We start from the raw sequence: 143797 nt of genomic DNA on the forward strand, positions 1-143797 counted from the left end.
TGGTATATGATGTGATCCAGCATAGAGCAATATCTGGGGGTTTCCTCTGTGACCGCCGTCCCTAGAGATCCCCCGAGTTCAAGCTCTCAGCCTTCATGTCTTCTTAGACAATGAAGAGTCCCTCATTGCTGTGGTCCTCTGGAAACACATCTATTTAGCAGTTCCCCCCCCATCCTCTGAGGTTCCCTGCTACTGCACTGAGTGTTAACTCCACCCCCTGGGGATCTCCTCTATGGAGAACTTGTGTAGGGAAAGCACCCTACGGGTTGACCACAGCTGCGCTACAACGATATCTGCAAGAGGGATCTGAAAGCCTTAGGTATGAACCTCAACGGATGGGAAACCTTGGCTTCTGAGCGTTCTGCTTGGAGGCAGGCTGTGCAGCATGGCCTTTCCCAGTTTGAAGAGACACTTTGCCAACAGACTGAGGCAAAGAGCCAAAGAAGGAAGGCCCATAGCCAGGGAGACAGACCAGGGACACACTACACTTGCTCCCAGTGTGGAAGGGATTGTCACTCCCGAATCGGCCTTTTCAGCCACACTAGACGCTGTGTCAGCACCACCATTCAGAGCGCGATACCATAGTCTTTCAAGACTGAAGGTTGCCAACAACAGCTTGCAAAGAGAGGATAAGAAGGGGGAAGAAATTGACAGGTCCTATGCTGATTTACTCAGAAATGCAATGAGTAAATCCAGTGAGTTCAGTGAGATTTACTTCTAGGAAACTGTGCATTGAAATGCTGCCCTGTCTTGGGCCTCAGACTTAAATGTGACACACAGTCAACCCATTGCATGTCTGCTTAGAAAAGATCCCAAGTAAGTTTGTATAGGATTGCAGCCACAGATTGAATTTATGATATTTCTTCTTTCTATATATATCACAAATGATTGCAAATAGGTTTTTTTTTATTCCATGTTGTGCAAATGGCAAGGGTTCATCTAACAGCAGATTCCCATTTAATGGTACAAGGAAATGTACAGCATTCATCTTACCAATGTTGCTGACTTGTCTCCTTTGCTCTCTTACACATCCTTGCTTAAATTGCTAAGTGCAAAAAAAATCACCATAGGGAAGGCTGGTCTGTTTGAGTGGGGGATCAGATGGCCTTTAGGACCTGGAGGGATCGCAAGGAAGCCTTTTTGCCTGGCTGGTGAGGCTGAGCTAGAGACCTGGAAATGAAAGTAAAAAAGACCAAGAGGCACATGGAGGGAGCTGCAGGGGTAGCAGCTGGAGGAGCAGAATGCTGCTTCCTGTAATTAAATAACAATTACTGGTATTATTACTAATAATAATAATACTCTAATAATATTTCTAGTAATCTCATACCATTTATCCAGGAGAGTTGGATCACAGTGCAGGGAGAATACAGAGGTGAGTTGGTGATTTCCTTATTTTGCAAGGAAGGGGGGGGGGGAAGAGATAGATCTGGCAAAATATACCCCCCCCCAGGGGATATGCAGATCCCGAGCTCAGTGGAGCCTTTGCAGAGTTGCAAACCAAGGTTGCTTAACCCCAAGCAGAACCCAATCTGGAGCAAATCTTTTAAGATCCTCCTTTCCACCCCGTCCCCCTTTTTGGGGTGCAACTTTTTTGGGGTGGGGGTAAAGAGTGTGGCTGGAGTTGGGAAGCGAAGGGCGATCCAAGAAGACTTTCCCCAGAGCGAGGGAAACTTGCCACTATTTGGGGGTTCTCATGTATATCTATTTTGTTTCCACCCTTGCTGAAACTACTCGCTGCAAGCATTGGGAACGAAAGCCCCTTTGCAAAAGCAGTGAGCTCCCTGGCGGAATATTGTTACTGCTGCCTGATTGTGGATACTCTTGCAATCTGACTTGTAAGAAAGTGACCACAGACATTGGAAAGGATTCCTTGAAAAGGCCAGGATTTTGTGGGGTTCCTCCAGCCTGGATGTCCCCCTGGCAGCTTAGGGTGAGTTTTGGTAGCACGAAGCGGAGGGTAGCAGTGCATCTGAGGCTGCCAAAGAGACAGGCAGTGCTTTCGTACCTGCCTTCGGGATCATGCGGGTTCCCTTTGCTAGGCGAGCCCGGGGATCGAAGGCCTTGGATGGGGGGAGGAGGAAGGAAGGAAGGATCGGTTTTTCCGCAAGTGGAATTAAACCAAGCATCGCCTTTCTTGGGAATGTTAATGAGGGCAAGGCATAGGGAATCATGCTGAGATAGTAGGGTTGTAAATGCAAACGGGCAGGGAAACACCCTGAATGCACACAAACAAGCTGCAATCTCCCTAAAAAGGGGTTGCTGCTAATGCTCTTGTGTTGCCTGTTGCATAAATATGCCTGTTAAAACCGATCATGTTAAAAACATGCTTGCATATTAAAAATGGAAACATGTCAAACCATTGCTGTGAAAGGGACTCTGCCCCCTCCTTCCTCTGCATCTCACAGGCCTTTTTAAAAAATATGGTATTTGTCAATATTTGGGGCGACTGAAGCACTAGGAAGGTGAGTGCCATCAAAGTAATCTTGCATTAGGTTTTGCAGCTCTAGGCGACACTGCTGGTGCATGATGAGCTGGTTGGCTGCAACTAACCTGTGCTTTGATTCACAGAAAACAAAACAGCCCAGTTTGCCTGGAACGTGTGTCTTGTCATGCCATTTGCACAATTTCTGAAGAGAATGTTCTTTTTCCATAACCGGTGCAGGCTTCCCATCCAGAGGGATCAAGAACTGCATTTGGTTTTTCAGAGGTGTGCAGATAGGAGGAGGATTTTCTTAGTTCTCTTCTTGCTTTCTAAGCATTTGGGGGTGCCTTACGGTTTCAAGCTTTTATTCTTAAAAATTGCCTGAGATTCTTAGGATTGTAGCAGTTAGCTAGATGAATTGGCCTGTCTGTGCCTTGGATACTCTTTGGAGAAAAAGGCAAAAATATGTTGGTGAGAATACTGCAATAATCGAATGCAAAAATGATGGTATAAATGATCAGTACATACTGTGTTTCCAGACCCCTACCAACTGGGCAGGAGGCAGCTTTTAAAGTGGTGGTTCGGTTAGCAGTGGGAGAACATCTGTCCCTATTCTTCCCAGTGGCTTGTGTCAGTGTCTTTCTTGTGCTTCTCTAGATGGTGAGCCCCTTTGGGACTGGGAGCCATCTTCTTCTTCCTTCATGCAAACAGCTTTGAGAACTTTTTTTGCTGAAAAGTGAAACATAAACATTCCAAATAATAATTCAGGGGGATGTGAATTGCGGACACATCCCTCGCTGTGAGGAAACGGGCATGGGTGACTTATTGGCCATTACTTTGAGACTTTAAACAATCTAACAGTCTACTATTGTACAACAGTAACATGAAGTCATTGCAAAATGGGGCAGATGTAGAAATGATTATCTGTCTCAAATGTTATGTAGCAGAGATGGGCAAAAATGAGACCTATGGACTATATGAATCTTTGAAGCACTTTTAAATAGTCTGTGAGTTCTTATTAGAATCTTAGCAATCCCATGCTTCACGCAATAAAATTAGGTTTCCAGTCCTTGTGATGTGCAGAGTTAATAGGTTTGAAAATGCAGTGGTTTGAAAATTGGTTTGAAAATTGCTTAAGCATTGTAAACAAGAAGACCAAAAAACAAACAAAAAAACAACTCCCTCTGTGCCTATATCAAGGGTTGGCTTAGGGTTCTCATTATGGATGTTTCCTATTCCAAATTAAAAATCTTAAAATAAATTCCTCATAGAATAAATTCCTCTTGCCTACCAGTTGTGAATTGACACTTTCATGAAAATGATTTGCAAAATGTCATTTCCAGTTAATATATGAATATTAGGTGTGATGCATTTTTAGTAGTGTCTTCAGGTGCTAAACCGCCTGATGGTTTCTGTCTGTGATTTTGATTGGATGCATCAAAACTGAGCTTTGATTATCCAGCCTCTTCAGTAGAATCTATAGCTGTTCCTAAACTGGGAGAGGGGGACTATTCTTGGGACTCCCAACTTTCACTTTGTTGTGGCTGCCATTTAGTTAATTTGTAACCCATTGGCAAAACATGTGCTGTCCCCCATAGTGGCTAGGAACAAGGTCTAAGGTGATAAGCCAGATGACCAGCGTCTATACCCTTTAAGTGTGTAGCCTGTTGCTACCTTCTGTGGCAGCTCTACAGAATGACCCCTTTTTGCCAAGCTTGTAGCTTGGTTTAGTAGTTGATTGAAAGTGGTGGAATTCCTGCTGAAATACTTTCTATCTCTGGTATGTTTGGGTGGTGAGTTCTTTTTATTGGTTTGTTTAGGGGTTTTTTTTATTGTGATAGTGTTAATTGATTTTGATGTTTTAGTTGTTAAATTGCCTGAGTGCCCATATGAGTAGAAGAGTAATATATACTGTACATCAATGGTTCTCAAACGTTTAGCATAGGAACCCACTTTTTACAAAGAAAATCTGTTGGGACCCACTGGAAGTGATGACATGACTGGAAGTGACATCATCAAGCAGGGAGATTGTTAACAATCCTAGGATGCAATCCTATCCATACTTACTAAGGAGTAAGTCCCAGTGACTATCATTGTTAAAAGCATATACATAGCAGCCTGTTAAGAGTACAGATTTGTAACATTTCCCCAAATGCAGTCACATACCATGGTAGCATCAAGTCTAACATATTAAAAATAAAATATTGAAATGAATAGGGACCTACCTGAAATTAGTTCATGACCCACCTAGTGGGTCCCAACCCACAGTTTGAGAAACACTACATATGAGGGAGCAAGTCCAGTTGACTTCCTACATTTGGAACTCTCCCAAAATTCTGCTGAACACAAGTAAGAATACCTGTCACACCAATGCCATATTGTGTGAGGTTTTTCCCTCTCATTTTTTCTTTTAAGACTAATTTAACTGTGGACATTCCTCCTCTGATACTACCCTCTGTAACTGAAAGGAGAAGACGTAGCTGAACAGGCCATTCTCCCTATATTCGGGTGCCTAAGCTGCCTTTCATCTATTTGTTGCCTGGGCATGATGTATCTGGCTGGTGCTACTTTATTGCTAAGAGAAAAATTTGCACACACATGCATCCACAGTTATTTCTCTTAGCAATACACTTCCCACAGAAAGTGATGTATTACAACACTGCGCCTTGTGCTTTACAAAAGAATAATATAAACAGACTCTTCTCCAAAGTGACTTACTGGTTAACAGAAAATGGAGAATGGGAGGGACATGCAAGCAACAGTATAATTAAATTCAGTCTGAATACAATGACAATTACAAAATATAATTATAACTGTACAGTAATATTGTATCATTAAATTAAGCCAGGAGTTGCAGGGGTGTTGTGTTTCACTTACCCTTATTCCTGCAAGAAGGATTTTGTCAAAACTCTAGTTCCAGACTGTGCAATTCATTTAATATCTGCTGCACTTGAAAAGCAAAGGTGGCAAATTCTACAGGCAAAATTGTGTGGAAGCTGGTACACCCCTTTTTTGGTCCTGCCCACTATATTAGGGTCCTATCTGAATTGATGCATTCTAACAGAATGATGTATTTGCTGGCTGATGCTTATAAAATCAATTCTTTATAAAATAGCTTTGTATATGGCACCAGCAGGGAAAATTAGAGGGCAGTTCATAAAATCTGTTGACATTCCTTGTCAAGGTGATTTGTTGGCATAAAGCTATCCTATTAAGAACTATGCCAATCTATAGTTTGTGCTATATGTCTTGGGGTTTTTTGCGCTGGATCTTGCTTGAATTTTATTATTTTGTGAAGTTTTTCTTTCTGCAGTGACCTCTTGTTTTTAACAAATAAAGACAAGCAGTCAATACTTGAAAATATCCTGTTTCCAGCAATTTGGAATTCTTGTCGTGTTCCAGCTTCAGTAACATCTTGCCTGGCACCTGAGCAACTGAAAAGTCCTTTCAATTTGCCTAGTGCAACTAAGGTTAACTGAGAACAAATTTTTCTGCCCTATATTTATAATCTGAAATGCCAAGACAGCACACTGAATCATCACATCATATTAATCTTCTGAAATTGTCTCCTGGGCTGACATTGTTGCTTTCACAACTGTGCTTAGAGAAGTACTACCATAAATGAGGAGGAGGAGCCAACAGTGGATGAACAGACATGTCTCCAGGGGCTCCTGAGAGACAGTCTGTTTTCCCCAAAAAACTGCAGGTCTGAAGAGGATCTGAAGATCTTTATCAGGAAAGATAAGATCTTTCCATGGTGCAGGTATCTGAGATCTTGAAAGCTCGACTTGGGGGGGGGGGGCTTTCTTCTCGGAAACCTAATCATCAGGGACAGTACTGGAGGAGGTGCAGTGTCTGCAATCAAGCTGCTGGCTCTCTGCTAAGATACCATATGGAAGAAAAAGCATGAAGCATAAAATTTAAGTTGGAATTTTAAGATAAGTATGTGTTAATATTGTCCCTGGCTTTGATTGACTGATTTGGTTAAAAGCCCTGGATATACTGAAGGCGTTAATGAGAAACTTTTTAAGGATGTTGAAAGTGCTCTTTATCTTTGTAGTGGAATAAATCGGTCGTTGATTATAATTATAAATATAATTTGGTGTGTGGACTAAAATCCAGAGTTGCTTGTGGACATAATTTTCATTAGACATGAAAGAGTTTTGTTGTCTTGAGACTGTTTCTTTCGTTTTGTTTTTCTCCATTAACCACACTGTTATCTGTAAGAAAAATTCAAAGAATGCCTGACTAAAAAAACATGTGGTGGAAGTAAGGAGAATAATATGCTGTGGACGTCTTGTGAATTAGAGAGAAATTGCAAGATGGAGCCTGTTCCAGATATTTGGACTCAAATGATTCTCAAAAATTTGGAAAAATTGCTCACAATGAGAAGACAGCAGTTGAGTTGGTCCTTGCAGATTCAGGCCAGTTTAAAGACTCTCTCTCAACAGAGATGTGTGCATGGAGCAGTTGGAAGATGTGAAGAAACAATAGAAGATACACAGAAGGAGAAAGCGGGAAAGATGATGGTGAGGGATGAAATCATCATCAGAAGAGTGGATACAGAAATTAGAAGAGTGGAAAATCAACAGGATCTAGAGGGGACACTGATGGAGATTGAAATAGAGAAGATGGTCAGAGTAACAGAGTAACATGCACAAAATACAAAATTTGTTGGAACAAGAAGAAGAAAACATATCCCATTTAATTGGAAGAATGAACATACCTTATACAAGAAAGTGTGGGCTTATTGAATTGTTATGGAGATAAATTATTAAAGATATTACAAGAAAAAAATGGAAAGAAAGCAAGAAAAAGAAACTTGAGGGTTACTCTGAGGGTTAAAAAAATTGGAGGATTTTATTTAGTTAATAACTGTTTAAATTTACTTAAAAAACAAATACATATGAAATTGATATGTATATGAATTAGAATGAATTAGAAAAAAATAGTTGGAAATCTTAGCGTGTGGATGAATTGTTTTATAGGTGGTTATGTTAAATAATAAAAAATGAATATTTAGAAAATATATTATAGGGAATTAGGAAAAATCTATTATATTTGATATAAGAAATATATAAATGAGTAGAGGAGTTAGAAGTAGATGGAAGAATTGTTTTATTTGTTTTGGTAATTAGATTATTTTATTCTAATATTAATGAGTAATTGAAGTAAGTTTATGTTTGATAGAAAGTGAAAATTTAGAAAATATAGTACAGGGCATTAGGGAAAATTTAGTATATATTATATAAATAAATGGATAAACAAGAGGTAGAAGTAGATGAGTAGTAGTTTTGGAGATATAGTATGATTAATGAGTAATGGTATATGGTATTTAGCACTCCTAAATGTATATGTTTGTGTGTGTTAATTAAAAATAAATAAATAAAAATGGGGAAAAAGTACTACTACCATAAATAATTCCATTCTTCCTTTGGCTTTCACCTTTCAGATTGTAAGTACCTAACCTACACTTACGGGATCTTGGATACTGCGTTACAATGAATTTTTTTTAGTATCTCCATTGTGGAAGCTGATAGTGTAGAAATTATTCTACAAACTGAGCACCACCTTTCAAGTTAGAGGTTCAAAGATGGGCACTTGACTATGTCTAAAATTGAACATTGAAAAGATAGTGGTTGAGTCTGTCTAAATGTGCAAATAACCCAAACTCAGGCAATTCTGTAGGCATCCTGTCATTAATGTCATTGTTTTTCTAGCAGTCATTATCATTGTTTTTCCAACATCCAGATTTCATGCATCTTAAGGTGCAAGAGTGATTTTTGTGAGTGCATTGGGGGGATAGTAGAAGGGGTATTCACTTTTATTCCTTAACTATGAAGGTTAATGAATGTGGCTGTTTTTCTTAAGATTTAGCATTGGAAATCTGAGGGATCTGAAGGCCTTAGGGATGGACCTCAACAAGTGGGAAACCCTGGCCTCTGAGCGGCCCGCTTGGAGGCAGGCTGTGCAGCATGGCCTTTCCCAGTTTGAAGAGACACTTTGCCAACAGTCTGAGGCTAAGAGGCAAAGAAGGAAGGCCCATAGCCAGGGAGACAGACCAGGGACAGACTGCACTTGCTCCCGGTGTGGAAGGGATTGTCACTCCCGGATTGGCCTTTTCAGCCACACTAGACGCTGTGCCAGAACCACCTTTCAGAGCGCGATACCATAGTCTTTCGAGACTGAAGGTTGCCAATACAAAAAGCATTGGAAAGAGATGAAAGCAGAACTTTGTCACTGTGCAGTACACAATCCATATTGTGCTACATCCGTTGATGCCATTTCTAAGCAGTGGGGAGCGGTTTTCATCCTGATTTTGATAATTTCAAGTATTGACGAGTGTAATGTGTAGAGTATGGAACTGCCGTTGAACAGCTGCTGTGAGCTTTATTCATAATCAATAATTTTCAGGAGATGTGTCTCATCTTCAGCTGACCTACATTTAGAAAACATCCCAGTCTATGATGACAATACTGCAAATGTTTTAAGTTGGGTTTGTTTGGTTTTTTCTTTCTTTCTTGTTTTAACAGAACGGAGAGAGAAAAGGAGAAAGATGAATGTATACATGGGAACAAACATACACACACAAACTGCTGTTAAAGTTGAACTCTGGGTAGACTGAGCTGATGACCTGGCTGACCCAAACTGTAAAAATGTAATCTGTATCTTTTTTTTTCTTACTGCAGTGACAGTAATGGAGAGACAGAAAAGGAAAGAGGAGATAGAGAAGGGACTCCAGTTTATCCAGTAAGTGAACAAGTTTGGAGGTTGTCATGACTGATTTCATTAATATATGAAAGCAGTTCCTGTTTTGATATATCATTCATTTTTCCTTGCAAAGCAGCTTGTACAGTAACCATAACTTTCATAAATGATATCTTTATGCCATCAAACTACAAAATAAAAGAATGTAAAATCCATGAAACAGCCAAACAGGAATTGAACCACAGGTCTTTTATGGTTCTGTAATTCTCTTGTGACCAAATACTGTTCCCCCACTGGCCAGCCTATGCGACGTAGCTAGCCAACAGAGCACACACTGCATTCTATGGTGGGGAGATAACCAGATGGCCTGGGAGAGGTAAGCAAGCATATTTTTACTTACCACCATGTAAGCTGCTTGGTGACCAATGGGTCTCCCCTGTCTGCACAGATCCTTGTGTATGTAGGCCATGGAAACTGTTGTCTGAACTATACTTCCTCAAAAGCCTGAGTACTTTCTCTAATTGGTGATTTAAAGCTTTCTCTAAGCTGTGACCTTCTTCCTTGTGTATTGGAAAACATAAGATCCCCAAAAAAGTGCTTGACAAAGATCAATTGAACTACACACCATGCCTGTGATATGGGTAATTAGTGGTGCTGTCACTTATATGGATGGGAAAGTGAAGATGTTTGGTTTTAATCTGAGTCAATGACCAACCATGCATAGGAGTATTGATTTCATGAAGCTTCCTCACTGGTGGTTCAAGCATTTTTTTCTTAGCATAGTGAAAACTGGAGCTTTGGATGGCCAGCTGGGTGGAGGACATTCAAGCACTGTGATTCATTTATCTCTTTCAAATTAAGTTCGTTTAAGGCAGTGTGGGAGTGATAGTGTACTGACTACCAATGTACTTGGCTGTCATGTAGTTCAACGGTTATACAAAGGATTTTATTATTCAGTGTTAATCGATCCAGTAATGAACACTGCATGGAAAGTTAAAAGAAATCTAAACAAAATAAACTTACTGAGCCAGTTGTTTTGCAGTTATTCTTCCATATCTGTAGCTGTCTGAATGTTACTCCAAACCTGGCATCTTTGACAAACAAGAGCCATTAAAAATTGTGTGAGGTATCTTTCAAAATGGTGTAGATCTCTATGAAAGTGCAATGTTTTTAGCATAGGAGCCTAGCATATGAGTCCCCTGCAGTTAAGTGAAACTTTGGATATGGGTGAATGCCTACCTCCCACCCTTCAGAGGCGAGGGGAGCAGAGCCCCCTCACCTCCAGAGGGTCTTCTGAGCCCAGCAGAGGCTATGGATGGACAGACAGAGCCTGTTTGTAATGCCTTATAAGGCATTAAAAATTCACTTCCAGTTTCACGGAGAAACCAGAAGTGACTTTTATTACTGTCAGTCTCAGTCTGAGCTCAGCAGGGGCCCTTGAACAGATGTCTGTGGTCTCTGCTGGGCTCAGAGGACTGACTCTCCAGAGGCAAGGGGAGCAGAGCTTCCTCTTTCGGAGGGGGTGCATGGGGGCTGTGCATGGGGGGGCACAGACCTGATCTGTAGATAAGTGAATCCACGGATATGGGGAGCCCTTGTGTGTAGGCAACCTCAGGTAAGCTTTGGGTGAACCACAACAGTAGTAGCCAAAGGCGTAATACAGTGTCTTACATAAACTGTTGTTGTAATTGAGTAGGCAATGAAAAATGCAACTACATGCATTCTGGGAGCTCATTTCTGGAAGTGAGCATCTGGTGGCAGCAATACCAGCAAGCTAAGAAGGCTTTCCATCTCTGATTATTTTATGGCTCTAGAATTGCACCCTTCTGTATATTACTGTTATGCATTGCACATTCTGGGAATGAGACATGGGTATTAACACAACTCTGACCTTCACAAGCTTTTCTTCTTTCTCTAGGTCTACATTACCCTTAAGCCAAGAAGATTATGAGGTAATCAACAATTTTTTTCTTTTTTTGAATCTTCCATATGCTGTCAAATGATAAATGTGCACTATCCTCTTATCTGAATTGGTGCAAGGCTAATCTGGAAGTGTCTCCCAAACAGTGCTCCAGTTGCAGTCAGCTAGGGCAGGGGTAGGCAGCGTATGGCCTGCAGTCTGTTTCTGGACTAGGGGAAAAAGGTTGCCTACCCATGAACTAGGGTTTGGGGGTGTGTGTGTGTTAGACTGGCATTTGGGCTGGGGTATATTTCTCCCAAAGATGCCAGGCTTCTTTTGGTAACATCTTGGACCCGATTTGCTGATTAATTATATTTGGTGTCATAGTTTCTAGCTACATGCCTGATCTCGTCTGATCTCTGAAGCTAAGCAGGGTCAGGCCTGGTTAGTACTTGGATGGGAGACTGCCGGGGAATACTAGGTGCTGTAGGCTTATACCACAGTCTTTCGAGACTGAAGGTTGCCAACCAATTATAGACAGAAACAAGGGTGGGATCCATGAAAATAAGCAAGGAGTCCAAAAGGGGGAAACAGGTGCAGCAGAGCAAAGCAAAGTGGGCTGGGAAATACATGCAGCAGGCGGGAATGCTCAGGAGCCCAGCAAATAGGAAAGCCGCCTTGGCAAATAATTGCAGGTGCCATTAATAGTGTGATGATGATTTACTCTGAGTGAGCAGATCCTACAGCACAATATGAAGTTGGTTTGGCTCTCTGCTGCCAAGTGGGTCTTGCTGGCTGTATTCAGAATAGTTGTTCTAGTGGCATTACAACAGATGAGAGAAAAAATTGATGGTGGTTTTTTTTAAGACTTGTAAAAGATTTTAAATATGATTTATGTGAGGCCTCCCTGTGGGGGGAGGGGAGGGCCCGCCTGGCTTTTCCGAGGGGGACCCCCTTGTGGAGGCCTCAGAACAGTTCACCAGAAGGGGGGGGTTGTGTCACCCAGTTCCCCCTCTTTGGGTTGGCAGCATTTGCCAGTCAGGAGCAGGGGCAGCTAGCAGCAGATCCTCCTACCTGCTCTTCTGACTCCCAACTGCCTTGTCATTCCTGGCCTCCAGGTTATGTAGGGCAGACCCCTCCCCTTTGGCCCCTCCCCTTCCCTCACAGGGATGGTACAAAAAGGGCCTGTCTCTAGGACTGCCCTCCCCTGGGATTACCAGCACTCCTTCCCTTCCTCTCTCTGTTTCCCTCCCACCTTCTCTCACCTGAAGCTGCCAGGGTTGTTCCTGAGAGGGCTGGGAAGGCTTCTGCCTCTGCTCTGGTCTGCCTTTGGGGGTTGGGCTGGCCCTGCCCACCTGGGTCCTGTAGCTCTGCAGACGACATTGGGAGGTCCAGTTGTGGGCTGCTTATGTCGTAGCCAGGTGCGCTGCCCGGCAAGGCAGGTCCCGGCTGGCTGGGCGAGGGAGTGCTCCCCTTTTCCTCCAAGGCGGGGGAGGGGCGACTGCCCAACAGCCGAATGGCCTGGGTCCTGTCTCCCCCCTCCCCCCTCCCAGGCAGAGGGAGAAGCGGGGGGGGGGTTCAGCGCACCATGTTCCTCTGCTGCGCTTTGCCGCCTACAGGAGTGCCCAGGCAGCCTATGGGGAGGTGGCCCCATGTTCCACCGGCTTCCTCCCTGATCCTCTGGCCCAGAAGCCTTCTCCCTGGGTAAGCTGGGGACTTGTGGGAGGAGGGGAACCCCGACAATTTATTTAAAGAAATGCAAGTACCATTTCTTTTAAAAATCTGATTTGAAACAAAATCGGAATTGTATACATACAGAAAAATGTTAGTGCCTACTCTTATAATTGCTTGAAACTGTATCATGACCTTCTATCAAGCATATCAAGTTGAAGGCTGTTTTTCTGTATAATAAAACTTCTCACAAAAATAATGAAGGAACTCAATTTTTGATATTAAAGTATTATAAATGATTCAGTAAGTGTTGTGTGTTATTGTGGACTTCTTACTGGATCCCGGAACTAGCAAATCATCATTGGCCTAGGATCCAGGAGATTCTGTCCTGAACCAGGAATCTCCACCTGGGGTCAGTGGATGATCTCATATTTCTGTTTTATGTCTCCCAGTTATCTGGGCTCTGCAAAATATTCAGTTTTCAGATTATGGACACTTGGGTACTCATAACAGCATAGAATCTTATTTTTCAACACTAATACATATCCTCACTTTGTTGTGGAATGTTCTCAACACTGACAGCCTGATCCTGTGTATGTTTGATCTGAAGAAAGTTCCACTTTCTTCAGCTGGACTTATTTAACCCCTAGATGTATATAGTAGGATTGTAACTTTAGTCCTTAATTATGAGATCTTGTTTGTTTAGTTGTGTTCAAAGAAATGTACAGTGCAGTCCTAGGCATGTCTACTCAGAAGTAAGTGTCATTTATTTCAGTGGGATGTCAGGCTGCAATCCTATATGCACTTTCCTGGGAGTAAGCCGCATTGAACACAGTGGGGCTTACTTTTGAGTAGACATGCACAGGATTGCAGTGTCAATCATAACTAACTTTATTTAGGATACCACCCATGACTTGGATGCGCACACAGAGATAAGTTTATCTCTTGTTTCTAAGCAGGTATAATTGTGTGTGTGTGGGCTAAATGGTTTAGGACAGTTACTCCCTAAGTACGTTTTTGTGAAGGAGTGGCGAGGGCAGCAACACAATCCCCAGGATTGCATCTCCAAGGGGGAGTGAGGGGGGTGCTTTTACTCACACAGGGCTGCAGTAGATGCAGGGAGCCCCGCGCAGCCCTCCGGAGGACTCCCTGGAGCTTGGAACTTCAAAACAAGTGATCGCAAAGCACCTCCTGGAAATTGGAAATGCTTTGTGCTTGCTTTTTTTAAAATGTTCCAAGCCTCAGGGAGCCATGCGGAGGGTTTTGTGGAACACCCCGCACCTCCTGCAGCCTGCTGCAGCCCTGTGTGAGTAAAAGCACTCTCCTCACCCCCCCCTTAGTGATGCAATCCTGGGAATTGCATTGCTGCCTCTCCCTTTCCCCTGCCCCTTAAAAGGATGGGGGAACCTTTACACAAACTGGTGGGCTGCGACCCACCAGTTTGAGAACCACTGGTTTAGGGCTATCCTCCTAGATTGTATAAAGGCACCATTAGTTGTAACCAAGACACATTTTTTTACTTGTTATAGCTTCCAATTGCTGTGCATCTTTGTTCAAGAAACATACGCATTTCAAAGTGGAAAACTTAGTTAAAATCAGTCATTTTTAAGCAAGACACTTTCTTTAATGAGCTGTGACATCTGACAGGGTTTTGGAGCTGTGACATCTAAAAGGATCTGGAATATTTTTCCCTAAATCTGCTTGGAAGCATCCCCTTTCCAACCTTAAGTCTAGGGAATGTCTTAACAGCAGGGCTGTAGTGTGGTTAGGGCTTGACAGGGAAAATAGAAGCTATGCTATCTCTGCAGTGGCATAGTTCCTGTATAATATAGGTGTCCCCCAATATGCATAGGTGCCCCCCAATATCCACAGGATACGTTTAGCTACTACCATAGATACCTGAAACTGTGGATAACCGCGAACCATACTCAAATCTCCCAGTTGCAATGATGACTCACCTCTCTATGCAAACGCTTTGTAAATGGCAGCTTTTTCTTCATTTTACTTCAGAGCAGGAAGCAAACAGCTTGAATCTAGGCGCATACTGCTAGAGGATGCTACAGGGGGCAATTATGCAAACAGGAAGTCCTCTGCTGTTCACTTCCTGTTAGAATTATCACAATAGCCTCCTATAGTGTCCTCTAGCTGCATATCTAAGTTCTTGCTGTTTGCTTCCTGCTCCATAGTAAAATGAAGAAAAAGATGCCTTTTATAAAGCATTTGTTCAGAGAAGTAAGAGCCCAGTCCTGACCTCACATAGCTAGTGCTCTGCCAGTGGTGAGGGTTGCAAAAATGCCATAAAATACATTCGCAGCCCTCAATGCTGGTCCAGTATTGGTACTACCTCAGTGCCAGCTGGTGCTGGGCTAGCACTGGTGAATCACTGGTGCTCTGTGGCTCAGCGGTTGCATGGACCACTGGGTGGCAGGGAGGCATGGAGGAGGCATTCCAGGGCAGGGGGAGGGCAGGGATAGGGTGGGGAGGAGGCATGTCGGGGAGGGAGCAGGGCAGGAGGGAGGCAGGACTGGTGGAGCTCTACACTGGATCCTGAGCCTCTGTGTTGGGTCTGCCACCCAACATGGAAGCTCTTGATTCTGAGGCAACCCAAGGTTGCCATAAAATCAAGTAGCTCTATTGTGGGGTTACTTCCCTTACCTGGTGGCTGCCCGGCTGTGCTCAGATGCAGTGGCGGCCATCCTCTACATTGCGGCAGCCCTGCACTCCGGGCAACTCAGTTTTGGGCTGTAGGTCATAATTGTGACAGGGAGATTTGAGAACTGTGGCTAAGTGGAACTGTGGATATTGGAACTGCAAATATGGGAGGGGTGCCTGTACTAAACAGTGGTTTAGTACTACATGAACACATACCCTGCACATGCCTAATCTCATCTGATCTTGGAAGCTAAGCAGGGTCAGGCCTGGTTAGTATTTGGATGGGAGACCGCTTGGGAATACTGGATGCTGTAGGCTTATACCATAGTCTTTCGAGACTGAAGGTTGCCAACCAACCATAAGGTTACCATGGGCTTGCATGCTTACTTTTCTACTCTTGTGTGCAAAAGGAGACTGAAGAACAGGAGACTACTTTCACTTGAAGAACAAACTATTGTATAAGAAGTCAAAACTGTGGGTTGTTTTTTTTAATGAACTAGTGCTAAAACAAGACAGGATGTCTCACTAAGGTTAATCCTCACTTGTTAAACCAAGGTTGTCAGAGTATGTAGTTAAGGAAGAGCTGCAGTGTGTTCTTAGAGTGAATGCAGAAATTGTACAATATTCTTCAGCTGCCCATAAACTTGCAAGCAAAAGATAGTATTTTCTCGATTGCTCTGGTTATAGGCCTTTTATATTAGTCATTTAAAACTGGTTTTTTAGATGCTGCAAGGACACAGGGGGAAGGCCCAGGGAGTAAACAGTAAACATTTCCCCATAGCCCTTGTGTCCTGTTCTCTTTCTGTTCTCTCAACAGGCCTTTTTGCAAAAACTGGTGCGAAACTTATTTGCAGAGGGCAATGATTTGTTCAGAGAGAAGGATTTCAAGCTAGCCCTGGTGCAGTATGTAGAAGGGCTGAATGTGGCTGAATACGCAGCTTCAGATGAGGTGACCATTCCAGTGGATCTCTTGTGTAAGCTGCATGTCAATCGGGCTGCCTGCTACTTTGCCATGGTGAGTACCCTTCAGGCCAGTTGGCATGTAGTTAATGCAATTTCTTATCACCTGATGACTCTCAACCAGATATGTGAACAGATTCCATTGAAACTGCATGTGGGCAGATGTATGATGTAGTTTCTTAAGTTGGAAGATGTGTATACACACACACAACACACAAACACACTCAAGAAAGGACTGTTTTTGCACATTAGCCAAATTATTTATTTGCATTTCTGTCCCATCTGTCACCTTACATAGCCCCAAGGTAGCTAACAAATAGTAGAGGAATTGTAAAACACCATTTTCAAAATCCTGTATTGAGTACCCAACCTTGTGTTTTCCAAGTCAAGGAAACTAATGGTTTAGTACAGCTGTTCACGAACTGTGGGTTTGGGACCCCTGCTTTGCATTCTTTTGCATGCTCCAGGGGGAGGGGACACTTGCCTTAGAGTGAACTAAAACTAAGTTGTTGGTTGATTACCTGCTGCTGCTCTCCCACATTACAATGGCAAGCAAGGCTATTTTTAAACAGCTGAGTAAAGGGACATTTTAAAAAAAATTGATTTATTTAATGCGATTTTCAGCATCCGTGAGGATTCTAGGAACAAAACCCTTGCAGATGACAAGATGCAATCTGTATACTGTTTTTCAACTAAGCTGAAAATTACAATCTATTTAACATGTCAATTGGCTTCCTTGGTCTCTAAAGCATGTAATTTGACAATTTACTCACTTTTCTATGTGCTATATTTCATGAGATATAGAAATCTGAAAATAGTGCCATGTGATTTCCCCCCTGCAATTTGGATGCATTTTGGGAAGCTTACTAGGGGCAACTTAGCTAAAAAGATCATCCATCAGCAGACATTTTCACAAGACATTTTCACATTTAATGCAAATGACTGGTTGCATCCATTGGGGTCTGAAGGCCATGGTCATGAGGACAAAATTCTGGTCAGTTAAGTACAGTTTTGACTAGGACTATTGCTTGTCCTGGTTCATTGGAGATCAGCAGGTATTAGTCACTAGCCATGTGTTTTTTGTGTTCATGAAGGATTTATAGAACCAGTAATGACAGGTTGGTTGCCTGCTGCTTTTCTGCATGCTGTATCGCTCTTTCTTTTAAATTTTCCCCTTAATGTTGTTCATCAAGAAAATAATCTGACTGCAGTCTTATGCACACTTCCTTGGAAGTAAGCTCCACTGAACACAGAGGGACCTACTTTTGAATAACCATGCATAGGATTGCACTTCAGGAACCACAGATTAATTGGGACAGTTTGCACATGCAAAGAGACATGGAGAATCTACCTAGGCAAAGGTTCTCATGATTATGATGATCTCTTTTGTCAAAGGGCCTGCATGAGAAGGCTTTAGAAGACAGCGAGAAGGCTTTGGTATTTAATAAGGAGAGCATCCGTGCACTCTTCCGGAAAGCCCGTTGCTTGAATGAGCTGGGGAGGTACAAGGAAGCATATGAATGCAACAGCCGCTGTCTGCTTTCCCTCCCATATGTAAGTTGTAATGTACACATCTGTACTTGATGCTTGTTCTTCCCCTGTCACTGGCTCTGTGTTTAAATCAAGAGTGTGGACGATAAAATTTTTAGAGTGTCTGCAGTCTTCCAGACCTTCATTAAGCTGTCAATACTTATATTCCAGCTTATGGCAAAAGATATGAAGGCTGTCATGGTCTCCAGTTTTGCAGATCAAACTTGATAATTGTTTCTGACAAAGGTTCCCTGCTATCTTAGGCAACAATTCCCCCTTTCTCATCTATCTCAGTATCTGTGTCCTTACCCCTCTCCATCCCTATCTCTCATACTATGAAATTGGTACAAGGTGGTGGGTGTGGGTGTTTAACTTTCAAAATCTTTAATAAATTAGAAATGGAGGGAATTATTCAAAGTGAATGGCTGCAAAATTAGCTTGCACATTTCTGCATGTGAAAATGAAACGTTTTGGCAGAAGAACAGATATTCTAGTGTCGTATCAAAACCAGTGCAACTACTAAACCAGTTTCTTTTGCCTGTCTGTCTAAGCAAGTTACGTTGTTCTGTTGGATTCCTCTGTTGGACCCCTGCTAACAGCTGCATCAGAATTGAATGTCTTACTTCTTGTTTCAGAAGTTCCTATTTTGAACTATTCTTCCCCCTAATTGCCATTGGTGTACCTCTTGAGCCTTCATAATAGACACTAACTGGAAATAAGTTCCATTGATTTGTAATAGAATTTACTGTCAAGTAAGCTTACTAACATGGTTTTCCTTACACGTAATTCATATATTAAGTTCTGAGCATTTCTGAGCGTTACTTCCACAGTCTCATGCAAGGTAAAACCAAACAATTAAGAAACCTGAATTATTCCAAAGTTTTTCCTCCTTGTTTTCATTTGTTTTACCCTCAGATTAACTCAGCTTGTGTATATTAGAGGCTGAACTTCGAAACATTGTATGATAAAACAAGTTCTGAATCTAGTGAGGGAAAGTCAAGATGGGTTGAAATCTTAAGTGTTTCCACCTCAACAAGTAGGCTTTCATTCTTTCCCGTCTTGATTCCCTCACCCTGCGTGACCAAGACTGAAGTTATTGCCATCTGCTGGGAAAATGAGGAATTGCCAATTAAATGTCCTGCATGTTTAATTATCTGCAGTGAAATTAAATAACCTCTCTTGACTCTTTAGAATTGTTCCCCTAGGATAATGTCCTCCATTGCCTATGAACCAAAGAACCATGATGTGATAATTCTTCAGAATTCTTCTAAAGAATATAATATGCTTTATAATATTTTCTTTATAATATAAAGCAGTTATAACACAGAAGAATTTCTCCTTTCCTTCTCTTTAACTGTAGGACAGCGGTACCCAAGTGTGTCGCAATGCCCAGAGGGGCATAGCAGGAACCCCGCCACCTGTGGGACCGTGGTGCAAGCCTTCAGACAGTGGCAGGAGACTCAGCATGGCAGGCAGAGCTGCAGTATGCAAGAACTGCATGCCGGGAAAAGCCTCCTGCCCACCCTGACCCTCTGACCATTCGTTTGAGGCTCACATTAGACCCCTGAACCCAGAAGTGAGTGCTGGTGACATCATTGTGTGAGATGTTTCACATCATCACCACTCACTTCTGGGTTCCAAGGGCGTTGCTGCAACAGCAGTAAGTTTGTGAACTGCTCCTGTAGGAAGGTATGATGTAGTTAGCAGAGACCAGTAGCTAAATGAAGGAATGGCACAAGCAGGATTTTTAAAAAACAACTTAGAAGCATATTCTTCATAAGCTTTTATCTAGAACAGTAAAATAAACATGCAGAAGGTAACATTTTGTATAATAACACAGGCCTACAAAATTGAGGGTCAAAAGTTTTTCCCAAACTTTATGGTGGTTTGATATGAATTTGGAGTGCCGATTCCAAGAAAGGCATACGTTTTGCCCAATCACATCTAGTTTTGGAGATATAGTGTAAACTCATTAGTGAATGGTTCAAGCAGCTTCCTCATGAGGAAGCCATGGTGTAGGCTTCCTCATGAGGAAGCTGCTTGAACCATTCACTAAAGAGGCTATACTATATCTCCAAAACTATAGGACAAAACGGATGCCACTTTTGGAATTGGCACCCCAAATATACCCAGGAATTGGCGTAACATTTAAGGAAGCAAAATGTGTGTTGGCCTATGTAATGAGTAAAAAGAATAATATCAACACTCCTGATGTCCCTAAATGTATACATACTGTTTTAGATGTTTCCAGGAGTAGGCCCAGATTTATCTTAGTTGCAGAAAAGTTCTGCAGGAGCTGAAGCTTGGCCAGCCTCACTGCAGCCAGGATGTCTGTCACTAGAAATCCTGGTTTGCCACCATAACAATTTCCCTTAGAGTTGAGAAAAATGATTGAGTCTTCACTTCAAGGGCAACAGACAACAAATGAGAGTTTACAAAGCAGTAACTCCCCTATACAGATGTGCCCCTGTATCTGCAGGAGTTCTGTTCCGGATTCCCACCCCCACCCCCCCGCAGATACCCGAATCTGTGAATACAAAAGGACACCTACGCCCATTCTCTGGAGGCAAGGGGAGTGGAGCTTGCCTTGCATCCAGACGGGGCACGCACCAGGGGCGTGTGTGTGGGGGCCCTGTGGACCCAATCCGCGGATAAGTGAATCAGCAGATATGGGATTTGCTGATATGGGGGGGGCCCTTTATCTTTTGTATACAGAGGAAGACAGGCCTCTTCCTCTCATTGTTAGCTTCTGTTTAGTTTTGAACCAGAAATTGCTGGTTTGGATTCTCCACGGCCTGTGTGCTATTTCTCATGATGGCTTTGGGAAGGGTGGCACCTTCCATGTTAACCTTCCATTAACATGATCAAATCATTCTGCCTGCACTCCTGCTACAAGTGAGGTCATCTGAAACTGAGTTATCTTTCTAAACTTGAAGGATCGCATTGGAAAAACCAACTTTGGAGCATAAAGCATAAACCAAAAAGTTACAGAAAAAATGTTCTTACACTCCCTGTGGAATAAAGTCCTTTTTGCTACATGTGGTAACAGACCTATTTCTGTTATGCATCTTATACTGAATGTATTTAAAATGAGATCTTTGTGTTGAAAGTGTTTGATGCTTTAATATGCTTTCCAGAGACAGCATGGTGGTTTATGATAATATGGGTTACCAGATACCATAATTTGAGTGTTATATAGTTCAGTGATCCAGCACAAGGCTTCTCAGTCTAGAATTCCAAAGTCATGAGGGCCTGAACTCTGTTCTCAGTGAATAAGCATCACTTTTTAAGGTTAATTATGATTTAAGGCTGAAGATACCCAAAGTAATGGTTTAGTTGGGGTTGGTTTGCTTCATCTTTCTTTCAGGCTTCAGCTGCCGCATACTTGTACCTGGAAGTTGCTAATATCATAGTGCTTTTGAGAGATCTGTGTCCAAATGAGCTTATGATAACTGGCAGGATCAGCAGAGCAAGCCTCTGCTGTATCATAACCTTCCTCCCAGTCAGTCTGGTGTTACAATGGGCTTCTCAGATTTTCACCAGCTGAATAGCTGGTGCAGATCTGAGAAGTCCCATAGGGACGGCTGGGGCTTTACTCAGGGTAAATATATGCCCTTACCCCGAGGTGACCTCCAAACATCTCCTAACCTGCACTGGATACAGCAGACCATGCAACCAGACTGTATCGGTGCTGATAGGATTGCACTGTAAATCTGATGGCTGGATGAAGGTTTCTATTCATTGGAAGAAATGCAGGAGTTGAACCAGCATTTTTGTGGGGAAGTGTATCTGAGTTCAGTGGGGTTTATTCCCACCCCAGGTAAGTGAGCATAGGATTGTAGACTTAGTTACATGGGACTCTATCTTGTAAGTTGTCTGTCTCGCCCAAGAAGCTTGCTGTTGCCTTAAGAACCCCTTTGCTGTTTGTTTCTTCCTTGTCATTTTGAGAATATGATAGATGTGCAGCACAATCCTAACAATGAGTTAGGCTGGCACAAGTCCATTACACTAACCAAGGACAGTCACAAATGTGCTGAAAAGCACGTTTGCACCTCCTCTAGAGCAAGCTGTGCCAGTGCGTGGAGGTTGAATCCATCCTCCGTGGTGGCTTGCAGGGCAAGCCTTGCGTCGGCCGAGCTCGGCCAACACAAGGCTCTGGGGTGGGTGGTGAGGAGGTGGAAGTGTTCTGGGACAGGGGAATGGCAGGCAGAGGGCAGTCCTTGGGGCGGGTGGGCGGGAGGCAGGGCTGGGATCCAGCTGTTACGCCGGATCCCAACCCCCATTCCCAAGCAGCATGGAGTGGCTTCAAGCTGCTCCACTCTCCTTGGTCGTGTGCCACCTCCTGAGGTAGCGCAGGTCCGAGGAGACCCATAGGGGTTGCAGTGGTTTACCTGGGGGTAAAGGGAAGAGTTCCCCTTACCTTTGGCTGCGCCACTTTGCAGCCCTGTCTTATGGAGGGATAAGCCCTCCTGGCTTGCCTGTTCCAGCTCAAGATAGGATTGCGCCCTTAACTGCTTTAGCTATTGCTGGTTATTTATATGTGCAAAGAATTGAATGAAATCTATTTGCTTTTATGTATCTGTTTTCTCCCCTGAAGGATGAAAGTGTGGCACAACTTGGTCAGGAGCTTGCCCAAAAGCTGGGATTAAGAGTCCGGAAAGCCTATAAGAGGCCTCAGGTATGGAATTTGGTGCTTCTAATTAGCACGGGGCAGCCTTTGTGAAGTTGTGTCCCTTTATAATCTCAGTAATTCTTGGAAGTAGGTTAGACAGAGAAACTGGCCTAAAGCCAACTAGTAAATGTCATGAATGATTGAGCAGTGACCAGCACTTGAATTTTCAACATCCAAACCCTGTACTCCACCCTCAGGCTGCACAACCTATAACTTAGCTGAGTACATCATCAGCCATGTATTGTGATTACCTAACTGGTGTTTGATACCCACTGTGTTTGGTATCCTAGACAATAATCAAAAGCAGGAAATTTTTTTTTAAATACTGTATAACTTTTGATTTTTTACAAATTACATCGTTACTCAAAACCAACATTGATAAAGAGAAGCTTCCCAGTATTTGAACGAGAATGGATGAGATGCCTCACTATAAGATAATCTACACTACTATGCTGTGGAAACCAAGAAGTCATCCAAAATGACTTCTGCTAATCTTATGTGTTTGTTATTCTTTGCAAATGTAATAAAACTGTACATCAGCCATTTTCGACCAGTGTGCTGTGGCACATCAGTGTGCCGTGAATGGTGCACAGGTATGCCATGGGAGTTTGGGGTAATGTCACTTATTAATAGAGCCATTGAGAGATATGATCCCCATGCCAGCATGCCATGCCCCATGGTGTGCCTTGTCAGTTGTCAAAGAACTGATGGTGTGCCTTAACCATTATAACACCTTGTCAGTGTGCCATGAGATGAAGAAGGTTGACAATTGCTGCTGTACATTGTCATTGCGAATCTACCCATCTCCATCTGGTTTTTCTTTTGGTGTGTTCTGCTTTGTTGCATTATTTTTTTCCCCTTAAAACTAATTACCAAACTTTTTGAAACCACAAATGGGATAATTTACCCACAATTACCAAGAAGTTTATTTCAGCTTGGTAGGCTGCTGTACACGGCTGTTGATTTGTGTTCAGTAGGTCACATTGCACAATTTTGCTCTAACAACTGCACCACAAAGGTTCTTCATAGATTGTAAGTCTATGAAGGGGCAGGGACTTGTCCTGCTCTGTGTAAAGACTGGTACATTGGTGGATCTATGTAAATGAACAATAATAATTGACATGAATGTGTCTCAGTGAAAATGTATGTAGAAGACATTGGCAAACCAAAAGGTGAGGATAGTGGGTGGAGCCTCTGTGCCTTCCCTTTCTGTGGGTTCACCTGTCATCATTTCTATCCTGTAGTAAGTATCATGTAGGTACAACATAATTGTCTCTTGCTGTCCTGTAGCTTTGCTTAACTGTTGGCCAAGAGGATGATATTACTGTTTACTATTCTGAGGTTGCAGCTAATGGTTGCATAGGATGAAAATGCTAAGTCTGCCTCAATAATTAGAAATTGCCATTCAGATTAGAACCACTTCAGACAAAAAAACCTGCTGCCTAAGAAGATTTGAGAGAGAGCGACTACAGTGCTTGCTTACCTCCTCTTGAATCAATGAAGGCTGGTTACTTCACAAGGTCGCCTCTTCTCTCTTGGAAGTAGCATCTAACTTGCATGTTGCTCATCGTGTTTGACTCTTGCATAAACCTAATCATTAGGAAAGATTTAGCTGCAGTGGGCAGACTGTACACATGGCAGGTGTGTGCATCTACACAGTCAAACAGAGCCACCTTGCATGTAAGTTGCTCTTTCTTAAATGTAAGTATCATTGGGTGGGAATTCTGTTGTGAGTCATTATTGAATGTCTGCTTCTTTTCCTTGCAGCAGGAATTGGAAACATTCTCTTTACTCAGTAATGGCCTGTCATCCACCTTAACAAATCAGGTAGGCTTTTTTTGGTTCTCTGAACAGTTCTCCAGCAGTTCCTAGATTCTAATTTTGACTTGAAAATGGTTTACAGCCCAATCCTAACTTGCAATGGAGCAGGCAGGCCAGTGGCCTGTGCTGCATCCAGCACAAGTTTGGGGCCAACTGTGGTGCAGCCCGAGGCAAGGGGAAACTTTTCCCCTTACCCCAGGGAGAGCCAAAGCGGCCCCAGTGGGTCTACTCAGATCTGCACCACCTCAGGCCTGGAGCCACTCCATACTGCCCAGAGAATGGAACTAGGATCCGGCATAACTGCCAGGTCCTGATCCCACATCCTACTCCCCACCTGCCTGCCCCAGGGAATGCCCCCCTCGTCTCCTCCCTGCACTCTCCGCACTCCCCACCACTGCATTGGCCGAGCTTGGCCAACACAATCTTACCATGCTGGGTTTAAATCCAGCACGGAGAGACCAGCGCAACTCCTTACGCTGGCCTCCCCACCTCTTAAGTCAACACAAATGTGCCTTATGGCACATTTGCAACACCCCTGGGTCGGGACTTGTGCTGGCCTAACCTAGGGTTTAGGATTGCACCTCTAATTTTTTTTTTTAGTGGAGCGTCTATTGTGTTGGATTTGTATTTCAAGAAAGAAAGATGGAAGAAAAATAAATATTGATTCTTGTATGGGTGAGCTTCAAATACTGTCCTGCTGTGTTGTAGACTTTATTTTTAGTCAAGATTCCAGACTTCCACCTCCCCCAAGTCACCCTGGAAATGAAGTCCCAGCATGGAATGTGTTTCACCTGCCTAGTCTACATCTAACTGAGCATTTTTTTTTACTTAATTTTTTTTTAGTTATTTCACTCTTCCAGTTAATAATAAAGGTATACATTTTGGTTGAATAATTAATTTTACTTCATGTTTGTAACTGAATATATTTCATGAACTGTTTATATAAGTAGAAGTGAAATCATCATGAATTAAGATATTAAGGGTAAGGCAATGAAGTACTTTTGCATTATAATAGCTGGTGTTGTAGAAAAAGGGTTGTGTGTTCTCATTACCAGAACAATTTGACAAAACCTGGCTTCAAGCCAAAATTGTAAGTTTTGAAATGTGTGTCAGATTTAGTACCATAAAATCTAATTCAAGAGAAGCATTGCATAAAATAAGTATGCATAACTGACTGGCCTTAATAATCTCTAATGGGGAGAAATGGCTGTAAAAGAGTTTTGTAAACTTACAACTGGGTTTATTTATTTATACAGGTATTTATATACCGCCTCTCTTTGGTCATCAGATTTCTCCTCAGACTTTAATCCAAGGCGGTTTACATAGGCAGGCTGTTCTAAACCCCTGTAGGGATTTTTACAATTGAATAGTTCTAGTCTTTCATAGAACTCCTCCTTCCAGTTGGATTCCTTCCCGGTCTGGCCTCTCTCTGGCCCTTCGCCTCCCATGCTTCACTTGACGGCAACTCCTGTCTGTCACCGAGGGTCAGCTCATCAGTATATCATTGTGTCGTCAGTTCTCGGGTACTTCCGGTTGTTTCGAACTGGCAGCCTCAGATCTTCAGGCATACAAGGAGGCAGCTCTACCAACTTCTTCTTTGGAAGATTTTCTTCTAAAATCTTACACTTCAGGAACAAAAATTCCCATTGTGGGAAAATCATAGAGACAGCAATTCTTTTGTCATATTTGAGGTTTTTCAAATGTTTGTTTTCTTAGCATCTTGATTTTAAATGTGTTATATAGTGGGTCCATGTGAGTAAAGGAAGGCATAGTGATAACAGCTCAATACCTTTATTCCATCTTCAGAACAGAACCTAGCAAAATACAAGGCAAACCCCTGGCTTTTTATAGCTTTTATCTCCACCCAGACTTCTTGTGATTGGTGCAATTGAAACCTTAACTAGAGGGCCAATCGGATGGTAGGATTTCGATCCATCACCCGATTGGCCAGCCATAAGTCTGGACCAATCAGTTATGCAGGATTTTGATCCTGTATAACTTACATAACACCCCTCCCCCCAAGTACAGTTCAAATTTAACCAACATAGTCCTGTAAGTGGCGGGGCCGTACTCGCATTCGCAAAGAACGGTGTGGCGTCTGTATCAGGACCTCTGGTTCCTCAGTCAGCTCTGGGGTTGGCACATCTATGGCAGGTGGCATCTATGGCGCACCCCATAGGTACGCTGACATCTGGTGGCTCAGATAAGTCCAGGGAGGTCTCTGGTTCCTGCAGTGTCATGTCTGAACGGATGGTCTCTCCAGACTGTGGCAAGACCTGATGCTCTCCACCGGGGACTGGAATTGGCATGGTGGGTGCTGAGTCAGCCAGGTGGCGACGCATCTGGTCCACATGATGGCGGAGGGTCCGGCCTCGTTTGAGATGGGGCCAGTGATTCTAGTGATGGTTGCTGGGATCCATGCTGGACCATTCGCATAGTTCCATACATACACTGGGTCATTTGGACTGAACCCATGCACACCCTCTCGTATCTTGGAGATCGGTGGTCTTTTCAAAGTCCTGTCTGGGTGCAGCTGGTCAAGATGCGTTGTCAGGCGCCGCCCCATAAGAAGTTCAGCTGGACTGCGGACTGTGGCAGTGCATGGTGTGACTCGCTGGTTGAAAAAGAACGCTGCCAGCTGATGGTCCCATTCACCCTGGATGATGCGGGTGAGTGCTTCTTTTGTGGTTCTCACCATGCGTTCAGCTTGACCATTCGTGGATGGATGGAAGGGAGCTGATGTCACATGGCGGATCAAATACCTGCTGATGAACTCCTTGAATTCTGCTGATGTGAAATGGGCAGCATTATCAGACACGATCGTATCAGGTAGGCCGTGGGTAGCAAAGATCTTGCAGAGAGCCTTGATGACTGCCCGGGATGTCATAGCTGCTACTGGGACAACTTCTAGCCATTTGGTGTAGGAGTCCACTAGAATGAAGAAATTTTGGCCTGAAAGGGCCCGGCAAAGTCTATATGTAGTCGGAACCACGGAGTGCGAGTGGACTCCCACTGTTGTACGGGTGCTCTAGGTGCTTCTGGCTGAGACTCCCGGCAGGTGTTGCATCGATTCACCCATTCTTCGATGGCTGCATCAATTCTGGGCCACCAGATGTAGCTCCTAGCCAGTGCCTTCATTCGTACGATGCCCCGATGGTTGTCATGTAGGACTTCTAGGACCCAGTGACAGAGCTTAGTCGGAATGACGACCTGGCTTCCCCAGAGGAGGCAGCCCTTATGGTCTTAGAGTTCGTGCTGCCGGGAGACATATGCATTGAACTCTGCGTCCATGTGGTCCGTAGGCCACCCCCTCCACACCCAGTTGAGAACATGGGAAAGGGTACAGTCCTTGGCCAAGTGTGAAGCCACGTCCAACACATGGAGCAGCGGTTCTGGGAGCGATTCCAGGAGCATGAAGCCATGTGCTGGAGCCGGATTGAGTCCATGAGCAGGCAGTTGAAGGCGACTGAGGGCATCTGCATGGCCCATCGCTTTGCCAGGCCTGTACTTCAGGGAGTACTGATATGCTGCCAGGAATATGGACAACGCAGGATGCAGGGAGCCAGAATCTGTGGTGTCTGTTTATCTGGGGTGAAAAGACTCAGCAGAGGCTTGTGGTCCATAGATATCAAAAATTGTCGACCATAAAGATAGTCATGGAATTTTTTGATGCCCGCCACTATAGCCAGAGCCTCTTTGTCTATCTGTACATAATTCTGTTCAGCAGGAGACAAGGTGTGTGGATAATAGGCTACTGGAGCCTCTCTTCCATCTGGGAGTGTGTGGCTGAGGACTGCACCAATACCGTATGGAGAGGCGTCGCATGCAAGGACAATAGGAAGTGACTCATCAAAGTTAGCCAGTACGGAGTTGGAAGTGAGTAAATTCTTTACCTCTTGGAAGGCAGCATCCTCGCGGCGGCCCCAGACCCAGGGGGTCCTCTTGTCCAGGAGGCGATGGAGTGGCTCTGCCAATGCTGCCTTATGTGGCAAAAAGGAATGGTAAAAGTTCAGGAGTCCTAAAAATGCCTGTAACTCCTGGTTGGAGGTGGGGCATTCACAATAGCTCGAATCTTTTCTGGTGCAGGATGGATACCATTAGCATCGATGAAGTATCCCAGGAACTCAACTTTTGGGGTTCCCAAGATGCACTTCTCTTTCTTTACCTTAAGTCCAGCAGACTGGAAGCGGCGAAGGACCTCGCGAAGGCGACTGGCAAATTCCGAATCTGATGCCCCGGCAATCAGCACGTCATCAAAGAAGGGAATGACCCCAGGAATCCCTTTGAGGAGAATGTCCATGAGGCCCTGAAAAATTCCTGGTGCAACACAGATGCCAAACTGTAAGCGCTTGACCCGGTGGGTAACTATCGTCTGTGCCTCTGCTGTGTCATCATCCACTGGCAACTGCTGATAAGCCTGGGCTAAGTCCAATTTTCTGAAAACCTTGGAGCCTCCAAGGGAGGCGAGGAGATGGCTGATGACCGGCACTGGGTACGCATGCTGCTGGAGAGACTTGTTGATTGTACATTTGTAATCTGTGCAGATCCTCACATCCCCATTAGGCTTGAGAGGGGTAACAGTTGGAGTTTCCCAGAGTGCATGCGGCACTGGCTCTAAGATCCCTTGAGCCACAAGGTGATTATCTTGGGCTTGAGTGCAAAGGGAACCCGCCGTGCCTTCATGCAGATGGATGTGACGGCCGGATCTAGCTGCAGAGAAACCAGGGGCCAGTGTAACAGCCAAGCGTCCCCTCGAAGACCTGGGTGAACTCTTGGCAGACTGCATCAAAGTCTAATTTGCTGATACTCTGGACCCCATTCACCTGGATGCCCGGAGGATCAAACCATGAGGAGACTGGTGCGATGTCCCTCGGCGATCACCAGATCCAGGAGCCCATCAAAATGTTTATAACGTACTGAAACTTACCCATACCCCAAACAGGGACACGGTTACCCTGAAAATTCGTAAGCAAAAGTCGAATTGGCTCCAGGCTGGGGCCCTTTCTAGGGCAAATGCGCTGAGAAGTCTCTGTAGAAATAATAGAGAGCACTGATCCGGAGTCTACTTCCATTACACAGGGAGAACCTTGAATTTCTACTGTCACCTGTATCTTTTCCTTGGTTGGCAACCGGATGCTCTGGATGGGGTGTACTGAAGTAGTGTAGATCTCTTCCTGGCTGACATACCCCTGAAGAACTTTCTGGCTCCGAGCCTGAGAAGGCTTACTGCAACAAGCGCGGGCAGTATGGTCCCTCTTTCCGTAGGCCCGACAAGTCACATCACGGAACCGGCAACTCTGACATTCATGTGGTTCCCTGCAGCTGGCACAAGGGCCCTGGCTGGAGACATCGGAGACCTGCCGGACCCTGTGTCTAGGTGCTTGTGGTTCCTGGCAATCATTGTGTCTTGACATACCTTGATTAATTCGTAGCACCTCCCCTTCTTCCACATGGTCTGTGGCCGTGTCCTCATGGTGGACTGCCTTGGCTTTTCAAGTTGTGGCTGGGCTGCGAGAGGCACGAATCTCCCTTGCTGCATCTTCTGCTTTTTCAAACGCCAGCTGCTCCTTGACAGCCTCTTGAAAGGTCAGCTCTTCCTTCACAAAGAGCTTCCTCTGAATCCTTTCGTCCTGGAGGCCGCATACGAACCAGTCAAGAAGCATTTCTTCCAGGTCTCGGAATTCACGTCTTCGTTCCAGATGACGAAGCACGGACACGTAAGCTGGAACAGACTCACTGGCAGCCTCATCTCGCTTGTAGAAGGCATGGCGGCGTGCAATATGGGACGACTGGGGCAAGAAGTGATTCTGCAGGAGGCCCACGATATCCTTATAACTGGTATCCCTTAATTCTGCTGGTGCCACAAGATTCTGGGCGATTTCAAAAGTGGCAGAGCCACAGATGCTGAGCAAGGTGACCTGCTTTACGGCGGCATCTTTAACTGCGTTGGCCTCCAGGAAGAACTCAAGATGTTCTCCGTAAGTATCCCATAGCTCTGGTGACGCTGGATCGAATTCCCCAATGTGACCTTGGGTGGTCATGGTGGCAGCTCAACAGACATATGGAAGCTGGTCTTCTTTCTTTGTCTGGGGTGACAATTCCCCAGTGGTGAATCAGCTCTTGGTTCTAGCATTGTTCAGCATGGAGGAATAGGATCCCATCCTTGTTGCCAGTGTTATATAGTGGGTGAATGCAAATAAAGGAAGGCATAGTGATAACAGCTCAATACCTTTATTCCATCTTCAGAACAGAACCTAGCAAAATACAAGGCAAACCCCTGACTTTTTATAGCCTTCAACTCCGCCACGACTTCCTGTGATTGGTGCAATTGAAACCATAACTAGAGGGCCAATCGGATGGTAGGATTTCGATCCATCACCCGATTGGCCAGCCATAAGTCTGGGCCAATCAGTTATGCAGGATTTTGATTCTGCATAACTTACATACATAACAAAATGGAACACATTTTTGTTCCACTTTTCCATCTGTGCTGCTGTTGGATAATCATGTAGTGGCTGACAGCCTAATCTTATGCCTGTTTACTCAGAAGTAAGTTCCATTGACTTCAATGAGATTTATTTCCAAGGAAAAGTTCACAAGATTTCAGCATAGATCTCACAATACTGATTCTTATGGGGGTGAGAGGTTCTGTGAGGTTTGTGTGTGTCTGTATGTAGTCTGGTGGTTTTTTTTTAATACTTTTGTTTAAAAGTTAGTGGCATTTAACTTTGAATCACATGAGACTGGTAGAAAAGAACAGTTTTGCAAACATGGATAGCAAGATCTCATGTTTCATGAAATTAGCTCCAGTTACGAGACTCAGGCAAGAGAATGCACATAATACAAACAATCACACAGCTGGTTTTGCTTCAGAGAAAGGCAAAATCCCATCAGGCAGTGTTTTCAAAATGAAAGGCCCCAATCCAGCTAAATCATGACTTAAGTCTTGTTGAAATGAGTGGAACAAGTTGGTAGCAGCTGTTTTAAGTCCCATTGGATTTAATGGTCATTGAGACTGAGGGTCCAGTCTTATGCAACTTTCTAGCACTGTTGCAGCTATGCCATTGGGGTGTGCGCTGCATCCTGCAGGGAGGACTAGTCACAGAGACCTCCTCGAGGTAAGGGAACATTAGTTCTAACCATGCTAACCATGCCATAAAGCACATTTGCGACTACTCAGGTGCCACCTAGGCCAGCTCCAGATACATTGCTGGAGAGGGTAAGTTGTGCCAGGCATGTTCGCACATGGGATGGGAGAGAGTGGCAGGAGGGTGGAACAGGGATGGGGAGGGAGTGTTTTTGGGTAGGGGAGGGTTGTCTGGGAGGCCCAGGAGTGGGATGGGACCAACTGCACCTCATAGGCCATACCATAATCTCCGTCCATCTTACATGGGCTGCTCAGATTTGCACCGGTGATTTTGCTAGTGCAGATATGAGTAGCCCCATAAGGGTGGTTGGGGTGTTACACGGAGTAAGGGGGAAAATATTCCCTTACCCCTAGTTGCCTTCCAGCCACCTCCTAACTTGTGCTGGATACAGCGCAAGCCACTCGACCTGCCTGTTCCAGTGGAGGTTAGGATTGGGCTGTCAACCATGACCATTTGGGTCTGGTGAGTCTTGGATGGAGACCACTATGCTTTGAGATCTGTCTTTGAAGAAAGGCAGGCTATGTAATAAATTGGGATCCATATCTTCATTGGAAATTAATTCTCTTTCATTTAGTGCATTAGATAGTTTTCCACATTTGTTCTGTTGCCAAGCACATAGGAACTCTGTAAATCTGGTTTGCTTTGTAATTGAAATGAGACTCAGAATATGTGCACCCTGTGTCTGCACGTAGCCTTCATCACTAGAATGGCTTCTGTCAGGCTCTTGTATTCATTCTCTCTCTCTCTCTCTCTCTCTCTCTCTCCCTCCTTTTTCTGTAGCTATGTCTAGAATTCCCCCTTACTTCCCACAGATCTTTACTGAAAACCCAACTTTTCTGAGTAGCCTGTTAGAACTACTCCCTAGTCAAGAGGTTCCCAGAGTGTGCACTGCAGTACACTCAGAGGGGTACTGTGTTTGTCACTTCTTCCTGGCTCACCAGGCCAAGAATAGAGCAAGAATAGCACAATACTTCATGCAATCTTGACTTGGCTAGCCAGGAAGATGAGGCTGCATGGCACCCCTGTGAGTGTGAAGGGCACCACAGCACCAGTGAGTTTGGGAACCACTGCCCCAGTCCCTTGATCTTACTGCAGCCTAGCCTAAGTCCATGTACATGAAATTGTATATTCTTCCTCATGTTCTCTGGCACTTTTCCCCACCCCTTCTTGTGTGAGTCCATGAGGGCAGGGACCAGGTTTGCACCATGTTGATAAATGATGCTCACTACAAATCAAAGCAGCATGAGCTGTGCACAGACCCAAAGAACAAGGATAATTGGAATTGCTCGCCCTCCCCCCTGCCCCAGTCATACCCACTAGTTAATACATTACAAATGATCAACAAGAAGCTTGGTATTAACATGCTAGATACCTGAAAATAACAGTAGGTTTGAAAAGTCAAAAGCCTGTCTGAAGCTTGTGCAGAAGGGGATGGGGGAGATCAGTGCTGTATTTGGGAGCAGGTTTGTTTGTTGGAGCAGCAAAGGTTTTTTGCACAGGGTGAGGGATGTAGAGCTTCCCTGTAGGAGAAGAAAAAGCACCAGTTTCTCTAGGTAGGTATGTCTGCCTGCATCGTGAATCAACATTTTCTGAAGATTGGAGGAGAGAATTGAATGTCGGAAGCCCCACCTGTTTTGAAAATGGATTGAATGTATTATTTTTCTTTCCTGCAGACTATTTCCAATGGATTGGGCTCTGTAGATGACATTGAAACAGGTGACACTTTGTTTTTTGATCCATCGCATTTTCTTCGAGGGATTTGCTCCCTAGTCTGTTGCAACAAGACAGCAGAGTCTTCTGTCACACTAAAGTCTAACCAATTTATTTCAGCAGGGGTCTTCATGACCTACAGTCTCTGTCATCAGATAGCAATTCTTGTTCGTCTTGATGACCTGAGCTGCTTTAATTTCATGAAAGCTAAGGCCAGATTTGCAGAAACAACTATTCATGCGTGTAGCTTGGCACTAAGGTGCAGAGCGAGAGCTGGTGTAGCATCATGGCTGAGAATCGGGACTTCCCCAGTTTGAATCTCACCTCTGCCTTGAATTCTGACTAGGTGGCCTTCGGCAAACCACTCCCTTTTGATCCCCCTCCAGCTGCCATGTGAGGATAATAATACCTGTTACAGAGTTGTTGCAAAGTGAAATGTAAATGTATGTTTTACTAGTAATTGGAATGGTAGAAAATGTCCTTAGGAAAGGCAGGTTCATTCTTTCCTAGGGCATCCCTGTGCCAATTTTGGAAAGCTGGCAGTAGTACTGCGTTGGATCCTGTCCCTGCACACAGGCTACAGGAACAATCGGCACAGGCTGGAACTCCTAGTACATTTAAAATGGCAATGGAATGCACAGCCTCTGGTCCCCAAGATGCATGTTGCAGGCATACTCTAAAATTTGAGTGCTGTGAGTCAGCCACGCATCACATGTAAGAATTAAAGAAAGTAGCTGTAAGGAAAGTAACTTGAGAATATAGCTTGTCTGACAGTGAGTCACTCGGTGAAAGTCAAGCAGGCATATTGAGAAGGTGGAGGATGTGCTCCAAAAATCAAGCTGCCTTGAGCGTTGTATGTTGTTGCTTGAATGGGATCTCTATGCTGCCACCTCACCTTACTAATTCACCTTGCAGACAATTCTGTGGGTCTCCAGTGCGTTGTTACTCCTACTGCTGCCCCTGTCCCTGGCAGTGATGGCCCTGCCTTTTCACCATCCGACTTGGATACACAAGGCATGCCAGCTTCGCTTCCTGTCACTGCCCTGCTCCCTTCAACAGATACTGCTTCTGTGCCGGGGTCAGAGAGCGTGGATGACTTTGCCGAAGGAGGAGTTCTTGGGGATGAATTGGACTCAATCTTGGATTCTATTGCAGATGGATCGCAGTACCCCCTGGTAAGCGTGGATTTCCTGGAACTGTCTGTGTTGTTTTTTTCCTTGCAATCTCATGTCTTTGAGGGCCCAATCCTTTCCAACTCCAGTGCTGATGCAGCCACAATGCAGCCCCAGAGTAAGGGAAAAATGTTACCTGTCTCTGAGGAAGTCTCTGTGACTGCACTTGGTAGCTTGCTGAACGGCTAGGCAGGATTCTGAACCTTTGTCTGCAATAGACAATGAAATAGCTTGGTAAAAGAGATTTCAGTTTATTAAGTACATAAGGTTATATAAGGCAGCAAATGCTAGAGGCATAAACATCTAGGAAACATATCAGCAATAAAATACGAGCTAGCTGGCTATCTCTATTAATACCTATCTCTCACCTGGGTCAGTTACTCTTGCAGATCTCTTAGCTCCAGGCTACCTGTGAGGCCAGATGCCCATGGTGGACAATGGAGCTCACAGCGTGCAGGATGTTGCACCCAAAAACTCTGTCCAAGAAGAACCGGACACACCCCTTGGGGCACTCAATAGTATACTTCTTATGCTAATACACGTAGTACCGAGGTGACTTCATCCTTATTTAGACTGTCCAATCAGAAACTTTTGAGGACAGAACCTTATTGGAGTGGGTCTGGTTGCTAGTCCTCCTAGTTCTTACTCCTCCCAACTGGAGATCCATAGCTGCATTCCATTCCAGTGTCCCTCAGTCTACTGAGGTGTTAAACATTCCAATGGGTTGTAATTCTTGTTGTCTGTCCTTTCTGGCCAGCAAAGGAGAGACAACAATCTTTTTGTTTGTTTACTCACATTCTTGCAGCTAGGAACTGCTAACCACTTCTCCGTTACTGACTTAGTTTGGTTCAGGCTTCACATGCTAACCTAGGCATAAACTGTACATATTCATGACAAGGATGCAGCACACATCCTGTTGACCCGGCTGCATCAGCACTGGAAAATTGGATAGGCTTGGGCACCTGAGCACTAGATTATTTTTGCATTTATTTTTTCCTCTGTTTCTGAATTTAAAGTATCTGAAGAGATTTCTATTAGCTCATGAGCTTCCCAGAGAGAACAGAGTATGTCCTGTTCTGCTGTGAAGTACTATGTTTCACCTCATGTATGCAAAGGGCCTGTGTGGATGCAACTCTCCCAATTGTCTAACACAGTGGTTCTCACACATTTAGCACCGGGACCCACTTTTTAGAATGAGAATCTTGTCAGGACCCATGAGAATCTTGTCAGGAAGTGATGTCATGACTGGAAGTGACATCATCAAGCAGGAAAACGTTTATCAGTCCTAGGCTGCAATCCTACCCACACTTACCCAGGAGTGAGTTCCATTTACTAGCACTGTTAAAAGAATATGCATAGTAGCGTGTTAAAAGTACAGGTCTGTAACATCTCATAGTCACATATCATGGTAGCATCAAGTCTAATCTATTAAAAATAAAATATTGAAAAGAATGGGGATCCACCTGAAATGGGCTCGCGACCCCCCAAGTGCGTCCCGACCCACAGTTTGAGAAACACCATTTAAGTAGTAGTAGTAGTAGTAGTAGTAGTAGTAGTAGTAGTAGTAGTAGTAGTAGTAATAATAATACAGGTATTTCTATACCGCCTTTCTTGGTCCTCAGATTTCTCCTTAGACTTTATTCAAGGCGGTTTACATAGGCAGGCAAATTAAATCCCCGTAGGGATTTTTACAATTTGAAAGAAGGTTTCTGTCTTTCAAGAAACCACAACATTCAGATGTTTCTTTCTTGATCTGGTCGCACATTCTGGCCTCCATCCTCCCACGCTCAGAGCAGATGGAATAGCTCGGATCAGCTTGTCAGCTGCTTCAAGGTCGCACGGTGCCGGTGGCCTCGAACTGGCGACCTTCGGATGTTATCTTCAGGCAAATGGAGGCTCAACCCTCTAGACCAGACCTCCTGCCCAGTCTGTAATAAGTACAGTAATAAGTCCCTGTCCCTCAGTCCCTGTCTTCTGTAGTGCAAATTCTCCTCCTCCCATCTTCACTGTGGTTTATGTTGCATTGGCATCAGTGCTGATCACACATAAAACCGACCGGGGTTCCCTCACTTTTTTCAAAACCTGGTTAAGACTGAACCTTGGTGTTAGGAATGTGAAGGCCATAGCCAACTGGCAGAGTTCATGCTGTATATGCAGGAGGTCTGGAGTCAATCCCTAGCATTTCCAGGTAAAGAAAAGAAGCTACTGACAGGCTGGTCAACAGCTTGTAGTCATGTTTTTCTCTGCTGCTCCTTGGCCTGCACTGCTCTGGACCCACCTAAACTCTCTTCTGTATACCATTGGATCTTTGTCCCTGCCTCCCCTCCACCGTCTGGTATATGGTGCCTTGGTATGACACTTGGTTTGCCTGTATTTGGATTATTAGGATTAACCTTGATGCCAGTGTAGTAATAACAGGTGTGAGGGGCAGGATTTATGCTCTTGAAGACAGGGATTGTGTGAGTCTGTCCCCAGTCTTGGGATGATATTGCTTCCATATTGGGGAAACAAGCTGTGTGAACTAACTTTAGATTTTGTGTGTATGATTTTGGTTTTTTTCTCTCCCATCTTTTACGCTTAAAAATGTGTTTTATCTTTCGCACTAAAGTCTCTAGTCCAAGGTGCCATCCCTGCCAACCTGCCTAGTGAGATGCCTCAGCTGATCCCCGTGTTTCCAGGTGGTACTCCACTGCTCCCTCCTGTGGTGACAGCCAACATTCCCGTCTCCACACCACTCCCTCCTGCCTCCTTTGGCCTTGTGATGGAAGCGACCAAACAGCTCTCCTCCTCCTCAGTGCTGGATGCCTTTGAATCGCCAGTGGGTGGCAGTGGCAGCTCCCCTTTGGACTCATTGGATTCACTAGACCTTCTTCCATACACAGAGTCCAGGCTTGATGTGCTCGATACTTTTGGAACTAGTAGGGGATCACTGGATGCGCTGGATTCCTTTGCTGTTGGTAGGTATGGAATTTGTGGGAGTCATGCTCTCTTCTCACTCAGGAAAAATCAGTGCTTCTTTGAAATTCCATACTTGACTTTGAGCATTCTCTGTCAGGGATCTACTACTCTAGGTTCACCTTCCATGACCCTTTGCTGCCATCTGACCAACTGATTCTCTCTTCCACCTCTGACAAGACCAGTCAATATCAGTAGCCCCTAGCTTGCCTCCCATTCTTGCATTGCCTGTTGTAGTGGTGGACCTGCAGGGAACATCCCTTCTGTACTACTGACAGTTAGTCATGTTAAATAGTGGCAGCAGATCATTGCATTATAGACAGGGTGTCCGGATACAATGGACAGAGTGCCTATACCTTTAAACATTGTATAGAAGTGGGAATTTTGGCAGGTGCAGCTCAACATGGAAGGATTTAAAAAGCTGCACCTATCAAAATTCCCTCTAGTATACAGTGGTTTAAAGGTATAGGGACTCTGTCCTCCATTGCATCTGGTCATCCTGATTATAGATTGAGGGAAAGATGGTAAAGAATTACATGTGGGCTAGTACCATCAATGAATAACAAGATGGGGATGAGAGGGTGCCTATCTTTAACATCAAAGGGGTTGAATGGTGGAGGATTGTTTTCACATGATCCAATGCAGATTTGGGAGGGCCTCTATCAGAAAAGCTTTCTCTGGCAGTGAGGTCCAACAGACTAGAACAGTGTTCTTCAGCCCTGGGGTCGGGTCCCCAATGGGGTCATGAAGCCTCAGTTGTGGGATCACGACAACTTATGGGACTGAAAAAGGTTGAAAACCACTTGACTAGAGCACCACCAGCTAAAGGTGTAGGCATCTGTTGTACGCCTTCAGGTACCTGGAGATTGTGTCACAGTCCTGCTCAGGTTCTTGGCAATTGTGCTAAAATAGCTTTCACTAGTGCCAGGCTTCATGGTAACTTTTTCTGCTTGCTCGAATAAGAATATCTGGTTACAGTGAACAGTGCTGGGAGGGTTTAACAGGGGCAGGTAGTGGGTGAATAGGGTTCCAGAAGAGGGGGTCCCTAGTCTCTTTTTATTGATTGATTGGTGAGGTTATAGCATGAAAAGGTTGAAGACCACTGGATGAGAACATCTGTGTTCGTGAAAGCCCTATCCTGGGGCTACTTAAAAATGCAGACAAGGAATAAAATCTACTGGGTTTTCCCATGTAGGCCCCATTGAAATGAATGAGAACTTTGCAAGGGCATGACTATGATATTTTTAAAGTTAGGTTCTGTATTGAAAGAACTTGCCAGTTGTTGAAGGAATGTGGATCTTTGGTTTCTGCTGCCTCTTGGGAAATTCAGAAAGAGTTAAGCTAGTTTGTGAGAGTTTTTGGGCTGGTGCTCTTACAGCTGACAGCCATGTGTTACATTAGAAAATGGTCTTTAGTTCTCTCCTTTTCTTTTCTTCTCCTTAGAGGAAACCAGTGCCCAAGAACCACAGCAACCTGCCAATATCCAGAAACCACCACCTGTGGTGAGTTGCTGCTTATCTCCAGATTGGGAGAGGGAAAAGAATTAGTCCTCTGTGCTATTCTTCCAAAACCTTCAATGAAAAATACAGTGCAATTTCCAGGTCTGGATAACCAGATTTTACCCAACTATTCTGCCCAAGGGGCCTGATATGACAGCATTTCCTCATTCTTCTATGCCCCCATCCTAGAATTTGTTGGAATGCTAATCAAATTCTGTTTTGAGTTGGTCATAAGGTTTTGGAATATGTTGAAATTTTTCTCCATAGAATTCTGGCAGAGTAATCCTTCCTCTTTCCATGATTCATAATAATTGAGGAGGGTGTTTGTGTTGGTTTGTTCTTTCCAAAATGGACTTTACATTCACACACTCTTCCGTCGCTTCCCTTTGCTTAGTAGCAACAGTCCTCTTTAGGGTGGTATTTTGAAACTTGGGAACCCTATAAGAGGTAGTGGACAATATCTCACTAGTAGCTAGAGATGCGTTTGTGTTGACTTTTGTAAATGGTTAACTTTGCCATTGGTACCAAGAACGCCTTCTTCCTCTGAAAAAGAAGCAATGGCCATTTCTAAGTTAGGTTGCTTCTGGTTGTCAGATGTCTTGCTCATCTGGGAATTGAAGAACCCCAAGAGAGGAGAGCATCTAGTTGTCTGTGAGGCTTAACAAACCATTGTTGTTATCTTTCAGACCAACCACAGTGGACCAAGTCACACAAGTTCACAAGCCCCCAAAGTGGTAGAACTGCTGATGTCTCAGCCAGAAGCGGTGATGCCCAACACAGCCCTGCTGGTGAAGAATCCACTGGCATCCACTCACATCTTCAAACAAGCCTGTCACATCTGCTATCCCAAAACAGGTTATCTGCTCATGATGATGTGGGCCAATTACTGCTGGCAAAATCGGGCACTTGTTAATCTTGTCTTCCCCTTGTAGGGCCCAAGGCTGGTGATTATACCTACCGAGAAGGTCTGGAACACAAGTGCAAGCGAGATGTGCTTCTGGGAAGACGCCGTAACTCAGAAGACAAAACCTGGAAGAGAATCCGGCCACGCCCAACCAAAACCAACTTTGTGGGATCTTATTATCTGTGCAAAGGTTAGTTGGAAAGGGGGTATGGGGAAATGCAATGATGTGGGTCCTGTTCCAGCAGAGAGTTCCATGCAATTTGTGCTGGAGTGAAGAAGGTGAAGCTGCTTCTTATAAATCTGGTTGGCTTTTCTTTTGATCTCCCCATCACTTTTACATATGCACTGTTTCATGAAAGACTCTGTAAATTTAGGGGGAAGGTGTCGAGATACAAGAGGAGGCAGAAAGTCTGCATAGCTGTTCATAGGAATTCTGGTATTGTGCTAAGCCAGTGGCTTTCAAATGGGATTTCAGGGAACTGTGGGTCCCTTAGAAGCTTATCAGAGTTAAAATTGGTAATAGTAGGCAAGTATCCCCTAAATAAACTATCCATCTCAATTGATTTTTCCCCAATATGTAGCTCTAGGAAAGAGTTTTAGGTGCAATTGAGGTCACTTGGTTCTTGTGGGTCAACAATAATGCGGATAGGTAGGGTGACTGAAAAATTAGTTGGGGGGAACAAAGGGATGGCAAAGATCAATATTGGGGAGCTGTGCAGTATAAAATTTTTGATATACTGTGTCTGGAAGCTGAAGAAATGATTGGGAAATATTTTGGGAGTCTTGTTACCCCCTGGAAGTCATTCCTGCCAACAGTAGGCCTGGCCAGCACCCTGCATGAACCTAGTGAATACCCTCCAACAGACCCCAGGATCTTCAGCAGGTGTGAAAGGGCTCTCTGAAGCTAAAAAGTTTGAACATAATTGGGGAGGGGGGAGGAATCAAAGTACTTGTGGAAGATAAGAGTTTCACTTGCGGCAGCTACGTGCTGCACTCCTTCCATTCATGGTGGAGGAATTACTCTTGTCTCTTTTGAACACTAATTTACTCATTTTTCCCCCAGCATCACTGGTTATCTCTGCACTTTCAAAAATTCCACATTCTGCTAGTTATTATTTCATTCTGTAATATGTGCATAGAGTGCTCCATTGGAAATTTGACTGCTTTTATCCATCTGGCTGTCACTGTGGTGCACTTAATGGTGATAAAAACATTGTGGCTCTCCCATACCACTTGGCTGCAATAGAGGAAGTAAGTATGGAGAAGGTGGCACTGAAGTGCAGCCCAGTTTTCTCATTGGGAAAGCAAAAGGGCACAATCCTAACCAGGTCTAATCAGATGTAAGTCCTATTTTGTTCAATGGGGAAAGTGTGGTTAGGATTGCAGCCAGTGTTTATTCTGGACACAGGTACCCACTGTGTTCATCCCTGAATGATAATTTCAGTGGAATTGTTGAAGGTACAACTAGTTCTTCCTGGAATCTTGAAATTGGGTTGGACATCAAACTGCTGGTGGACTGCAAAGGCCTCATAGCGATGGGAATTTTTCCATTGGGAGTTGCACTGAAATAATGTGAATGCACTTAATTAACTTGACTGTCATATTGAAGTTTTAATTCCATGTCATTTAGTGGGAGACTTCTCCACACCACACAATCCAATGCATGCTTCCTCAGAAGTAAGTCCCACTCTGTTCAATGGGACTTACTCCCAGGAAAGTATGCCTAGAATTGTAGCCTGAATCACCCGTGCTGCTTCTACACCCAAGCTTTTCTTCCTCCCCTTTGGGTCCAGCCTTGCTTAGCCAGCAAGGTTTGAATAACTTAGTCTCTGATAAAGATGATCAGGGATGTATTCTCAGGATGCAAGGCTTAGCCTAGTGGAGGCTTCGTGCATTCTTTGTTTTCTTTTAAATGCTTGTTAAATGTGGGGGCAAAGGGGGGGGCAAGAAGATAAGATGAGGGGTAGCAAGAGCACCTGGTTCTGATCCCAACCTCCACTCCGTGTGTGGTGGTGTGATGTTTATTGCTTTGTAGATATGCTTAACAAGCAGGACTGTAAGTACGGAGATAACTGCACCTTCGCGTACCACCAGGAGGAGATCGACGTGTGGACAGAGGAGCGGAAAGGAACCCTCAATCGTGACCTCCTCTTCGACCCACTGGGCGGGGTCAAACGCGGCAGCCTGACCATTGCTAAGATCTTGAAGGAACACCAGGGCATATTCACATTTCTCTGTGAGGTATGGATTAGTATAAGCACAAAATGTCCTTTCAACTGCATTCCTCTGTCTTGCTTGTTCTAAATCAGGGGTGCTCAAAGTTTTTGGCAAGAGGGTCACATCATCTCTCTGACACTGTGTCGGGGGCCAGGGAAAAAAAGAATTAATTTACATTTAAAATTTGAATTAATTCATATAAGTTTGCATAAATGAATATATTAAAGATGAACTTATATGAATGAATAAAGGTCTTGCAATAGCTCAGGGCCTATAAAGGGCCTTGCACAAAGCAAGGCCAGCCTTTCCTTTGCTGCCGCTATTGCGTCACAGACGTGAAACAGCAAGCAGTGGAAGAAGCCCTCATCCCACAGCTCACGCGAGAGGTCAAACAATCGCCCTCATGCTGAGAGCAGTTGCATTGGGCCAGTGTGGGCTACAACAAATCTCCAGAGGGGCAGAGGCTCACTGGAGACTGGGGGCTCCCTGAGAGCCGCATTGAGAGGCCTCGAGGGCCGCAAGTGGCCCCAGGGCTGGGGTTTGGGCACCCCTGTTCTAAATGAACAGGTAGAGCATTGGCTGATTTGCCTTGCCTAGAATTCTGCCCAGTGCTGGCATAACATGTGTTTGCATTTTGAGTAAAACCTCAAAATGCCACATATTCGCTTTCTCTCTGCATTCTGGGTTGCAGCTCAACTCATTGTTTTTGAAGAGACATAGGCAAATGGCATGCATCTTAGAATCCAGGTTCGAATCCCCCCTCAGCCATGAAGCTTCCCGGGTGACCTTGGGCTAGTCACTTTCTCTCAGCCTCACCTACTTCACAGGGTTGTTGTGAGGACAAAAGGAGGGGAGCAGCTGTGTACACCACCCTGAGCTATTTGGAGGAAGTTGCAGTATAAAAATGTGAAAAATAAAATAAAAAATCTGCTGTCTAGTTTATGACCATTGACCCTGATTCGTTTTCCAGTAGTGTTTTCCATTAGTGTTTTCCAGTAGTGTTTCCAGTAGTGTTGAGGAACATGAAACGGAAGCATTCCTGTCTTTCACTTGTGCAATGGTGCATGTTTCCCAGCCCAGTCCTATCTAACTTTCCAGCACCAATGCAGCTGCAATGCAGTCCCAAAAATAACAAATGTTCCCATACCTTGTGACTGCCCTCCCACCCCATTGGCATGGCTGCATCAGCCCTTGAAAGTTGGACAGGGCTCTAAGAGAAGCACCCTCTTCTCTCAAAGGCCATTTGTACTGAGAGCCATTGAATATCAGTAGATGCAGTGTTTGTGCCTGGCTTTGGGAGACCTGAGGACATGTCCTAATGGAAGAGCTTGCATAAATAGCAACCTTCCAGCCTCAATTCCTCATCTGTAAAATGGAAATAACAGTAAAGTATGTTAACAAGGTAGTTGTGAAGATGGTTTGAGTGAAGACTACACTGTAGTGAAAGGACTATAGAAATCATTAGCAATAATAACCTCTAGAAATGCTTTATATTTTTCCAGATCTGCTTTGATAGTAAACCCCGAATTATCAGCAAAGGGACGAAGGACTCACCAGCGGTGTGCTCCAATCTCGCTGCAAAGCATAGTTTTTATGATAACAAGTGAGTGAGTTGGACTTTTATGCAGCAAGGAATTTTACTTTTTTTCCAAGACTTCTATCCCATTTTTTCATGAGATTACCAAAGTGGCTTGCGATAATTAGAAAGAAAAGGTGAAAACACATTAGAAGCCAGTTATAAAAAGTAAATTAAGCTAGAAGGGAGTTAAGAAGCTGTTCCAAACAAGGTCTGTAGTCTGCCTGAAAGCTATAAGAGAGGGAGCTAGTCAGATGCACAGTGGGATGGCAATCCACAGGCAAGGTGCTGCTATGGAAAAGGCCATTTCTCTCTGTGTTAGTGGCAGGCTAGAAAGAAGGGGCTCTCCTGGTGAGCCTCCTCTTGCAGCAAGGCTGGCAGGAACCTCTGCCAGTCACTATGAAATGGACCATTGATTTGACTCAGTGTAAGGCAGCTGCTCGCTCAATCCTTTGTACTTTTTCTCACTGTATATGTGAATACTGACCTAGATCTTTTGCAATTACATGAGCTTTGGGCTGGATGTCCCCAGTTCAAATCTCAGTGCAGCTGCAAATTCAGTGGGTGGCTCTAGGAAGGGAAAAAGTGCTTTTCTGTGTGACTTTCAGGGTGCGTGCATGCGTGCGTGTGTTTAGGTGTCTACCCTACTTCTAAAGTAAGGTATGAGTTGTATCTGAGATTATAAACAAAAGCATTGTATAAATGGGTTAGTACTGTGAACAAGTTGTGAATTGCTGTTCCTCTCTTGGTTGCAGATGTCTGGTGCATATCGTTCGTTCCACCTCTCTGAAATACTCCAAGATCCGCCAGTTCCAGGAGCACTTTCAGTTTGATGTGTGCCGGCACGAAGTGCGTTACGGTTGCCTGCGGGAAGATAGTTGCCACTTTGCTCATAGCTTCATTGAGCTCAAAGTTTGGTTGCTGCAGCAGTATTCTGGTGGGTGTGCTACTTGGCTTGTGGGCAGGAGGGAGACTGGACTGAGGAATGGCTAGGAGGATGCTGGGAGCATATGAAAATTCTACATATGCGATGCTGAATTGGGAAGGATAAGAATGTTCTTATCCAATTGTCGGATAAGTGTTGTAAGTGCTGGGCAAATATAAGCTCCACATTGAGTTGGGTGGATGCAGTCACTAGCTCTGCCTTGTAGTCTGCATGCAGGTTGAAGCAACTGGACAAAGGGCTCTGGGTCATCTTGTAGTGGGATATTAACAAAAACAAAATGTGGAGTTATTCCCATTAGTAACCTGTTTTTCCCTTGCCCTGGTTTTTGTTTGTTTCATTTTCCCCCGGTTAAGGCAGGGGCATTCCTTCACCAATGGGATTGTCCCTTACTCTGGATGGAGGTAGGGCTAACGAAAAAGGCGGGTGGAACTCCTTGAGCGCAGGAATTGAGTTCAAACAGCATTTCCAGGAGGTTGTTTGAATTAGCTCTATATGTCTCTTCTATCACCCCAGGAATGACGCATGAAGATATTGTTCAAGAATCTAAAAGATATTGGCAGCAGATGGAGGCACATGCCAGCAAGGCTAATAACAATATGGTAAGAGGCTTCGAGAGAATTCCTATGACTCTTGGACTTGTGCTCATGTGAACCCATGTCTTCTTTGGTCAAAGTCAACTAACAATAGGAACTCTAGGAACAGTTATTCAGGAAGACATACCTGATTTCTGTACACACATGTGCAAAGCATGCACAAATGGTTCCTCTTTCTCCCCCTCCCTCACCCCCATGGTATGTTCACATGAAAATGGTGTCCTCACTCCCTCTTATCTATCTCCTCCCTCCTTCAGAACAATACAGGGATTAGTGTGTGTTTTACAGGGTTGTTTTTTGTTTTGTTTTTTACTAAAGTACCATTTGTTTCTTCTCTCTCTGAGGCTACAGTCTTTAATGCACTGTAGGACACAGTGAGATGTGCTTCTCAGAAAACACGCATAGGATCACACTGCACGTGTACAAGATCTGATCTGGAATTGAACTGTCTGGCCTTGATGCAGGTTCCAAGGAAGATTTTCCTTGGCAATTTTCCTTGAGATTTTTCTGTAGCAAACTCACAGGGGTACTGCAGGATGTTCCCGGCAGCCTCTTCTTACCAGCTCTCCCACTCACCACCATCTTGGATTGTGCGATCCAAGATGGTGGTGCCTGGGAGAGCTGGGTAGAAGAGGCCACCAGGGACATCCTGTGTTACCCTTGTGAGTTCACTGTGCCACCCTTAGATGCCGGGACACAGTTTAGGATCCACTGTTCTGCATTCACAAATAGCTTTGTACTGCAGTGGAGGACATATTCAGCAGAACAGGGGATCCCATGACCATGCGTCTTCAACTATAGGATACATGTATCCTGCCCAAAGCATGTTTTCTTGTGATTGTTCATTAACAGTGTCAACACTGAGCATATTTCCTACTTTGCTATTTCTCCCTCATTCCCCCCCCCCCAGCTTGTTTTGCTGATTATACATGCTGGCATCTGCTGTGAAACCAAACAGGACACAACCACAGTCAGGAAACCAAGTCCAGAGGCTGTGTTGCCTAGAAACAGTGTTTTGGATGAATAGCTAAGAACATTCATTTGAATAGTGGGGTTAGGTCACAACATTAATTCCTGGAAGATTATTGGTGCAGCAATGCTATTGATCTGCCGGCTGCTGTTTAGAGGCCAAGTGGCAGCTTTGAAAGTACTGTGTTGTGGTTTATAAGCTGCTGTTCTCCTCCCTGGTGGCATTTTTACAGGATTGGAGAAGTGCCTAGCTAGTGAGTAACAAAAGAAACCCAACCCTACTGTCCAGTTAAACCAGCTTATGGATTAGAACATAAAGTTTTTTGCCCTTTTAATTATTTGCAGAAGGTGTGACTGGTAAAAAGAGGGAGGAGGGTAGACCTTACCTCCACCCACCACTTTTCAAAGCATGAACTGGATGGATTAAAATGGTAAATTCCACTTCCTTACCACTAGGTGTCTCAAATTCCTTCTGTCAGCCATTTTCCATATAGGAGACTATGTTCTGGTTTGACCCCTGCACATTATGTTGATTGGGGCTTGATGCTACTATAGCACGCAGGGCACTTCTACAAACTGTGTGGCTGCCTTTGATAGGTTTTTGTTTTTGGTAGCTGCATCCCTGTACTGCTCTAGAAATGGCCCAGACAGTGCGAAGGGTTTGCTGTAGTATTAGATGGACACCTAGGTGAGTAGGGACAGGGCCTAGGATTGGGGTCGGCAACCTGCCATTCTGGAGCCGCAAGCGGCTCTTTGAGCCTTCGGCTGCGGCTATGTGCATGGCCAACCCATCCCGGGGGAGGGGCTTGCCCCTCCCGCGACGCAGCCGCCGCTCACCAGCCCGAGCCGAGGGCGCGAATGACTGGCGGAGCAGGTCCTCCGCCGAGAGCGAACCCCCACCGCACGTTCCAAGCCACAGCCCGAGCACACGGGCTGCAGCTGCACCCCATTGGAGAGGGGGCGAACCACTGGCGGAGCGAGCCCCTGCCCCCACCGCCGCATGTTCCCTCCTGCCGGAGCCGCAGCCCGAGCCTGTGCGTGTCTCCTCAGAAGTAAGTCCCATTGAACACCCTGATGATCCCCCCTTCCCACAAGCAGCCCTGACCCCAGGGAGCCAAGGCAAAAGCAAGCAATGGAATGCAGCTGCTCTCTCCTCCTCCCAAGCTCAGAGCACAATCCTGTGCGGGTCTCCTCAGAAGTAAGTCCCATTGTGCTTGCTCCCAGGAAAGTGTGCACAGGATTACAGCCTTCAAACTCCCCACTGAGCACCCCCCCCCCCCGTCACTCACTCACACTCTCACTGCTCCATTTCCTTCACTTGGAAACTTGAAAGGGGTTTGGAGACCCCTGCACCAGATGGTATTCTGTATATGTTTGTATACTGTATGTGTAACATACTGTATATGTAGCACCAAAGCATATTTCATGGTTGTGAAGTAATCACTGTTAGTATGCCTTTTATTTTATGCAGTTTTGAACTCTTAGCTTGTTTGTTCAGGAGCACTTTTGTGAACAGTGTTAAGTAGTACTAAGTGGTCTTGTTCAGAGGTAGTATTGTGTGGAAAGGCATTTACAGAAGTACAGAAGTAAATGACAGTAAAGAATGACAGTATCCTTCACAAGCAGTTCACCTGTGCACAATCTAAAACTGTTGTTCTCCAACTGTGGGTCTGGACCTGATTTTTAGTGGGACCTCTAAGAGGGGAGTGTATTATATAACTGGGACCTATAAGAGGGGAGCGCAAACTATATATGCAGTGTTATCTTCATTTTAGATGTCAAAAGGGTTTTGTGGCTCCCAAGGTTTTCTTTTTTCCGGAAAACGTGTCCAAATGGCTTTTTGCGTGTTTAAGGTTGCCGACCCCTGGCCTAGGAGAAGGGGTAAAGGGGGTAATTTGTACCTGGGCCCAGAATCAGAAAGGGGGCCCAGGAGCCAAAGGAGGGGGCCCAGAAAGTTCCTGGGATCTGACATTTTCCTATCTCACCTGAACTCGCTGCCTGCGCATGATGCCAGGGCACAACCATGTACATGCAGGGTTAACTACTGCTGCAAGTCATGCACACCAGGTCCAGGAATGCTCTTTGGCTTGTGGATCCCATAACCATGAAGGAGTGTATAGAAGCTCAGGGACCCAGCTGTGGGGCTAGAGCTGCTGCAGAAGTTCATTTTGGTCCATTCGAGTGTGAGCCTAAATACGATGATGCTAATTTGCTGCAATGGATTTTCTCTATTTCAAAGATTTTATAGAGACGTAGGAGTGTGTTTGGTTTTCAGTATCACTTTATTTAGCTGCCAATGCCACATGGTCAGGTAGACATGGGCTCTGCATCAAGAAGCCTAGTAGACCTGGGCTCCAAAGAATATTGTGGTTGTCAGCACCCTCTGTCTACCCTATTTTGCCCCCCCCAGTCTGTCTGCTCCCACTGCCCCCCCTTTTGTACAAGAACTTTTGTACCCCCTGATAAAATTCCTCTCATAGGCCCTGAATAGGGATTCTGGTTAGGCTGGGGCTATGAGTGGGTAAGCAGCAGCAGCTTGTTGGCAGAAGATGCAATGGTTGCATTTGACTGTTTATCGCCACTGATTCATTTAAATTTCCCTGTGATGATCATAGGAGCCCTGATGCTTGTGTCTCCCTCCTCTTACCCAGTCTGCCTCTATTTCAAGCCGAAATTGGTAGACTCCATTGCACCACAAGGACAAAGGCAGGTAAAGAAGATTGTTCTCAGAAGTATCCCCCACCCACCCACCAAATGAGGCAGAACATTCCCCTGAAACTGAACCAATAGCACGTAACCCAGGATTGGGAGGACAGGGCTAGGTTCTGGCAGAATTTAGCCAACCACAGGTGGATACAGAGTTTCAAACTCAAAAGAGAGTTTGTTCAAACGAAGAAACAAACAAGGGGAGGTTGTTGGATAGTGCATGGAGGAAAGAAGAAAACAGGCAGACTTGGGAGATGGCTTGGGCGTTGGCAGTGCCCAGGTGTGGATCTTGGCAAAAATACAAGTAAGCAATTACAGGCAAACCTAAAAGCAAAAATAATTCCCTATCTATATCTTACTGTTCCCTAACTGCACTTACTCCAGTTGACTTGAAGAGTCCTTCATACCTCTCTGTTCTCTGGGACATGAGCGAGAGCTTAGCCACCTGAGGGGGCCTGATCTCAAAGGGACAGTCCAGAATACATTCAAACATCCTTGGGTTTGAGGAGGCGGGGCCAAGCAGTGCATGAGCAGCAGATTCCAGAGCTCTTGGAATTAGTCTGTTTCTTCCTTATTTTTTGTGGATTCAAGGAAATCCAAGGACAAAGCCAGGAGAGGTTTTGTCATCCTGACAATATAAAGTGTCTCAAGAAGGTCAGAGCCTGGCTGGGGGGGCTTTCCTCCCAGGACACAGCCCTTGAGGTAGATAAGGAGAAATGGCAAAATTCACCACTAAGCTATGAAAACCCCTGCGGTGATACTATCTACGAAAGAAGGAAATTGGGAGATCAAAGTAAGTGCTGACTGTATTATGCAAATCTCGGCTTCAAACAATTGGTATTGGATACAAATTTTACTAGACTTTATCTTGGACTATTTTGGACTGTTTAAATATGCGGAAGGATACTGAGCGGCGAATTGACTTTGTTTAGTCTGAAGGTCTTGTATTTCACATTCCACAGTAAAAAGAGCTGCTTATGACATCTAGTGGATTAAAAGAGAATTGCAAAGGGAAAAATGTTGGAGGAAGAATGGGGAAACCTCATGGAAGAAAAATTACAAACTTTAATTCTATTGAGTCGTCAGCAAGGAATTCGACTTTTACAAATTTAAATCAGTGTGAAAATCTTAAGTCAAAAGATAAATGAACTGAGTGACACAAAAGAAAAAAGCGTAATGGAGAAGATTATTGATCAACAACCTGGAAGAGGAACTTTGATAGAGTTGCAGACTGATGGAACAACTCAGAAGACAAGTATTCAGATGTCATCAGATCAGAGCGGAAAAGAAACAATTGGACTGACAGGCATAGAAATCGATCATGAGAAGGAGAGGATCTGCCAGAATTTGGATTTGATGGAAGTAACAAGAAGAAGCTGGAAGTAACAAGATGTTTATTAAAGCACCAATTGTGGAGAAAGATTTATGTGAAGTTTACTAGGAAAAAGAGATGGAAGAAATGTAAGATATTAAGATGAGTGGACAGAATTTGAGATGAGAAGAATTGATATTCAAAACAGAGTAATGATTTGGTAGATATTTTTATATTTGAAATAAGAGATATGTTAGTATTTTATAGGTAAATTTAGAAGAATTAGAATTGGAATTAAAGTGTTTGAGATTGCTTTGGAATGATGATATGATAGTAAAAATGGTTAAATTTGTATGTTAAATATATATATGTAATTGAAAATATACTTGGGGATAAAGTTTAGAGATAGTAAAAATGGTTATTAGTGTGGTAAAATAATAAGTGTTTAATTTTTAGAAAGGGAAAGGTAGATAAGGATTTTATATATCATATAAATCAACATATATTAATAAAACGTATTTTGTATGTTAGGTATTGGAAGGAGTCTAGAAGGTTGATATAAACAGGAATGGTAGAAATGATGATATAGAAAGTATAAGAAGTATATAAGTATAATATAGGGTATGTAGAGATAATTATATATTTTCTATTTCTTTTTTGGTTTATTTAATTTTCTCCCTTATTTTTTAGGTTAATGAGGGTTAAAAGTAGAAGAGCAGATTAGGAATGTAGAATGATGTATTAAATAATTTGGTAGATGATGTCCTGCAACCTCTATTGTTTGTGGAGTATGTGTTTGTAGTGTATGTTTGTGTGTATTAATAAATATTATTTAAAAAAAACAAAACACATCCTTGGGTTTGATCTTAAAAAACCTAGTTGTTGGTATCACTGGTGTGTCATAAGCTATCAGGTGTTATTCCTGAAGTGAGGAGCTCCTCCATTAAATCAGAATGAGGCTTGGCTAAAGACAACCAGTGTTTGTGGCTGAGCTGAGATCTGCACCAGGCCTTTATGGATCATCACTTATGTATAATGTTATATATTTAATTGAACACATGAAGCTTTTTTTGTATAGAATCAGACCATGTATTGCATGCACTAACTTTAAGAAGCTGTCTGGCGTGTCTGGGAGGGTCTTTTCAAGCTGTTCCTGGAGATGCCAAGAATTTAATCTTGGTTCTGCATACAAAGCAGGTAACATACCTCTAAGCTAAGGCCCCTCCTTGATGGCCATTCTTATTCCACCCTTTCTCCAAGATTCTCATGGTTTTCTAGAGTCCTCTTACCCAATGAGGTAGAAGTTGCTAAAGGGAAAGACTTTCATTGGCGGAAATGACATAAGGGGAAAGGGTGGCAAAGCCCTCTGCTGTCACACAGATCGCCCTTTAAATTGCAAACTGAGTTGTTGTGTTGCCATTTCTATGTTTTGTTTACTAAATGTAAAAAAGAACAGCATATCTAAAATTAGATGGTCATCTAGTCTAACTGTTTCAGTGACGATACAGGTACAGTCTTTAGAAAGGCAATTACCAAATTATGGTTCAGGATCCCCTAGGAGTGGATCATGAGAATGCTAGCTGGTGACATTGAACTATGCAGTATATGGAGAGTTAGTGGGGTGCAGGGTCCAGACTGCTGGTTAGAAGTAGCCAGCGGGCATCTTAGGCAATGACAGAAGTGTGGGTCCACTTAGCACTGATGTTCTAAAATGTTAAGTGTTCTGGGGGCATATCAAGAATATTATATTCTTTGTTGTTGCAGTCCTGCTAATTGAGGAGACTGCAGGATTCTGGTGTTTGGCATGTTTAAAATGGAAGAGAAATACAGGTGTAGTTAACCTAACCCAAATGGCTTCATAACAGTTTAGCTGTGAACCATCCTACCAGGTTTTAGCCAATTCTCACAGGAATTGACAACTTTCCATTGTGCTCGGCTAAACTCTCCACATAATCAACTGTAGAAGTATATTTTTACCCTTTTTCTCCAGTCTAAGCAGCTTAAACTGGCATAATACTAATTCAGATGTGCTTATAGCTATAACTCTTTCATGGAGAGGGGAAGCTTCCATGGAGAGGAACCTGTTGCATCCTGCATTTGTTGTGGGTATATACTTTGCCCCTTCTACAAACCTTGCCCACAACAACTAGTAGTTGGCAACCTTCAGTCTCGAAAGACTATGGTATCGCGCTCTGAAAGGTGGTTCTGGAACAGCGTCTAGTGTGGCTGAAAAGGCCGATTCGGGAGTGACAATCCCTTCCACACTGGGAGCAAGTGCAGTCTGTCCCTGGCCTGTCTCCCTGGCTATGGGCCTTCCTTCTTTGCCTCTTAGCCTCAGACTGTTGGCCAAGTGTCTCTTCAAACTGGGAAAGGCCATGTTGCACAGCCTGCCTCCAAGCGGGCCGCTCAGAGGCCAGGGTTTCCCACTTGTTGAGGTCCACTCCTAAGGCCTTCAGATCCCTCTTGCAGATGTCCTTGTATCGCAGCTGTGGTCTACCTGTAGGGCGCTTTCCTTGCACGAGTTCTCCATAGAGGAGATCCTTTGGGATCCGGCCATCATCCATTCTCACGACATGACCGAGCCAACGCAGGCGTCTCTGTTTCAGTAGTGCATACATGCTAGGGTTTCCAGCACGTTCCAGGACTGTGTTGTTTGGAACTTTGTCCTGCCAGGTGATGCCGAGAATACGTCGGAGGCAGCGCATGTGGAAAGCATTCAGTTTCCTCTCCTGTTGTGAGTGAAGAGTCCATGACTCGCTGCAGTGCAGAAGTGTACTCAGGACGCAAGCTCTGTAGACCTGGATCTTGGTATGTTCCGTCAGCTTCTTGTTGGACCAGACTCTCTTTGTGACAACAACTAGGTTTAAGGAAATTACAGGGTAGAGCAGGACAAGCTGTTTTGTTCCTTTCTCATGCAGCCTCAGCAAGGAAACACTTAATTGCCCGGAACTGATCTCTTAACTCCAGTAACACTTGCTTTTGAATATTCCTGATGCAGTGCAGCCATTCTCCAGGCACCAGTGATGTAGATCTGCATCTAGTTGCTTGTTTTCTGCAAATGAATATGTGTGAATAATTCTAAACAGCGGGGGCACAGTTGGCAGAGTCAGCTGTATGTGTGCTAAAATAGAGCCAGGAGAAAGCTACAAGGCAAGAAAACATTTCCGTATCCAAGCTGAATCGGATCCCTCCTGTCTTTCTCCATGGAGTGTGTCTGTTGCCTTATTTGGAATAATAAACAAGCATTGCTAAAGCTTTTAATCATGTGGTCGGTATGGTTTAGTTGCCAGCTTTATATTGTAATGTTGGCCCCATAATAATGGATGCTGCTGTGACTTGAAGCCTGCTGGGCTTAGTTAATCCACTGAATGCTTAGGAGAGTCTCATTTTCATGTAACGTTGACTGACTGATTAGCAGTCTGTCAGGTATGTGTCTTGTCCTTACAAATACGGTCACGTAGAGTAGGCGCTTGGCTTCTTGCTTCAGTTCCTTACCCCTTGGTGAACATGAATTTTCCTGGCAAGGGTGAATGTGCAGGGCCTTTAGGCTGCTACTCACCCCAGGAAACCTGTTCTGTTTGTGCTTGCCTGCTGATCTTGAAAGAGCCACCTGGGGTTGTTGATTTGGAGCTTTTCAAGGCTTTAGCTGCTGTGATCTTCTGACATTATCTGCCTCCAGCCCCTAGAACACTCTGACTATTGTCCTATCTTGGAGGGTGCTGCCTACTGAGCTGTCTTTCTGCTGGCTAATAGTTAAAATGGTGACATCTGCTGGATTTTTAGTTAGTTTTTTGATTTGTTTTTGAGGGCATACAAGGACTGGAGGCAGGGTTTATTAGTCAGATATCTGAGAGATACACACCATCTATTGAAGTGTCTTCAATGTCTCTCCCCAGTAATCAATATTGTAGGAAGAGGAGTCTAGTGTAGGGGCTGTTGGCATTTTATTCTCTTCCATTGTGCTACTTGGTTTGTCATTTGTACTAGTAGCAGTCAGTGTGAAGATTAGCACAGTTCCTATGTGATGTATGAGTTCCTGTTCCTGGTGTGAGTTCCTGTTCATCTAGATGCACCCCAGTGCTATAGCTCTATTCTGGTGCATCCACCATATTCTGTTCACTAGTTCGAGTATTCTTGCAATAACCTAGTTCTGAATTATCCTGCTTGGCTAGATTGAAGCAAACAGGCAGGAACCTGCTCTCTGGAGAGATTCCCTTAGCCTTTGGCATTGGTTTATGAAATGCATGAAAGACGGCCGACTGACAAGGGTGACAAGTTTGTGGGAGAGGATTGGTGTGCTCTGGGGTTACCTGATATGCGATGCTTATTAAGCTTGCCTACTCAAAATAGTGCAGCTGAACAATCAGTCAGTATTCTGTGTGGCTTACCCTCCAAACGCAGTGGTATTGGAGCAGCTTCATACATCCCTGACCTCTCATTGTACATCCCTGACCCCTCAATGCAGTCTCATTGTACTCACTGTTGCTTACTTTAAGTAATAAATAATAATAATAATAATAAACTTTATTTATGGCCCACCCTTCTCCCCAAAGGGACCCAGGGCGACCAAGTAGACATGCATTGTAAGATAAGAGATGACGTAAGATTTCTTTCACAGTTTCAGTTTATGCACAAACAGTATATGCAGAACTGTTTCTTGAATAATTAGGGGCTCATTCCACATCTACTCTTACTGTCACCCATTCCCAGCTAAAAGTGGCATTGTGATGGGTGTGATATTGAAGTTTTTTTCTATGTCAGGTTAGTGCATTGTATCCTAAAATACAGTAAGCAAATTATATCATTATAATATATTGGCATTATTATTGTTTTGATTTTATATAGTGCCGGCAATGAGCATGGCACTTTCAGCAAAGGAGAAGACGGGTCTCTGCCTCGAGGAGCTCACAAAGGAGGTGACTAAAAAAGAGAAGGGGAATGGTTCCAGGGAAGAACATGCAATTGTTTCTTGTACTTAGCCTAAGTTGTAAGAAGGTTGAGGGACTAAAAGGTAGTGACAAAGTCATGTTTTGAGGAGGGATTTGAAGGAAGTAAGAGGGGGCATCCAAGGTGAACCAGGAGGTCCCAGACATTCCTGGCAGAAGGGGCAGCAAAGCTGAGCTATTTGAGGGAGCAGGATACCTTTGGGCAGCTGGAGGTGGTGGAGTTGGAAGAGTGAAGATCGTAGGGAGGAGGGAAATTGGATACAAGAGCAAAGAAGTAAGGAGGAGTGAGGCCATGGAAGGCTTGGAAAGCAGGAACTATGGAAACCAAACTAAGAGGAAGTGGTTGGCTGGAGATAACTTGTGTGCCCTTCCTGTGCTTTTGGGGCTTGTCAATGCAGTTCCTTGGGATTGCTTGTGTGTGTGTTAATGCATAGCAAGTGCATACTTGTTTGTAACCACCTACAGAAGTACAAATGACTCTAAGCCCTGGACTGTTGAGCAGCTTTCCCTTCAAAGAGTTGTACCGATTCTTTCTGAGAGAGCTTTGTGTTGGGTGTGGTTGCATATCTGAGGGATTGGGGCTAGTGTACACTATGACAAGCAGGGCCTGGTCTGAGGGCATGCCAAGTTGATCCTTGGAGGGATGACTGCCTGGGAGCACCATGTACAGCTGCTTTGCTGGTTCCCTGATGGAAGGTAGGATACTGGTTTAATGCCCAAATAGTAATCATGCAGCCCTCACTGATAAGGTCTGTTGCTGGAAAAGAGACTAATCCTGGCAAGCAAAATGTGGGTCCTTGTGTCACCCCAGGGGTTCAACTGTAAACGCAGCAGCAGGACGATGGTGGCTTGTGCTGAGAGGTTTGCATCATGCCGTTTCAGCATTTCCTCCTTGGCCTCCATTGTTACTGGAAAACAAAAGCAGGTGGATTGTCAGTTTCTTTCACAAGCGTCTAGTATGTACATCATAGATTGGTTGGCTTTTTGTTTCATTGTCTGTTTTTTAGGTTTTTCTTCTTTTCGCTTGGATAGAAAGATAATGGCTATCTAGAGCAGGATTGTCAAAGGCCTGCAGGCCGGTTATGACCCATGGAAGCTCTTTATCCTGCTTGTGTGCCAATTGGGCTCTCTCAGTGCCACCATCAGTTGCTGAGTTGTGAAATGATACCTTGGCAGAAGCAGTGCTGCTGAAAGGGTGAAGCTGGGATAGCCCAGTTATCATGTGGGGCACCCTTTCAGCGGTGTCGCTTCTACTGAGATATTACTGCTGAAAGGGTGATCACATGATAATTGAGTTCTCCCAGCACCATATTTCCATCAACGCTGCCTGCTATGGCACTGGGAGGAAGAGACAGAAGGAGGTCTCAGAAAGCAAGGAACAGTACAGAATGAAGGGGCAGGCCGAGAGGGGTGAGAAAGGAAGATGCTGCCGAGGTACTGGGACAACTGAATTATCACGTGGGCTGTGTTTTCAGCAGCACGGTTTCTGCCAAGGCATCGCTTCACGGAGTCCCTCTCAGCTGCTGAGCTGTGAAGTGATGCTGCAGCAGAAGCCGTGCAGCTGAATGGGCAGCCCCACATGGTAATTGGGCTCTCCCATATCTTATAAATATGAACAAAATATGATTTGCACATTTTCTCTAATATTGTTTGCAGCTAATGAGTTGCTAGGAGAAAACAAAGTGCTCACCTGGTACAGAGAGTGAGAAGCAAAATGTAGATGTCATAACCTGTTTAATGATGTTGCTTCCTCATTAATGAAGTCGCTTTTGGTCCTCAGCAGGAGAGACAGGACCGTTGCGTTTTGGACAACTGTGTCCCGGTCAAATGCATCTCGGTATTGGACATTTGCCTTCCTTCTTTTTGCATCCTGGACATTTGTGACCCAATATATGTCTATTTATATTAGATGTACTTTTTAATTTTTAAAATGCTAAGGTAGGGGTTAGGGCTGGGATATAACTTGGGTTTATATAATATGCCCAGTTATAGTGAGATGCAAAAAAAAAAACCACCACAAAAACAGAAGCCATTGCCCAGGCGCACAATGACCAGGACGCATTTGACCAGGACGCAATAGTTCAGGATACAAATACCCTAGTACCCGCAGCAGGTGCCATGAATGCTATTCGGCCCTCTGTATGAAATGAGTTTAACACTCCTGGCCTTGAGGTTTACTGCAAACACTGTTTTTTAAAATCTTGTCTCACTGACAAGAAAAAAACTTGTGTTTTTCAGTTTTTTGCTTTATTCTTGTTTTACTCTGTCTTCAAAAAATAATGTGTGTGAAGGAGGAAATGTATTCCCATAGTAAATCTAGATGGTCAGACTTTAGCATACTGGCTCCTTGATGAACTTTCTCCCCTCTTCTCCAATTTCAGGCTTCAACCAGGACTCCCACATCAAACACTTTTGAGCTCCAGATGAAATTTGTTTGTGGCCAATGTTGGAGGAACGGCCAGGTGGTGGAACCAGACAAAGACCTCAAGTACTGTAATGCCAAAGCACATCACTGGTAGGTGCCTTACCTATTCTCCCATCGCCCCAACCAGATGTGGAATATCTTCCTAACGCATATTTGGAAATGTGTTGGAGTTACATTGAGAAAATTGTTGGGGCTTCTGTTTCTAAGAGATTGAAATATCACTGGCTACTAAGTGAGATGTTGCCAGGCATTCCCACTCTTTTGAATGAGCCTGGGTGCAACATGAATGTTCCCAGATTCTGTCAATCTACTTTTCTTCTGTGTCATGTGATATTCTTTTTCATGGGGTATTTTCTCCAAACGTGTGATACTGGACCCAGGGTGCTGTTTTTTTTCCAATTATTTTTGGTGTTTCTGGGTTAAAATTTGGCCACATGTCAGTTCCCACTAATCATTTTGTCTTGAATAACTGCCAGAGTTCTTCCTTGCAGTTGCAGGATAATCCCATTTAATATTGCCTGATCAGGGATGGAGCTCTGCTTCCTGGGCAATGGTGATGCTTCAGAGCTTCCCCCATGCCTGCCAACTGAAGTACAGGCTACATCAGGAAATGCTGGTGCATCCTCATACCCTCCCTCAGGGGGATGTTGCTGCTCATAGATTGGCAGAGATTATCAGTTTTGTGCATAAGACTCACCACTCTGAAGAGCATAGATCATTCAGCATTTGTACCCTAGCATCCTTCCATGGAACTCAGTGCACTGTACATAGTATTCTGTTCAGAGACTAGGGTTTTCCTTTTTCCAGGGTGGGATTCTGGATTCGCTTACTCAAAACTGCCCACTGATTGTCACACAAGCCAGACTCTGCTAGTAAGAATGCATTTACCCTAAATGTTCCTTTGTAATGACAGAACAGCTTTTGTAGCATCCTTTCCTTTCTCTACCTTATCCTCCTTTGTAACACAGTTGGACCAAGGAGCGCCGTGTCCTGCTGGTCATGTCCAAAGCAAAAAGGAAGTGGGTGTCTGTCCGACCGCTGCCTTCTATACGGAACTTCCCTCAGCAATATGATGTAAGTAGTGCAGCAGTTCCCTTGTAGCATGGTGCTTTCCTTTCCTTGCATGCCTGAACTCTATATGCAGCAAAAACGGAGCCAAAATGTAGATGGTGATGAAGGAGGTGTTCCAAGGAGAGGATAATAACAGAGTTGTCAGAGGCAGAAAACATGGAGTGGCTGAAGGCCAAAGTTAGTTCATGGCACGATACTGAGAAAAGATTGGATTGCCTGTTGAAATCACCCATGCAAATTTGGTCTTTTGACTGATGTCCTTTCCTCATGAAGGACTTGTTGGCTCTAGAGTTGGGTGTAACATTTCACTTTGCATCACCCTGCTTGGAAAAGGTAGAGCAATGGGTGAAAGGGAATCTTGTAATATTTTGAGTTTTTGTCAGCCAAAAATATGTAGTAAGTTGGCTGTTTTGGGAGGGGGTCTTTGTGAACGGTAGAATTAACTTCAATGTGTTTTTTAAAAGCTCTTCATTTAAGTAGAAGAAAAATAACTAGAGCAGATGTTGGCAACCTATGGGCCAGATCTGGCCTGCTGCCAAAAGTCATGTGGCTACCAAAAGTCATGGAGTTTGGCTTGGGAGGCAATGCCTCCCAACCAGTTCATTGCATGCCAGGTGGAGAGTGGTGGAGCTACCTGCCCAGTTTTGCAGCATTCCTGTGCCACTGCTCTACCGTTCCCTGTCTAAGATGCACTGAATTGGGTGGGAGTCTTTGCCTCCTAAGCCAAGCTCTGTGCAACTGCTTCCAAGTGCTCGGAAACCAAGAAGTTCGGTGGAGACATGATGACATCCTTACCAAACATTTGGCCCCCTTTAACAAAATAGCTGCCAACCCCTGGACTAGAGAATCAAGCAATAGCAATAAACAGGTAACATGCAAGGACACAATTTTTATATCTCTTTTTCTGGATGGGAGAAAGGGAGAACTCGTAGCTACTGCCATCTTTGGTAATTGGAGAGCCAAGCATATCTGTTTTTGTGCACATGTTCATGTACACATCTGCACACATGTTCCAGGCTTTCCCCAAACTCCCTGAATCAAATGTCTCTCCCTGGGCAACTTCTTTACAACATGCTTCATGGCTTTTAAAGGAGAGAATTTAATTTACTGCCAGGAAGGGATACTGTTCTTGAGCCACTGGTGCTAGAAAGAGGTGAAGGATTTCTCTGCTGTGTCTCTTGTTGACTGCTGAGAGGTTGGGTTTTCTTGGACACATTCATTAAATCTGTTTCTAATCTGCATGTCTGCTTACTCCTTTGAACTCAAAGCCAACCTCTTCTGTTTGCATATATGACTCAAGTTTGAAAGAGAGACATTACAAATGGTTGCTTGTTGCACATGAATAACTTTCAGCTGTGCCTGGGGGGGTGGGCAAGCATGATGTAGCCACAGGGTGTTCTTTTAAGAACTGAAGAGGTATGAGATGTAACAAAAAAAGGGAATTGGGGGGGGGGGTGAGGAAGAATGCATGGGGTTTTTTTTCTATCTGCAAAGCTAGAAGTGTTGTACTCAAAAAAGGATATGAAAAGAGGTGTAGTGGTAGCTGGAATGAACCTAAGAAAGCATGGCACCAAGAGTTTTGGGAGACAGGCCAATGGCTTTCACAATAACCCAATTCTTTCATTTTTACTAGTGCCATAGAAATGAACTGCTTCAACTGAAAGGCTGCAAAATAGGATATAAAATTAGGAACCCTCAAATCACCCTCATTTGCGAGCCAAGAGTTTGACTAGTATGGCTCTAGATAATCTTGGGTTTTTCCCCCTTGGGTGTATTTTTTGAGCAAAGTGACTCCCAGTTTGAGAAAACATGCTTGGAGGGCCTTATTGGAAGAGTTAAGAATAAAATTAACATAGACAAGACTGTTCTTTTTAAAGACTGCAGTGATACCAAGCAAACCTAAGGGGAGAGATTTCCATCATCTAATGATTTTGCTTCATTCCAAATCAGCCTATAGTTAAATCTCTGCAAGTTTGAGAGTGCCTTGGGGATAAACTCTCTTAAATATTTGATGTAGATGAGTGTGTCCTTTTTATTTTAACATTTTTAAAAACATGATGTTCAGCTGCAGAGGCATTAAACATGAGTTAATCAGATTTTTTAAAATTTAATTTTAATCTTGCAATAATTCCATATTTCGAAATGCTGTTCCCAAAATGATTGGTCTCAATACCCAGCTCACTAAGAAAGTGAACAGTATCTTCTGCAAACAGGTGTGCTTGATGAGATCATCCTCCATAATGCACTCCTTTTAATGTTCTTGCATGCCCAGAGGTTCAAGAAATAATATTAAAAATGTGGGGGGGGGGGAGTGGTAGAGTGAGGATTTTTGCTTTGTGCCATGAAGAAGCTGGATAGAGGCTGAATCTAAAGAGTGAACCATAATGAAAGCTTTAGATTCTTGATATAATTGAATTATGTTCAGCAAATTGTCACCCATTTTCATGTGCTCTAGTAATTTGAAAAAAAAAAACTCCAGCTGAGCCTGTTTGAAGGCCTTGTGCACATCAGGCAACAGAATACTGACAGGCTTCTTACTTTTAAAGGCACAGTGAACAATGTTGAAAACTCTTTGAATTGAGTTGCTCTCTGCCTGCTGAAAAGAAATCCAGATGGGTCTGAATGAATATAGGAAACAATGAAGAAATGTAATCTATTAGCCAGCATTCCGCAGGGCTGCCATTTTATTATTTGTGAAATATTGTTCCAGCCCTTCTATTGTTCAGGTGTCTGACTGGGGACAGGCCTTCATGGGGGACATCAAACCCTGGGTTAATATCTTGTTGTGTCATTGGTCCTTTAGAAAGATGAACCTGCCTTTAGAAACTAATTTTGAATGGAGACATTTGAAATTAACAATTTTAGTAAGAATTACAGAAACACCTTAAGATCTTGATGCGTCAAGTCAAGGAAAACTGCCACGAAAGTAGACAGCAAAGTTAGAATCATCCAGGGGTCTATGCAGCTAATCTCCACTTCCCCTCTCTATTCTGTTTCTGTGAGGTTTTGTTTCAATTAGCTGTTGACCAAGCCACATCACTTTCTGGAAGAGATCACTTTGGAATTGGTGTGGTTGTGTCAAGAGGAGTCAGACGGTTGTCCCATTAATTTCAGTTTTGGCAGCCTCAAGGGATATTCCCTCTCTCTGAATGAGTTTAAATGGGAACCCCCATCCATATGAGATCCCTGCTTCATGTAGCCTTTCCATGTTTAAAGTTTTCTGCATTTTAATGTCTGGGCAGAGATCCTGGTGCAATGTGATTGTTGTTGTTCCCTTGTATTGTTAAGGTTGGGCTCCTTGGATCTCTTGTTTTAATATTTATGTTACAGGAAAGTGTGCAAAACAAACAATGATGTTTTGTAAAAGGCTGGTTCCAGAAGGAAGGGGGGGGGGCCAGAGCTCTATGCATCTCTCTCAAAATTGTCCTCAGAAATGTTGAAAGTGTGGAAAATGTTGATCCAACAAACTAAAAAGCTACATAAATTAACTTCCTCTTCCACTACAGCAGTGGTTCTCAAACTCTCTGGGAGAGTTTGAGAGCCAGTAAGTCTTTGCAGGGGTGGGGGGAGGAGGCAGTGGGGGTGGGGGGAAGGCAGTGGTGTGATCACCAGAATCGTGCCACTCAGGGGGCTGCAGGGGCTTGGCTGCACTTACCGAAGCCTCCTGCAGCCTCCCTGGGGTGCGGGGAGCCCGGCACGACTTCTGGCAGGGCTCCCTGCAGCAGGGAAAGTGGATGTGGAGCGATCGCGTCCCACCCCCACTAAAGCAGAAGTGGAGCGCAATCGCTCCGCATCCACTAGAGGAGCAAATCATCTGGAGGAGCAAATCTAGATGTCACGTTTGTTGAAGTGTTGCCTGTAAACAGTTCCCCAACAGACTCCAAACAGAAGCATAAATTAATTAGTAAAACTTGCCCCCTTTCTCTCTCTATTTGTCTTGGAACCTTTGCTAGGTGTGTGTGTGTGCATGTGCTGTAATTTATCACTAGTAAGGAAGAAGGTTTGAAGACTGATTTCCCCCCGTCTCTTCACAGTTGTGTATCCATGCCCAAAATGGCAGGAAGTGTCAGTATGTTGGAAACTGCTCTTTTGCCCACAGCCCTGAGGAAAGAGATATGTGGACCTTCATGAAAGAAAATAAAAGTGAGTGGAAAATGTGTGGGAATTGGAGCTTCACTTTTAATCCCCCACCTTCCTATTTTTCAGGGAACCTGAGGAATAGATGCCCAGTTGAGATGTAATGCCATCTTTCTGCAAACTGTGGTTTTTTGCAAATCAAAGGCCAGCCTTGTGAAGCGTACTCTCTCCTCTCCTTGCTAAAGCAATCTCCCCCCTTCCTTCCTGATATTAACCAAAGGTTTGTCTTACCACCAGTGCTAACTGTAATTCGCTTACTAACAGAGGATAAAAACCATGGCTAATTCCAGGAAGAAGAGAAATTGTTCAAGAAAGGAAGGAACAAGTGAGTGCACGCCGATGATGCTGGCGCCCAGTGTGCAAACTGAGGTTTACTAGGAACCAGCTTTGAGTGTGTACCAGGCCAGTATGGACTGCAGTTTGTGTTGCCCAAATGCCGCACACATGTGTGTGTGCCTCTTTTTCTCCAAGTGAACTACCAGCCTGAACCCTATTGTATTCCAAATGTGGATCCATCTCTCACTTGACTTTGTGGGATCCAATCCAGCTGTGCCAGTCCTAATGCTCATTGCTGACCTGTCAGATCATCCTCATAATCAGTACAGACTCACACATCATCATATGAAAGAAAAGTGTGTTTGGATGGTGCTTCTTTAAAATCCAGTACATTCTGAATGACTAGCATTTAATACTGCAGAATTGCAGGCAGCCATTTAACCCATTACCAGAGGAGAGGAGGTGACCAAGTTTAGTCCATGCCATCAAGTTTAGAGTAGCCTGCATCCCTTTCATTTCTTTATCTGATAAAAGGGATGGGAATTCCAAAGGAGTTGAAGAGGCCATCATTCTGAGGCACATGCCAGTCTTGGTTTTCCTCTACATCTTTTGTTTCCTTTTTGAAAACTTGTGTGGAAATGCCTGTTTCTTTAGTTTAAATTTCTGAATTATCATCTAGTATTTGAGGGACTGGCTCTCATGGTTGTGAATGAACCACAAGTCCAATCAAGTGTACTTAAGTTCTTTCCGTTTCCTTGGAAGTTCTTCTGCAGAGCTTTCCCCTTTGCAGAGAATGTGTTTCACAGGATGGAAAGGCATCCCTCCAACTAATCAAATGGATTATTTCCTTGCAGTCTTGGATATGCAGCAGACCTATGACATGTGGCTGAAAAAGCACAACCCTGGGAAACCAGGCGAAGGAACACCTCTAACATCCCGAGAAGGAGAGAAACAGATCCAGATGCCCACTGACTATGCCGACATGGTAACTTCTCTGTCTCTGTCTTCATTTGTCTCTTGCCATGTTGGTTCTTCTGTGCTAGGTCCGGGCATTTCTTGAAAGTGAACCACTAGAAAAGACTCATAGGAAAGAGACTGAAGGCTGCTTTATGTGTTGCAAGTACATTTGATGGGAAATGCTGAATGGGGGTTGTTTCCCAACACCCCCTGTACTTACTGTATGTTAGTACAGTAATGTACACATGTGTTGATTAAACTTCTGATTGCACTTCATTTCCTACACACAAGTTGTTTGTATGTAGGAAAAAACATAATGTAGGGAGCAGGTCTGAGAACACACAGTGATGCAAGATAGGGAGCTGGTGGAAGAATTAAGGTGTTTTAATCCCACTCACCTACCCAGACTACAGTTTGAGGTATTTGTTCAGCTTCATGAACAAATAAAGTCATCCCATGCTTTATTTCTTATAATTTTGGTCAACAATTTCATTATATTTAAATTAAGGCCTTAATGTCCTGCCTTTCCTACCCAAAGTGCTATGTACAAAGATGGAAATGTAAGGCAATTAATAAAATATAAAAAAATTCAACAAACAAAATTTCATATTGACAAAGTCAACCTAGTAAAGCACAAAAAGTAAACCACAAAAATGGTCCTACCGAAACCAACAAAAACAGCCAAGCTAAAAGCAGCACAGTGGCATGCAAGACAGGTTTTGATGGTTGACTTGCTACGGGAAAATATGTTGGTCCTTGCAATAATCCATAAGCATAGGAAGCCGCCTTACTCAGAGTCAGACCATTGATTAGTGCTTATAGAGCTTAGTGCTGTCGAGCTGAATCTCAGGTGAACTGCTTGAAGCAAACTTTCCCAATTCTATGTAGTGGTGCCAGGGGTTGAACTTGGAACCTTCTGAATGCAAAGCGCATGCTTTACCACTAAGCTCTGCCCCCTCCTCTTAAACCCACATGTATGTCTCACCATGAAGAGAGTAAATGAAGTCATAGAATTGCATTCTCCTGTTTAGATGGGATACCACTGCTGGCTTTGTGGAAAGAATAGCAACAGCAAGAAGCAATGGCAGCAGCACATCCAGTCGGAGAAGCATAAGGAAAAGGTCTTCACATCTGACAATGACTCCAGTTGCTGGAACTTCCGTTTTCCCATGGGCGAGTTCCGGCTGTGTGAAAGGTATGCTGCACAAACGCCTCATTCCCCAGCTTGTTCTTGCGTGTGAGAAAGGAGAAAGATGTGGTGAATTTGTAGGTCCAGATTAATGGGAAGAGCTGTAGGTGGAACCGGTTGAAATTGTAAAAGATTATTCATGTTCCCTAAAGGGCTCGTGGTCATGTTCGTGGCTCAGGTTCTGATGCCCTTACATGCAAGCTGACGTGTCAATGTATGCAAATCCCATGTGGTGTAGTTTAGTGTTACAGACTAAGCCACAGAATATGCTTGTTAGAACATTTCTAGTCACAAAGAATTGCAAAATCTGTGCAAAGTACACCAAAAATTCACATGGGGACTGTGCTGGTCTCCATGCCAATTACTGTTACTCCAGACAAACTAGCAGAGTTGGCAGGTATGGCACAGGAACTGTTGCTCAAAACACATGTGCTAGTGCATTGGAATCACTGAAGATCTGTGGAGGAGGTAGGATGTGGTGTCAGCAGTGGCCCCTTTAAGGGTAAGGCCTGGGCATTCAGCAGAGAGTGTGCTGCACAGCTGCAGCCACTTGAAGACAAAAGGGCCTTTAGGCATAAAAACACCTGATGGAGAGTTGGGTGTGGGTAGCAGAAGGAAGAAAGCTTGAGGACTGGAGATGGGACTGAGGAACTGATGGCTAATGGACTACTGGAACTGTGGCTGGACTGATTGGTGAATGGACTTTGGAGACAACTGAGATTGGTGTTTGGCTGCCATACCCAAGACCTGCAGAGGACCAACGTGCTGTTGTAGTGGTGGGAGGAGCTGCTGGCAGGAGAGGGGAGGAAGGAGGACCTCTACAAGTGGGACAGGCTAGCTACTCTGGTTGTGGGGTCCAACAGTGCTGCAGGGCAGAACTAGGGTTATTCTTGGGGGGAAAAGGGGAGCTAATTAGCTCAAAGTGGGCATAATTCTCCAGGCGGAGCTTGGACTGGGAATCTGGCAAAACAGCTAGTTAGCTCCTCCTTCCGAGAGATGTTTCCCCCCTTGCAGCTAGAAGCCGTATCTGGAAATTCCCCTTGGACAGGAGAAATGGGGAAATGCAAAACCTCCATGCAAGAGAAATCTGTTTACCAGGTTTGGTGCAACAGATCTGGAAATGGGCCCTCTTGAATGGAGCTGTCAAGACTTTTCTTTTCAGGCAAGATTTTTATGAGTCAGATGTTGGTTTACTGCTGGCTCTCTTCTTAATCTGTCCATGCTGCAATGTCACATTGCTGTTACTGTAGTTTTGTTGATACTTTATGTTTCTTTTAATTGTAACCTTCTTTAAGTTGTTGAAAAATGAGCTATGTCAAGTAAATAGCATTCCCCCCCCCCGACTGTTGAATATTCAGGTAGTATTTTCTTTAGGCATGCAACGGATGTGTTCAGTATGTTACAAAATCCAAACAGCACCAGTTAACTGCCAGCTTTTAAATTTTCCAAGGGAGTTTAGCCATTGCTCCTTCTCTCCAGTGTGCTTTGCTGCAGCCTGTGATCTTTTGCACATGGTCTAACCTAATTTCAGGCTATAGAACACCTCCTTAATACCATCTTAAGCCCCACCTGGGCTTTCATCTTGCCCGGCAACATCTTTCTCTCTTCATGGGCTCTTCATCTGTGTTTTTGTTTAACATCCTGTTGGGAAAAGAGTACTGTGAAATGCAATAAGCTTGCTCACTACTTTGTTTCTTTTATTGGCCCTAGTAAGATGGTATGCTGCTGCTGCTGTTGTTCTGGATATTATTATTTTCATATTGCTAGTTTTAGAACTAGTTATTACATTGAATATTGTTACTATTGATCTCAAACTGCTTTATGCTTATAGAGTACATGGTTTGAGATGTGTACTGACCATTTGTCTCTCTCTTTCCCTAACTGTGTTTAAGGAAACATCCTGTAGTAATTTGAGGTTTCCTGATGTCAGATTCTGAAGGTGGGGGGAGGGGGGAGAGAGAGAGCAAGCAAGCAAGCAACAGCGCTAGCGTCCTGTTAAAAGGCTGTAAGATTGCTTAAGCCATGTATTGTCCTCCTGCAGATTCCAGAAGACAAAACCCTGCCCTGAAGGGGAGAAATGTCGCTTTGCTCATGGCCAAGATGAATTGAATGAGTGGCTGGATCGAAGGGAAGTAATGAAGCAAAAACTGGCCAAAGCCCGGAAGGATATGCTGCTGTGCCCCAGAGATGATGACTTTGGCAAATACAACTTCCTATTGTGGGATAGCATATAATTACTGGGGTCAGGGGGGCAGGCGGATTCTCAGAGCTGGAGAATGGGAGTGAGGAGGGCAGTAACAGGGAGACTGATCATTGTTCTACAAGAAGATCATTGCTTTTGTTATAAGATAATCAAGATGATTTACTGATGCTGAATGGAATTATGAATTGATTCATCTATAACCAGTGAGCATGATGCTCCTAGAACTGTGTTTCCTATCTTTTCCTATTTTTTTAATATTATTTTTCCATCTACCATCACAAGCCTCTTTTTGTTCTCCTTTAAAGTGATTCTGTTTGCAGCATTGGGATATATGTAGGAAAGAGAAAGTGCTTTTCATTTTAATTCCCTAACTCTTGAACTCTTTGGGACTGCTTGGATTTGTTGGATCATTGCAGTGCCATGAAAAGAAGTGTAGAAAATGAATCAGTGGAGAAGTAAGAAGGAAGTGGACTTTTGTTTTGTACCTGTGTCTGTGTAGTGCTGTGTGCATCTTCTCCACAGACATCACACCACTGTATAGATGGTATCTACAAAGAGTAATTTGAAATTACTCTTGAAATTACTCTTTAAATAAGCCCCCCCCCCCAGTCTGGCAGTGGGATGACTGTAGTGGTTGCTGTGGATTAACCGTGAAAGGAGATTCTCTTTTTCTCCTTGTCTTCTTGATTTAATCGTATCTGGCACTTCGGCCTTACGATCAGGTGAGGGAGGAAAGTAGGTTTCTAGCCCTGTCATTATGCAACTACAAAAATGATCAGTATGTTGTCTTTGGAGATAGAGGCAGTAGTTGACTTCTTTTCCCCTCCCCCCATATGCCATATTTTGTTATCAATTTGCTTTTAACAGATTATTTAATTGGATCTGGATTTTTTATTTGCTTATGTAAACATAACCATGAAGGCTCCTCTGTCTAAAGTTGCTGTGATTTCTCAAGTGAGCCTTTGCTTCTCCATAGAAAGAGCTTTAAAACCAAGATGCTCTCACTAATATGTTCTGGGGCTCAATATCTGCTTAAGAAAGGTAAATGTTTGGTGAATGTGAAGACAGCCTGTTGAGTTGCTGTTGGGGGAGGGGTCCATCAGTTTTGCCTTGACAGCGCTCCCTGTGTGAAAAAAAATCTATAACTTGGCTGTTTGGGTACAGATTTTTGTCTGCAAAGACCACCAAAAAGTGACAGTTTTCCATAATTTCTGGCCATTTCCATTATCATTCACTACTTCAGGTTAAAAAAATTGCCATTTAGAAAGAAAATGCAATCTATAAAATCTGGTTGTATCAATTAAAGAAAGTGAGGAGAACGTGAAACTTTATTTGCAGTTCAGTAACTCGGCAGAACTTGGTAACTAGAAATTATCTTGAAAAGAGGTGGAACTGAATCAGGGAGGTAGAAAGTTACAAAATAAACTAATTTTTAAAATTATATATGGTTTAATTGCAAATTCTGAGAAGGAAGTCATGATCTTCAGTCTCATGGTATAATTTCCAAAACTGCAGAATCCTAATAATAGCTTCCAGCAGCAAGAACAGATGAAATCAACTTTCTATACTCAGAGGACAAAATTCCTACAACACAATAAGGTATTTTATATATCAGTAGTATTTAGTATGCCTCTGAAGAGAACTTCTAGAGGTTATAATCTGAAACATGTGTTAAGAGGTCCCACTGAACTCAGTTGGACTCGCACAGAAGTAGGTATTGCAGGAAAGGGTTGTCAAACATTCTGATGATGTAAAGATATAAGATTATTCTGAATGAGAATTGTAGAAGGAAAATCCCCTGCTCTCTAATGTCGACACTTTGAGGTTATGGCTGCATCTCATGTGTGTAAGGGAGCAAGTGATCCATATTACATGGTTCTAAGCGATGGTGTTCTTTGCAAACTGAAATATTCAGTGTTTAAGCTGACCATTGTGATTAGCTGAGGTGGTGCAATTGACCTTGGAATTGCAGGCCTTGGAATTGCAAGGCAATTGGCCTTGCAATTGGAGGGAATGCACTAGTAAGGGTAGTGCAGCTGTATTGTTTATACCAGCCATTTTCCTATCTTGTCCAGTTGATAAGTATGGATATTTTGGTGAGTTTTATAACCTTCCCCCTCCTTAATATGAATCAAGATAAAATGGGGCATCTCCCCACATTGCTGCTTTGAATGCCCTTTGGGGAGACAAAGTGGGGTACAAATTTAGTAAATAATATAAAATAGAGAGGCCCAAATAACTGTCTTTATTGGGAGGAAGTGAACAGGTGAATATAATGTTAGTGAGTCAAGCCCCTTTTTGTGCATCATCTTTCTAAAGATCAGATGCCTTATTTCTGACCCACTGATGTCAGGACATGCTTGACCTTTGCACTTATCAACCCACTTTTCCAGATCATAAAATCAGTCTCAGGTTAGCTGCTCCCTGTATAAGCACAAAGAGCTACTATGGGTTGATTTTTGTGATGCAAAAGCAATTGCTTTCTGAAGATCACATGCAGGTGCTTTTTGCTGCTTTCTGAGGGAAGGCACAGCAGGAGGGAGATTTAGTTCTTTGTTCTAGTGAATGTTAGGCATATACCCCAGCTGCCCCACAGCTTCTGCTTGAAATCAGTGGTTAGTATTCAAAGATTCCTTTCCTCTTACAGGAGGAGGAAGCTTTAGATACAATGCTTATGTTTTGAAGCAAGGATTAGCCACATGTTCTTCCTATAGATTTGATTGTTTAGGAGTGTCAGGAGCGAGAACCTTTCAGATTGTATTATGTGCTTTCCCTAGATTTTGATTAAAAGGGAGTGGATATTTGTCTCCTGTCTTAATTAAGGGTGACACTGGATTATGTAAAGCAACAGGAAGCCAACCACACTTCAGTACATGAAATGACCCTTCTTTCATACACAAACATTTTGAAGTTGCTAGTTTGCTGTTTTGACCATTATATCTTCAGCCTGTTGCTCCTGTGTCAGAAAATACCAACAAGAGCAATCGACTTAAGTTTCTAGGTTGAACTATTAGCTGTTTGACAGGTAGAGGAAAACACAAATAAGCAATGGATATTTAAAGTTCTTAAATACTTGCATTAGAAATGTATAAGTATATGCTCTGCCATGACTTTATGATATGTCAATTTATTTAGATTATAGGGTGGGGTGGTGTTTCCTTTCTTCTTTGATTCAGAAATAAACTGCTTTGCAGCCCTTCTTACCCCAGTCAGTGCTACTGGGAAGGGGGAGGAAGGAGCATGTGGTTTATGGAGGTGGAGTGGGGTGGGGTGGGATGGGGAGCACGTATTCCTGGGCATTGCAATGAGAATCAACTTTTTTGTTTTTTCCTGATATGATAGCCTGATATGTGGTGTTGCAGTATTTCGTCACCAGACTTGTTCTAGTGTGTATATATGTAACCCTTCCATAAAACATATATACACAGGTATTAAATATATCACTCTATATAATATTATATATGTATGTGGTATCGAAGGAATCTTTTTATTGAGGGTTAAGGAAAAGGACTCTAGCTGGGGAATGCAGCATCTCTCGGTGAAATAAAGCTAATGTCAGGAGGGGAGAAATATTCCTATTGGAGTTTCTAAAAAATCATTCTGTTAAGAGGGATTCATTATCCTTCACAGTGGTGGATCCATCCTTTGTAATGATCTGTTGATCCAATCCATGGAAAAATATTAAGAGAAGTTGTTAAGCCTTTTGGTGAGAAAGGGACACTGTCGAGGGCAGCAGTCTCTCCTAATTCCCTTTTGGGATTATTTATACTGTTCAAAATTGCTATATCTATAGCACCAGCAATTCTGCAATGATTAAGGAAAAAGCCACACGGCTCCAGAACAGTTTGATGAAACCAGCATTTGAGTGACTACAATAAATGTTCTAATCCAGTGAAAGGTTTTCAGAAAACAGGCACATCTAGGAATAAGAAAATTAGGGTGTGTGTGGGGGGGGTGTATTTGAATTATCAAACTATCCTTCAGAAAAAAACCCTTGGCAATGTCCCTTTCTTTAAATAAAAGGAAATAATTGATTCCGTCACCATATAAGAGACTGAAAAGAAATGGGTAGTGCTCCTTAACTAGGTCCTCTAAGTAAGATATTGGAATGGGATTCTGGTTAATCAGACTTCAGCCAAGCGATCCTGAAGATATGTAGTATTAGAAACTTAGAGGCAAGCCAGTGAAGGGGAGATGCTCTGTTTCTAAGCTTGACTTGTAATAAGTTGGAGAGTCCTTTTTTAAAAAATGTTGTGTATTAATATATTTTAAGAATACCACGCTTTACTATTACAAAGAAATTAATAGTACCAAGACAATAATGTAGATGTTCTAACAGCATTCTTGTTCTTAACAAGACAGATTTGCTTCTTTTAGTCTTTGTAATAGAAAATAAAAGTGTGCACTTTAAACCCTCGCCCTGTGGTTTGTGTGTCTGTCACCTTGTTAAGGATTTTAAGATGATCCTTCTGTCTCCTCTCTCCATGCACGTATGCCCTCTGTAGAAAGAGCATTATGGTTGCTATGATGTATGCACAAAGGGGATTCCCCTGTGGTTTGGAAGTGGCTAGAACTGCCTCTTTGAGCCACTTCTGATAAATTTTTGTTGCAGCACCAAGTCTCTGTGATGTCACTATTCTCATTACTCATCCCTGTTCTTGTTCAGTGCTCCTCATCAAATGACTTTCGATCCCACTTCCATGCACCAGAATGGCTTTGGCATCCATTTGAAAACCACACATTGTTGCATGTGCACAAGATTGTGTGGAAGTGCTTAAATGTGTAGGCACTACTCTATGTGGCGAAATATGTGGGCTATACTTGATAAAAATTCAACAGGAAGCTCAGATGCATGGCACTGAGGAGAAAATGTCAGTAGTATTTTGTATGAGAAGCAAAAAAGACTAGTGGAAGACCTCATGGAATCATAGTTTTGACTGTGGATGCATTTAAGCTCTTGCACACATGTATATTGCCTATTCTGAGAGTAAAAGCTTGTGCAGTATTGGAAGCCTGTGATGTATTTTGGAAACATATTGCCTGTTCTTGCTAACTGCTTTATGGGACACATACTAGCACTCTTGTAACGGGGCTTGAGGCCACTGTGTTGAGACTTGGCTATCAGAATATAACTACCCTGAGAACTTTGCTATGCAGCTTGGCAAATTTCAGCTGTAGCTGCATAATCTGATTCACCAGCTCTTTAACCTCCCATTATATACTATTATATAATGAGGAATTTATTTAAAATATTTATACCCTGTCTTTCCCCTCCCAATTGAGAAGAGCTGAAAGAAATGTACATATTTCTCCCTCTACATATTAGTAGAGTCCTATTCCAAAGGGCAGTAGTTCCCAAACTTTTTTGACTGGCAGCTCCCTTGACCAACTGGGCCATTGGCCACAGCTCCCCCATTAGGGCTACAATCCTATACATTGAATGGGGAAGTGGGTTTTTTGTGAGGATTCTGTGGCTCCCCTGGCTGGTTTCCATGGCTCCCTGGTGAGCCACAGCTCACAACTCTCCAAGGGGCTCACAACCTTAAAGGAGAAAAAAATTGTTTGGGGGATTAAAAGAGTCCAAAAATATTCAAAAACACAATTTTCCTATTCACAGGACAATTGGGGTGTCTGTGGTGGCTACAGTGGCTAAAAGCTTCCCCCAACTTTGGGGATGGTGTAGAACCTGGACCCAAAACAAACTCTTGGTTATTGCTATAATAATTAAAAGACATGAAAATTCCTATCCAAGTCATGCTCTTGTCTGAAGATATCACATGCAAATGACGAATACACAATACAGCTTGGAGATGGACAGTAGCTGTGCTGGGAAACTCCATAAGCAATTTGGCTTAGAAATATGGTAGATGAGCCTTTTAGGCATTCCTTGCAAGACTGCACCCTTTAAAATGTAGTGTAAGTGGTGGCACCTGACCCTTTACTATATTCTGTTCCTAATATCTCTTTGTGTAATGCTCCATATCATAACTCTTCAACCTACCACTATCATTTGAATGTTTCTCATGCCTAAAATGTGCTAGATCTTGGATGTCACAAGGCCTGTTCATATCCCCCCAGCAAATGAATGAATGAATAAAAGGAGGCCTTTCAGCCCCAGTAGCTGTGAGTTATTTTATCTTTCATGGTTGTTATGCAACCTGGTCTATGGTTCATTTCCAAGAAGAAAAGAATGGGCCTTTTCTAAAACTCTTAAATTCTTAAAACATGTCTGATGCTCCTTTTTGCAGCGCAACCATATGCATGCCTACTCAGAACAAAACCCCAATGAATTCAATGCAAGGTACTCTCAATAAGTGTGTAATAGCCTGAGACCCAGCTTTCCTAGTTTAAATTTAATCTAGCCATCCTAAATGAAATAACTTGTGTAGCATTTAGATCAGGCATGCCTAATCTATAATCAACATTGTAACAGCAAGTTTTTCCATCCCCTCTGTAAAATATTCAGTTGCTTTCTCAGTCTTAGCCATAGGCCATTACAACTTGTCAATAACTGATGCAGGTACAGCAAAGTTCTATGGCAGTGGTCTCCAAACTGGAGACCTCTGCGTGACGAAAAGAGCCTCCCCAGTGTGACTGGAGCTTACATTTCCACCGGGGAGGCTTCCACTGTCGCTGCCGATCACCCAGTGTTAGCCAGGAAACCCTGGAGCAGAGCCTGCTGGGACAGTAGAACACAGAAGTGGTGGAATGGAAGGAACATGGGGGATGATCAGTGGCAACAATGGAAGCCTCCCCTGTGGGCCGGTAAGGTCTGTTCACACAGTGGAGGGATTAGTTAGGGTGCCAGAGCTGGCCCATGGGCCAGAGTCTAGAGAGCCCTGTTCTATGGTGCCTTTGCCATAAATAGAAAGGATGAGCAGAGGATAATGTTAAATTGTCCAGGAGTCAACTATATGTTTATAAGTGAGAGTTCATGTTCTAAAAGTAATACTAGCAGCTTAACATAATTAGGGTTACCAGATACAAAGTGGGAGAGTGCCTATATCTTTAACCACTGTATAGAAGAGGGAAGGTGCAGCTCAACATGGAAGGGTTTAAAAAGCTGCACCTGCTAAAATTCCCTTTCTATGTCTGTCTCCCTTTATACCTGATAACCCTAAACATAATCATAGTTCAAAAAAGAGATTATATAGACTGTTAAGAGCGCAATTCTAACCCCTTATGTCAGTGCTTTCCAGCACTGGCATAGTAGTGCCAATGGGACATGTGCTGCATCCTGCAGTTGGGTGTCACTCACTGAGGCCTCCTCAAAGTAAGGGAATGTTTGTTCCCTTACTTCGGAGCTTCATTGCCCTTATGTCAGTGCTGGAAAGCACTGACATAAGGGGTTAGGATTGCACCCTAAGTCTTGCAGCAGTAGTTCCTGTCACCCTTGGCAAACTGCTCTGATTTTTGCAGCTACTATTGTTATAGTAGTTGCTGGGGAGAACAGTATTACTGTATCTTCCAGCAAGTTACGCCTGAGGGGGGATATGATTGAGACATACAAAATTATGCAGGGGATGGTCAGAGTGGATAGGGAGATGCTCTTTACACTCTCACAAAACACCAGAACCAGGGGACATCCACTAAAATTGAGTGTTGGGAGAGTTAGAACAGACAAAAGAAAATATTTCTTTACTCAGCGTGTGGTTGGTCTGTGGAACTCCTTGCCACAGGATGTGGTGATGGCGTCTAGCCTGTACACCTTTAAAAGGGGATTGGATACGTTTCTGGAGGAAAAACGAGGTACAAGCCATGATGTGTATGCGCAACCTCCTGATTTTAGAAATGGGTTATGTCAGAATGCCAGATGCAAGGGAGGGCACCAGGATGAGGTCTCTTGTTATCTAGTGTGCTCCCTGGGGCATTTGGTGGGCTGCTGTGAGATACAGGAAGCTGGACTAGATGGGCCTATGGCCTGATCCAGTGGGGCTGTTCTTATGTAAGTTAAATTTTTCAGATGCTAGATGAATTTGCTAGCCAGATCCATCATGCCTTTGGCTTGTTTTGTACACTTAGTGCCAACAAGCTGCCAAAAGTGGGAACCCACTACCAAATGGAAAGCAGGGACACAGGCTCTATAAGCATTTTTGAAAAAGCAAAAATAAATCTTGGTTGAGGCTAACCACATAAAATATAACAAATCTAGCAAAATCCACCAATGAGTTAAATGTAGCAATGGCATAAATAAGAGGGGGAAAAAAGGTTTTTTAATTGTGGAAGTCTTCAATTCTACACATTCTTGGCTTCAGAGTAAGCCCTGTTCAACACAACAGTGTTGAACACTTTCCAAGCAGATTTTTTCTTAAGGATGACTTTTTTCAAGATAAATTTTCAATTTCAACAACCTTTAATGGCATAATAAGATAAATTGCAGAACAGGGTTTTGGAAAATCTAGGAGCAGCTTGTTTGCTGATGTCATGGAGAGAGAGAGATTTTCACACCCACAGAGACAGAAGCCTCTACCAGGAGCCAGCTGCATCATCTTCAGCCATGAGATATGCAGAAGGAAGCTGCACCCAGCAATGGTGATTGTGCTTGGAAGAATGGGGCAGTAAAAATATACAAATAAATTATATTATTCCTTTCATGTATATCAGCTGTTGCCCGACTGCATAAGATGACCCAGTTGCTGGCATCAAGCTTTACCAACCACTAGTTGATCTGAGAGAGAATTACACTGAGGACCTAAATTAAGACTAAGTACCTTGATCCTATAGGTCATGACCTCATACAAGACACTAGCATTGAGATCAGTGATTTTCAACCTTTTTCATCTCGAAGCACACAGACAAGATTCTAAAACGGTCACGGCACACCATAAATTTTTTGACCATTGACAAAGCATACTACATTGCCTGTTGGGGGCTCATGCCCCTCCAATGGCCATTCTAATAAATGACCCTCTACAAACTCCTGTGGCACACCTGCAGATCATCCATAGCACACCAATGTGCCACAGCCCAGTGGTTAAAAATTGTTGATTAAGGGCCCAATCCTATCCAATTTTCCAGTGCTGGTGCTGCTGTGCCTATGGGGTATGTACTGCTTCCTGTGTTGGGGAGGCAGTCTTGGAGGCCTCCCCAAGGTATGGGAATGTTTGTTCCCTTACCTCAGGGCTGCATTGCGGCTGCCCTGGTACTGGAAAGTTGGATAGGGTTAGGTCCTTAGATAGCTCTCTAAGGGCCCAATTCTATGCATGACTACTCAGAAGTCCCATTATAGCCAATGGGACTCCCATGAAAGTGCGGATAGGATTGTGCTCTAAGAGAGTAATAAAAAGGAGGTTGGACTGCTGCCAACAGCTTCTACTATCAAAGTGCACAACCCAGGACAAAGGGGTGTGGGTAACTGGCAAGCCCAGTCTTGAATCAGTGGCTAGAGCGACACTCTTTTTCCCCTCACATAACACCAGAACTAGGGGACATACACTAAAATTGAGTGTTGGAAGAGTTAGGACAGACAGAAGAAAATATTTCTTCACCCATTGTGTAATTAGCCTGCGGAACATCTTGCCACAGGAAGTGGTGATGGCATCTCGGCTAGATGCCTTTAAGAGGGGATTGGACAAACTTCTGGAGGAAAAGTCCATCGCAGGTTACAAGTCATGACCTGTATGTGCTACCTCTGGTTTTAGAGGTAGGCTACCTCAGAGTGCCAGCTAGAGAGGCAGCCCAGGAACAGGAGGGCCAGGACTTCAAAAAGTACTCAGGGCAGCAGATGAGAGGTCCCTGCACAGGCTACTTGAGGGTGGCTCTGTGGCTGCCCCCCCCCCCCCAGACTGGGATAAGACCAGGGAAGGAGCCAGGAGGAGCAAGAGGAGTGAAGTACCCCCCTTCCCCACTACTGAACTCTGCAGCCTGGTGGGATGCCTCATGGTGGACACAAGACACAACCTGCATCCTAGTGCCCTCTCCTGCGAGGCACCTGGTGGGCCACTGTGAGATGCAGGAAGCGGGACTAGATGGGCCCTGATCCTGCGGGGCTCTTCTTATGAATAGGGTGGGGGGGAATGGGCTCCTTCCACTGGGAGGCACAGCATCCCCTCTGCTCTCCAGTGCCTACGCGCGTCTTTGCGCTCTGCCAGGGCCCGCACTCCCAGAGTTCTGCTGCTCGGGATCCGCGCTGGATGATCCTCTCCCACTCGACGTGAAGGAGACTTTCTTCCGACCAAGCCACCCCCCCCCCGTTAGGTAAGCGGCCCCATTCTTAGCTCCCTGATTGGCGAAGACCCGCCTGTAATCCAGAGCTGGCAGCCCAGCCCAGCGTGCCATTGGCCGCTAGCAAGGGAGGGGAGGCTCCCGGGCCGGCTCGCCTTCTGCTGGGCGCCTCCCTCGCAGAGTCCCCTCGCTTCCCAGCGCGCCCAGGGCTCTCCTCCTCCTCCTGCGGGCTGCCCTGGTGCGTCCTCTCCAAGTGCACCCAGCCGGCCACCGGCGTGGCCTCTCCACGGCCCTTCGCCTTCCTCCTGCTCCCGGGCGAGCCATGTCCGGCTGCCACCGGCGCGCCGGGCTCCCTGCCGCGGCCATGGACTTCCCCGAAGTCCTGAAGTCCCTGCTGGAGTACTCCTTGCCCTGGACGGACCCGCTCAGAGGTAAGACCCCGCGGGCGGGCGCCTCCTGGCTGGCGCGCTCCAGGCGCTCAGCAGACCCCAGCGAGCGTTGCCTCTGCCGCTCTCCGCCCGGAGTTCAGCGGCCCCAGTCACTCCCGCGTGACTTCTCGGAGCCAGGCGGAACGGCATGTGTTGCCTGCCTCGGGGGCGCTGCTGAACTGTGCGCGCCTGGGGCGGGAGGGGCTGGAGGGAGGGAGAGACGCGGAACACTTGTGGAGCTTCTGATGAGGGTGATCCCTTTGCAGCTCTCTGGCCAAGAGCCAAAGCATAGCCCTGTCTACTCGGAAGTAAGTTCCATGATAGTCATTGGGGCTTACTCCCAGGTAAATGGGGCTAGGATTGCAGCCCAAGAGCCCAATGCTGTGCATGTCGACTCAGAAGTCCCATTGTAGTCAGTGTGGCTTACTCCCAGGTAAGTATGGATAGAATTGGGCCCCAAGTCACCTGTGGAGCCCTTCCACGCAGAGGACATGGACAGGAGTGGTGCCTGCCCGGATTTTAGGACTGTGCGTTTGAGTTCATTCCCCAAACTGTCTGCTCTGATGCACAAGGACCGCAATTGTTTACCCTGCTCTGGGGCCCCAGGATGAAAGCATCCATCCATCCTTCAGGCCATGCACACTTGAACGTGGGTGGTTTCCCTGATGGGCTTGTTTCTGAGTTGAAGAAGCCCGGGGGTGGTGAAACATGCGCTTGTGTGTATGCATGTTTGTGGGTGTGTGTTCCTGTTTCTTGATCTTGTTCTGTCCTGTTAGGGGGTGGGGGTGGGGGTGGCAGGGACTTCCCAAAGGAAAGGACAGGACTGATGGTTGCATGATCACAGTTCGGGTCTTCCCGGACTAGGATGACACAAGCAAGAGGATGGGGCTCAGAAAACTCATCCTCCGACTCTTGGTCTTCCAAATTGGTTGTGTCTGGAAGTTTTTTTGCCTACCCCAGGCTGGCAAGGGAGGGACAGTGTTCAGTAGGTTTCACGTGTTAAAAATTGGTCACTTGTGTTTAATAAAGTGGCCCAAGTTAAACCCAAGCCGCAGTCTGGTGTCTTCTTTAGGAGGTGCAAGGGTGAATAGAATGCCAGATGCAGGGGAGTAGCAGCGAGATGTAAGTATCTTGTGGTCTTGTGTGCTCCCTGAGGCATCTGGTGGGCCACTCTGAGATACAGGAAGCTGGACTAGATGGGCCCTGGGCCTGATCCAGCAGGGCTCTTCTTATGTTAATGTTCTGTGTTTCTGATTCGCAGGCATGTGTGTGTGTGTGTGTGATCATATCCTGTGATTGCATTCCTGAGCGCTGGCCTGGAGCTTGTGTAAATGCCACCACAATCCTATCCTCAATGTCTCTTCCTGGTTATGTTACTGGAGCTGGTGTTTGTTTCAGTGAACAGAATTTCTGCAAGAATGCAGGTGTAGTTGTAGGATAAGGCAATGGGTCAGTATAACAGGAAAAAAAACCTTTCTGAGGTGGGAGATGGTCCCTCACTATGTCAGTGGGAGAGAAATGACAAACATGCAGTGAACCTGTGGTGCCATGATGAGCACAAGGCAATAGGGAATGTACACTGTTTGGATTCTCCCAGCATTGTTCTTCCATCTATAAATCCATTTTTTATCTTGGAGAAATGTTTAATAATCTGCCTGTATAAAATGGAATCTTATGTCTGGCATGGCATTCTCCCCCCCCCCCCAACTCTGGTACTTCCATGGAAAGGTCATTGGTAACAGTTCATTTTGATAAAAAATGTGACACCCTCAAAAGAAAAAAAAGGATGCAGATGATTATTTTTAAGAATATGTTTGTATTCTTTTTTTAAAAAGAATTTTTTAAAAAAAGTATGGTAGGTCACTGGTCAGAGTGTTAGGACTATGGATCCAATAGTATTCTAAAAACTGGTTCCTTAGAAGGTTGGTATTCAGATCCAAAGGACTAAAGCAAGCTTGATAATTTTATTTGTGAAATATGCGTGTAGTGTAGAAAAGAAAATCAAGGATATTTCTGAAGGCAATAATCCAATCTCAGGTGAATATGGTTTATTTTGATGGGACTGAAGATAGATTCTTGGATTAGGATACCATAGCAACCCCTTTGTAGATATACCTTCCTGTCACTGAAAGCTTGCAGCCCTTGAGTGTTGAGATCACACAGGGCACAATCCTAACCAGATCTACTCAGAAGTAAGACCTATTTTGTTCAATGGGGCTTACTCTCAGGAAAGTGTGGTTAGGATTGCAACCATAGTTGTGCAAAACTTGGCTATCCCATTGGAATACCTTCCTACCCAAATGTTTCTGAAGGAGGGGGAGAAAAATAGGTCAAAGACCCTCTTTGCACCTCCCTTTTAAAATCATTTAGTGCAAGTTTTCAGTTTTTATGCAGTGTAAGAACTCTTTCCACCCCAGTCGTATGCAACAGTCCCTGTGTTAGTCCTAGATCTGTACCATCTTATATGCTTGTATTTTCATGTCAGGCAGACCTCTCTACATAATGTAAAAATGGAATACCCCATCACAAGTTTCATTGTGAAATGGTTATTGGCCTCACTGAATCTTCTGCTGGATTATCTCCCATTCTGTCCAGGGCTATTGCAAAAACTGAAGAGGAACTGAATCTGAAGTTAACAGGTTGTCAGATCTAAGCAAACCAAGAGGGTACACTGCACCTAGTGATCCAGTGCCCAGGTTTTAACACACTGCCCTATTTTAATCCCCTTGGCAGTCAGAACACTTAATTCCAAAAGAAGCCTAGGTGCAAGATGGTGTTTCATCATTAAGCAGTGTGTTAATTTTGTATTTTCTAAAAATGAGGGAACAGCCAGCATTGTGTTTGGCCCTGTAGCCCTCCACGCATCCTGAAATCAGTGCCTAGCATGTACTAAGTGCCTAGCATGTACTAAGGCTAATCAACTTAATTTTGGCAAACAGAAGGCATGTTGCACTCAACTCAGTGTCATTTTCATTGGGCCTAATGAAGGTATACCAGGCTGTGGCTTTTCAGTTTTTTCTAATGGGCCAACATGGCTACCTACAGTGTTTACTGACAGCCCAATCCTAATCTGCGCTGGAACAGGCTGGCCGGCACTGTATCCAGCACAGCACTGGAGGTGGCTGTGGTGCAACTTGGGGCAAGGGGATATTCTTCCTCTTGCCCTGAACACTGCCCCAGCCATGGCTATGGGGCTACTCAGATCTGCACCAGCTAAATTGCTGGTGCAGATCTGAGTAGCCTGGTTTTAGATTCAGCCTAAGTGCTGGAGGCAAGTCGCAACCCCCCCCCAGCCCTCCTGCCCTCCCCTGCTCTGAAACATCCTCCCCTAACCCTCCCCAAATCCCTGTATGCACAAACCTACCTTTCCCAGGACTTTATGGCATATTTGCAACACCCAGAAGCCAGTGCAAGGGACTTGTGCTGGTTTAAGCAGCTTAAGAGCATCTCTGGATTGTACTCTTAGTGAATTGAGGTCTGATTTAAATATGATGCGAGGGAAGCAAAAAGAATTTCTCCATGATGCATTCTACACACTTGAAGTCTTGTGTAAACCATGTTGCCATATCTTCAGGTGCCATGTGGGCACACAAGAGATCCATAGCTCAAGCAGTTGGCTTACTGGTGTGCTAACATTCCACATGGGTGACGGCCTGGTTTCCAAGAAATGTCCAATGTCCCGCTTAAATCGGGCATGAAGGAGGCCTACAGTCTGTGTGCATTACTGCCCTCTTCTGGATTGAATATTTTATAATAATGATATCTAACACATGATATAAGTGTTCAGTACAGGTTCAATGCAAGTCTAAAATAATGTACATTGGGGCAAGAAATTGGAATTTCAGGTATATGCTGATGCATTGTTTCCCAAACCTTTTAGTACCCAGGACTCGCTTTTAAAAACAACAGTATATCATGACTCACTAGACAGAGAGAGAGAGAGAATAATTAATTAATGAGGTCCTGTGCTCCCAAGGCTTCTATAGACCTTATGTATAGTATGCATGTGTGTAGACATTTGCTAGACAGAATTCCAGGCCAAACAAAAGGCTGAAACTGAGTTCACACATGATCTACAGCATACCAATTACTTGAGAAAATTACTGAGGAAAAATGTGACATTTTAATTTGGAGGTATGAAGATTACCTCACACCAAAGGTTAGCATTGTAGCTAATGATTTGCTTCTGCAAACTGTTCCATGCTAGGGATAATTTTAAAAGGAATTGAGAATAAAATGGCCAATATTATGCCGTTGTACAAATTGATGGAGTAGGATGTCCAGTTCTGGTTGCCTCATCCAGGGCCACATTATGACTTTGGTGGGTGGGTCCTAGGCACTTTTGCCTTTGTGGGCCCCTCTCACCATAATAATATCAATATTAAAATTATTTTTGATATAACTTTGAATATGTCAACATTTTTTCTGTTTTAAGCAAAATTTAACAGTTTGGGCCCTATGTTCCGCCAGATTCCCAGTCCACGCTCCACCTGGAGAATTATGCCCACTTTGAGCTAATTAGCTCCCCTTTTTTCCTCAAAAATGACCCTGGTTCTGCCCTGCAGGACCCCACCACCAGGGTAGCTTGCCTGTTTAACAGGGCAGGTCTGGTCTAGAGGGTAGAGCCTCAATTTGCCTGAAGATAACATCCGCAGGTCCGCCAGTTCAAGGCCACCAGCACCTTGAAGCAGCTTGAAGCAGCTTGCAACCTTAAAGCAGCTGACAAGCTGAGCCAAGTTATTCCATCTGCTCTGAGCGTGGGAGGATGGAGGCCAGAATATGAAACCAGATCAGAAAGAAACATCTGGTTTGTTGTGGTTCTTGAAAGGTAGAACCTTCTTTCAATTGTAAAAATCCCTACGGGGATTTAAATAGCCTGCCTATGTAAACCACCTTGAATAAAGTCTGAGGAGAAATCTGACGACCAAGAAAGGCGGTATATAAATACCATTATTATTATTTTAACCTACAGAGGTCCTCCTTCCTGCCAGCAGGCGCCCCCCCCCCCGCCACTACAGCAGCCCCTTGGTCCTCAGCACTCTTGGGCACAGCAGCCAAACACCAGTCTTAGTGTCTCCAGTAGTTTCTGCTCCAGCAGCTTCCAAAGTCCATTCACACATCAGTCTATTAGCCATCAATTCCTCAGTTCAGTCTGTCCTTCCTCAAGCTTTCCTCCTTCTACTATCCACACCAAACTCTCCATCAGGTGCTTTTATGTCTGAGGGCCCTATTGCCTTCAAGTGGCTGCAGCTGTGCAGCACACTCTGCTGGATGCCCAGGCCTTACCCTTAAAGGGGCCACTGCTGATACCACATCTACCTCCTTGACAGATCTTCCTCAATTCCAGTACACCCTACTAGTTTCATTTTTTTCTGATGTGAGAAGAAAGTTAAAATATTTTCTTTGACCCTAAAAGTTCATTTTTCCTTCTGATTTTAAAAGAAATTAAAACATTTGGTGAACCCTAGGCACTGCACCTACTGTGCCTAATAGATAAGATGACCTTGGCCACATCTCAAAGCATATCATAGAACTATAAAAGATGCAGTTGAGCTATAATGGGAGGGCACAATCCTACTGATTCTCTGGAACCTCTCAATGGCTTTTGATACTGTTGACGAGGTATCCTTGTTGGCTGCCTCTCTGGATGAAACTAGAAAGCATATTAATGTAGGTGTTTCCCTGGATGTACCCAGAAAATGGTGCCAGGGAACATTCTTGGTATTGAACCTGTAGGGCAGTGATTCTCAAACTGGGGCATGGAGACGCCCCAGCCCAAGAGCCCTGGGCCCTGCACCCTTAAGGGGTGGAGGTGGGGGGAAGGCAGTGATTCGATCCCCAGAATCGTACTGCTGCTGACACAGAAGGGTCTTTCCCTAGTAAGCCTTACCTGCTGCCAGGGTCCAGGGGATAGGAGGAGCCCCACAGGGGGCTCTGCAGGGCTCTCTGCAGCTTGTAAAAGTTGAAAAACGTGATCGTGACCCACTTCTGGGTTGCGAAAGCTAAATCGGAAGTGGGTTGCAATCGGTTTTTTCACTATTTCCAAGCTGCGGGGAGCCCTGCAGAGCCCCCTGCAGGATCTCTGGACCCTGGCAGCATATAAGGCTTGCTAGAGAAAGCCCCCACTGTGCCCACAGCAGCGCAGTCTTGGGGATCGCATCAATGCCTTCTCCCTGTCCTCACCAAGACTTACAGCGGCTCAAAAAGAGACGCCTGAGGGGGGACATGATTGAGACATACAAAATTATGCATGGGAAGGATAAAGTGGATAGAGAGATGCTCCTTACACTCTCACATAACACCAGAACCAGGGGACATCCACTAAAATTGAGTGTTGGGAGTGTTAGGACAGACAAAAGAAAATATTCTTTACTCAGCATGTGGTCAGTCTGTGGAACTCCTTGCCACAGGATGTGGTGACCGCATCTGGCCTGGATGCCTTTAAAAGGGGATTGGACAAGTTTCTGAAGGAAAAATCCATTATGGGTTACAAGCCATGATGTGTATGCGCAACCTCCTGATTTTAGAAATGGGCTATGTCAGAATGCCAGATGCAAGGGAGGGCACCAGGATGAGATCTCTTGTTATCTGGTGTGCTCCCTGGGGCATTTGGTGGGCCGCTGTGAGATACATGAAGCTGGACTAGATGGGCCTTTGGCCTGATCTAGCAGGGCTCTTCTTATGTTCTTGTGTCAGGTTACTATCTAGACTTGGTGAACATGGCCTTGAAACCCAGAAAATTAATGTTGTAATGCAAATTCCACTTGAAGGTGTTGGCACAGAGCAACTCCCTGAGCGTTTGAGAATCGCTGCTCTAGGGTATCTCATGATTGATTGCAATCCTGTCACCTATACTTATTAACATGAAGCTACTGGAGAAGGAGGACTTTACCCTGAAGGAAGCATCTGGAAATAGAGAAGTTCTATATATACTCCATAGCCATTAGTTATTTGATTTTGTCTGTAAATCGCTTTGTGAACTTTTCATTGAAAAGTGGTATACAAATATTGTTAATAATAATAATAATAATAATAATAATAATAATAATAATAATATAGATGAAGCCTGTTTTTCCACGGATTTTATATTCACAGATCTGGCTCAGTGCGGGTCCCCTGGACCCATGCTGAGCCAGAATTGGCCCAGTCCAGCTCCAGTCACCTCTGGAGGGCTTTCTGAAGCCTGCAGAGGCTGCGTGCGTCCACCATGGCCTCTGCAGGTTTCAGAATGGTCCTTAGGGCAAAAAAAAAAAGAAGCTACTTCTGGTTTCCCTTCAGAAACAGGAAGTGATGTTTTTATGCCTTTTAAGGCATTCTGAGGCCAGGGAGGCCCAGGCATTCTGGGGTCTTCTCTGGGTCTTTTTAGGAAAACCAGGAAGTGATGTTTTTAGGCCTTTAGAAGGCATACTTAGGGGAGGCACATGGCCTCCCCGGCCCTCAGAACACCCTCCAGACGCAACTGGAGCACAAGAGACCTGCCAGTATGCATAAATATCTCTTTCCACATAATCAGGAACCCTTGCAGTGGCTTCCCCTATATATTTGCTGCCAGAATGCTACACACCATATCAATGTTCATTTTAAGCTTTTCAGACATTTCATTTTTTTGTTTTTCAAAAACAACTATAAACAAATACACATAACACAACACAAAAAACATAACACACTTCACTATACAAAAATAACAAAGGGTTCAGGAAATCATATATGATTATCATATATCACTAAAACTAATAAATCGTTACATATCTTGATCAATTCCTCTTCTAAATTTACCTCTTAATATTTTTTTCATTCATCATACATGTATCATATCATATCAAAGATAATACATACGTGATACAATCATCTAAGTGCTCTATCATATATTTCTAAAACTTCATTTTCAACCAAGCAGAGTTTTTTCCCTTGTTCAATTTGTCAGTTTTCATTGTTAATCCAAAACTTCTAAAAGTCTGTCCATTTCCGTCACATTCATTATTTTCTCTATTAATTCATTTTTCATTAATATTTTAGAATCTTTCCAATATCTAACATATAAGATCCTCACTACAGTTAAAATAATAACTAGTTATACATCATTTTCTTTATCTATAATGTCTAAAATAATGTAAAGGAGGGCACCAGGATGAGGTCTCTTGTTATCTGGTGTGCTCCCTGGGGCATTTGGTGGGCCGCTGTGAGATACAGGAAGCTGGACTAGATGGGCCTATGGCCTGATCCAGTGGGGCTGTTCTTATGTAAAATTTATTGCTCTAATAAGTTTTTTTTTTAATACTTCCAGATCTATTCCCATTGATCTATTGTGATATCATGGCCTATATTTTATGCCCAATTTTATCATGCATTGTTTTACTGTTTCTTCTTACATCTCAAAGTCCAATAGTCCATCTTATAATGCATATATTAATTTGATCTCAATCTTTCTTTAACATAAATGGCAACATCTTTTTTTTTTCATCTGAAACCACAAAAACTTCTCCTAATTTTTATTCCTCAACAATGCCCTATTCATTAGTCATCACATTTCTTTTTACTGGTCTTCCTCTCTTTTTGTCTTTTTCTTGTTGCTATTGGTGAACACCTCTTACTCGCTCCTCTAAGCTGTTTCCTCTCTAATTCATCTGTTGTTCCTAAATCATCTGATTTCTTTTCATCCGACTCCATTTCTGGTCTATATTCTTCTAATTCTTTTCTTCTCAATTTCTCTTCTTTTCTTCCTTTCTTATCTCATATTTCATCACTGTACTCAAGAAGTCTTCTGCTTTCATTGTTGAATTTATATTATATCTCTGTGTCTGATACTGAAAAAAAATACCTTCCGGAGAAAGCCATCTGTATAGTATTTGCCTTTCTCTTAAAAATTTTGTCAGGTTTTCATATTCTTTTCTCTTCTTCCTTACTCTCCATGGAACATGTCTCACAATGTTGACTTTGTTATCATCCGCTGTCCATTCCTTTTCCTGTGAGGCCTTCAATAATTTATCTCTGTAAAAGGTTCTGATGAATTTCACATGGATTTCTCTTGGTAATTCGTGTTTTCTCAGATAAGAAGTGCTCACTCTTCTCACTGAGTCCAATTCTTTAGATATCTCCTCCATTGGTGTATCAATCCAGTCTGATATTAATCTGCCAACCCGTCGCGATGTATCTTCTCCTTTCTCCTCTGGTATATTTTGTATCCTCACCACTCGAGCTGCACTATCCATCTGAATTTCCATTAACATTGTCTCTGCATCGTGCTGATTTTCTTCTATCTCCAATATTTTAGCTTGATCTTTTCTTATCTTTTGTCCCAATCTCTCAATCTTTTGTTTATTTTCTTCTGATGTAATTTTCATCTCCATCAGTTGTCCACTAAGATCATCTAATCATTTCGTTAAAGCATCCACACTAGCTTGAGTCTGTACAGATTGGTTTGTTAGTTGCTGTACCATCACCAACAATTTTTCTGTGTTGTCTTGCACAGTCTGTTTCCAGTCTTTCCCTTTCGGTTCCTCTTGTACTAATTTTCCAAGTCCCGTCTCTGATGCTGGCGAGCCTCGGACTTTCACTGTTTTGCCCACCATCTTCGTTCTTCCTTTCTTCTGCTCGCAATGTTCTTAAAGGCCACTAGATGTCCTCAGCGTATTATCTTCCTTGCTTCAATTATAAACACAAATCCAGTTCTTGCAATGTCTTTTTAAATCCACTAGATGTCACTGGTGCACTGTTTTATTTATATTTCTCTTATCTTGTTTAGGCTTGTAACCTTGGCAACGCAGGAATATCCGACCGCAGGAATGTCAAAACATCCAGCTGTTCCTTCAGGCACTCCCAAACAATAGTAACAAACGAAGGCAATAAATGCTCCAATACACAAACTTTTCAAGGACACTTAATTTGTAATCCACCGAAATTCAAAGTTGTAAAGTTATAATTATATTTTCATGTATCCATAGCAAGCTTGGTAAATCTCCTCTACAATTTCTCCTCACACCGATAAACAGCTGGGAGCCCCCCCCCTCTTCTCACAGCAAGAAAACAAATCAGGCAATCAAATTACTCAGTCCATGCCAGGCATACACAAATGGAATAACACTTACTTAAGTCTTACAACGTCTTTCCCTGCTGGGGCCTTCAGCTTGATTCAAAATGACATTTCAGAAAGACTCTTGAGAACCTTGGATGACTGGGCCTATCAGATCTCATTGATGCCACTGTTGAAAAGGCTCTGTTCTTTGTAGTTGACAATCTTGCAGAAGTGGCACTTGAATAAGCTGCTGTTCAGATCTTCATCTATAAGTGGACACCTGTGTGGGGCAGGGAGCCGGAGGCTATAGTTTACACCAGAGGGGGTTGTTAAACCCCTGTAGTTATTTGAAGAAAAAGCAATTTTAAAATACTCAGACTTTCATAAATCAGTATATAAGAGCACTTCCCCTTGGGCTCACCTTCATTTGTTGGTGACAGAACTGGCATGAGGAAGATCTCTTTAATAACATCAAAATAAACAAGATTTGATTATTTCACAAGATAAAATATGTTTGGGATGGGATGTTTAATGTTAAATATCCATGCCACGGTGACATCGAGGTTAGATTATTGTAATGCGCTCTATGTGGGGCTGCCCTTGAAGACGGTTTGGAAACTGCAACTAGTGCAGAATGCAGCGGCCCGTGTAGTTACTGGAGGTAGGTGGTTTGACTCTGTCAGTCCGCTTCTCCAGCGGCTGCCCATTTGTTTCCGGGCCCAATTCAAGGTGCTGGTTTTGACCTTTAAAGCCCTATACTGCTCTGGGCCAGGGTATCTTAGAGATTGCCTACTCCTGTACAATCCGGCTTGTCTGCTTAGGTCATCAAAGAAGGCCTTTTTACGAGTGCCGCCGCCTAGGGAGGTACGTGGGGCAGCGGCAAGAAATAGGGCCTTCTCAGTAGTGGCACCAACGCTATGGAATTCCCTTCCCCTTGACTTAAGAATGGCTCCCTCTCTTGAGACTTTTCGGTGAGGCCTGAAGACCCTTCTGTTTAAACAAGCCTTCTGAGTTCTCGGCCTTTTTAACATCTTTTCAACACCTTTTAATTTTTTTAGATACTTGGTTACAGGCCTGATTCTTTTATGATTTGCTGCTCTATGCTCTTTTTACCTGATTACTTTTTTTCTGACTACTGTTTTTATGATATGTGTTATATGCTTTTATCTGTTTTTTAAATTATGTTCTAAATTTGTTTTAACCTGTTTAAGCCTTGAGTCCCTTCGGTGAGAAAGGTGGGGTAAAAATAAAGTTATTATTTATTTTATTAATATTATTAAACATGAGAAATATTTTGCCTAGAGAAATTTAATATGTGGAACAAAGTTCACCTTCTTGTAATGCACTTTGCTCCTTCTATGGCTATCATATTTTTTCTGTCTCTAGTCAGTGAAAGTGAGGGGGGCAGGCCTCAAAAGCGTTTGTATGCATGTGTCAATGTTTTGCAGAATGAACAGCTTCCTTTGGTTTGGGCAGAGTTGATCTCTCGAAATTTACAAAGATTTTTGCCCCTGCTTCTAGTAAGTGTCGAATGTGGCTTATTCTTTCACATGCTGTGAATTCCACTTGAAGGTGTTGACCCAGGGAGCAAGTGCCTCTTCCAAGAATCTTGTATCTCTCATTAGATACAATGTTCTTGGAAGATGCACTTGCTCCCTGTGCCAACACCTTCAAGTGGAATTTGCATTACAACATTAATTTTCTGGGTTTCAAGGCCATGTTCACCAAGTCTAGATAGTAACCTGACACAAGAACATAAGAAGAGCCCTGCTAGATCAGGCCAAAGGCCCATCTAGTCCAGCTTCCTGTATCCCACAGTGGCCCACTAAATGCCCCAGGGAGCACACAAGACAACAGACACAACCTGTGTCCTGGTGCCCTCCCCTGCATCTGGCAAACAGAGGCAGCCTGCCTCTAAAACCAAGAGCTTACACATACCTACTATGACTTGTAACCCATAATGAACTTCTCCTCCAGAAATTTGTCCAATCCCCTCTTAAAGGCATCCAGGCAAGATACCATCATTACTTCCTTTGGCAAAGAGTTCCACAAACTAATTACACGCTGGGTAAAGAAATATTTTCTTCTGTCTGTCCTAACTCTCCCAACACTCAACATTCGTGGATGTCCCCTGGTTCTGGTGTTATGTGAAAGGGAAAAGAGCATCTCTCTATCCACTCTGTCCATCCCCTGCATGATTTTGTATGTCTCAATCATGTCCCCCTTCAAGCGTCTCTTTTCTAGGCTGAAGAGGCCCAAACGCTGTAGCCTTTTCTCATAAGGGAGGTGCCCCAGCCGAATAATCATTTTGGTTGCTCTCTTTTGCACCTTTTCCATCTCCACTATATCTTTTTTGAGATGTGGCGACCAGGTTGCAATACTCCAGGTGTGGCCTAACCATCGATTTGTACAGCGGCATTAGAATATTAGCTGTCTTATTCTCAATGCCTTTCCTAATGCATTTCCTGATCATGGAATTAGTCTTCTCCACTGCTGCCACGCATTGGGTTGACACTTTCATCGAGCTGTCCACAAGGACTCCAAGATCTGATTTGTCACAGATAGCTCAGAACCTATTAGCTTATATGTAGTTTTGATTCTTTGCCCCAATGTGCATGACTTTACACTTACTTACATTGAAACACATCTGCCATTTTGCTGCCCAGTCTGGAGAGAACCTTCTGGAGCTCTTCACAATCTCTTCTGGTCTTCACCACTCGGAAAAGTTTGGTGTCATCTGCAAACTTTGCCACTTCGCTGCTTAGCCCTGCCTCCAGGTCATTTATGAATAGGTTGAAAAGCACCTGTCCAAGGTCAGATCCTTGGGCCACACTGCTTTTCACCTCTCTCCATTGTGAAAACTGCTCATTGACACCCACTTTCTGCTTCCTGGACCTCAACCAGTTCCTAATTTAGGAGAGGACCTGCCCTCTAATTCCCTGACTGTGGAGCTTTCTCAGCAGCCTTTGGTGAGGGACCGTGTCAAACACCTTCTGAGAGTCCAGATATATAATGTCCATGGGTTCTCCCAAATCCACATGCCTGTTGACCTTTTCAAAGATTTCTAAAAGGTTTGTGAGGCAAGACTTACCCTTATAGAAGCCATGCTGATTCTCCCTCAGCAAGGCTTGTTCGTCTATGTGTTTTAAGATTTTATCTTTGATGAGGCATTCCACCACCTTACCTGGAACAGACCTTAGGCTGACTGGCCTATAATTTCCTGGGTCCCCTTTCCTTCCCTTTCATTTCCTTGACATTGCATCCTAAACTATGTAGAGCATTATCAAGGGAATAAAGAAAAATACAACTATGCTCAGGGTTCTTTTGAGCTTTTGGCAGGGATATTTGCCTTAGTTTTTTGTTTTATGCAGTAGGGCGTGATATTTTTGCTCCTCTCAGGTTTTAGGATTTCTAGGTGTTAGCTGTATTTTTCTTTATTCTCTTGATAATGCTCTACAGCAGTGTTTCTCAACCATTGGGTCTTGAGGTTGCATTTGGTGGTACTTACGGGACCCTTGGACCCCTGCTGCCCAGCAGCGGGTATTTTTCAAGGTTTGTCCACTGCTGTACCACTTCACATAATCCACCTATTCAAAGTACCACAAGAAGCAACTGGCAATTACATCATCACTTCTAGGTTGGGAGGCTGGATGTGATGGGACAAACACCAGTAAGTGGCTCAGGGTGGACAGGAGCGTTTTTTCAAGACCAGGAAAGCATGCTTTGGAGCTCTACCTACTGAGCTGAGTCTCATATTGCTGTTTGTAATGTCATGTTCCTGGTTTTGCTACCGGGTGGCAGGGGTCCAGTGAGTACCACTAGACACCACTTCAAGTACCACTGGTAGTACCTGTACCACTGGTTGAGAAACACTGTTCTACAGAGTTTAGGTCAGGGTACTATCTAGACGGAGATGAATGTGGCCTTGACACCCCTTGTTAGATGATAACCCCAGCCACAGAAGCCATTATGCAGCAATCTGATCCACACTTACCTGGGAGTAAGCCCTATTGACTATACGGGGACTTACATCTGAGGAGATATGCATAGGATTGGGCTCTTACTTCCTTCATTAAGATTGTATCTTTCCATTGCTTCACTTCTACATTTTACCAGTTGCCTTTCATTCCAAGGCACTGTCTGCATTGTTGACATTCCTGTCTTAAAGGGTTTATCTCTTGGCCTTGCTGTGAAGAGCAATTGGGAGATAAGGATCAGTGTTCTCTTCACAAGTGGAAGGCCCACTTCCCTTTAAGGAGAGATGTGTGAATGCTGCATGATGGTGTGTTTTCTGGCATGTCCTTGCACCTCCTGGTGAGGGAGGATCCCCTCCCCAACCTATGCCTATGATTTACTTCTGTCTACTCAGAAGGAAGTCCCATTGTAGTCAATGGGGCTCACCCCCAAGTAAGTGTGGACAGGATGGCAGCCTAAGATCCCCATCCTAGGCCTGTCTACTCACATGTAAGTCCCACTGTAGTCAGTGGGGCTTACTCCCAGGAAAGCGGGGCTAGGACTGCAGCCGGACTCTAGGCACCCCCTGCGCATCACCGCCTCAGTCTGGGGCGCCCTTCCCGCGCAGGTAAAGAGGGGCTCCGCCTCCTCTCCCTATTGGCTACTCGAAGCTGCGCGCGCGCACCACAGCCCTCGCTGCAGGCTGGGGGTGGAGGCGGTTGGAATCGCGTGCTCGCGAGCCCCTCAACACGCAGCGGGTGCCTCAGCGGGACGGCCAACGCCTGTGGAGGGTGGGTGGCGAGTAGGCGGGGCCCTTCATGCTAATAAGCCACTCACCCTCCGGATCACGTGCCGGGCTTGCCTTCAAGACGGTGTCTTGCGGACGGGGCATGAAGTTGGAGCAGCCAGACCCCGCCCCTCGGGGGAGTAGCCAATCAGAGAGCGCAGAGAGGCTCATGAATAATAACCACCTCAGTGGCCCCAGGGGCCGCGGTCTGCGGAGCGCGCATGCGCACTCTTCCGTGTCGGGCGGCGGCGGCGGCTCCTGGTGTTTGGGGGAGCCCTCGCAGACGGCTGGTGTTGGTTGGTCGCCTCGGTCTCTGAGGTGCAGCGGCGGTCCGGCCCAGGTTTCGTCGCGCGCCTGCGGTAGGGGGAGAGCATGTCCGGCCGTCCCGCGCACCAGGAGGCGGCGGCGGGGGCCGCGCAGCCGGAGCTGGGCCTGACAGGCGCCCTCCCGCTGGTGCTGAAGAAGCTGATGGAGAACCCGCCGCGGGACGCGCGCCTCGGTGAGGGCGGCGGGGGCGCGCCGGCTCTGCGCAGCGGCGGGGGAAGCGCTCGAGGCCGCCTCCTCTTCAGCGGGGCGCCTGCCGCGTCCTTCGTGCCTGTCCTGGGGAGGCGCGGCGCGGCTCGCTCGCCCGCCTCACAGCCTGCGCTTCCCCGCTCCCCCCGCGCCTTGTTTGTGTTGTTCCAGTGCCCGAAGCGGCTGCCCTTCAGGGGCTTCCCCGAAAGGCGGCCAGGCACGAGCCCCTGCGGGTCGGGCGGGGGGCGAGGCGAGGCGGCGGAAAGCGCTCCTTTCGTGGCCGCCCCACCGCTCTGGAGAGGCGCTTCTCCCCCCACCCCAGCAGATGGGGGGCTCAGAGGGCTGCTGTGCTGTGAGTTTAAAGGGACCAGCAACACAATTCTCTGTGTGCGCGCGCGCGCGAGCGCGCAGTAGCATAGCTAAGGGGGTGCAGGAGGTGGCAGCTGTGTGTAAGAACACAAGAAAATCCCACCCAGTCCAGTTTCCTCCATCTCCCAGTGGCCCACCAGGTGCCTCCAGGAGCACACAAGACAACCAGACACCTGCATCCTGGTGCCCTCCCTTGCACCTGGCATTCTGAGGTGTGTGCGTGCACAGTGGGGTAGCTAAGGGGGTGCAGGGGGTAGCAGCTGCATTGGGCAACAAGCTGAACTTGACACTAGTGGCCTAAATTGTGAAAACCTTGGTATGTGCAAATAATACCACAATAGCACAATAACTGCAGTGATTAGTAATGATTAATGTAATCCATGGGGAAGGGAATGGGACTTTTGAATCACCCTGTACACCCTTGCCTGATTTTACTTTTTGAGTTGGGATAAACATTAATTTAGTGTTGTATTCTTTTTTTAATTCACTTTTCTTTTTGCCAGTGGTGTAAGATAATACGGGAGCTGTGGTGGTTCAGCCAGAAAGCCCTAGGTTCAAGTGTGAGCATGGCTGTGAAGGTTATTGGGTGTGATTAGGCCTGTTGGAGAATTCTCACTAATGCCTACTCTTCTTTTCAAGTGTCCTTTTCAAGCACAGGATAGAGTTTATCCTGGAATGTGGCATGTGATCGTGATTTGTCCCTTCCGACGATTGTAGAAATTTATATATTTTACTCACTTCCCCAGAGTTTAAATGAATACTTGGACAAATTGCCAGACTATCTTCTATTATGGAACCAGTTAACAAGGGAGGTGGTGGATTCTCCCTTACTGGATATCCACAAGCAGATGTTCAACAGGCATCTGCTGGAGATGCTCTAGGACGGAGGTTATGTTATGCTCTAACATAAGGCCTGTGGGCTGAGTGAGGCCTCTGGAAGCAGTTTTATCTGGCCACCATTATAATTGGGCTCACACAGCTTGATAATTGGGCTCTCCCATATCCTGACAATATGGACAAGATTTGCACATTTTCTCTTCTGTCATTTACAACTAAAGAGTTCCTAAGGGTTAACCAAGTGCTTATTTCTGGTCATCACTTGCTTAATGTCACTTCCCGCCCTCAGCATGCACCATGAATGCTATTCTGGAACAAGTTTGACATCCCTGCTCTAGGAAGATTTCCTGCTACAGGCAGGGGATTGGACTAGATTCTATAATGTTGATCTCAATGTGTCTTCAGTGTTTCTTTGGTTTCTTTACTGTTAGAGTTAAGTAAATTGTTTAAAAAGGAGAAATGGTTTTATTAATCAGATCCAACTGTCCAGTATTTTTCATGCCCTCTGAATTTTTTTAATTGTAATATCAGATTGGCATTTCTGTTTTTTTCTTGAAGTACAGTCTTTGTAATACTGCCAGCATTTTAGGTTTTAAAAAAATTTTTAGGCTATATTGGTTATATCCAGAGTTATGCTTGCAGTAGGAATTGTAAGAGCAGTGTTCATGCAACTAGCAAGAGTTACACAAGCATAGCACAAGAGCTGACAGGAGAGAGCATCCTTTCTTAATGCAGAGAGGAAAATAGGAAGCTTTCTTATACTGGGTCAGACCGTTGTTCCACCTAGCTTAGTATTATTTATTGGCAGTGTTTTTTCAGTATTTTAGAAAATATTTTCAGCGCTACCTGAAGATGTCAAGAATTGAACTTTGGGCCTTCTATATGCAGAGCAGGTGTACTACCATTGAGTCTTTTCCTGGAGACCATTCTGTGTTAGAGAGCCTCTCTTTCCCTATGCACCCCTTGTCCGCCAGAAAACTCAAGCCAGCATAGACAGCATTCCCAGACAGTCTCCCATCAAGACGCTGACTAGACTCAAAACTGCTTCCTTCCCCAAAGGGTGCAGTAGTAGATGCTCTCAGATGTTGAGTGATGTATATGCATGTGTGGAGTCCTAATACGAAACTTATAGTTCTTTAATTTTCTAAATGACATTTTGTTTTCCTTCTAGATAAAGAAAAGAAGGAAAAACTTGAGGAAGATGAAGCAGCAGCTGCTAGTACAATGGCAGTCTCTGCCTCTCTCATGCCTCCTATCTGGGATAAAACTATTCCCTATGATGGGGAATCTTTCCACCTGGAGTATATGGATCTGGATGAGTTCCTGTTGGAGAATGGAATTCCTTCCAGTCCTACTCGCCTTGACCTGAACCAGAATCCACTTCTGCCTGTGGCTGAGCTGGAAGGAAAAGAAACTGCGAGTGCCTCTGCTGCTTCTCCATCCTCCTCATCTTCTGCAGTAGTTTTTCAACCATCAGAAACAACTAAAAGTGAAGGTAGGTGCCATACTAATTTAGCAAGTTCACGTCTTGTAAAACCGATTGAGATGTTCTGTTTTGGTGTTAACTGCTACAGACCATAAATACAATTTTCATCTGATTTGGTGTGAGTGAGTGAGTGAGTGAGTGAGTGAGTGAGTGAGTGAGTGAGTGAGTGAGTGAGACTATTTTACTTGTATTTTTGAAGCAAGTAGTCTTAATCTAGCAACCTAGTGTTGCTTTTATTTATTCTCTCCTCCCTGCTTATACAACTTCCTCCCTCTTGAGAACTCCAGCACGGAAGACTCTGCCCATGCTCTGTAGCCTCATGTTGCTATATAGGCATTATTGGTTGGACTCCAGACTCAGAGAAGAAAAATTATTCTTTGATTAGCTACTTAGCTGTGATGTATCTCAGGAAGAGAGAGATGGAAGCTAAAAAAAAAACCAGTACCAGTGAGTCGTTTCCTTAAAATGATTAGGTAGATAGACCCTAGTTGATCCATCTTTCCAATTGCAAATACTTGTGGCTCTTAAATTTTTTTTTTTGCTGTCTCCATAGCTTTCTGTTACCAGACATGAACCTCTGATCAAATAGGGCCACATTTTTGTTGTTGTTCAGAGCTCTCTGCCATATCAGGAGAGCCTGCTCCCTACATTTTTGACTTATTTTGGCCCTCTTTTTAAGTAACAAATTTCTACCAGACAATAATTCTTTGTTTGCGTAGGAATAGAGAATATTGACTCCCATGGTTTAACAGATGCTTGCAACCTGTTTGCAAAGCAGGGGGATGTTTGGCATAATTTCTGTCTGATGAGAATTGCAGACCATGGAATTAAGTCCAGGGAAATTCCTTTATATAAGACTGGTAGAGACACAATTGTTTATGCAGCTCACCCTGTTTCTCATGGTTGGTAAGCTGTAGCTTTTCTTTTGGTTGCTTAAGTGGGACACTACATAGCAGCAAGGCTCAGATCAAAGAGTTTTTCTCCCTCCTGAGTTGTCTTGATTCAGCTGCCTTCAGTTGTCTGAGTTCAGCTGCCAGACATCTTGGTTCCTGTTTGCAGAAAAAAGAAACAAAACCCAAAGGGGCCAGAGTTAGGTGACATAAAGATAGGCTGGGATCAAGTGGTAAGTCAGGTGAAGGAACATCATAAGGGCCAGATCTGGGCTGGGTTTGAATGTCAGGTGAGACAAGAACAAGCTGGATGAGGTGAGAGAAACCTGTGCTGCTTATCTAACACAGGGCATTGTTCAGATTGAGGAACCAAACCAAGAACAACTATTATATGGGGCTTGTCAGGCCTGTGTTGATTTCTTCTGGCCTAAAGTACTGGTTCTAATGATGTTATATGGGTGGTGCTGTGCTGCAACACAGCAGGCTACTACCTCCTTCTGTCTGGGAATAAGTTCCTTGAGCCCTGTTGCTTGTCTAATTTGATATGGAATTTTTTTAATATTTAATTTTCTTTTTTCTGCAAGATTATAGTTACCCATGCAATTAAAGATATGTATGTTTTTCTGGAAGTCATGGAATTGTTAGCAGCCATCATGTACGTACTTGGGGCCCAATCCAATGCTGCCCTGGGTCTGGGTGGTACAGCAGCACCAAAATGCTGCTGTATCCTATGAGACCAGAGCAGCTGCTTCCCATTCCCGCAGCCACTTTGGGTCTACTTGGATCTGCACTTGCGAAATCACTTGTGCAGATTCGAGTAGCCTGTGTCAAGCTTTCAGGCATGGAGAGAGGGATAGAATCCAACGGCAGCCTCTGCCATCATCCCTTTCCCCCTCCTGGGCCTCCCTCTGGCCTGCCTTCCCCCAATCGGTTTTGCCCCTCCCTGCCTTCTCCCTGTCCCAAAATACCTTCCTGCCACTCAGTGAACACTTTATCAGGGAGTGCTCTTTCTTCACCCACCAGCGCAGAGGCTCAGCACCAACTGGCACTGGCCTCCCCTTTGGTGCCTTCCCCCTTTTGGCCCCTGCAACGTGCCAATATTTGCGACTGCTATTGCCTAGAGCAGTACATGAGTGAGCACGCTGCCCGGACAGGGGATTGGATTGCCCATATTTGCAACATGAACTGGATGAGAACTGCCTGAAAGAAGATAATTGTGCACACTTCCCATAGTTCTGGGATGTCGCCACATTCAAGAGATTATGTTTGGAGATTATGACAGATGACGTAAGAAAATTCCAGTCCTGTCCACTGGTGTCTAGGCATGTCCTCATCCAGCCTAGATTTCATTAGACACTGTTGATAGGTTTTTAAAGAGGATTAGTAGCCCTCCACGTGTATGCTTTTAGGCATTATCTCAAGAACCTGTTGGACTTTTGCAGCCAAGGGTTTCTAACCAGGCTGGGGCAGTCCTAGGAGAAGTAGGAACCAATCTGATGAATTCTTACTGCTTGCTTTTAAAAAATTTGCTGGCTTCTGGTTTTCAAAACATGCATATTTTGAGTTACTTTTGGGTAAGATAAAATAGTATATACCTTTCAAAAAGTAATCTAGCTCTGTTACTGTACTGGAGATGTCAACTAACGTCGCAGTTGTCCCATCTCTAGCTTTGTAGTGAGTTTGAATACTTGTTGGCTACCTGGTTACTAATTATTTGACCGAAATTGGGTCTAAGCACTTGCTATGGAGGGCAGTTGGGGCAGGGAAGTATGTGGGGTAACAACATAGGCTTAAGTACATAGATAATTGTGAAGAATTATTCTGCTGCTCTGGTTCAAGAGCTTTCTCACTGTTCCCTTTTGATCCTTTGGTCCTTTTGTTCCCAGTTTTCCTCACACTGAATAGTTTCTGCAATGTCTTCTTCCTTTGCCAGAATCCTCGCCAGATAATGAGAGATTGACTCCTAGTCCTGTTGATCCAGACTGTGTTGAAGTTGATGTGAATTTTAATCCTGACCCTGCTGACTTAGTGCTGTCTAGTGTGCCTGGAGGTGAGCTCTTTGACCCCAGAAAGCACAAGTTTGCTGAAGAAGACCTGAAACCACAACCTATGATTAAAAAAGCCAAGAAAGTCTTTGTCCCAGAAGATCAAAAGGTAACAGAATTTCTTTTTCATAAAAAATTAGGATGTGCATTGGATTAAGGCTTGTGGCATATTGCTTTAAAATGTTAAGATATTGGTAAGATGAAGGATAATGTTCAGAAGATTCTTGGAAACTTATTTCTTCAGTACAGGGCATCCAGCTTTGCTTTCCTAGTTTGTAATACAGTAGACTTCTGAGAGCGTGGCATCCATTTACACAGCAAGGTAGGGGTGTGTGTGTAATATAGGTTCCCTCCAGCATTAAGCTTAGTCATGTCCAGCTCTAGGGGCTGTGCTTATCTCCGTTTCTAAGCCAAAGAGCCGGTGTTCGTCCGTAGACAGTTTCCGTAGTTATGTGGCCAGCATGACTAGATGCCTAAGCGTACAGAATGCCATTACCTTCCCACCAGATTTATCTACTCGCATTTACGTACTTTCAAATTGCTAGGTTGGCAGGAGCTGTGACAAGCAACAGGAGTTCAGCCTGTTGTGTGGATTTGAACTGCCAACCTTTCTGTCGGTTCAGCGGTTTAACCTGTCACACCACCATGTCCCCCCCCCACACACACACCCCTGATCAAAATGGATTTCAAATTTGCTATCATTTTGCTTATCTATGCTTTATTTTACGAATCATGGCCTTCGTTATAAGATTGTTGTGCGGGAAAACACAATAAAGGTTGTAAGGTACTTTGCATGTTAAAAATACTGCATAAAACCTTCAAAAAAAGCCTAGGCAGCCAAGGCTTGGTTACAACTCTCACATTTGCATGGCAGCACCTGACCTGACACAGGATTCTGCCTCCTTCATGTCACTCTTACTCTTGCCCTGTTGCAATGGACAAGATAAGCCACCTGCACTCCTCTCTAAGGGCAACCCGAGCCCTGCAATTGCACAGCAGGCTCCTTCTCACCTTGCCAATTTACAGTACCTCCTGATAGCCCTGCATATCTGATAATCCAGTACCATCTGAGTCTCAAAAGTGCCAGATTATTGTCTACTGTAATATTTGCATATTATATTGAAGTCTACTGTATTAATATTTCCCCCAACTGCTTTCCTCTGTTTCTTTTTTTTAGAGGAATTTCCAATGTGAATATGATTTATCTTTCATAGTTCCTCTGCAGCAACATCTCACTCATTTGTGTGTTTATGTACATGCATACATCTAGCTATCTATGGTATCTCGTTAACAAAATTTTATTTCCCACTAAAGAGAGTTGTTGTTGAATTCATTTGTTTAGAACTGTTCCTGGAGGGATTTTTTTTAAGTTGAAAGTGCCCTGAAAAGTTCTTCAAGTGAACAAAATTCTTGCATTACTTAATTTTTGATTATTCAATTCACATTTATTCCAGGTTGGTGCAAGTGGAAGCCAGGTGATAGTGAAAGTTATTTCATTACTTTTTGATACTTGGAAGTACTAAACTGTCAACTTGATCTTTTTCCTGTAGGATGAAAAATATTGGTCAAGGCGAAAGAAGAATAATGTGGCAGCTAAACGATCTCGTGATGCTCGGCGCCTGAAAGAAAACCAGATCACAATCCGAGCTGCCTTTCTGGAGAAGGAAAATACGGCACTGAGGACTGAGGTGGCAGAATTGCGGAAAGAAATGGGAAAATGCAAGAACATTGTCTCTAAATACGAGAGCAGATACGGACCCTTGTAAGCAAACTCTCTTCCCTTATTTTGTTCCTTGGACCTCTCTGCTTTCTGTAGAGACTCCTGAAACTAATGTTTGTGGAGTCTTTGGTGGTATATGTCTATAACCAAGATCCTCTTCTGATCAAATGTTTCTTTTTAAAAATTTAATATATTTAGTGAATTTAGCATTGCCAGTCAAAGAACACTAGTTTGATAACTAGAGGAATAAAAGTTAATTTGTATAGATTGGTTGCTGTTTTGATGTTGATTTCAAAGAGAAGGAAAATATGTTTCCTTTAAATCAATTTTATAATGTGGAAGAAATATGTTGGGAGACACCATGACAGAATGTCTTCCTTGCCTCTCTAAAATGGACATGAAGTACAGGATAAACCATAATTTTCTCCTGCTCTGTTGAGAATAAACAAACATCTTTTTTCAATCCTGGGAATTTTGATTCTAGTGGATAGCAATATGGATTAGTGAGTGTACACTTGTGTAAACCACACTCCTATGACTGTTACTTCTGAAAATTGTGATGAACATGTCAAATGCCTCACTTGCAATGTATGACTTAGTTGAGATCATTTGTCTCTAAATCACTTGTGTTAATTCTTTTTACTAGCATTAATGATGAAGCAGATTCATTTAATGTGTAGTTTCATTCTTAGTCATTTAAGTTAAATATGGCTGGTATCTGTGTGTTTACTAACTTTATTAGCTGCTCTGAGGGACCCAATCCAGACCATATGTTGTCGTTCATGGAAGAAGAGGGGTCAGGACTACAGCAGAGCCAAAGGGTTAAATCACCCCATGCCATCCCATTCTGGGTCAACTTCTCTTTTGTTCCAGCAATTTTAAGTTAGTAAAAACCTCTAAGTAGGGCCACACTGTGTTTAGTGTAGTATATAGTTTGGCCCAAGTTTAAATTGATATAGTAAATTCCTGAACTTCAGAAGCGTGGCTAGTTCTGTTTTTATTAAATAATGACATATTCAACCCTGGTATCCTAAGAATAGTGTGGTTGCTGTGACAGCTTGCCGTGGATTCATCCAAATGATGTATTACCACAGACTTACTTCTGGTTTCCTGGACAGTATAAGGAAGGGATTGCATCACTTTGATGTGAACTATAAAATTCACTAACTTCCAGATTGCCTTAATATCTGATTTCTCTGAGATGACTTTCTTTCAGGCATATTTTTATTCTTGTCTTGAAAGTAATGCACAAAACTTTTCCTATAGTTACTAATAGCTGATAATATTCTCAGTGAAAATGGCATACATTCCTTTGTAATACTATTGGGAATTATTTTAGCATCTGATGGCTTCAAAAACAAGTAAGAGAAATGGTATTTTACATAGTTTAATCTGGGAGCCAATTCAAACGTTTCGTGCATACATCAGAATGCATATGGAGGATTGCTTATTCAAAAGCATCCCGTGTCAAGTTCTTGCTACATAGAAAAACCATTAAGAAGGAAATGTTAATATTTGGATTGGCTTCTGGACATAATAAAATTGGTTATGTTGAATTTGATGTTTGTCTCTGAGTAAGAGAAATTTCAGACATTAATAGTATTTTAGGACAGGATCATCTAAATTTGTTACAGTCAGTAGTTTGCCCTGATTCATATCCTGGTTCATATGCTCTTTTTGAAACCTTTTTCTTTTTTCAGTAAGGAGGGCAGATCAGTGTTGTAAAAAATCTCCAGGACTGAGTACAGATCAAATTCTAACATAGTTTATTCTTAGGAACAGAAACCAGTCTAAACGTGCATAATTCAAATACAGGTACTAGTACCACTTATACTTTTTCGTGATTGCCTTTGTCTCAGTTGAGCCCATTTTCATGCCAGTGATAGCTTAAAACTTCCCAAGTGGTCTACAAGTTGTTTCCTTTATAATGGGGAATTAGTAGCATTCCAGGGAGTGCAATGTAGTAAGATACTGTTGTATGCCAAAATAGTCACATTTTTGCTTTGCTTTATTTAAAGTGACTTATCCGATTCCGAGTGATCCAACTTTAAAGACTCTTAAAATAAAGAAACTAAAAACTACACATGAAACCACGTGTCGTCAGAGTGAATTCACAGTGAAAGATGTGAGGTATTCTGCACAAACAAGTGATGATGACCCTGCTTCCCTGCAAGTACCTCATCTGAACTACCGAAGGGCTGAGCATGATGCAAAGTCTAAGGTCTAATACTACACTGCTTTTTGTACTGCTGTTTTTCCTTGTAACTACAACCTGCAGTACAATTGTTAATTCTTTTCAACCACATTTGGTGCTCCTGTCCTTCAGTTCAGTTTGACAACTTGAATAAGTAGTGGCTTTGGGAGGTGATTCTTGGATGGGAGAGGGAGAAGTCTTAACTAAATGTGACTTACAGTATAATTCTTCAAGAATTTTGTGGGTCTTAAAATCTTTTCTGTGCTTTAGAATGGGTATTAATATTGCAGGTAAATTCTGTTACGCTGTTGGAACAGAGAAAGCTTATGTGGAAAACATGTTAAAAAGAAATATATTTTAGTACAATATACAACCGATATGTTGACTTAAATAGAAGTAATGCAAGATACAGCACATTTTGGCATGCTTGTTATCTTGCAAATGCTAGCAAGTAGGATGCACCTTATTTTCTCAGCTGATAAAAGCTGAATGACTAGGCGCCCAATCCTATCCAATTTTCCAGCACTGGTGCAGCCCCAAGGAAAAGGAGCAAATGTTCTCTTACATTGAGAAGGCCTCTGTGACACCCCCCCCCCCCCACAGCAGGATGCAGGATGCACCCTTTGGCACAGCTGCATCAGTGCTGGAAAGTTGGATATGATTAGGCCCTAGATTTCTGAAGTTAGCACTTTCTCTTAATCTTTATGACATCTTGCAATATTGTTTTAAGACTATTGTAATCACAAGTAGATGCATTCTCACAATCTACTTGTAAGGCATTTTTTATTTCCTTGTTTTCATAAACATACTGTAGTTGTGTGATAAGTGAGGAATGGGGAGTATAGTAAAAAGACTTTTGGTTGCAAAAGAAGGGAGACTCTTATTTTCACCATCTTCTGCTGTTGCCTACCTTGGGAGGAGTGAGATAGGATCACTCAAGAGTTTGTGGCTTCTTTATGTTGCTGAATTGCATGACATTCTTTGGGGTCTCTGATCAAAATGGGGGTAGCTTTTGGGTTGGTCAACTACGTAAATGTTTTGTCCTGATTTTAACTTATTTAATCCAGCCCTGCACTGGATTTGCTGCAAAGTCAGCAATTGTTGTACTAAGTTTTTCTCCTATTTCTTTCTTCTAAACATGTTTTGTATTTGGCCAAGTGTCCAACTCAAGCTGCAGTCCTGTACAAACCTTGATGAGAGTAAGTGCCTCTGAACACAATGGTATTTACTTCTGAGTAGACATGCATAGGATTCCACTGTTAATATGATAAGTAGCGGGCTCATGAGCTTGAAGCATCAGGCAGAATATATTTTAAGCACACATATATATGAGGTAGCAGAAACTATATAGATGAACTATATAGAAACTATATAGATGGTAGCAGAAACTATATAGAAGTAGATAGTGAGGTGAGATGGGGAAAACTGGAATTTCCTTTGTAAAGTGTCCAACAATTTGACAAGTTATACATTAATCATGATCTACATGACATTTTGTAATGGTATAAAAACACATAATAAAGTTCTAGTAAATATTGTAGGCCTGTGGTTTTATTCACTGTAATGTAACTAGCAGAAAAGGAGCCAAAGAATATGTTGAAATACTTACAGTGGGCACCAGTATCTGCGGAGGTTTGGTTCTGGGACTCTATGTGGATACCAGAATCAGTGGATGCTCGATTTATGGTGCATATACAAAGGACTGATTGCAAGTGAAGTTAGGAAGGAGAGAGGCAAGTTAACACAGACCACCTCAGTTCCGTCATCTTTGGTGCCCTGAAAAGACTTACTGGCTATCTGCTGGGTTGGAGCAGCCACCACCATCCAGAAGAGGAGAAAACCCAACAGGCAGGAAGGTAGAGGGTGCTGTGGGGAACGGAGGGCACCTGATGCTGAGGTGGCACCCACCCCAATGAGGACTCTGATGGCTGGTTGGGCTGTTACTGCTGCGCAGCTGCCTGCCACAGAGGGGTGGTGATGCCACATCAGCTCCTGCAGCTGCTGCTCTCTGTAACGGGAACGCAAAGAGCAAGCAGAGGGCAGCAGCTGCAGCAGTGGAGCCCTCCTCCCCAGCTGGCGCCCTCCACCTGTCTGACAGACCCTTTCCTCTTTCTGTCTTTCAAGATGGTGGCAACTTCTCTGAAATGACTGGAAGCTGGTGAATCTCATCAGGGCACTGCCCTGCAAATTGAAAAATACTGTATTTGAAAAAAAAACAAAAAACCTATTCCTCCAACTCCATGAAGGGAAAGCAAAGACTAGAACAAGCAGAGTTGGAGGAATATTTTTTTTCTAATTTGCAGTTGGTTGAATCTGCAGATACAGGACCTATGGATATAGAGAGTTCAGTGTACTAATAAGCATCCTGTTTTGATTAAGAGCTTCTGAAAACTTCTAGAAAGTAAGTGCTGTACTCTACTTTGGTTTGTTTGAAGAGCAAGAGAGCAATTGGGAAAATAGGCTTCTGAGCAGATGCACATTTCCAAATGCGCGCTAAACAGTTCCTAGATTAGATGGAAAGATACACCAATGTGTCCCAGCTTTATGGGGGGATCAACAGTTTTCCATCCATGGATGAGGACCATATAATTGAAAGGCCTTAGAGGTATTGGTTTCAGATTCAAGAGCTGGAACCGGTGAAGGTCCTAACAAAATGGTGGCAGATAATGCTTTGGAGACTACTGATCTAGCCTGTTGTTTTCAGTGTGTAATCTCAACAAAATTAAGAAATCTATATGTTCTGCTCAAAGGCAGATTTTAATTGTTCCAAATTCATAAAGCAATGTGCATATTGTTTAAACATTTCTTGACTGCCAAGAGTCTTTAAAATATGTGAAAGACTTAGTATGAAGATTAAATGTACCAGAAAAAAGAATCAGTATATCCAAACCTTAGTGCCAACCTAGATGATGTACTGCAGTCTCTATAACTTGCATTCAGATCTAGATTTCCAATACCTTTTTTTGCCACATTACAAATATGACTTAAATAACTCTTCATGTTACCTCTTGATCACTAAATTCTTCAACCACACTCTTTTGAGAAGATGTTGCTACAGAACAATAACATATAAAATGCAGTCTAAAACACATTAAATTGTATTAGCAAAAACCATAATATACTTACTTTTGTTGTGTACCTTCATTTCGTGTTGGTGTTGCTCATGACATTAATGTATAAAACCTTCAGCAGTACATCACACTATATTATAGCGGTGTTTCTCAGCCAGCGGTACTTGTACTTGCTGTTTGGCAGCAAGATCAACCATGCAATACGATGAGCAGTGATAGGGAGTTTGGCTTGGCAGGCAGAGCTTCCAGCATGGGCACTTAATACGCTCACAAAAAGCCCTCCTGTCCACCCTTAGCCACTTACCAGGGTTTGTCACGTTGCATCTTGTCTCCCAATCTGGAAGTAACTGGTGATAACATTATCACCAATTACTTCAGGTGGTACTTCCAATAGGTGGACGATATGATGGGGACAAACATTGAGAAATGCTATTTTATAGTGCAGTCATAAAGAAGCCAAATAGCCATATTTCAAGTTAGTTATTTGCAAGGCTTGCTATTAAAGCATATGTTATACTTATCTTTAAAAAATAGTACAACAGTTGTGTGTGCGTGTGTGTGTAAAGATGGCATCACTTTCCGAATGGAATAGTTCTAACTCTTTCTCCATGTCTTACTTGTTTTGTGCTAGGAAGATCTGCTGCTTTAGAACTTTCAATTCGCTTAGAATGTAACGGCTGTAAATGATGGGTATAAACAATGAGCATAATTAGGGCTGCCACATTTCCTTTTTAGAATGTGCTTATCTTGGTAACCAGTTTGTGATGACAACAGAAAAGAACATTCTTAATTTGCACAGATGTCTTTAAATTTTTCTTTAAAGAAATTAGTCAGGAAGCATGCAGTAGTTGTTGCGCAAAGTTTTCAGTATCTTCATTATGTGTTGGAATAACCTTTAATAGAATATCAGAGTGCATTCTGTATGACTGCAGAGCTTCCAAGGAGCAGTTTGTAGGGAACAGTAAGTCTGAATACCCAATGGTTACTCACAGACTACTGAACAGCTAAGAGATAACTGACCCTTAGGAAGGTAATTTGCTAAGGTAGTTTACTGTCATAGTGATCTGATAAAATATCCGTTTTACCTACTGGTTAATTTTTTTTTTTTTAATTTTGGATCTTATCTTTCTTGTTCATATGTAGAAAGATCTCTATAGCTGAATAGGCTTAGCAATGGTACAATTTCTGTTTAGTTGGTTTTTAATATTAGTGTAAGGTTTCTACTTTCAGAGTGATGAGTAAGGTTTAAGGATCAATTTGTGGTTCTTTTTTGTGGTTTCCATGCAGGCTTCATGTGCAATTTAGATGGAGCTTTTGCTTTCTCATTATTTTGTAACATTCATGAGGTAATGGAGACATTTACTCAGTGCTGAGAATATTGAAGCCTTTATATGCTTTGATATTAAGTTTGCAATATTGGTTGCTGTTTTGTATAACTGTTAAAATCCCAGCATCTTTGAGGTTTAGTGGTTTGGTGTTTAGTTTGTTCTGTTTGTTCAAACCATTTTTCCCCTGAAATTTCTCCATGGTATTTCTGTACTGTGTCGTGCTGCCTGGAATAACTCAAGTGATCTAGATGTTGACATTGCTCATGGTATTGCCTAGTGCACAGTTGCTTCTGGCAGGCTTGTCAAGGTAACGGGTGTAGTGGGAGACAACTAGTAGTCGGACTATTGTAAATCTGTCAAAACAAATATAGTTTGGGTAGTCGGAAGTACTAGTTGCTGGGTTCTTGCAAAACCTGCAAACAGCTCTGGACCAGACACTTCTACTTGATTTAAATCCTTTTTTCCCTTTCAAGCAGCTTAATGTTTTGTTTTTTCAAATGGGAGTAGTTTTATGCTGTGGCTGATTCATCCAGAAAAGGTAGCTGTTCAGAACTGAATTGTACCTTCTAATAAACAGAATTCTACTCAAGAAAGGTGCATTGCTTTACTGGTTCTATAGGCACCTTTCCTTTCCTGGAGAAATTAGACCAACATAATTAATCTTTAGTTAAAAGCCACCACCTTTAGTATAAAGGTATACCTTAGCATAGAGTGTGAACATTGCTTTTGCAATCACATGTATCGGACAGGCATGTTTTGAAGAATATTTACATGGGATTCCCAATTGTCTCTCATCCAAGGAATCAGCTGAGTAGCTGCAACATTAAGTGCTTCTAGGCCATTCCCTATGGCCCATGTAGGTACAGTTATTGGGGACCTCGATTGGCTACACTTCCCTATTGAGTGGATACTCTATGGCAAACTCAGGTTTATCTCTTTATAATGTTTAAAATAGCCCTTGTGTTCTTGCAGTTGTAATGCTGATGAATTCAAAATTTTTTCTTCCTTTTAAAATAATTAACAGGCAAAATACAGCCGTGGTATATATTGGCTCAGCTGGAAGCAGCATTTTAGTTCATGTCCCTCTTCCATTCTAAAGGTATTTTAAGGCTAAAATATAAAATAAAATTTTGTGAGTTTTCAAAAGAAGCTGACTGTAATTGGCTGGCTCCTTTGATGTCTTGAAGACATCACCACAATACAGATGTGCATCGCTTAGTGACATTCTGACCGACAGACCGCATATATGATGATGTACAGCAGTAGTTGACACTTCTTGTTGTCCTTGGGAGGCCCCAGAGGTCTCCTCGGGGTCGTACCAGGCCTCCGTAGACCTCAGAATGACCTGCAGAAGCCACTTCCGGTTTGCTTCCGAGATCTATGGAGGCCTGCCACAACCTAGAGGTGGCCTCTGGGACCTCCTGACAACACCAGTACCACACAAAGGTAAGATCACATAACTGCAACATCGCTTAATGATGGGATTCAGAGAATGTACACATACCTGTGCATTTCTTTTGTTCAAACTATTGAAATTTATATATTGTCATGATTGAAAGAAGCATTTCAAGGAGAAGGTTAAAAAAAGAGAAAAATGGGGTAAGAGGAGTCAAGAGCAAGAATTAATAAGAATTGCTTCTTAGAGCTTATCGTATTCTTAATCACCTCATGATATATCATGGTGCTGAAAAAAATGCCAGGTCTAAGGAGAGTTTGACAAATGTAACCAACTCTAAATATGATATTAAATATGCTTTTCCCACATACCTTGTCAATGTACTAATGTTTCTTGCTTCTGGATTCTAGTAATGCATTTTGTGAACATTATTGGAATTTTTCAATAAGGCAGTCTCTCAGTGTGCAGCTGAGGGTATCTTGGTGGGTATTTTGCTGAACTGGGAAAACAATGTGCTTTGAAGTTTCAGGTGGTAAAATGTTTCAAATCCAGGATAAGCAAAATATTTTGTTTTTACATTTGTGTGTCTATAGTGATTTAACATTATTGGAATACTGTATTTTGTATAAGAAGTAACATGTAAATACACTTTAATATTAATCTGTCTTTATGGAGTAATAAGTGCTTCCATTGTAACCTCTGCGAACTTGTTGAAAATTTTAATGCAGCATGGCTTGAAAACTTTTTTCTTAGAGAACTGCAGAAATTAAACAAATTGATGTTGTAGAGTTATCTACACTGCAATGCTCTGTATTTACAAAATGTGTAATAAACTGAAAAAGCAGAGAAAATGAGAATTGGCATGCAAGGTATTTCCTTGGTCATAGAGTTTATTCATAACATTATTCAACTGATCTGATTTGGATGTGAGCCATCCTTTCAGTTACTCACATAACTTCCTGTTGATAAAACACACACACACACTCTCCATGATTTCAGAAACATAAACTGCACTGTATTTTGTCTTCAATGCAATGCTCTTTGCACTTTTCATCAATTGATAATGACCAATCATTAATGATAACGTAAATTAGCTAATAATACTGTTAGTGAATTAATTAGCATTATCTTATCTCTAAAACTTTTCACATTTTGCACGTTTCTTTGTCTAACCAAACATTTTGGTAAACAAAAATTCTGGCTGACTTAACTCTTGAAGGAGAAGTGTTTCACTGAATTTTTCATCAGTCGAGACATTTTATGGAACTGGACAGAAGTCATGGTTAGAACAGTTGGGGAAATCCATGTTTCTCCTTCAGTTAATATCCAGCTTTGGGAGCTTTTGCGCACAGTAAGCTTTCTGTGATATACCCTTGGTTAGTGACATTAACACCTGCTGGTATAACCGCCTTGTCATGGCTTTGAAATAAGTGTAAAGCCTAATTTGCATATAAAGTGGATAATAGGAAGTACTTTTAAAATATGTATCTTTCTAGATCAGGGGTGTCCAAACCCCAGCCCTGGGGCCACTTGCGGCCCTCAAGGCCTCTCAGTGTGGCCCTCAGGGAACCCCCAGTCTCCAATGAGCCTCTGGTCCTCCAGAGATTTATTGGAGCCCACACTGGCCCAACGCAACTGCCCTCAGTGTGAGGGCGACTGACCTCTCGCATGAGCTGTGGGATGAGGGCTCCCTCCACTGCTTGTTGTTTCATGTCTGTGATGCTGCAGCAGCAGCAAATGAAAGGTCAGCCTTGCTTTGTGCAAGGCCTTTTATAGGCCTTGAGCTATTGCAAGACCTTCATTCATTCATATAAGTTCATCTTTAACATATTCATTCATGTAAATGTATGTAAATTTATTCAACTTTTAAATGTAAATTAATTATTCCGCCCCCCCCCAGCCCTGACACTGTCAAAGAGATGATGTGGCCCTCCTGCCAAAAACTTTGGACATCCCTATTCTAGATAAATGCATACTGCATCCTAGCTATGTGAAAGGCATTCAGTGGAGCTCTTTTCCTGCTATGCTTTTCTGAGGTTCTTGCCTAAGAACTTCATGGGTCTCTCCTCTTTTAGCCCCTTCAGTTTGATATAGTGTGGTCTGTCCTTTCAGGTGAAGCAGCAAATGAGCACTTTCAGTTCTGTTTGCTATGTTGAGAAAGTTAGATGCTGTACCGTAAACATCCATTTTGTATTTAAAATGTAAACTTTGCTTTGTTAAATGCTATTGACACTTCTTGCATTTCACCCCTTTAATATGTCCAGTCCATGGTGGGCAAAGTTGTTTCTGTATATATGTTCTGTAGATTAGTCTGTAAAATGCTATTGACTCCTGAATTAAAGGCCTGATACTAAAGTAAGATTATCATTTGTAAAAACAGCTACATAAAATTATTTCCTGTCATATGTCCTATTATTTCTGCAAATTCTCGATCTCTGCTTATTTTTATATACACCTATGCTTAATAAATGACTGATGAAAGGGCTTAAATAGTAGTCCTGAAAGGCTTTGGGCATGGAAATGCCTTTATCTGCCATTCCTCTATATTTCCATATCTTACACTTTTTAAAAGATAAAATTATATGTATATGAATTCTTTGGTTGTGGAATTCAGGTTGGGTTTTCTGGCTGTATTAAAACCTCTCTGCTATGTGTCTTTTTAAAAAAAGAGTTCATTTTAAAAATGTAAAGTTTTGACTGTATTAAATTCTGTTTAGTTTTTTCTTTTAAAAACAATAAAATGTATATTCTATTAAATTAAGATTGAGTTACCATCTAGTCACTGTGCACACAAGCAATCAATTCCTATTGCTATATATATTTAAAACACTTAAATGCCCCCTTCTTGTTATACTTACAGTATTTGATAAATACCAGAGTAGCTTACAGTATTTACAGTAATACAGTATTACAGAGCGACGGTGGCAGAAAACTCGGGATGAATCCGACCGGACACGGAGTAGAGCCCATTACAGAGCCTATTCCGTGGCGGTGGTAGCAGCGAAGAGATCGTTCTTCTCTGCTACCATTGCGTCTGCTGACAACCGTCCGGCAGAGCTGTTCCGTGTGGTGCGGGGCCTCCTCCATCAGCCCCCCCCCAGTAGACCAGGAGGAATACACGGTCAGCCGCTGTGACGTGTTTGCGCAACATTTTGCAGATAAAATCGATTGCATTCGTCACAACTTGGATGCCACATTGACAGTGTCTGATGATGTCCCCTTGGCAACTGCTTGTCCTGTGTTGTGGGATTCTTTTCAGCTTGTACAGCCTGAGGATGTGGACAGACTCCTTTGGAGTGTGAGGCCATCTGCCTGCCTGCTCGACCCTTGCCCAGCTTGGTTGATAAGAGCTGCCCGGGGTGGGCTGGCTGAGTGGACAGGGAGGGTGGTCAACTCTTCCTTGATGGAGGGGACGTTACCACTCGCTTTGAAACGGGCGGTGGTTCGCCCCCTCCTGAAGAAGCCCTCCCTGGATTCCACTGTGTTGGATAACTACCGGCCAGTCTCCAACATCCCGTTTCTGGGCAAGGTAATTGAGTGGGTGGTGGCGTCCCAACTCCAGAGGGTCTTGGATGAAGCGGATTATCTGGATCCTTTTCAATCTGGCTTCAGGCCGGGCTTTGGGACGGAAACCGCCTTGGTCACCTTGGTGGATGACCTACGCCGGGGACTGGACAGGGGGAGTGCGTCCCTGTTGGTCCTGCTGGACCTCTCAGCGGCTTTCGATACCATCGACCATGGTATCCTTCTGGGCCGATTGGCCGAGTTGGGAGCTGGAGGCACTGTTTTGCGGTGGTTCCGCTCCTACTTGGAGGGTCGGTCCCAGATGGTGGTGCTGGGGGATGCCTGTTCGACACCCTGGCCCTTGAGATGTGGGGTGCCACAGGGCTCAATTCTGTCCCCCATGCTATTTAACATCTACATGAAACCGCTGGGAGAGGTCATCCGGGGGTTTGGAGTGGGGTGCCATCAATATGCTGATGACACCCAGCTCTATCTCTCCTTTCCTCCAGACTCCAGGGTGGCGGTTGAGGACTTGGAGCGCTGTCTGGAGGCAGTGAGGATCTGGATGGGGGCTAGCAAGCTGAAATTAAATCCGGATAAGACAGAGGCTCTCCTGGTTAGGAAATCCTCGATGCAGGTGCTGGACTATCGGCTTGCGCTGAATGGGGTTGCACTCCCTCTGAAGGAGCAGGTCCGCAGCTTGGGGGTCCACCTGGACTCGCAGCTGCTCCTGGATTCCCAGGTGGCGGCTGTGGCTAGGGGGGCCTTCGCTCAGCTTCGGCTGGTGCGCCAGCTGCGGCCGTACTTGGATCGTGCAGACCTGGCCACGGTGATCCATGCCTCGGTGACATCGAGATTAGATTACTGTAACGCGCTCTATGTGGGGCTGCCCTTGAAGACGGTTCGGAAACTGCAACTAGTGCAGAATGCGGCAGCCCGTGTGGTTACAGGAGGTAGGCGGTTCAACTCTGTCAGTCCGCTTCTCCAGCGGCTGCACTGGCTGCCCATTCGTTTCCGGGCCCAATTCAAGGTGCTGGTATTGACCTTTAAAGCCCTATACTGCTCTGGACCAGGGTATCTTAGAGATCGCCTGCTCCCATACAATCCGGCTCGCCCTCTCAGGTCATCAGAGAAGGCCTTTTTACAAGTGCCGCTGCCTAGGGAGGTACGTGGGGCGGCTGCAAGAAATAGGGCCTTCTCAGTAGTGGCACCAACGCTATGGAACTCCCTTCCCCTTGACTTAAGAATGGCTCCCTCTCTTGAGACCTTTCGGCAAGGCCTGAAGACCCTTCGTTTAAACAGGCCTTCGGAGTTCTTGGCCTTTTAACATCTTTTTAACATCTTTTAATATTTTTTACAGGCCTGATTCTTTTATGACTTGCTGCTGCTCTATGCTCTTTTTACCTATTTTTTTACTCTGACTGCTGTTTTTAGTATGTGTTAATATGTTTTTATTTGTTTTTAAATTGTTTTTTAATATGTTGTAAGCCGCCTTGAGTCCCTTCGGGGAGAAAGGCGGGGTAGAAATAAAGTTATTATTATTATTATTATTTGATAAAAACAATTGTGGCCTGATACAGTGTCTTTAGTTCATACTCATGTTAGTGCTAAGTACCTTCAGAAGTTTATTTTATTTGCTGTATTTCTATCCCACTTTTTGCCCCGAAGGGACCTAAGTAGGATTTCCACCCTGTCAGGCCTATTTACAAGCCAGTTATAACCCATGTGTCTTACATTCTTTTTGCTCTTTGTATATATTGTGCAAGAATCTCCTGAAACATACTGTCTTGTAAGGCTTTTATGTTTTAGACTGGGGTGAGCAAACTTTCAACTTTAGGGATCCTGAACCTTTAACAACTGTATTGAAGAAGGAATTTCAGCAGGTACAGCTTGTCATCTATGAGATGACAAGCTGCACCTGCTGAAATTCCCACTTCTACACAATTGTTAAAGGTCCAGGATCCCTAAAGTTGAATATTTACCAATCCCTGTTTTAGACCAATTTATCACAAGTTCAATAAACACAGTGTCTCCTCCTGAGGAGTTAAACTCTTCTCCTTAACATGTGTGGACAACATAGAAGTCAGGCACCACAAACTAAATCCCTTCTGAAGAATCTAGTTCTTTATGTTTGTGGGAACACTATCTAAAGTGAATCCTCTGTTTAATGGACCTCAATTCAACAAACTTGAGAAATAACAATTTCTGATGTCCACAGAGGCTTGTGAAACCTTGTTGTACAGAGCTCCTTTGACAGCACCAAGGGAGTTCTGCAAAGTCATTAAGTGTTTGGAAAGTGCTGGAAGCAGGCTTCCCTACCTTCCAGGACTCCCTTGGCAGTGGCACTCTTTCTGTCCTTGAGCAGGGCTCTTGAGGAATGGAGATGTTTCTCTAGGAATAGAGTGTTTCTCAGGAAGTGAGTTCCAGTGAGCTCCACTTCCTCTCCCTTCCCAGAGCATCCTGCTTGAGAGCAGCACAAGTGCTGAGGGAGTTCTGGAGTGTAGGTGAGCCAGCCCCTGCTCCTTCCCAACACTTAACTAGCTTATAGAGCTCCCTTGGTGCTGCTGTGGGAATTAGATTACATTACTGTGATGGTATGTACTGTGAATATTGACTGTCTCAAAAGCTCCATCATCAATGATATGTTAATCTTCTTAAGTACCAGAAAGGGTTGATTTTAAGAGAGTGCTGTAATCTTTTCCTAGAAGATAAGACTTTCATCCCCTCCCCCCCCAGAAAGTCTCAAGCCCCACAAGTGGGTTTCTCAAGTCTGCGCTTTTTAGTTTGCTAGCGCAGACTTGAGAGACTCCATGTTGGGCTGGACAGTCCAACACAGAGTCCAGGATCCAGTGGAGCAGGGTTCTGCCAATCCCACTCCCTTCCAACCCTGGGTTCCTCCTCTGTCCTGCCCTCCCCCCACCCTGGAACACCTCCCCAACCAAGGAGCTCTTAACCTAGCTCCGGGCAGTGTCTGGCTGGCACAGGGTGTCACTGTGCCCCAGCACTGACTCAGCACGGTGTCACGGGCATGCCTTACAGCACACTTGTGATACCCAGCACCTGTGTTGGCCTAGCTCAAGATTTTAATAGCCAACTGGATCCCAGTTCTCATGGAATACCAAGAGTAGCTTCTTTAGCAATTATAAACAAATCAAAAAACTAGTGAAAGTGCAGGAATACTTTAAAGCAATGATCCCAACATGTTCTGAGCACAGACTGCTTTGTTCTAGCAGTACAAAAATATTTCAGAGAACTTGTACCCCAGAAGGGAAGCTGAATATCTTCCTGCTAGAACTAGTGCTCATACGTGATGTCCAGAGCTATTATGTCAGTTCCCAGTAAGGTAAGATGATGTGAACAAAATGAACGGGACAAGCAAGTCCCGTTCCTTACCTTGATAGGTAAGACAGCCCTACGTTTTATTTATAGAAATTTGTACCCTGCCTTTCAGTTCCAACATAGATCTCCAAAGCAACATGGTCCATTAAAAACATATAAACCTCTTTAAGTTGACCCCCAAGGGACTGGAGGAAGCTGGTTGACATAGGGAGATGGTCAACATACAGGAGAAAAGGGCATTTAAATATTATCATGTTTAGCTCCCAGGACAACAAATGCAAGGCCAAGTTATTATTTAGATTGGATTTTTAAAAAGTTTTATTGCAAATATCAATGAGAATTGATCCTCTTGTGATGCTTACTATTATCATCTATATCTATAGCAAAAGACAGAATAAACAGCCCATAATCAGTGTTTAAAAAAACCCTGAAAATTCATAAGCTTAAAAAAATTGTAAGTTAAAAAAAAAACCATGGCCATACTAATCTTCTCTGTATCATTCCAATTTTAGTATATATGCTGTTCCAGTTTAAAGAAAGCAACTATGTTGTCACATTTTATATGAAGAAGAATGCATCACAGTTCTCTATTTGTTCAACCGCAGAAAAACACTGCAAGATCAATTATTTTATTATTCCCAGTTTACAACTAGAAAACTAGTTCAATTCCTCCCCTCCCCTTCATAGCTCAACTAAAATTTGACTCCAGTTCTAAACTCTGGATCATTTTCCTGTGCTTGTTCAGTTTCCCAGTTTGGTTAAGGAATGCCCAATTCTGCTTTTCTAAAGGCTGACCACTAGATGGCTCTGTTGCAACACAGCAAATGCTGTGACCTTGTCTCTTTAAGAATAAATACACTCTCCCAACAGGATTGTGCAAGAAACTAAGGGTCATTGATATGGAATTAAAGAGAGAAAAGCAAATTGCTTCATCCACTGACAAGCCAGTCTAAATGTGACACCCTTTATAGTGTTTAAAGGTGCAGAGTTTTTTCTCTTTAAACAGTAGCATTTTCTTTCCTTGTACGCCAGTGGAACCAACATGATGAATGATCAGGCTCAAGTCCTAATACTATACATTCTAGTCCACTCCTTCTCAGATTAGTTTTATCCGGATGAGTGAGCAGCTGCAAGGAAAATGAATGACAGAAACAAGCCTTTGTGCGACACTGAGAACCCAAGAACTGCAAGCTGGATCCAAGGAGGCCTTGCAGTCTGTTGAATCCAGTCTGTTTGAGAAAGCAAGGAAAGTATGATTGATATCCCAGTGCTACTGGGGTAATGAAGAAACAACCTGCAGTGCCTACAATGGATAGATGGTCATAGAGGTACCTTTTAGCCTGCGTTGCCTTGAGGATGTGGACAAACTGGAGGGCTAAAGCCTCACCCCTTGATGCCTGCATGGTGTGCTTTGGGGAACAAGATGGTGGAGGTTAGGGATTGTCCTCTGAGGGAAAAGTTCTTCCCATGCCTCTGAAGGGCAGTGGCATGATCCCTGCTTTGAGGGGAGAAAAAGGCAAATATTGTACCCAGGCCCCCAGGATTGTCACCACCTAGTTTCAATCAAATGGTTCAATTGTTGAGTAACATCATAGAGCAAGTGGTGATTTTTGTAACTCCAAGTGGTGGATGAAACTGATTATTTGAATCCTTTCCACTCTAGATTTTGACCTAGGTTTGGAACTGAAACTGCTTTGGAACCCTGGTGGACAAACTATGTTGGGGGCTAGACAGGGGAAGTGTGACTCTGTTGATTCTCCCAAACCTCTTAGCGTTTGATACCATTGACCAATATCAATCAATCAATCTTGATATCAATATCAGCGTTTGATACCAATATCCTTCTGGGATGTTGGCAGTCACTGGGAGTAGGAGGCACTGCTTTGCAGAGGTTCCAGTCCTACCTCCTGAATGGCTCCTAGAAAATGGTGTTGGGGGACTACAACTCTTTCCATGGCCATTGAAGTGCCACAGGGTTCCATCTTGACTCCTTTATTTTTTAACATCTATGTGAAACCACTAGGGGAGCTTATCTGGGGTTTGGGCTTAGTTGTCAACCATATGTATGACATCTTGCTCTACTTCATGTTTCCAGCATTTAGTGTTTGGAAGCTGTTCTGGGATGAACGAAAATGGAAAAAACATAATTCAGATAAGGCAGCAGTTCTGCTGTTGGGTGATACAATGCAATTGAAATAGATGGGGAGGGGGCCTCCAACTAACTGAGATGGAATTGTGCTGTCTGAGGAGCCAAATAAGCAGCTTGGAGGTGCTTTTGGAGTTTCCCTGGACACTCAGGTGCTGGCCATGGCCAAGATAGCCTTTCACCAGCTTCAGCATGTTGGCCAGTCAAGGCTCTGTTTTGAAGAGGATTCTCTTGCTTCAGTTATCCACAGAGGTGTCACTAGGACTTGTGTCAGGCAGTGTGAAAGCTCATTGCATAACCCTATGATGGACCTCCTCCCGTACCAGACAATACAGAAGAAATTATAATATCATACACGCAGCCTAAATGCAGTAGCATCAATAGGATTGGCATAACCCCATTAACTTTATCAGTACAGGGTAACCAACACAAAATCAGTGGCAAACTTGATGGCACTGACACAACTGAATAAGAGTTCTACTATTCGCTCTGATACATTGACATGAAAGCTAACACCTTATTGGTTCCCTGCTGGGTCATAATAACACTTCATTGTTTCTGAGAACAATCAGTTTCATTGGTCAGATTTGAGATATGGAAATGTACTTTTTGTTACATAAAGCAGTTGCATTTTTGTTTTATAATTATTTGGCCATAATGTTTGGTAGAATTCAGATATTTCAATATGGTTTGCTTCATTGCATTCTGCATGAAATTATGCATCAAATGATATATAACATTGATGCCATTATTCAAAAATATGAAGATTTCACAATTTTGGCCATTAGTGGTGTCATCCCCCCTCCCCGAGTGTGTCACCTGGTGCGGTCCACACCCCACTAGCAACACCACTGGTTATCCATACATTCATTATATCCAAATTAGGTTACGTCCGTGCTTCATATGGGGCTACCTGTGAGGATGGCTTAGGTTGATTCAGAATGTGGCAACTGGCTGTAGGTTCTATCCAGGAGAAGCCTATTCAGTGTTAGCTCTGTGTCCATAGGCTTCAAGCATAATTCACATGGACTGGGACTGGGTTACCTTAAGGGACTGCCTACTCCTATATCGACCTGCTTATCTTTTCAGATCACAAGGGAAGGCTCTTCTCTTTGGCCTGCAGTAACAAAAATTGACCAGTTTCAATCAGAGAAAGCGCTTTCTCTGGGGCAGTGCCCTACCTGTGGAATACTGTCCTGAACGTCCATGCTACTGCTATTCAGACTTGGACTGAAAACCTTTTAAGCTGGCTTTTAACTCTCTCTCATTTTGCAAAAGTCTGCTTGCATGCCTTCTTGTTATACATTCTAAGGCTTTTGTGGTCAGTGTAGTTATCTTTAAAGTAAAATTGTCCAGGTTTTGAGATCACCTTCCATTAAAAGCTCGACTACCTGACATTTCACCTATACCTGTGATGGACGTTCTCAAAGAATGCGAGAACACAGGCACTCCAACTATCCTTCAAGATTTAAAAATGAACAGAGACTCCAGCTGTCCTGTAGATGTTCAGACTATTTCATACCCACTCATCCGCAGGGTAGCTACTGTTCTTAGATGTGTTGATTGATAGTAAAGAAGATGGTATCTTGGATCACTGAGTTTACAGGAAGCCTACACACACGGACAAGTACCTACACAGTGCATCAAACCATCACCTGAAACAGAAGAGGGGACTCATTAACACTCTTATGACATGAGCTAAACAGTATCTCAAAACCCCAGGAGGGATCCCAGAGAACCCCAGGAAGAATGTAAACATGTAAGACATGCATTGCATAAAAATTGATACTCCCAACAAGAAATCAGGAGGGCGTTAATTCCATGCCACTATAACACATCTCAAGAAGAAGAGCAGCTTGACCATAGCACAAATGTATTCCTGCCTTATATTAAAGGTGTAACAGACAGTATTGGTAAAATTCTGAAGCAAGCAAATATAAGACCTATTTTTAAACCAACATTAAAAATACTTTGCATTCATAGACTTTGTGTTCAGTTAAAGATCCTAAACACCTTCTTGCCTATAATTGTAAAAAACCCCTCAGGATTTTAGCGAAAGCCTGCCTGTGTGAACCGCCTTGAATTAATTCAAAGGAACAATCCAATTACCAGAAAGGCGGTACATAAAATAGCTGTTATTATTATTATTGACACAGCAGGAGTGTATCGTATTCCATGCAGCTGCGGAAAAGACTACATGGGAACTAAAAAACAGGCTATAAAAACTAAATTTGGAAAGCATAAAAGACATTGCTGATCGGTGCAGTTAGAAAAATTGGCAGTGACAGAACATGGAATAGGAACAGACCACCAGATCAGGTTTGAGCAGATGCAAGATTTATCCACTTCTAAACAATACCATACCTAGATATACAGGGAAGCAATTGAAATCCAGAAGCATCAGCAAAATGTGAATAGAAAGGAAGACACACTGAATATAAGTACTGATTTGCTCTCTGCATTAAAAGGCACAAGAATTTTGCACTTTAAGAGCATGGGGGAACAGAGGATGGTAGAATGCTCAGATTCTCCTTTAAGTTCACACGAGTGAGTGTGAAGTAGTCTGCTTTCTCTGAACACCTGAGGACAATTGGAGTGTCTATTTTTTGTCTTGAAGGACAGTTTGAGTGTCTGTGTGCTCTCATTCTTTAGAATGTCCATCACAGGTATGGACAAAACATCAGGCAGTTGAGATTTTAATGAACCATGGTCTCAAAACCCACATGGTCTTAAAACAATTTTATTTTTTAAGATAACTTCTTGTTTGTTGTTTAGAGTTTGTCATTTGTGTGAGCTGCTTTGGTAATCTTATGAAAAGCAGGATATAACTCTTGGAAATAATAAAACTATCCACTTTACTATGTGGGTGTGATTGTAGTCCTCTAAAAAGAGCAGCAACAAAAAGACTACCCTTTGGTCCTGCAGCAATGCCCTACTATTTTGAGAACTTTTTCCCCTCGTCCTATGCTTCTTATTGCCAAAAAAAAATTCTCTGTCTAGTTGGGGGTCCTATAAATTGAGTCACCTTTACCACTCACAGAGCACAGAGACAACAGTCCTTCCTGTATTCTAAACAGAATATGTGTTTCTTCATACCTCCTTCTTTCTCAAAATTTAATACAGTCTCCCTAAGAAACATACATTTTAAAAACTGGATGCTTACATCTAATGATGTGGCACTGTGTTTAACTTTAAATAAGGGACAATTTCAGTTCCACTTGGCACACCTGATCTTCAAGTCACCTGTCAGGAAGAGTGTGAGAAAATTAGCTCATGGGAAGTCATGACATCTGTCATAGTTAGGGACAGTATACAAATGGAAGGGGATCCTTGTTTCAGCAGTTGTTTGCATCCATGTTCCAAGCTGGTGGCTCTGGTGGAAGATGGAGGGATTGGTTTCAGATCAACTTTATTTCTTCCTTGATGTATCCATGGCCAGACTGGGCTTCCTAGCTGTAAACTGGTCTTATTGGCTCCAGATCCTGTGCTCTGCTGACTTTGGGCCTGTGGCTGCAGTCTAGAATAGCTGGTTTGTAGTAGACCATGGGTTCAGACACTTCTCCTTTAGTAAGCAACCTACTTGCAGCCAGGATTACCAGCTGTAGTAGAGGACAGGGCTTCTGTACCTTTTGACCGCTTGTGTGGTGGAGGGAGTTGCAGCAGGTGCAGCTTTCTTCACCATTGCAATCCTGTGATGCATCCAAATGACATCTGCTGAATATCCCCACATTAAAAATGCCGCATCCCTGTCCTCTGTTGCATCTGCTCAATCTGCAGGCACTGGTCAGATCCTGGATACAGCTAGTTTCAGCAATGTCCTGCTCAGAAGAGGAGAACACAAAGAGTAAGCAAGTCACGTGTCTCCTCTTTCGACAAGCACTCTCTCCAGACCAGACCCATCTGTCTTGGTCTCTGTTCAGCTGATGGTGCAATGCTTGGGTGTTGGGTTCCCTTATGAGAGTGCAGTTTTCTCCTTGCAACTCACCCTTCCTGCTCTGATCCTGGGTGGAGAAGGCAAGGGAGTGACCTTTCTAATATTACAGCCAGAGATATAGGACTGCCAGTACTGCAGGGGGCATGGGCAGGGGATTAAGACAATACAGCAGGGGGAGGATGGGAGATGGGGGAAGGTGTACAACTGAATGGGAAACAAATGTGAACATTCAATATGGTTTCCACCAGAATAATCTGCCCCCATGCTGGCTGATGGGATGATCTGGCCTTTGCAGTTCCTCCCACTATGCTCTTGTCTTCCCCATTAGGCTCCATTTGACCCACTTAGAGCTCAGCATCCCTTTCTGCTTGGGACACTGGCAGAGCTTCTGGATGTCCATGCAGCGAGCTGTAGCATCCTCTGTTGCAAATGGTAATACAGTAACATAACAGGAGGGACTTTTTGTTCAAGTGTCAACCCTCTGCTAGGTGCAGGAATACAATAAAGGGGCCATGGTGAAGTGCTGGAAGGAGCTGAGCAGCCACCAACAAAAACAAAAAACCACCCAAACACAAGGCTTGAGCTCAACTCAGTGCCTGTACATCTATCCTATGTACACTCTGAGTTACATAATGGGAGACACTCGGGCATCACTGCAGCTTGGGAAAAGGGACAGAGTGACGTGACATTTGCGCAGCTTATGTTTCCCAATCCGTGCCTCCAGCTGGGCGCCCAGCCAAAGCCCGTCAGTGTTAAACAGCCTTTAGGGGGCTGATACCTACAAGTCGGTGTTGACATAAAGATTTGTGTTTGTGAAAAGGTTTCCGTGCATCTGCAGAATATTAAGTACTATAAATTGAAGAGTGAAGCAAGACCTTGCGGAGAGGACAGGGAGCGCCCTTTCTGTGCTGCGAATTGTTTTGCTATTTTAAACTAGCCACTGAAGAACCACACACCCACACCCTGTACTTCAAAGCCAGAAGCCTTCTGTCTCTTTCAAGGGCACACTCCTCCCTTGCCATCTTGTCTTCAGCTGCCTGGAGTGCGAGGTTGCTTCTCAACACCACTCTTGGCTGAAGTCACCTCCCAATGTCAAAAAAGCAGAAGCTGCGGAGAGGCTCCCTGGCAGGAATACGAAAGGCCTCACTGAAAGGGCTCTTTTTGAAAATGCTTTTGAGCTGTTTTCTTTGGAGAAGGGGTTAAGTTAAAACAGATTGGAGCTGAATCAAAAGGAGGGCCTGTGAGTTGTATGTGGGGGTGAGAAAGGAGCATATGCATTACGGGGTGGAAGCTCCCAACCTGTAGATTATGAAACATTTGATGAACTATTAAGCAGAGAAGCTATCAGAGAGAATCAATAAGATCAAATTTGCAGTTCATTGGGATGTATGGTGTGCTCTGTAGCCTTAGTGGCCACCTTGTGAGGAGGGTCTCCAGGTAAAATTGGAGCCCATGCAATACAGAGGACTGGGAATTCAATTCAGGGTTTGCCATCTGCGGGGCAGTGAGTCTTTATATCCTCAGTAGTGTCCCTCCAGCATCACATGACTGCCACAGCAGCCCATCAGCCTCCTGGTTAAAAAAATCTCAGCAACCGCCAGTACCAGATTTCTGAAGTCCCTGGGGAAAAGCCTTGCACTCTTCCCCCTAGGCTTACCAATGACGGTGGGTGACAACTTCTCCCACCCTCCCGATCAGCAAATGGACCTGCTTGGTGGTGGTACCTGTACTATGGAATTCCCTCCCCTTTCAACTGAGAACAGCTCCCTCATTTACCTTCCAGTAAAGCCTGAAGACATTTTTATTCTGAAAAGCCTTTGGTACCCTGTAAGATCTTAGGGTATGATGGCTGCAGATCACGCTTTATAATAATTTATTTAATGGTTTATGATTTATGGATTTTTAATGCTGCTAGTGGCTGGCTTTTAATGTGTATTTTATAGTTTTATGTGTTTTTTTATAGTTTTTGTATTTTATTTTTTATGTATTTTAATTGGGTGTTAGCCACCTTGGGTGCCCTTCAGGGAGAAAGGCGGGATAAAAATGAAATACATAATAATAATAATCTTCAGCAGCAGTGGCAGCTTCTTCCAAGGCTCGCACCCTTGGAGGGAAAGAAGAGCCATTCACTAATGGGGATGATGAGAAGCTGTGGCTGCTGCCCATTCCCCAACTCCTCCCACTGTTTCCCCTGCAATGTATCTGAGAGGAGTATCAGCTGCGTAAGCTCCTCCTTCTCCTGCTCTTCCCAACAGCCAATGGGAGCTTTCCCCTAGAGCAGTGTTTTTAACCAGTGGTACTTGTACTACTGCTGGTACTTGAGATGGTGTCCGGTGGTACACACAGGACCCCCACTGCCTGGCAGCGATACCAGCGAAGCTACACAACAAGCAGCAGCCGAAGGTTTGACTTGGTGGGCAGCATGTGCTTCTTGTGTGCTCAGAAAAGCCCTCCCATCTGCTGTGAGCCTTTTACTGGCATTTGTTGCATCACGTGTGGTCTCCCAATCTGTAAGTAACTGGCAAAGACATAATTCTGGTGGTACTTCCAATAGGTGGATCATGTGAAGTGATATGGCAGGGGACAAACATGAGAAACGCTGCCCTAGAGGCCACAGAATGATGCAGAGGCCCCTCAGGGACACTCCCATGTGTAGATGAGAGTGCCATCTGCAGAAGCAGTGCAAGTCTCTTGGCCAACTTGCACCTCCAATGGCCCCATACTGGGATTGTCAGACATTGGTCCAGCTGACTCGGCTTTCTGATGGGCGTGGGCCCTTGGCCAATGATCAACCTAGCCAATCCCTAACACCACGCCTATTTCCAACTGAAAAGTCCTGAAAAAGAACTTCAGTTCTGACCAACAGCCCTAATGGCACAGGGAGATCGTGATTTGAACCCCATGGCCGTGGGCATCTCCACTAATGAATCCTGACTGTCCAACAGCAGAGCCATATACTTGCTTCTTGCCAAAAGCCATTACTTTCAAGATCACTCATTCTGCCTGCTCACACTTGTAGACAAACTCTCCTGAGCTTGCAAAGGTGACTCAGTATAATATGATTATTTCATATGCAAGTGTTTGATGGCTAGAACTGGGCTCATACAAGCTGCCCAGAAAGGAACAGGAGAGACCTGGAGGTGACCATCAAAGGGCCAGCTGCCGAGCATTGGCTGGGAACCACAGCGACGCAAGTGTCCTCCTTGTGCCATGGAGATAATAGACCTTAATTTCAACTGCACAGTTCCTGTATATCAGATACTAGTTCAGTGTCAATATATTGTTATATATATTGAGGAATGAGGATCTCTGCTCATCTTATTTAAATCATCCTATTACACTGTTGAGGAAGGGGAAGTAGACCATGTAAATAGCTAGATTGGGATAGAATCTATGAGTCTTGATCATAGTCTTTTTATTCCAGAGCAGTTCAATTGATCATGGAATGATTGACTCTGAGGCTTTAATGTGAGGTAACCATGCTGAAGCTGTAAGCCTCTGGAAGGCTTCAGGAATGAGGATCTGTAACTCTGTCAAGGGAGTGGTTCCATCTTTTTAATGTAAAGACCATTTAGTGAGATAATGAAATCATGCTGGGGTGGGAAATTGCACCCTGTTCCCATTGACTATTGAAAAGGGAGATGACTCTGCTTATGTGGACCATGTAAACTTTCCTGAACACCCTGGAGCACAAGCCATGACTTGATTTGCCTGTGTATAGAGTGTGCCTTGCAGAAACTACTGCCTCTGAGAGGGCTTTGATGAGACTCCAGAGGAGGCATTGATGTGGAATTGTTTGTCCCTCCTGAATATCCTTGCCTCATTGGATGTATAAATAACATTCTCAAATCTTGGTTGCTAATTGTTCATTAGGAATTTCCAGAAAGGACTAAATCATTTCGAGGAAGTGACAGTAGTGGCAGGGTAGGTAGCTTCCTAGGGAAGGACTCTTCGACAGCCACCATGACCCTTCTCTACATGTCTGTTCTTTTTCAGGCACCATGGGGCAGCTCTCAAACATGCAAGTTAAAGTTGTTGTTTTTTTTAATCTCCAGCATGCATCCAATCCTATGGTGTTGCTTAAAGAAGCAAAAAAGTGAGCAGGCAGCCTAGTGGTTAATTTTTAGCTGAATCATTCAAAACTGGATGTCAAGTAGTTAAGGGCCACCAAGTGGCAGGCCTCCTAAACCTGAGTTCAAGAGTTGGAGCCTGGTGACATCATGTGATTGCCAACTTCCTTTTTGTTTTCTTTAATGAGATGAGAGAACCAAAAAGAAGTTATATACTGAAAACAGAAAATGCTCTATGGTTAAAAATAAAAATAAATTTTTGCATTCATTGTAAAAGGCAGTAAGAACAGTCTGTTCTGAACCTACTCAGACCATTGCCAAAATGAAACTCCTACCTCGCAAGTTCTCCAGACATACAATTCTGCAACTGGATTGTCAACTATTGAACAACAAAAACTATTTGGTACTGGGGCAGAGTGCTGCACTAAAGGGTCAGGAAAATGTGAGGGGAGGGTCAGGAAGGATCAGGAAATATTAAAGGGAATTGGGGGGAAGTCTTAATTTGCGGAAGGTTTTTTCCAATATTCCTGGAGATTATTAGGCCACCCCCCCCCCCGGTCCTGCAATTGGGCCAAAGATAGCCCTCCAAAACTTGAGCTGAAAACTTGGAGATTTGGCAATCTAGAACCCCCACCCCCCTTTAACCTGCTTCGCAGCTGTTAAAGGCCCAGGAGCTGTGTCTGCAAAAAACTCCCAACATTAACATGCTCTAGTGGATTTTTTGGTGAATCTATCAGCTCCTCCAAAAAGCACTGACATTCCTAGAACAGACTGTGCAAACTGCTGCCGATTGACATTGTCAATGGGCAATATCTTGCTCCATTTACTTATAAAACACGAAGCAAGGATGGAAAGGCAGGGAGAAAGTAAAACCACAGCTTATGCAGGGCTTTATTTCCTAGGCAGCAGTCTCTGCTGGTTGTTGTCTTGTTGTGGTCCTCAGATGACCCAGTAAGACAAGTCTATCCAGATTTCTAAGGCTGAGCTTCCTTTGGACAGAGATAATCAAGTACTGGTAGGAATACAAAGCAGATGGAAGAAGCAGGGGCTGAGCCCTTGCAAGTCTTGGCTGCAGGCACTGGCTCCCAAGTCAATTCTTTAGGCATGCATTGAGATTGTCTGTGATGCTACAGACCATCACGTGAGAAGCTGGTACAGTCCACACCATGTAAGGGAACCATCCCCCTTTAGCACTCAAGGGACATTTCTTTCTTTGCATTGCACTGCACAATGGTCACCCTTCACATAGGGCACCTGGATACACAAGTACCTTTAGCAGTTGTGTGAAAGATAGAATCAGCTTGCCTGCAAGGAGCGGGGGAGTACATGTGCTGAAACTCTCTAATACAGGGGTCGGCAACCCACGGCTCTGGAGCCACATGCAGCTCTTTCAGCTGTCTGCTGCGGCTCCTCCCGTTGAAAGTGGCAAAGGGGGTGACAGGAGGCACCTGTGTTGGGAGGGCGGGCTGCTTCCCTCTGCCCCCTGAGCTCACTGCCCTCCTCTCCCTTCACCCCCACCTGCCCCACATTGGTTTCCCTTTTCAATTTTGCCCGCTCTGCAGGCTTAAGCTCCCTGTTTTTCCCTTCCCCACCTCTTCAGCAGGACGCCCTCCTCCTCAGCCATTGCCAGCCCTTGCAGCCCGCCTTTTCCTGAGCAGGTCCCTACTCAGTGCAAGGAGAGGCTTTTCCTCCACAGCAGAGGAGGCATCCTGTGTGTCTACTTAGTAGTAAGCCCCATTACAGCGGATGAAGCTTATTCCCAGGAAAGGGTGCCTGGGATTGCAGTGTTGGAACCTGCTCCTATGCGTGTCTACTCAGTTGTAAGCCCCATTACAGCGGATGAGGCTTACTCCCAGGAAAGGGTGCCTGGGATTGCAGCCTTGGAGCCTGCTCAAGGCCAAGTGCAAGGACTGGTGAGTGGAAGCTTGCACCTGGCAGGTCTGTTCGAGAGCAAGCTCCGCTGTAGTCCCTGGGCTACTCCCAGGAAGGTGTGGAGGGCTGTAGCCTCAGCCCCCTCCTGTGCAGGTCTACTCACAAGTAAGCCCCGCTGTAGTCAGGGACGTATAAGAGCTTAAAGGTAAAAAAAACCTATATATGCAGTGTTATCTTCATTTTAGATGTCAAAAGGGTTTTGTGGCTCCCGAGGTTTTTTTTCCTCCGGAAAATGGGTCCAAATGGCTCTTTGAGTGTTTAAGGTTGCCGACCCCTGCTCTAATACAAAAAGAGGAAAAAACTGTTCTTGTTGATTGTTGCATTTGATATCATAGATCTTGATGGGAAAGGGCGCGAGAGGTCAAGCCGCCTTCTGTAAATAGCTGAACCCCTGCACTTTATGTTTATGGAGAACATATATATATTAAAGAGCCATTTGCCATTGGTTCATTTGCGTTTCTGTTTAGAATGGGAACATACTGTTTATGAAACTTGCTGTTTCATGGCTTTCAGAAGTCTAGCATGTGGGACAAAGCTCACTCTACCCCCTCAAATTGCACTTTGCCTCTTCTGCACCCTGCCGTTCCTCAGTATTTTTTTTTCCTGGCACCACCACTGTTTGTTGTGTAGTTGTTAAAGCAAAGAACCACTGTCAGGAAACTAGGCAGCAACCTTAATGTTATACTTCAATGTCAAAGTCTCCTTTCAGATTAGTTCCCATTACCCAGATTATAATGTACCTGAAAATGGAAGGAATAACCCACTGGGGTTTTCGTTCTGTTTTTTTGTTTTAGAAGTTAAAACCAGATGCTTCAGGTACAGGGCCCGTGCCACATGCTGCAAGAAACAGTGGAAACTCCCAGAGTCTCCAGTCAATTTGACCAAGAGGAAAATAGTACTTTGCCATTCCCATATATAGCAATCAGAACATGGTCACGAAATCAAAACCTGATCCCAGCTCTGTGTATCAGAGTGATACACTCGTCTAGGGATGGCTATTGGTGTTATAAATGTGGATGATCTGAACTTTGGACATCCTTATCACTCCATTGGGACACTTTGGGTCTGAGAAAAACCAGAAGGGGTTTCTGGTCGTTCAGGAGGAAGGTATGCAACAGGGCAGCAAAGTCTTGGAGAGTTGCTACAGGAGACAGAGTAACTTCTGCCCTATGGCCCATTACATGAAGCCAGTCCTGCTTAATCAGATCTTATTCCAGCTTCTCATTTCTAGTTCCAGCGCAGGCAATTATTAAAGAGCAGTTTGTAGAGAAGTGAAATCTCAACTAGTATTAGTTAAGGTTGGAAAACTGACTTTGTGGGGTCTGAATATTTTCTCACAGCCTCCTGAGTATATCTGATCAAAAGGCACAATATATGTATTGTTTATATGTACCAAATTTGTATCTAAAATTGGAGTTGGCCAGTGTCTGCATGTAGCTAGCTTTGGTGGCTACCCGAGCCTGAAGGATTACCCCCCCCATCCCAATATCAAGAGGATTAAAGTCTATTTGGGAAAATGGAGCAAGGTGGGCAGGCTGTTCCTATGAAGGTGAAGGCAGAAGTCTTGTGCAGATCCTGGTATATGGGGCAGTAAATATGGTGGGGATCATAAGACCCGGCAGGCACTAGATCTGGTGAGCTGTTTGGACAAGGGTGCAGAGGAAGATGGATGATGGTAGTTCATGAGGCATAAATCTATATGAAACTCAGAACATCTTCTGTGAATTGACTGAGTAGGGTATAGATGTCTGTGGATATGCAGACTGAGATCTGACAGGACACAGAGAGTTATATCTACATCAGTGAGGAGTTGGCAACAGCTGTATGCACCCCAAAGTCTGTCACCTGTATATGGAAGGATGGCAACACTGAGATGGCAAAGATAGTCATCCACCAGGCACGTGGTGAAGAGCCTCAGGGAAGCTGAAGGAAGCTGAGAGCCCAATCCTGTCCAACTTTTTCCAGCGCTGATGTAGCCATTCGAACAGGTTTGCGCTGCGTTCTGTGGTGGGGGCAGTCATGGCAGCTTCCTCAAGATAAAGGAATAGGTGTTCTCTGACCTCAGGGCTGCATTGGCACCTGGAAATTTGAAGAGGACTAGACCCTGAGTCTAAGAACATTGCAGGGAAAACATTAATTCTCTACAGCAAAACTCATGTACTTGTGATGTTGAAGGCAAATTAAGTTAAATATCCTTCAGATCGAAAGAAGTTACCTTTATGTCTGAGAACAGGACAATTAGAATTTTCTGGGTGAGATATTCCAGTAGGCACTGATACTGCTGAGATCTCAGTTTGGATGAATATGACCTTCCTTTGGAACTATGAAATAATATAATCCCCAGGGCTGTTGTGACAAAGGAATGGAGACGTTCTCCATACTACTGCTGCTGTGGCAGTCTAGGACAAGCACTGTGTAGGATGGTGCATACCTTTCAAGGCATGTGCATGAGAATTCTTGTTCTCCTTGATGTGGAGGGGCTTTAGCTCTGGAAAATTCTCAAACAGTGCCCTGTGTAGTCCCAGACCACATAAGTGAGCTTGCACAGAAAGAATGACAAATCTTTTATTTGGGGAAGGCCCACTGCGGGTTGAAAAACCCTGGAACAAGATGTGACAATATTGCTAGAAGGCACTGAAATAAAAATGTGAAATATTGTACTATTTTAGGGTTGAGATGTTGTCTGACAACAAGCATAATAAACATATGCTGCTTTGTAACAGCTGAATGCAAAATGTTGGCCTCAAGGCTGAAAGAAAATACATATTTTGAAGTTACAACTGGAAATCATCTCTGAGTAGCTCACACAGTACAGTACTGGCATTTTGCTTATTTACTGCTACACAATGAATTCTTGGTCCTAGGCTTAATGTTAGAGAAGTGTATGATTTCCCCTGGGCAAATGATGGTGTGTATATTATTGGCCATTCCCACTAGCTGGAAAAAGGGCACCTCTTGCACGTGACAGAAGTCTTGAGGCTGGAGATTTGAGAGCTGTTCCACATTGTTCGATTGCTTGAAACACTTGTGCTGGGAAATGGCCACACTCCAACACAAAATGTCACACCAGAGCTTTGAGTTGTCTTGTGTGCGTTTGTGTTTGACGGAGTAAGGGGTGGGGGAGAAAAGGCAAATGTAGTGCTATGTCTTCATCTCTTTAAATTTGTTTTTAACAGCGTCACGTCAGTTAGCCAAGTGTACAGAATAGAGGGCACAGGGTTAATCCATCACCTGAGCGGAACAACATGCATCTAAAATAATCCATTGAACAGATATGCACTCCAGGGCTAAAATGTAGCCACTGTAGTGAGCAGAAGACATAGGAGGGGTTAACCTGCAGCAGGAGCAGCAGCATGTGGCATCGGGCTCTCTCTGCCTGCTGGCTCATGGAAACCAGCAGAGAGTTAAGGAGCTGGGTGTCTGACGTCAAGAGGGCCAGAATAGAAGACTCTATTTATAGGTCTGTTCCAGAGGGAATGGGAGTACAGACAGTTAGATTGTTCGCTCACTTCTGCTTGCTGGGTTGTTTTCTCTGTTCTTGACAGTGCAGGCAGTGGCCCTGCTAGCTGACACAGCTGGGTGGTTTGGAGGGAGATGGGTGGTCTCTACTGGCTGCACTTGAACTGTGTTCCATCAGCCTCCAGCTTCCCACTCCTGTCTCACTCACATAACTCTTTTCCTTACAGATCCTCACATAAGCCATGTCCTTTCTTGTTGTGGTTCCTTTCTTGTTGGAATGCAATATAGAGACTGTCAATGCAGAAGAGATGGTCTAATCTCATTTTCAGGGTTTGATTTCTAAAATGAGAGGAGCTGGGGGTTCCATCTGTTCTGACAGTCATGATTTGGGACCGGAAAGCCTTTACGACAATGCAAGATGCAAAACTGAGGTCAGGGAATGCTACTTTTCTCAGTGGCACCCTTTGTGTTCTCCAAGGCTGTGACCTGCCACTGAAACTGGGTTTTCTGGGCAAGCCCTATTGGTTGACTCATAGAAAAGGTCTGCAGCTTCTTCTGAAAGTTTCATTGCCTAATTGAATTTGTCTGTTCCCAATCCCATTGTAAGGTTGCTTTAAAAAGGAGTAAAATCTGTCCTCTGCAATCCCTCTTTTAAAAGTTATGCAATTTGTGCAAAAGGAAAGCCTGGTGACTAAGCCTGGGATGCTCCTGCTGCCTTTCCTTTCCAAGAGTCCAGTGTGCAATGCTAGCCTAATAGCCCTGCACAAGGCGAACGTGACTTGGTTTCACAAGCAAAGCAATCCGTATGTGCTAACATGAAGATTTATTTGTTGGTGTAGTTTGTTTATTGTGTAGTTTAGTGCTAGAGACGGGCAACTGGGCTGCTTTCAGTCTCTCCTCAGAGCTTTTGAATATGGGTAATAACTGGGGCGTGCTGTTGTGATGCTCTCTTGTACTTTGGGGACTGTTATTATTATTATTATTAGCAGTATTTATATACCACTTTTCAACAAAAAGTTCACAAAGCTGTTTACAGAGAAAAATCAAATAACTAATGGCTCCCTGTCCCAATAAGGCTCACAATCTAAAAAGATGCAAAAGAACACCAGCAGGCAGCCACTAGAAAAGACCGTGCTGGGGTGAGGAGGACCAGTTACTCTTCCCCTGCTAAATAAAAGAGCACCCACTTGAAAAAGTGCCTCTTACTCAGTTAGCAGGGGTGTCTCAGAGTTTTGGTCTCTACAACAGAGACATGTTTGGTGGTCTTCGTGTCCATGTAGAGATTACACCACACTTAAACAAGGAGGTAGCATTTGTCCACCTTTTGCACATTCACTAGCAGAAGGCTGTCATCTCTGCAGGTACCTGCAAGGGCAGGAGGTGAGATTTTGGGTGCACAGCATTACCATTTTTGGTGTCCTGCTTTTTAGGGCCACTTTGCCCATTACAGGATTTTTGAATGTGCCTCAAAAATATAAAGTATGAATGCAACAAAAATGTTTGCAAACATATGAAACTTAAAGGTATACTCTCCATGGAGCCATGATTGACTGCAACTTCCTGTTTTGTGTACATGAAGGACAGCGTTACAAGTTACAAAGGATGCTGAACTGCCACCCAAAACAGAGAACATAGTGGCCCTGTATAGATTTCCCCTTTCCTCTCCATAATGTTTCATTCCATGGTCCTGACATCATTATGGTGTCCCTACTTCTGCTCCACATCACTGGCAGGAGAGGAAACACACCCTGTAATAATGTCAGGAGTGGATATAGGATAAGTTGAACCTACATGGGTCTACCATTTTTGATGGTGGTTTTGTGTTTCATGGAACATGTAGTTCTTCTCTGGTGAACGTGGGTTTGCTTTTGCATGAAGCGTGAAATGGGCCTTCCTGACTTTTCCTTCCATTTGGATGGTCCGTCCTTTGTTACTTGGGGACCTAAAGCTGCTGAAACCTGGAAAGAGAGGATCCAGAGTTAATTCAATACTTTATGCTTCTGTGTTATTCTGTGAAAAGAGGCCTTTATGCAGTGGTTGACATGGCACTGGAAATGTTATATCTTCTGTACATGAATTAGTAAAATAAATGCTACTTCTGCTCTATAGTTGTTGTTATCGTTCCAGTTCCGGAGACATGGAAGATTTGCTTAAAAAATGACACAGGTCTCAGTTGGGATGACTTCTTTAATAGCAAAAGGTTATCATAAGATTTTACCAGACCTGGACCAGAGTAAGAATGAGCTTTGTTGAATGGAATGACCAGGACTGGCCTATCCCTGAGGCCAGCTGAAGGGGTCACCTCATGCAGAAAATGGGTGAGGGGTGCTCATCTCTGTGTGCCGGCTTGCCTTCACTGCTTCTCTTTCTGCTTGGAATCCACTCCCTGGATTGGAAAAGGAAGAGGGGAACAGAGAGGAAGAGAAAATGGGGAAAGGAGAGGAGCACTGAGTGAAGACATTGGAGGGTGTGAGGAGCAGAGGAGGGCACATCATCAGGTAAGGGGGGGCAGCATTTGGTATGCCATCTCAGGCAATCTTGAGCCGGCCATGGGAATTCCCATTGTGGCCTTCTTGGCCCCAAAGAAGTACAAAATGTTTAGGACTATAGTCCAGAGGGAATGAACCCATTTTATTTTGTCACTGTACCCCAACATCTTAACTTGCTCCCATCTTTCTAAGGAGCCAGCATGGTACCATGTTTAGTGCTGGAGATGGTTGAGCTCTCACACCCAGCAGAAACTCTACCTCCTTCACCCCTGAACCCTGGGGATAGTAGTAGCACTCAATGCATCATTGGTTGGACAGGGTGTGTGCAATGTGTGGGACCCAGCACACAGCTTTGCTTCAGGATCTCCAGCACTGGCACTAAGAATTGGAGAAATCCAGGTCCAGTTCCTCACTCTGCTATGAAGTTCCCTGGGTGACCTTGGGCCAGTCACCATCACTCAGCCCAACCTGCTTCACAGGGTTGCAGTAAGGATAACATGGCAGCAGAAGAACCATGTATTTTCCCCTCAAGCTTCTTGGAAGAAAGGCAGAATATAAATACATTAAATGAAATCAGGAATCATGCCTTGCTTACTTTTTCAGCTATATTGCTTGCTCAACTTCCTTCCTGTTGCATAATGATTTGCAATGTTCCTAGTAGCACAAATACATCTCCCCCACTGTTGTTGGGCTCAAGGGCACTGCTGGGCTTTCACAGTGTGCTAAATGATGTGCAGGACATGGCATCTGCCCCAGAGTCTCATGAATGAAACCGATCAGGGTGCTTCCATTTAAATTATTTTCAAACTGCTGGCATCCAGTGTTGATAACCTAGATGTCCAAGCGGTGTAATTGCATGGGCTAAAGATATATTTGGTAAAAATGCTAAATGGAGTTCCCTCAGGCTGTCTCTGCACAATGGAGTTGAACCGTGTATGCTGCAAAGTGTTCAGAGAGACCCACCCTGCATTTGTTAAGAAAAATTTTGTATGGTTGTAATGCTGAGGATGCATTTCTCAACCTGCATATATTTCTTCATTTAAGTATATTTACATACAACAAAGAGCTTGGATACGCATGCCAGAGAATGAAAATATGATATAACACAGATTATGGCACCACAAATGTATTGCTGAGTTTTATGCATCCTATTCTATATTGATCTAAATCGCTCTTCCTTTTGCAATCCAGGGAGTGGGTGGAGGAGGAACAGCAGTGGAGGCAAGTGGGCAGATAGGCATGCCCTGCCAATCCGCTGCCTGAGGCAACCGACTCAGTTGGCCTCATCAATGGACCAGTCCTGCTTGTACATGGTGCTAAACTGAAGTGAAAGTTGTTGGCATTGCTTGCATGATTATTAACCATGTCTCCTGCACAGAATTTAAGGTGATATGGTTTAAATAGTATTGCAACATAAATAAACCAAATAACTTACATCTGCATGGAATTGCAGGTCCTCCTTAAAGCCACATCAAGAACCTTATGGTAGGGTCACATTTTGGTAGAAGAGCATATGCTTTGAAGGCAGAAGGTTCCAGCTTCAATCCCAATCTCTAGGTAGGGCAGAGAAAATTTCTGGCCTGAAACCCAGGAGGGTCACTACCAGTTTGTATTGACTACATTGACCTAAGTGGACCACTGGTCTGAGGAAGCAGAGTCCTATGCTCTGCCCCTTAAGAAAAGGATGGCTGTCTTGTAGCGCTCTGGAAGCCTTCTCCTTTCCCTCAGAATATTCAGAATTGCTTAATGTTGGGTCTGGGTTTACAGCAGCAAAGGAGTTCTTTTCTGGAGTATAAGAAGTCTGATACAGAAACCTGAAGAGTGTATCAGACTATTGTTTGTTGTAATTATTATGCCTCAGCTGCTGTCTCTTAAAATAAAGTCTGAACACACAAACTCTGTTCTGTCATTTGTTGATTCCACTCTGAGGCAAGTCTGGTCTTGCTAAAACACTGAGCTAACAAGGAGGTAGTGATGGTGATATATTCCTTCATGAGAATGTGTCTCTTTAGATGTAAGTGCCATGTCAGCACAACAGTGGGATTCAGACGAGAAAACACACACACACACACACACACTTCAGCTTATTTCATCTGTATTACGTTGCAGGTATCAGAACTGTACATGAGGCTTTCCTTCCCTTAGTTTCCCCTCAGCTGCACAACCAAAATAGAGTGAAGTACCTCAGCAAAGGAATGCACTGGCCTGATTTTCAAATACACTGAATGCCACCAGTCCTTTCAAAGGGAATAGGTGCTACAGGTGACTGCAAATAAACCTGCATTTTTAAAACCTTATTTCCCCCCCCTCCCCAGTGCCCCTTTCCTGTACCAATGACTACTTCTGCTTTCAAAACAGTCTCTGGTTTGTTGTAGTTGTTAAGAATTGTAATATGAAAAGATACCCACCATTTTTATCACAGAAGTGAAGCAAGTTAATGGAAAAAAGTAAAGGTGGGGAGGTCTTTCGAACACACTAAAGGTTTCGTAAGGTGACTGTGCTGTAAGATTGGTGCCACAGACGTGGGAAGGAGGCAGAGGTCTGAAAGCATAACCCTTTGAGTGTGCTGCTGGAGGGGATCAGGGTGAGCATGTTCCATTCACTGTTTAGGTTGGATGGCAGCCAGAAAGACCGAGGTAAGAGAGTACTGTGGTCCTTGGCCTAAGTTTTTCCTACATGCATGTGTTTTCATAAGCAGATCTGAAAAAAGAAATTAACCTGCATTTTTTTTAAGAGTGTTGAATAGTGGCTAAGGGCATGAACCATAAAAATGGGTACCACAGGGAGGAAAAGAGTGACATAGGGGTAGCTGAAGGGAGGAAATTGTGGGGAGTTATGGAATTCAGGGTGCAAACTCTATCATATAGAAATGCCATTAAAATGTGTACAAGCCAGGAGCACAGTCCTTAGGGAAAAGACTCAAGGTCAGAGGGATATTCATGTGGCTTATATCCCAGAGGAAAGGGAAGGATCCTTTGCATATGTCTGCCACACATCCAGTTTTAGAGCACACGATGAAATTCAGCAGGCAAAAATCCATGTAGGTCATTTAGATAGGTAACACTGTTACATTGTCAGGAGAAAAGCAGTACCTTGCTGCGCTAGCATGCACTGTGAATTGTTTGGGCCTTACACACACACACACCATCCTCTACCTTATGGGCCCGCATGGGACTCCCTGAGGATGCACTGGGTGCAACCGCTGTACCACCACAGAGAGGTCAGGTATCAGCTTGACAGGCGGACCCTCTAATGGTGTGGACTCTTGTCCAATGTCTGACCTGGCCAACGCCTTGTGGTGGTCCATTGCGAAGTGGAGAGATTCTTGCACTTAATGGAAGTCACAATATCTGGTTCCAGATGTGCAATGCCTGCCTATCATCATTCATGCAGAGGGAAAGGTATTCTCCAGAGGCTTAGAAATGCTCTCTACTTCACACATTCCATGCTTGAGTGAGGGCCATTCTTGGTGGCTTCCTTCAGTTATGAAAACCCATCTACTTTGGAGGCTCCTGTTTGATTCTAAAGTCCTTACAAAAATACTGTAAACCTTTTTTTTTAAAAAAAAGAAAACATGTTCTGGCAACTGGGATTTGAACCTGGAACTAGATAGGGATGTTATTGTAATGTTTTATGCATCATTGCACCTTGAAGACTGAAAACTTTCAGCTGTTTAATCAGCAGATTAAACACTAAGCTTTAACTACAGATTAAAATTTGACTCCTGGTTTGAGACTGAAGGGCATATTACCTTACTGCAAGTGCACAGATGTGTTTGCGCTCTCCTCCATTTGTGCTGGAGATAAAATTTGAAGGCACGTTTTCTTTTGAGCTTGTCAGCCAAAATAGCATATTTTGCATTTCAGTGCAATGCTACTTTTTTTCCTTTTAGCGGTTTTTCCTAACCTTTGTAACCTACATTTTCCATTGCAGTGCTGATGGAAAAATATTAACATATTCCTTGCTTTCATTGCTGCTAAATGATCTCCTACTACTTCAAAGAAACTATTCCTTTCAAGAATTCCTTGCAAAGGTACCCGCACTGAAGGTATTGGTAATATGCAAATATGCATCTTGAATAAGTCAGTTAACAGCTACTCCACTGAAAACTATAAATGAGTTTGTATCCCCATCCCTTTTTAAAATATATTTGGAGTAAAATGATACAACCACTCTCGGCAGCTTTGGGAATAGCTCAAAATGGTAAGACATCTCAGAAGTTTATTGCAAGGCAGTCTAGTCTTGTTTAAGTCAAATTTTCCTTCTGATCCCAGAAGTCTGCTGATCAATTAGCTGCCCCCATCAGGCCTGAAAGCAAAACTAATCAAAGACTGGTTGCCATAAATGTCATGCAGTACCAGAGAACTGTTTAGCACAGTCTGGACTAAGTGCTGCTGAACTTAACTCTCCTCTTCCTCTTTAGCTGCAGTGTGCCAGCTCCAGCTATGTGTGTAGCTTCTGCTTCACCTGCTTCTTGAATTCTATTACCTAAATAATTGAGAGCCTTCAGCAGTCATCCCTTCCAAGCTAGCTTTCCTGGACTTGTTATGCTGCCTTCGCAGCAACAGCCCAAGTACTGCAGCATCAACCTCTTTGTAATCCTCTGTAAAGGGGAGGAGAGCCTCCCCCCTCCCTCCATGGCTGACTCATGCCATAAATCACTGCTGCTCCTAGAGGGAATAGTTACAAGCAAGAAGGCTTAGCATTCTCTATTGAAGCTGTTGCCTTCATTCAGGTGGGATCCCTCCCTCCCTCCCAGTGACTCAGGCTATCTATACATTTCCTTCCTAGTGGTGGAGTCCTCTATGATGAATGGCTAAATGCTAACCAACACACCCTGGCTTGGGAGAAACTACCCAGGAGTTTCTGGAGACCGGTTAGAGCTTGTTGACATGCCTGCCAAGCACTGTGTTGTCTGATCAACTTTGTATGTTATTTGGGCTGAGGTGTTTGAACTTTACTTTTACCACTCTACTGGGTGCTTCTGATGGCAGGCTTGCCATTTCTGCTTCAAAAGGGAAGCACATGGTGTTTGATCTTTTGCAGCAAGAGGAACAGCTGGGTAAATTTTTTCCAAAACAGTAAATTTCTAACAATGGTAAAAACTGCGAGTAATGGGGAAATGCTTTTTGGCCTCTATATACAGTACTCAAGGGGATCTGACATCACTCTTGTTCACTCTTGGATACCAAGAATAGAATACTAGCCTCTATTATGCACATCCGCACATGAAGTCCTAACCTTGTGTTGGATCTATAGAACACTTACTGGCTCTGCAAACCAGAACACCCGGCATGAGAGATCATGACTGCTTTCCAAACCCAACTGAGGCAATAAAAGCATCTTGCAGATGCCAGGCAATTTCTGGATACTGTCTGTTTCATATCAGCAGGTGGAAGAGACTTGGCAGGTGGCACATGCCTATCCATGCAACATGCTTTTAAAGATTAAATTACAGATACTGTATCTTCAAACTACACGTCTAAAGTGTTGTCTTGCGTTTATGTAACCAGGACATATGGTAAAGGAGACTTTTATCATCATCTTGCGTTTAGGACACCCCCCTCAATATTGTTTTGTTCCAGCCAAGTTAACTTGGACTGTTCCAAGCATTTGTTATGCTGCCATGTTGTTATTAAAAAAAACCCTCGAAGAGTGGAGTACTTTAAAAACTACCCCTAAGTCCTTTGTTTCTATACCAACAGTTGGTTAGTGTAAATGGAAGAAACACTATTTCTGTTAAGGGCACTTCTCAGAACTTCTGGCACCCCTTCTAAGTTTGGTCATGGCCTAATATGGGCCATGCTGTTGCTATGCTTTAATACACAAATATAATGTGATGTGCCAATGAATTCAGTGGAACTTACTTCCACATACACAAGTATAGGACTGTCCCCTTAGAAGTGTACTTGACAAGCGCAGGCAACATGTCAGGGTACCCAAATGGCAAGAACCATTTTCTTGCTTATTTATATTCAGAAGCCCTCATTTATATTCAGTAGCCCTTAACCTGCCAACAACTCTTACTGGGAACAGGTGCAATCTTGCGACATTCTGGTTGACTGTCCAGATGTGCTTCAGATACTACCAGTTGCCTCTGCTCTGCATGTGTTAACAGGGACCAGCATGGCAGTACTAGTCACACAGCTAATGCCTCACGTTCGCCAAGTCAAACAACTGGCTTTCTCCATGACACTCTCCAGACCCTAAATTGTATCTTCCTTTGTGGACGGTGCTGTAGCACATGTTCTAGAAGAATTTCCCTCTTTTCTCCCACCCCAAAGTCCACTCCTTACACTTTATCTTTCACAAACAACAGACAAGAGGCTATTATATATCATGCTTTTAATACAAACTTAAAAAAATCTGGAACAATAGAAACTGTACAGATTTGATCAACCTGGGTTGTTTGACGAAATCTCTAGACACATTGATGTCCTGTTCCAAAATATTGCACAACATTCTGAATACAAAACTCTGATTGTATTCCTCCTTCGCTAGAGAAAAAGAAAGAAACCCCCCTCTGGATCCCAACTCAGTGGCTCCCCCACCTGTAAAAAAACCAAAGAAGAAAAACAGCATGGACCTCTGCATTAAAAAACATACATAATTCTGTCCTCTTTGCATTCATCCATCCTCTTCCATCATGTTGCTGACTCACTGTTCAAAAAGGGTCAGGAAGGGGGAGGGGGAAAGGAGCTTTCAACTGCTGCTTTTTTAAAATTTTCCTGAAAAAATATTTTTCTCTCTCCCCTAAGAAAAAATCTCAAAGAAAAATTTCAATTTTTTTTTACGTTAGAAATATACATATATTATATATACCTCTTACATTTTACAAATGTAGCAAATTATTCAATATAAACGAACAAAAAAATTAACACAAACCCATAAAAATAAAAGTTAAAAAAAATCTCTTTTTCTTCCTAAGAAACCAGGTAAATTAGTGCAGGTTCTAAAAATAAAATTGAAGCTGAATGTCTAACTCTTGAGACAAGACCACCAAAAAAGAGGCCATGAGTTTCATTGTCGCCAGCACTGGAAATGCTTCTGAAGCACAGTGTGTGTTCCTTTAGGAGACAGAGGTTGGTCCCTCCCCTTTTCCTCCTTGTGTATGCAGGCTTCGTTTCAAAGAGCAGTTAGCAGGATAAAGCGGGTGTCAAACATCATCACACACGTTGCAGGTGCTAGTGAGGGTCCCTCTCTCCCTTCAATATACTAAGCCTTAGAAGGACACATCCTGCCTAGGCAGTGGCTCATAGCAGTTTTCTGCTGCAGGAAATTATCAAAGCAGATTATGCTGGGTGGATAGGAAGCCAGCAGCTCTCCTAGCAAGGGAGATATGGTTCAAGTCCAGTGTAATAGCTTGGCAGTCTACAGTACACTCCAGAGGGGGAAGTGGGTGGCAGTGGTAATGTTGGGGGGAAAACGGACAACAAGTGTCTTTGCGGAACAGGTTCCAAGAGTCTCTTTCAGGTTTTGAACTTCTAGCCCCTCGAAACTTCACCCATCACATTACTGTCCGACAGTGCCTTCCTTCCTCATCCACCCAGTGGGTCACAAAAAAAAGGTAGAGTGCTGAGATCATCATTTTTAGTGTCTTTCTCAGCCCAGCAGAACAGTGGTACATGGAAACCATGTCTCTCGGGCAGGGGCACCCTGAAAGCATCTTCTGCACAAGCCTCATCAATTTCACAACTCCTGTTCACAGCAATATGGCTTGTGCAGGAGACATGCTCCATGAATCAGGCCCATGATCTCTAGTGCATCAAGGATCAAGATTCTTCATGGGCGGGGCAGGGGAGAGGGATGCATATGGCAGTTAAGGCTCATATTCAGACCTGCAGGATATTGTCAGTTTAGGAGTGAAGGCAGAACTTCAAAATCTCCTCTCAAGTCACTGGAGATCTCTAGAAAAACATATTGTAGCTTATTCAGAATAACTTGGTCAGAGATGCTGCAGAAACAAGACTACGCACTCCAAGCCATATTATGGAGAAGAGCAAAATAAGAGTGGGAAGTATTTTGAAGTGTGGAGTACGCACTCCATAGCCCCCTTCCTCCCACTCCCTAGGAGATCTCTCACCCCATATCACCCTAGCTAGGTAAACACTGGATCACAGGTCATCATCTCAAAAGGCATAGCTGGGGAAAGGTTTGCTGCCAAAGGCAGATTTTCTCATCTCCTCTGCAAAAAAAATCATTTGTGAAGGCCACTACTATCCCTGTCTTCCAGGCTGTCCTCTCCTGCCAGAAATGGGAGATGCAGGGGTTCCGGTTACTAGGTTACTAGCAATAATAAGGAAGGAGAGGCTCTACATTCATATCAAAGAACACTTTCACATCACACCTTAAGTCACTTGGAAATTTTACAGCGAGCCCACTCCACCACCCATGCAGCTTTGAGATGAAACAAGTCCACGTTGGACCCGATATGTGGGGTGCTCTTCTGTTCAGGAATGCCTGCTTCCTTTCACATGAAAAATTGCAGTGTTTTTGGTCAGAAGTCTTTAAAAGACATGAAATTCAAAGTGCAAGCCCTCAAAGTGCAAGCCCTTTTCTGTACGTCCAGAAAACAGTTTGCACTGCAACTCTCTCTTCCCTGACAAAAAGTAGTGCTATAACATTAAAGAGCAGAAAAACCATCTTCCTCATGAGAACCAGTAACGAAATGCTCTGCTAGCAATAGAACTCAGAACTCCAAACACCAAGGCAACTGGTCCTGAGGAACATCAATGGGGCTGCTCAGGTGCAAGACACTGGATGGATGGCCAGCATTCACTCCTGCCCTTGAAAGGGAAGTGCAATATACACAGATTGATTTTTCTCACAAGTCAGAGCCCCACTTAAACATCATGGCAACGGACAATAGGTCTCAGCTGCCTGAAAAGTTATTGTCACATAGGACTTGTATGGGGGGCTGGGGACAGGAGAAGAGGAGGGGCTTGTAATGGGAAACACTATGCAGAACTGTCCCAGATGCTTAAATGCTATCATCAGCACTCCCCTGCAACTAGAAACACTTTCAGGAAAAACAAAAGTAGCATTTTCACTGCAAGACCCTGCCATCACCAGTTAGTACAGGCAAAAAAGAAAAAAAACATTGAGAACTTTGTTCTGCTTCAATTTTGTAAGAGGAATATGAAATCCAAGAGCTACAGAAATTGGTGGGTTCACCCCACCACCATCTGCACCATCACATAAAGAGAAGCAAGACCCAAGCTTCTCCAGGGAGCTGCTGAGACCTCACATATCCTGAAGCTATCTAAATCATCTCCCCACCACTTTCCAGTCACTCCAGAAAGGGGAGTGGGAAGAGGGGAAACAACACATCTGGGCCCAAGGGACAGTACTGACAGTACTCTGAACAAGGCCATCCTTACACCAAGTATATTTGAGAACCAGTTCCGAGGAGCAGCATGGGAGATAGTAAGTGACTCTGGTTCCCACCACTGCTGGGCTGAGAATAATCACCTCCCACATTAGGTGTAGAAGTATGGGAAGGAAAGAGCACGAGAAACCAGTTTCTTTAAAAAAAATCAGTGCTTCAGCAGCGCTCCCTGGCATGACACAACAAATCAAGGGTTGTCTCTTTCCAAGAAGTTATATTTATAAGATTTCAAATATTTCTAATTTTTTTTCTCTTTTTTGGAAGTTATTTTCCCCAGAATACTCTCATGGCGGTCAGTTGGCCAAAACCACTGGCTGAAACGACTGGCTGGGATACTGCATGGCATTCAGATTATAGCTGAGTCCTTCCACGAAGGGTGTCTTCTCCAGAAAGAGGCTGTTGGTGCTGCCACCAAAGACCTGAGCCATGTCAAAAGTGCTGCCACCACCACTGGCACTGAACTGGGATGCAGGTGGGATGCCACCAGCCTGGCTCTCAGTGGTTATGCCATCAAAGAAGAGGCTGCTGGCTCCTGGCGATCCACCGTTGTAAACAAACTCCTTGGCATTGGGAGACAGCTGGGACTGAGAAGCTGGACTGCCCCCAATGAAGTTCAGAGAATGCATAGACAGGGAGAGGCCCTTGTGCTTCAGCAAGCCATTGGTGGGGGACCGGGCCAGGCGCTGCTGCTGCTGCGGAGGAACTCCTGAGCCATTGGTGCCTGCTCCAGCTCCTCCACCTTTCTTCATCTTAGTTGAGCCAAATTTCGTAGCGGCAAAAGTGGCAGTGGTGAAGGTAATGGGCTGGGCAGAGCGGTGGATGAAAGTAGGGCTGGGTGACTGGCCAAAGGATGGGGATGGAGAGTTGGACAAAGAGTTGTCCTGGCTTCCAATGGGGACAAACACCTGGGCATCAGGGTTGAAGCTGCTTTTGATCTCCTTGTCTAGCTCAGCTGCACTGCAGCCTTCGCTGTCATCTAGATAAAGGACCTTGACTGACCCTTTCTCTCCAATCTGGTAGGAAACCTCAAAAGGGTCAATCCAGACACTCAGTTCTTCAGGAACATTGGCTCGCACATCCTCCACAGCCAGCCCA

The 143797-nt window shown here is 43.8% G+C and overlaps 3 protein-coding genes across 8 annotated transcripts in view; 2 read left to right on the plus strand and 1 right to left on the minus strand.

Moving 5' to 3' along the window:
• Window positions 1-1197: 1197 nt before the first annotated feature.
• On the plus strand, window positions 1198-70528 carry ZC3H7B (zinc finger CCCH-type containing 7B). Of its 3 annotated transcripts, none has more exons than XM_066633389.1 (23): window positions 1198-1372; window positions 9112-9172; window positions 11049-11082; window positions 16171-16368; window positions 17709-17867; window positions 22441-22521; window positions 24283-24342; window positions 33158-33200; window positions 34110-34369; window positions 36975-37323; window positions 38765-38823; window positions 39507-39675; window positions 39753-39914; window positions 41760-41965; window positions 43444-43544; window positions 44273-44454; window positions 44977-45062; window positions 57371-57504; window positions 58383-58488; window positions 62520-62628; window positions 63753-63883; window positions 64887-65050; window positions 67086-70528. In XM_066633389.1, the coding sequence occupies exons 2-23, from the start codon at window positions 9120-9122 to the stop codon at window positions 67276-67278; spliced, it is 3039 nt and encodes a 1012-aa protein (XP_066489486.1). In that variant the 5' UTR covers window positions 1198-1372; window positions 9112-9119; the 3' UTR covers window positions 67279-70528. The 3 variants fall into 3 exon arrangements, with proteins under 3 accessions (XP_066489486.1, XP_066489488.1, XP_066489487.1); XM_066633391.1 differs by having other exon boundaries at window positions 24286-24342; XM_066633390.1 differs by lacking the exon at window positions 1198-1372 and adding an exon at window positions 1853-1930.
• Window positions 70529-77626: 7098 nt separating this feature from the next.
• Window positions 77627-111202, plus strand: TEF (TEF transcription factor, PAR bZIP family member). 3 transcript variants are annotated; one of them, XM_066633251.1, is made up of 5 exons: window positions 92804-93091; window positions 95483-95806; window positions 98621-98841; window positions 100283-100494; window positions 102471-111202. In XM_066633251.1, the coding sequence occupies exons 1-5, from the start codon at window positions 92965-92967 to the stop codon at window positions 102490-102492; spliced, it is 906 nt and encodes a 301-aa protein (XP_066489348.1). In that variant the 5' UTR covers window positions 92804-92964; the 3' UTR covers window positions 102493-111202. The 3 variants fall into 3 exon arrangements, with proteins under 3 accessions (XP_066489350.1, XP_066489348.1, XP_066489349.1); XM_066633253.1 differs by lacking the exon at window positions 92804-93091 and adding an exon at window positions 77627-77842 and having other exon boundaries at window positions 100283-111202; XM_066633252.1 differs by having other exon boundaries at window positions 92805-93091; window positions 100283-111202.
• A 28440-nt stretch (window positions 111203-139642) lies between these two features.
• Window positions 139643-143797, minus strand: part of TOB2 (transducer of ERBB2, 2) — an 11801-nt gene continuing 7646 nt past the window's right edge. For both annotated transcript variants that reach the window (XM_066633564.1, XM_066633565.1), the window contains exon 2: window positions 139643-143797. This exon is cut by the window's right edge and continues 309 nt beyond it. In XM_066633564.1, the coding sequence (XP_066489661.1) occupies window positions 142996-143797 (802 nt within the window). In that variant the 3' untranslated portion in view covers window positions 139643-142995.

This window comes from Tiliqua scincoides, chromosome 7, assembly GCF_035046505.1.
Source record: "Tiliqua scincoides isolate rTilSci1 chromosome 7, rTilSci1.hap2, whole genome shotgun sequence".
In the NCBI taxonomy this organism is placed as follows: domain Eukaryota; kingdom Metazoa; phylum Chordata; class Lepidosauria; order Squamata; family Scincidae; genus Tiliqua; species Tiliqua scincoides.

What these genes read in the sequence shown, in the direction of transcription:
- TEF (XM_066633251.1), top strand. Translation starts at nt 92,965, where the DNA reads ATGTCCGGCCGTCCCGCGCACCAGGAGGCGGCGGCGGGGGCCGCGCAG. An exon ending in TTGTCCCAGAAGATCAAAAG is followed by an intron (nt 98,842 to 100,282) that starts GTAACAGAATTT and finishes TTTTTCCTGTAG; the next exon opens with GATGAAAAATATTGGTCAAG. An exon ending in GAGAGCAGATACGGACCCTT is followed by an intron (nt 100,495 to 102,470) that starts GTAAGCAAACTC and finishes CTTTATTTAAAG; the next exon opens with TGACTTATCCGATTCCGAGT.
- ZC3H7B (XM_066633389.1), top strand. Translation starts at nt 9,120, where the DNA reads ATGGAGAGACAGAAAAGGAAAGAGGAGATAGAGAAGGGACTCCAGTTT. An exon ending in GCTGGATTCCTTTGCTGTTG is followed by an intron (nt 37,324 to 38,764) that starts GTAGGTATGGAA and finishes TCTTCTCCTTAG; the next exon opens with AGGAAACCAGTGCCCAAGAA. An exon ending in GAGTTCCGGCTGTGTGAAAG is followed by an intron (nt 65,051 to 67,085) that starts GTATGCTGCACA and finishes GTCCTCCTGCAG; the next exon opens with ATTCCAGAAGACAAAACCCT.